We start from the raw sequence: 144179 nt of genomic DNA, 5'->3' as shown, positions 1-144179 counted from the left end.
TAAGTTGCTTCAGTCGTGTCCAGCTGAACAATAACAAAGCACAGATCCCAAATTAACCAGCCAGGTCCAGTGAACCCAGAGCTTTCAACTGAGTAATCAGGAAAAGACTTTCTCTCTTTCTTGCCAGGGCTGATACGGACAGGAGAAGAGGCAAAAGCTGTGGCAGCCTCCTTGTCACCATGAGGGGAGGGATTGTTCTGAAGACAAAGCCGCAGAGAAAGTAGGGCAGAAACTTGGAAATAGGGGAAAACTGGCTCTTCATGATGACCTTGTTTGAAGCCCTGGAAAAGATGTGTCTAAAAGCAGACCAAAACTCTGTACTTTTCAACTATTTAAGACCCCAAATTCCTCTTTTGCTTAAATTAGATTGAATTCTGTCACTTGTATTCAAGGGAAATATAACTAATCCATGTCTGTATATTCCTATGTGCATAACAACATAGATGGATCTTATTATTTATAATTGCATATTTAGTTTATTCTTTACCTACTATTTTTAACCTGCTTTTCTTAACAACAACAAAAAAAATCATGAACATCTTTCTGAGCAAAGAAATTTAGATCTATATTGTTATTTTATTGGATACAGGATATCTTATAATTTGTATTATAATTTATCATCAGTTTCATCCTGAAGGATAGTTACACGTTATTTATATACATGAAAAATAACCTCAAATATATTAATTTAGCCTACAAAGATCTCTTTGGGATAAATTTCTGGAAGTGGAGATATTAGGCTAAAGGTATCTAATTTAAGACTTTATACACATTCCTACACTGCTTTACAAAAATCTGTAGAATTACATTTACATCAATATGACTTGGACAATTCAGTGTTCCCTACAGTCACATAAACATCTGCTAATTTCATGAGTAAAGAATAATATATGTAACTTCTTTTCCACTTCTCTACTAGTGAGAGTGACTATGTTCCACATGTTTGTCAATCCTTGCATTTCTCCACTTGTGAACTACCTATTATTTTTTTACCCATATTTCTGTTGGGGTGTTTGACTGCCTTATTGTTATGCTGGAACTCTTTATATATTAAGTGTATTAATCTATTTCATATATATACCAGCTTGTATTTTGATTTAACTTAAAAGCTTATTTCATGGCAGAGAAATTTTACATTACTATGTAACCAAATTTATCAAAATTTAATTATGGAACTTGTATTACTTATATTGCTTAGAAAGATTGTCCCATATTTTATTCTAGTAGTTACTGGTTTCTCTCTTTTCTTTTCATGTACATTTAACTCTTTGATCCATCTAGAGGTTATTTTATCATAGGAATTCAGCTTTCTTTTCCCCAAATGTCTAGCTGGTAATCACAATGTTATTTACCAGAAATTCTATTCGTCATATCACCAATTGAAATGCCTGCCATCTTTATCATGTAATTGACAACCATACATCCTTGCGTCTACTTCTGGCTGCTTTATTATGTTTCATTTCAGACTGTTTCTGCCTCCTGTGGCAGTTTTGTGTCAGACATTATAATTTATAAATTTAATATCTAGTAGGGTAAGTATTCTTACATTTTTAAATCCTTCCAAATTTTCTTAGCATTTTCATTTATCTTTTTTTAAAATTAACTTTAGCTAAAAGATTTCTAAAGAAATAGTACTTCAATATTGAATAAAAATACATGGATATTATAGATTATTTTGAGGAAAGTGAATGATAGTAAAATATTAAATATTTAAATATTAAGTATATTAAAGTATATTAAAGTAAATTGAAGAAAGTAGGGAAAATCGCTAGACCATTCAGGCATGACCTAAATCAAATCCCTTATGATTATACAGTGGAAGTGAGAAATAGAGCTAAGGGTCTAGATCTGATAGATAAAGTGCCTGATAAACTATGGAATGAGGTTCGTGACTTTGTACAGGAGACAGGGACCAAGACCATCCCCATGGGAAATGAAATGCAAAAAAGCAAAATGGCTGTCTGGGGAGGCCTTACAAATAGCTGTGAAAAGAAGAGAAGCGAAAAGCAAAGGAGAAAAGGAAAGATATAAGCATCTGAATGCCAAGTTCCAAAGAATAGCAAGAAGAGATAAGAAAGCCTTCTTCAGCGATCAATGCAAAGAAATAGAGGAAAACAACAGAATGGGAAAGACTAGAGATCTCTTCAAGAAAATTAGAGATACCAAGGGAACATTTCATGCAAAGATGGGCTCGATAAAGGACAGAAATGGTCTGGAACTAACAGAAGCAGAAGATATTAAGAAGAAGTGGCAAGAATACACAGAAGAACTGTACAAAAAAGAGCTTCATGACCCAGATAATCACAATAATCACGATGGTGTGATCACTCACCTAGAGCCATACATCCTGGAATGTGAAGTCAAGTGGGCCTTAGAAAGCATCACTATGAACAAAGCTACTGAAGGTGATGGAATTCCAGTTGAGCTGTTGCAAATCCTGAAAGATGATTCTGTGAACGTGCTGCACTCAATATGCCAGCAAATTTGGAAAACTCAGCAGTGGCCACAGGACTGGAAAAGGTCAGTTTTCATTCCAATCCCAAAGAAAGGCAATGACAAAGAATGCTCAAACTACCGCACAATTGCACTCATCTCACACGCTAGTAAAGTAATGCTCAAAATTCTCCAAGCCACGCTTCAGCAATACGTGAACCGTGAACTCCCTGATGTTCAAGCTGGTTTTAGAAAAGGCAGAGGAACCAGAGATCAAATTGCCAACATCCACTGGATCATCGAAAAAGCAAGAGGGTTCCAGAAAAACATCTATTTCTGCTTCATTGACTATGCCAAAGCCTTTGACTGTGTGGATCACAATAAACTGTGGAAAATTCTGGAAGAGATGGGAATACCAGACCACCTGACCTGCCTCTTGAGAAATCTGTATGCAGGTCAGGAAGCAACAGTTAGAACTGGACATGGAACAACAGACTGGTTCCAAATCAGGAAAGGAGTACGTCAAGGCAGTGTATTGTCACCTTGCTTATTTAACTTATATGTAGAGTATATCATGAGAAATGCTGGGCTAGATGAAGCACAAGCTGGAATCAAGATTGCCAGGAGAAATATCAATAACCTCAGATATGCAGATTACACTATCCTTATGGCAGAAAGTGAAGAAGAACTAAAGAGCCTCTTGATGAAAGTGAAAGAGGAGAGTGAAAAAGTTGGCTTAAAGTTCACCATTCAGAAAACTAAGATCATGGCATCCGTTCCCATCACTTCATGGGAAATAGATGGGAAAACAGTGGAAACAGTGTCAGACTTTATTTTTCTTGGCTTCAAAATCACTGCAGATGGTGACTGCAGTCATGAAACTAAAAGATGCTTACTCGTTGGAAGGCAAGTTATGACCAACCTAGACAGCATATTCAAAAGCAGAGACATTACTTTGCCAACAAAGGTCCATTTAGTCAAGGCTATGGTTTTTCCAGTTGTCATATATGGATGTGAGAGTTGGACTGTGAACAAGGCTGAGCGCCAAAGAATTGATGCTTTTGAACTGTGGTGTTGGAGAAGACTCTTGAGAGTCCCTTGGACTGCAAGGAGATCCAACCAGTTCATCCTAAAGGAGATCAGTCCTGGATATTCACTGGAAGGACTGACGCTGAAGCTGAAGCTCCAGTACTTTGGCCACCTGATGTGAAGAGCTGACTCATTTGAAAAGACCCTGATGCTGGGAAAGATTGAGGACAGGAGGAGAAGGGGACGGCAGTGGATGAGATGGTTGGATGGGCATCACTGATTCAATGGACATGAGTTTGGGTGAACTCCGGGAGTTGGTGATGGACAGGAGGCCTGGTGTGCTCAGTCCATGGGGTCGCAAAGAGTTGGACACGACTGAGCGACTGAACTGAACTGAACTGAAATGAACATATCATTCACAGTTTTTGTGAGGGAAGAGAGAGGGGAAGAGAGAGAGAGGAAAGAATCTGTTCGATGTTACTATCATACATATGCTAGGGTCATAAAAGAATTTGAAGAGAATTCCTTATTTTGTGTTTCTCTGGAACAAATTCAAATCATGTTGGAGTAATCTGTCTCTTGGAAGAATGAAAATAATTTCCAAAAATACCTTCTGTGTCAGAAGCTTTTTGGAGAACTTTAACAACATTCACAATTTCTTGCACAGTTTGTAGTCTATTTCCTCTAGAATTGAAGTTTTAAAATTTACTAGTATAAAGTTGTGCACAATATTGTCTTATGATGATTTTCTATTTATCCAGAGTCATTTCTCATTTTCATTTCCTTATTTTATGAATTCATGTTTTCTCTCTCTTCTGTTCTTGCTCATATTTTGTAGTGGTAAATTATTTATTTCATTGTATTTGATTCTCTCATCCCCCTAGAACCGTTTTGAATTAATTTATAATTTCCATCAATTTCTCATAGATTTTTGCTTCTCATTAAAATTTTTATTTTCCTTATGTTTCTCTAAAGTTTATCTTGGATTTATTTTTCTAGCATAACAAGTGGCCCATTATTTGCTTATTTACATTCTTTTTTTTTAGTAATATAAATATATACAGTAAAATCTTTTGCTCACTTATTTTTCAGACACAAAGCATCTGACTCCAATGCAGGAGACCCGGTTTCGATCCCTGGGTTGGGAAGATCCCCTGGAGAAGGAAATGGCAACCCACTCCAGTATTCTTGCCTGGAGAATCCCATGGACGGAGGAGCCTGGTAGGCTACAGTCTGCGGGGTCGCAAAGAGTCAGACATGACTGAGTGACTTCACTTTCACTTGAAATTGTGATGTTATTATTTATTTTATGTGAGGACAATTTTATATAAAAAAATGTTTTGTTCCTAATTTTCTTATTCAATTCTAGCACTAAATGTATTTTTTGTTGGAGAATTTTGCTTACAGTATTTCTACTTTGGGGAACTTAGTATTCTTTTTTCATCTTAAAAGGTTTGATAAATATTTGTGACTATCTAAGGGTCCTTGAAAAAATGACGCATTTGTTTCTAAGGTTTAATATTACATATCTACATATTTATTAAATACTATTATACATATTGCTATTTGATCTGCTATATTTTATTTTTTACAGAAAGTGAAGTGTTTGCCTTTCACTATTGTTTGTTCTTAGAAATATATCATTTATCTTCAGTAATTTTATAGTTTGTTCATATTTTTGCTCATAAAGGATAATTATAACTTCTCTTTGTATTTTAACCTACATCAAGTAACATGAATCTTTTAGTTTGCATTCACTTCTGCTTGATGTTAGTATAAACTCTCCTGTCGCCGTTTTGTTTATTTAGTAGAGCATGACGCTGTTTACTTTTATCATCAAGCTAAGACATTAGAATTTTTTTCATACCAATGGTCTTTTCTGATTTTGAGATCTTGCATCTCCTTTATTTGCTACCTTCTTTGGTGATGTTTGAAAAAATACACGGACAATTTTAAATTCAAAAAGCACTTGCGGTTAGTTTTAAATACTTTGCTTAAGCCTATGGTTCTCAATATATCAACTTTCATTTGAAGTACAATTATTTATCCTCAGTTCAGTTCAGTTCAGTTCAGTTGCTCAGTTGTGTCCGACTCTTTGCGACCCCAAGAATCGCAGCACGTCAGGCCTCACTGTCCATCACCAACTCCCAGACTTCACTCAGACTCACGTCCATCGAGTCAGTGATACCATCCAGCCATCTCATCCTTGGTCATCCCCTTCTTCTCGTGCTCCCAATCCCTCCCAGCATCAGAGTCTTTTCCAATGAGTCAACTCTTCGCATGAGGTGGCCAAAGTACTGGAGTTTCAGCTCTAGCATCATTCCTTCCAAAGTACACCCAGGGCTGATCTCCTTTAGAATGGACTGGTTGGATCTCCTTGCAGTCCAAGGGACTCTCAAGAGTCTTCTTCAACACCACAGTTCAAAAGCATCAATTCTTCGGCTCTCAGCCTTCTTCACAGTCCAACTCTCACATCCATACATGACCACAGGAAAAACCATAGCCTTGACTAGATGGACCTTAGTCGGCAAAGTAATGTCTCTGCTTTTGAATATGTTATCTAGGTTTGTCATAACTTTTCTTCCAAGGAGTAAGCATCTTTTAATTTCATGGCTGCAATCACCATCTGCAGTGATTTTGGAGCCCCCCAAAATACAGTCTGACACTGTTTCCACTGTTTTCCCGTCTATTTCCCATGGAGTGATGGGACCAGATGCCATGATCTTCGTTTTCTGAATGTTGAGCTTTAAGCCAACTTTTTCACTTTCCAATTTCACTTTCATCAAGAGGCTTTTTAGCTCTTCACTTTCTGCCATAAGGGTGGTGTCATCTGCATATCTGAGGTGATTGATATTTCTCCTGGCAATCTTGATTCGAGCTTGTGTTTCTTCCAGTCCAGTGTTTCTCATGATGTACTCTGCATAGAAGTTAAATAAGCAGGGTGACAATATACAGCCTTGACATACTCCTTTTGCTATTTGGAACCAGTCTGTCATTCCGTGTCCATTTCTAACTGTTGCTTCCTGGCCTGCATACAGATTTCTCAAGAGGCAGGTTAGGTAGTCTGGTATTCCCATCTCTTTCAGAATTTTCCACAGTTTATTGTGATCCACACAGCCAAAGGCTTTGGCATAGTCAATAAAGCAGAAATAGATGTTTTTCTGGAACTCTCTTGCTTTTTCGATGATCCAGTGGATGTTGGCAATTTGATCTCTGGTTCCTCTGCCTTTTCTAAAACTAGCTTGAACATTAGGGAGTTCATGGTTCACGTATTGCTGAATTCTCCATGGCTTGGAGAATTTTGAGCATTACTTTACTAGCGTGTGAGATGAGTGCAATTATGCTGTAGTTTGAGCATTCTTTGTCATTGCCTTTCTTTGGGATTGGAATGAAAACTGACCTTTTCCAGTCCTGTAGCCACTGCTGAGTTCTCCAAATTTGCTGGCATATTGAGTGCAGCACTTTCACAGAATCATCTTTCAGGATTTGAAACAGCTCAACTGGAATTCCATCACCTCCACTAGCTTTGTTCGTAGTGATGCTTTCTAAGACCCGCTTGACTTCACTTTCCAAGATGTCTGGCTCTAGGTGAGTGATCACACCATCGTGATTATCCAGGTCGTGAAGATCCTTTTTGTACAGCTCTTCTGTGTATTCTTGGAATCTCTTCTTAATATCTTCTGCTTCTGTTAGGTCCATACCATTTTTGTCCTTTATTGAGCCCATCTTTGCATGAAATGTTCCCTTGGTATCTCTAATTTTCTTGATGAGACCTCTAGTCTTTCCCATTCTGTTGTTTTCTCTATTTCTTTGCATTGATCGCTGAAGAAGGTCTTCTTATCTCTTGCTATTCTTTGGAACTTGGCATTCAGATGCTTATATCTTTCCTTTTCTCCTTGGCTTTTCGCTTTTCTTCTTTTCACAGCTATTTGTAAGGCTTCCCCATACAGCCATTTTGCTTTTTTGCATTTCTTTTCCATGGGGATGGTCTTGGTCCCTGTCTCCTGTACAATGTCACGAACCTCATTCCATAGTTCATCAGGCACTCTATCTATCAGACCTAGGCCCTTAAATCTATTTCTCACTTCCACTGGATAATCATAAGGGATTTGATATAGGTCATACCTGAATGGTCTAGCAGTTTTCCCTGCTTTCTTCAATTTAAGTCTGAATTTGGTAATTAGGAGTTCATGATCTGAGCCACAGTCAGCTCCTGGTCTTGTTTTTGTTGACTGTATAGAGCTTCTCCATCTTTTGCTGCAGAGAATATAATCAATCTGATTTTGGTGTTGACCATCTGGTGATGTCCATGTGTAGAGTCTTCTCCTGTGTTGTTGGAAGAGAGTGTTTGTTATGACCAGTGTGTTCTCTTAGCAAAACTCTATTAGTCTTTGCCCTGCTCATTCCATATTCCAAGGCCAAATTTGCCTGTTACTCCAGGTGTTTCTTGACTTCCTACTTTTGCATTCCAGTCCCCTAGAATGAAAAGGACATCTTCTTTGGGTGTTAGTTCTAAAAGGTCTTGTAAGTCTTCATAGAACCATTCAACTTCAGCTTCTTCAGCATTACTGGTTGGGGCATAGACTTGGATTACTGTGATATTGAATGGTTTGCCTTGGAAACGAACAGAGATCATTCTGTCATTTTTGAGATTGCATCCAAGTACTGCATTTTGGACTCTTCTGTTGACCATGATGGCTACTCCACTTTTTCTGAAGGATTCCTGCCCACAGTAGTAGATACAATGGTCATCTGAGTTAAATTCACCCATTCCAGTCTGTTTTAGTTCACTGATTTGCTAGAATGTTGACGTTCACTCTTGCCATCTCTTGTTGGACCACTTCCAATTTGCCTTGATTCATGGACCTGACATTCCAGGTTCCTATGCAATATTGCTCTTTACAGCATCAGACCTTGCTTCTATCACCAGTCACATCCACAGTTAGGTATTGTTTTTGCTTTGGCTCCATCCCTTCATTTTTTCTGGAGTTATTTCTCCACTGATCTCCAGTAGCATATTGGGCACCTACTGACCTGGGGAGTACCTCTTTCAGTATCCTATCATTTTGCCTTTTCATACTGTTCATGGGGTTCTCAAGGCAAGAATACTGAAGTGGCTTGCCATTCCCTTCTCCAGTGGACCACATTCTGTCAGACCTCTCCACCATGAACCACCCATCTTGGGTTGCCCCGTGGGCATGGCTTAGCTTCATTGAGTTAGACAAGGCTGTGGTCCTAGTGTGATTAGATTGACTAGATTTCTGTGAGTATGGTTTCAGTGTGTCTGCCCTCTGATGCCCTCTTGCAACACCTACCATCTTACTTGGGTTTCTCTTACTTTGGGCATGGGGTATCTCTTCACGGCTGCTCCAGCAAAGCACAGCCGCTGCTCACTTTGAGCAATTAAGAAATAAATGTTAATTTTGACAATCATCATTTTTGTTTCTAAGTCCTTCCTCTCATTTCCCTTGCTCTAAACTTAGGATGGCTGATACACAAATTGTTTTATTATTAATTTGTGCAGTAATTTTACCTCCAAGTTGGTGGTCTGAAGAAATACCTATTATGCTGCTAAAAACAGAGACAAGGGACCAGCAACTGCATTCATTGTTCAAGGACACAAATTTTATACCATATTCCTGATTGGTCATTTTACCTCATTACCTTGGCTGACAAAAGGGACTGTTTCAAAACTGAAAATTGTTAGTATGAATGACACACTCTTATTTTGTGCCACTTCGTAGCTTTCAGTGGCTGTAGCCAAAATATTTTAGTTCACAGTCCCCCTTCTCATTAAAATTCAAAAGAGGAAAATGTAATCAGCCTTATTCCTATACAAACAACAAAACGAAACCACTGGAGGATAATGCTCCATTCAACTTTAACAGTGGAAACCTGTCCTATGTTGATTAAGCAATGATGTAGCTTGGTTCCTTTCTTATTTTTTGAATTATAATATTTCTTATGGCATTATATTAAAAATTAACTCATGGCAGGGGATAAGGGAGAGAATAGGAATGAAGCATATTTTCCCACCCACCCAAATTGTGACCAACTGGCAGAAAATACTGAACTTGTCAGCATGTCACCCTGCTTTGAGTCAGAACGAAAGTAACAGCCTGGTGCTAGTCCCCAAGCACCAGAATGAATTCTGACAATCATACCTTTTTCTCTGTGGGTTTGCCTTTCTGGCTGTGTGTGTGTGTGTGTGTGTGTGTGTGTGTGTGAGAGAGAGAGAGAGAGAGAGAGAGAGAGAGAGAGAGTGAGAGAGAGAATCCTCATGTGTACATAGATGCCTGCAGGAAATATATTGTTTCAATCCCTCTGTTCACATGTAATCAACATTCCCACACTTCTCACACTGAATTTTGGAAAGTGAGCCATTGCAGTGCCCCACGTCTGCTTTAATTAGCCAAAGAATCAGAATTGGAAGACTCTAACTCTTCTAAGGGATGTTTCAGCGTGGTATGGCTAAGAAGTTTGCATGGCAACAGAGTGATTTAGGAGCAATGCCCTGTTTTTTCTCTCTGCTTTGGAAACTGAAAGGGTTGTTCCCTTTTATCTTTTTTCCGTTACTGTTAAATTTTATTAACTATATAAAAAGTATTAGAAACTTTTTGGATCTGATTATGATTTTGGTCCAGAAAATGTGTAATCCCCAATGAAGAATATATTAAGAGAGTCAACTCTTTCCCAAAGCTGTATACTCAGATGTTAGTATATGAATAGCTTTTGGCTTGGCTAGAAAATATGTCTCTTTATCCCATCTTTTTTTACTTAAGCTATAAACTTTCAGAGTAATTTGTCTCCTTTATCAGGGTCCTTGCAAGAAATAGCTGGCACATTCAAGTCAGATAACTTGAGGATCATTTAAAAAGAGACCTTTACAAAGGTATAAGCAGAGGTATAGAGAAACCAGAAGGAATGGCGTGGTACCCCAGCCTGAGAAGGCAAGGGGGACATTGCTACTGGAATAGGGGAAAAATGAAGGGGTAAAGAAGGCCTCTCACAAGAGCTGAGATTTTCAGTTAAGTAACATGGCCAGCCCAAATCAGCCTGCGGGGAGGAAATGGAAGTAAATGCCTGAACCTCATTCTCTTCTTTCCCTCCAGTCTCCTGATGGTGCTCCCACTGGTCAACACTACCAGATTTCAGAGGGCAAGAGAGCCTGTGATGATGAGGTTTAAGTCAGCCCCTGGTGTGCAGAGCATGACAGAAAGGGTAAAGGGCAACTGCAAGACATTTAGCACAATTCTATTAAAATCTACCAATATCTATTCAATGACTACATGTGAGGAATTCCTCATTTCCAAGATTTCATCATTTACATGAATTGGAATCCAAGAATTTTCCATGAAAATGGAATTTTTAGGTTGTAGGGGATTGTTACAGTAAAGTGAAAGCAAATAGGTGTGTGTTGTTCTAAGATGTGTATTCCAGTACTGACGTCATCATGTTCTAGTTGCATGACTTTGGATGAGTCACTTCCCATCCCTTGTATTCAGGGGTATCTATCAGGATGGTGATGATGGTCACATCTTTTTTACTTGTGTCTCAGGATCATTGCTAGTCTAAAGTTATCTAGTGAATAAGAAACCACTCTATAAGCTATAATAAACTTTACTTTACTTTAGAAACATTTCTCTGAAGCCATGACATTTCCAGTCTCTTTACAAATCAAACTTCCCTCCTTTCCAAAGGAGGTAATATTGTCCAAATTGGTTGGTTGTTTAACAGTTTAGACATTTATACCTTGTGGAGCAGAATGAGAACTCAGAGTGTATACACAGACTTTCCCCAGAGAATTCCCAATTTCCTTCATCATATCAAGGAAATCTTATAAATAATGCCATATATAGAGAGAGTGCTTTGCTCATTAATTACATATGGTTCCCTCCAGAAAGAAGATTTGGCTTGTCAAGAGCACTGCTGATTTGGCTCTCACTAGGGAAGTGAAGAGACGATGCAACAGCCATTGCATGAAGGGCCTTCAGGTACTGTCTCCCTAGCTCTCTGCCTCTGAACCTCTGAACTGGTTCCAGATGTTATGGAAAGTGCCATCCACAGGTATTTGGGGATGTATATTCTGTGACTAGTTTAGTGACAAAAGAGTATCTTAATTTTGGAAGACTTTAACAAACTTTAGAAATATAAGTAGATAAAATAAAGCAAGGCAAACAAAAAATACTTCTATGGGATAGAAAAAGGAAAGAAACCAAGACAAAAAAAAAAAAAAAACCCGAACTATTTTGAAATTTAAAAACACATACAAAAGCAATAGTAATAATAAATACAGGCTTAAAAGTATTTAATAAAGTAAAAATTAAATATAAATGAACTAGTCAATACAAACTAGAAAAAGGACAAAAAACACATCCAAAGAAAGTATAAGAGGAGTTAAAAGAAACAAATTAATTAAAAGCACAATAGAATATATATTTAATGTCAAATGTCGACTCTGAAAATACCAATAAACAACCCTTTTGTAACCAGATCAAGAATTTAAAAAATAGCAAACTATAATTACAGATTTTTTTTTAATAACAGAACATTTTTACAAAGTAGCTTTTAAAATTGGAATGAATGGCTTTTCCAAAAAATAATAAATAAAATTTCACAGTGAAGTTAAAAACAGAATAGACCAGCAGTAATAGACAAAATATAAAATGTAAAATATAGACAAAAGCCAGGACCAAAACATTTTATAAATAGATTCTACAAAGTCAGACCAGATTATTGAGAGACTGCAAAAGTGGAACTCCTATAAAGCTATACAAAAAAATCCTTCAATATAATATCAGCATTTTTGTGAGGGATAATTCACATAGAATATTGTTTAGTTTCAGATGTACAACATAATGATTTAATATTTGTATAGATTGCAAAATGATCACCACAATAAGTGACATTTCACCATACGTGCATGCATGCTTAGTCGCTTCAGTTGTGTCCGACTCTTTGCAATCCTGTAGCCCGCCAGGCTCCTCTATCCACGGGGATTCTCCAGGCAAGAATACTGGAGTGGGTTGCCATGCCCTCCTCCAGGGGAGCTTCCTGACCCAGGGATCAAAACCACATCTCTTATGTCTCTTGGGCAGGTGGATTCTTTACCACTAGCACCACCTGGGAAGCCCATCTGTCACCACATACAATTGTAAAAGGTATTAGCACTCTTAGTAAAGAATTTCATTAAAATAATAATATGTATCATGATCAAAAAGGGTTTAACACAGTATTGCTAAATATTGGAAATATTGGAAAAGTGATAGACAAATGTCTCAATGGAACAGTATAAGGAATCCAGAATCCAGAAATGCATTTATCTGTGTGTGCCTACAATGGAGTAGGCAAAAAGTGGTGTTGGGACAACTGACTGTCCTCAAAAAACGATTAGATTCATACTTCAGACAATTTTTGAAAATTCAATTTGAATAACAAGTATAAAAGAAGAATAATATATATTATGACCAAAAAAAAATTAAAGTAATAATGCCAGATATTGGAAAATTAATAATCAAATTGATTGATAGAAAAGAATGGGCAATTCAGAAATAAATTCTTATGAAAAATGATGTACTATACATCAAATATGCATATATATCAAATACGTACTATATAATAAATGGTGCTTAAATAATTAAACATCCTGGAGTGTGAAGTCAAGTGGACCTTAGGAAGCATTACTATGAACAAAGCTAGTGGAGGTGATAAAATTTCCACTGATCTATTTCAAATCCTAAAAGCTGATGCTGCAAAAGTGCTGCACTCAATATGCCAGCAAATTTGGAAAACTCAGCAGTGCCACAGGACTGGAAAAGGTCTATTTTCATTCCAATCTCAAAAATGGGCAACGGCAAAGAATGTGCAAACTACCACATAACTGTTCTCATTTCACATGCTAGCAAGGTCATGCTCAAAATCTTCCAAGCTAGGCTTTAATAGTACCTGACCTGAGAACTTCCAGATGTACAAACTGGATTTAAAAAAGGCAGAGGAACCAGAGATCAAATTGCCAACATCTGTTGGATCATAGACAAAGCAAGAGAATTCCAGAAAAACATCTACTTCTGCTTCATTGGCTACACTAAAGCCTTTGACTATGGATTTCAACAAACTGGAAAATTCTTCAAGAGATGGGAATACCAGATCACCTTGCCTGCCTCCTGAGGAAATGTATATGCAGGGCAAGAAGCAATAGTTAGAACTGGACATGGACCAATGGCCTGGTTCCAAATTGGGAAAGGAGTGCATCAAGGCTGTATATTTTTACCTGCTTACTTAACTTATATGCAGAGGACGTAATGAGAAATGCCAGGCTGGATGAAGCGCAAGCTGGCATCAAGATTGTCGGGAGAAATAACAACCTCAGACATGCAGATGACACCACCATTATGGTGGAAAGTGATGAGGAACTAGAGTCTCTTGATTAAGGTGAAAGAGCAGAGTGAAAAAGTTGGCTTAAAGCTCAACATTAAAAAAACTAAGATCATGGCATCTGGTCCCATCCTTTATGCAAATAGGGGAAAAATGGAAAAAGTGACAGACTATTTTCTTGGGCTCCAAAATCACTATGGATGGTGACTACAGCCATGTAATTTAAAAATGCTTGCTCTTTGGGAAAAAAAAAGCTATGACAAACCTAGACAGCATATTAAAAAGAAGAGACATCACTTTGCCGACAATGGTGCTATGCTATGCTCAGTCACTCAGCTGTGTCCAACTCTGCAACCCTGTGGACTGCAGCCCACCAGGCGCCTCTGTCCATGGGGATTCTGCAGGCAAGAATACTGAAGTGGGTTGCCATGCCCTCCTCCTGGGGATCTTCCCAACAAAGAGATCGAACCCAGGTCTCCCACATTGCTGGCACATTCTTTAACATCTGAGCCACCAGGGAAGCCTTGCTGACAAAGGTCCATATAGTCAAAGCTATGATTTTTCCAGTAGACAGGTAAGGATGTGAGAGCTGGACCATAGGAAGACTGAGCACCGGAGAACGGATGCTTTTAAATTCTGGTGCTGGAGAAGACTCTTGAGAGTTCCTTAGACAGCAAGTAGATCAAACCAGTCAATCCTAAAGGAAATCAACCTTAAATATTCATTGGGAGGACTGCTGCTGAAGTTGAAGCTCCAATACTTAGGCTACCTGATGTGAAGGACTGACTCATTGGAAAAGACCCTGATGCTGGAAAAGACTGAAGGCAGGAGGAGAAGGGGACGACAGAGGTTGAGATGGTCGGATGGCATCATCAACTCAATGGAGATGAGCTTGAGCAAACTCCAGAAGATAGTGAAGGACAGGGAAGCCTGGCATGCTGCAGTCCATGGGGTCGCAGAGTCAGACGTGACTGAGCGACTGAATAACAACATTTAAAGTAGAAAAAAAATTAAAGTTAGATCTCTATTTTATCCAATGTTAAAAAAAATTAAAAATGAATTTTAGTTTGCTTAATAAGTAAGGTTAAAACAAAACAAAAAAGCAAAAAAAGAACTTTGAAAGTCCAACTCTTTTCAACCCCATAGACTGTAGCTTGCCAGGCTCCACTGCCCATGGGATTCTCCAGCCAAAATTACTGGAGCAGGTTGCCATTTCCTTCTCCAGGGGATCTTCCTGACCCAGGGATCAAACCCAAGTCTCCTGTATTATAGGCAGATTCTTTACCTTCTGAGCCATTATATATATATATATATAAAATCTTTAGATAAAGAATACTTCTTAAAAAAAATCAGAATTCCTGATGAAAAGACAGAAGTTTTTCTTATGAAACTTACAAACCTTTTTGGATGTTTTGTTATTGGCATGACACAAAAGCTCCATCCACATATACCCCATTTCTCTCACTGACTGAAAATTCTGGGCAAAATACAAAACAACTTGAAGACTGAAATGCAGACAAAAGTAGGGGGATGGTAGAAAGGAGTCAAAACCTGGAGAAGTGACTGCACAGGGATAAGATTCTCATTGTTTCGTTTCTGTCCCTCTTTTCTCTTGTGGCTTTGCCCTCTCTGCAAAGTCTTAGAGTGCTGCAGGAGCAGCAATACAGTAAGTGGCTAAAACTCCAAGAAACATCCTGTATTTCTGGCCAGAGGCATGAGGAAAATGAGTGTCCAGGGACTGGAGAGTGAGAGGAGAATCCCAGAGGGAAGACCTGGAGAGGAACGTGCCCGGATTCTCAGTGCGAACCTGCACTGTACAATGTCAGGTTCAGCCCTGACGTATGGAAGATTTTAACACCCGTCTCTCACCACATGATAGAACCATGAGAGAAAACCCCTGTACAGATTCAGACAATCTGAACTACACTCTCAGCCATCTTGATCTAATTTATAGAAGACTATATTCAAAAACTAGAGAATTGTACACATTTCCCCCTAAGTGTTCACAGAACACTGACAATGATAGACTGTATACAGGGCCATATATAACATGCGTTTATACAATTTAAAGGATCAACATTATACAAAGGGAGTTTGCTGACCACAATGGAAATTAGAAATCAAGATTAATAATGTATCTTAGGAAAATCCTAAATATTTGGAAATTAAGTAATAGTCACAGGTTAAAGATGAAATCAGAAGGATAGTTAGAAAATATTTTGAATCAAACGACAATGAAAATACAACATATCAAAATCTGTGGGATGCTGCCAAAGCAGTGGTGAGAGGAAAACATTGCTTTAAACAGTTATATTAGAAAGATCTAATAGCAAAGACCAGGGTTTCACTTCAAGAAAATGAAGAGCATAATAAACCCAAAGTAGGGAGAAGGAAAGAAATAATAATGAACAGAAATCAATGAAAGGAAAATGAACAATAGGGAAACTGCTGAGCAAACCAAAAAGTGGCTCTTTGAAAAGGGCAACAAACTTGACAAATCTCTAGCTAGACTGATCATAAAGAAAAAGAGAGAGAAATAATGTCATCCATATGAGCGATGAAAAAGGTATTATCAACACTGCCGATATTAAAGAGCAATAATAATGCTAGGAATAACTTTATGCTAAAATAGGAATATTGAAATGAATACATTTCCCAAAAAATACAACATATCAAAATTGACTTAAGAAAAAAAATGATATAAATAGCTCTATATTTACAATTTACTTTGTTATCAAAACCTTCTTAAGAAGAACAAGTTCAGGCCTAGATAATTTACCGGTGAATTCTATAATACACTGAAGAAAGAAATAACACGCCAATCTTATTCAAATATAGTAAAAATTAGAAGAGGGGGAATTACTTCCCAACAGTTTAGTAAAGAGAGTTTGTATGTTCAATTGATCTTTGGCAACACTGCCAATGCAATTCAATGGGGAAAAGAATTTTTTAAAAAACTCACAGTGCTGAATCAAATGGATATCCACAGGGAAAAAAACAAGCATCAGTCCTCGCATCATATGATACCCAACGTGTAACTCCAAAAGGGCCACAGATACAAATACAATATACAAAAGGACAAACTAGAAGAAAATATCTTTGCAATATTAGGGTAGTTTTCTATCCTAGACAGAATGTTGAAAGCATGACATGTGAAAGAAAAATTAAGTCAAAAGTCTTTGAAAATTGAAAACCTTTTCTTATTGACAGATGCCAATGAGACAACAAAAAGGCAAGTCATGGATGATGAAAGAAACTATTGGCAAAACCCAGATATCAGACAAAGGACACGTACCCAGAAGACATAAATCACTTGTAACTCAACTATAAAGACTAAAACCTAAAAAGAAAATGGAAAATTTGAAGCGCTGCTTTACAAAAGAAGCTATACAAACATCTAATAAGGGCATGAAATGATGATCAATAATATCATTAGTCATCAAGCAAATATTACAATGAGATATAACTATATATTCATTAGAATGACTATAATTTTTGTAAAAACTGGCCATACCAAGTGTTGGCAAAAATGTGGCAAAACCAGAACTCGTAGTACTGCTGCCAAGCACAAAAATGGCATAATTACAGGGGGAAAAAAAGTAACTACAAAGCAGTGAGCCCTAGCCACCTGTTCCCATTCACAGTGAAACCACTTAAAATAGTCTATATTTGCTTTCCAAATTCTCTGGTGAAATATAAACATCTTACTTATGTTGGTTATAAGGCACTCGTTATACAGTATTCTGTCTTAGCTTGAATGGACTAAGAGAGAAATTGGTACCAAGAGTGAGGTGTTGCTATTTAACAAAGGCCCAAAACTCACAGGAAAAGACCCTGATGCTGGGAAAGACTGAAGATGGGAGGAGAAGTGGGCAACAGAGGATGCGATGGTTGGATGGCATCACTGACTTAATATACATGAGTTTGAGCAAGCTCTAAGAGTTGGTGATGGACAGGGAAGCCTGGCGTGCTAAAGTCCATGGGGTCACTAAGAGTCAGACACAACTGAGTGACTAAACTTAAAAGTATAGAAGTAGCTTTAGAACTTGGTAATGAGTGAAGAGGCAGACCACCTGATCTGCCTCTTGAGAAATCTGTATGCAAGTCAGGAAGCAACAGTTAGAATTGAACATGGAACAACAGACTGGTTCCAAATAGGAAAAGGAGTACGGCAAGGCTGTATATTGTCACCCTGCTTATTTAACTTCTATGCAGAGTACATCATGAGAAACATTGAGCTGGAAGAAACACAAGCTGGAATCAAGATTGCCAGGAGAAATATCAATAACCTCAGATATGCAGATGACACCACCCTTATGGCAGAAAGGGAAGAGGAACTAAAAAGCCTCTTGATCAAAGTGAAAGAGGAGAGTGAAAAAGTTGGCTTAAAGCTCAACATTCAGAAAACGAAGATCATGGCATCTGGTCCCATCATTTCATGGGACATAGATGGGAAAACAGTAGAAACAGTGGCTGACTTTATTTTTTGGGGCTCCAAAATCACTGCAGATGGTGATTGCAGCCATGAAATGAAAAGACGCTTACAAAAAAAAAAAAAAAAAAGACGCTTACTCCTTGGAAGAAAAGTTATGACCAACCTAGATAGCATATTTAAAAGCAGAGACATTACTTTGCCAACAAAGGTCCATCTACTCAAGGCTATGGTTTTTCCAGTCATCATGTATGGATGTGAGAGTTGGACTATAACAAAAGCTGAGCGCCGAAGAATTGATGCTTTTGAACTGTGGTGTTGAAAAAGACTCTTGGGAGTCCCTTGGACTGCAAGAAGATTCAACCAGTCCATTCTGAAGGAGATTAGCCCTGGGATTTCTTTGGAAGGAATGATGCTGAAGCTGAAACTCCAGTACTTTGGCCACCTCATGCGAAGAGTTGACTCATTGGAAAAGACTCTAATCCTGGGAGGGATTGGGGGCAGGAGGAGAAGGGGACGACAGAGGATGAGATGGCTGGATGGTATCACTGACTCGATGGATGTGAGTCTGAGTCAACTCTGGGAGTTGGTGATGGACAGGGAGGCCTGGCGTGCTGTGATTCATGGGGTCACAAAGAGTCGGACACGACTGAGTGACTGAACTGAACTGAATGAGTGAAGGCTGGAAGAGTTTTGAGGTGCATGCTAGAAAAGTCTTACATTGCTATGAATAGACCATTAAGGGTGATTCCGGTAAGAGCTGTTCTGGGAAGGGTCATTCAGGAGAGGAGAACTCTCAAGAGAGAGCCTTATTTTTCTTAAAGAATACCTGAGTAATCTTGACCAGGACACGGGTAGAAATGTGGACCATAAAGGTCATTCTGATGAGGTCTCAGACAGAAATGAAGAGCTTGTTACTAAAAACTGGAGAAAAGGCAGTCCTTGTAATAAAGTGTCTAATAACTTGACTGAACTGTGCTCCTGTTCTGGTATTTTGTGGAAGGTGGAATTTGCAAAGCATGAAATGGAATATTTAGCGGAAGCAATTTCTAAGCAGAGCACTGAAGATGAGGCTGGGATCCTTCTGAATGCCCATAGGACGATGTGAGAAGAGAGAAATGACTTGAAGGTAGAATTGTCCTGCAAAAAGGAAGCAGAACTTAGAGAACGGACACATTCTCAGCCTACCCATATTGCAAAAATTGAAAAAGTGTGTTTGGGAGAGAGCGCTAAGGGTGTGGTCAAGCATCTCTTTGATAAGGAGATTGGTGTGTGTTTGCACCATGGATTTCATCATCAACCTCAGCAGGAAAGCCACCAGTTTGAGCTGAGGAGGAAGAAGATAGGACGGATGAAGGAAGATCAGATGGCTGGAGTTCTGGCATTTTACAGGATGAAACCCTAGAAATATTTGACCATGAACGTGCATTGTTCTTCGAGACAAGGAACTAATAACCCTGAAGACAATGCAGAGATCAACAGGGTCACCCTCTTGGTTTCAAAAGGAGACTATCACCTCACTTTCGAAAGGACAGATAGCCTCTGCTCAAAGCCCTGGGGGTGGGGTTTCCCAGAGCAACCTGGGGGTCCCACCCAGCCCTGGCAAAGCTTCAGGGGCAAGACCATCCCCCTAACCCCCACAGTGGGGCTACAAGATGGAACTTCTGCCCTAGTGTCTGGAGGGTGAGACCTGTGTTCCGCCTAGGCCTGGAGGCCAGAGCATCAAGCCAAAGAGGACTGTACTCCAGCCTTCGATCCCACGGAACATGTCTTAGAGTTTGGGCTTATTTGGGGCCTTTCCCTTTTTTTCTTTCCTATTTCTCCCCTTTGAGATGGAAGCATATGTTTACCCTGACCTTCTTGTAGTGCCTGTCAGGCCACACGTGTTCCTACCATAGGTCCTTTGCAATTGCTGCCCTTACTGTCTCAATAGTCTCCATCTCCAGGCCTTGGAAAGGACCATAATCACTTCTCAATTTTATGCTCAAATATCTCATGAGACACTTCCCTGATGACCTTGTCTAAACAGAACTCCCAACATTTTCATCATTCTTAGTCTCCTGTTCTGTCTTGTTCTTCTTCAAAGAAAAATATTTATTTTATTCCCCCTTCCACTCTGTCAGTGAAAGACCCAAGAGTTCCAGGATTTTATGTTTCCCATTTACTGTTATGGTCTCAGCGCCTGGAACATGGTGGGTACTCAACAAATACTTGCTCTCTGCTGGTTTATTTATTTGAGCTCTAGTTGTTTTCTAAAGAAAATTGTGTGGTTCGCTCTGATTCTCAAGTGTTTGCTATCCCCTCCGCCTTCTCCATCCTCCCTGTGGAATTCAGGCATGGCTGCGGCACCCTCCCTGGACAGAAGCTTTAAGAGCCTGCACACAGTTCACCATGCCTTCTTTGCTGCTCCACCACAATCACCAGTGATATTCTAGACAGAGGCTGCTCTGTCAGCCTGAGCCCCAGAGAAAATGCTCTGCCCCCATCGATCATGTGGCTCTGTGGCATGTATAGTAAATAAACTTTGCTATATTAAGCCACTGAGATTTGGGGGCTGTTCGTTTCTACGGTATAACCTAATTTATCCTGACTGGTACAGACACCTATGCAACCATAGGGCCCAAGAGGATCTCAAACACATTTGACAAACTGTGTAAGCTTGCCCGAGTTGGCTGTTCCTGAACAATCTAATGTTTTGCCATCACAACATTTTCTATGAAAAGAGAGAGTCAAACAAAGAAAAGCACTGGGACATTTGGCATCATCAGAAGTTATTTCCTTTCTTCTTGCTTTCATGAAAAAGCATTACAGGAAAAAGCAAAGTAGCTTATGGATTTAAAAACTGTTTCCCACACATGGCATAACTTAAAATTGAATAAGAAACTTATAAATAAAATTAGTTGTAAAGCTTTGCTTCAGGCCAACTGAATAAGCATCCCTGAGACTGGTGTCTTCAAATCTGTATTATTTTTAAAGTTATCTAACTGACGATGATGTAGCTAGTCCAAAAATCAGTTCTCAAGGTAAATGTCTCTATACTTATAACCCTAGGACATCCAGGGAAATGTACAGATCAGCAAGAGTCCCTAGTCTACCCAACTTAAAAACACAACCACGGAGAAGGAGACGACAACCCACTCCAGTGTTCTTGCCTGGAGAATTTCACGGACAGAGGAGCCCGGTGGGCTACAGTCTATACAGGCCACAGGGTCACAAAGAGTCGGACACGACTGAGTGACTAACACACACTTGAAACTATATAACATCTGAATTTGTTTTAAAAAAACCAAGCAAGGGAACAGAGCAAGTGGAGGTGGAGAAAAGACTGACCATAAATTGATAACTGTTGGATCTGAATAGGGGTTCAAAGGAATTCACTATACTATTCTCTCAACTTTCTCATGTTTGACATTTCTATAATAAATTTTTAACGTTTAGAAAAAGAAAAAAAAAATCCAGCGTCTTGCAGATGAATGGATAAAGCAGATGTGGTACATATATACAATGGAATATTACTAAGCCATTAAAGAGAATGAAATAATGCCATTTGTAGCAACATGGATGGACCTAGAGATTGTTATGCTGAGTGAAGGAAGCCAAACAGAAAAGGAGTAATAGCGAATGACATCTCTTATATGCAAAATCTAAAAAGAAATGATACGAGTAAACTTATTTACAAAACAGAAAAGACTTAGAGAATGAACTTATGGTTACGGAGGGAGAAGGATGAGGGAGAGAGACAGTTAGGGAGTTTGGGATGGACATGTACACTGCTATATTTAAAATGGAAAACCAACAAGGTCCTACCGTATAGCACAGGGAACCCTGCTCAATGTTAAGCGGCAGCCTGGATGAGAGGGCAGTTTGGGGGAGAATGGATACAGGTGTATGTGCTGAGTCCCTTCCCTGTTCACCTGAAACTGTCACAATATTGTTTGTTAATTGGCTACACTCCAATATAAAATTAAAAGCTTAAAACACACACACACATCCCAAGATATGGCTTCTATAATCCCTCATTGAATTGCTATGCTTCAAATTTGTCAGAGGAAATTTTGGAACTTTCTAAAGAGGAAAATATTTGTTTTCGCTTCAGTGGTCATTAAATGGAAATGGCTTACACTGAACAAAATTCTCTAGACAGCGTCACTTAGATTGTCTCATAGAAGTAGACAGAACTAAGAATTCCATTTATAAACTCACTACAATTGTTTTCTATTTAGATATTGTAAGATTGACTTGGATCTAGCAGGAGAATTTCCTTTATGAATACAATATGAGTTTGTTTCTTCCATTATTTTATAAGCTATAATTCAGATAAAATAGAACCAGTTACCAAGAGTCTTTCAGGAAACACCAAAATGTTACTGTTAGATGCCAGAAACTGCCAGAGTCAGATGTGAAGAAATAAATTGAACTCCATGTGGATATTTCCATGTTGGTATTTCCAAACACAGGCAATAAAATAAGATCTTGAATCTCACACAAAAAGGCTTTTTACCTCCATCCATACCTCCTTCCAGGAGTCCCTCCCCCTCACAGGGATGAAGAAATGAAAGAAAGAGTTGCAGCTTTTGAACTTTTGTTTGATGGCAGGGTTGTGCTAAGTCAATTTAGTTCTGTCCGGCTCTGTGATCCCCTGGACTGTAGCCCACCAGGCTCCTCTGTCCATGGGGATTCTCCAGGCAAGAATGCTGGAGTGAGTTGCCATTCCTCTCTCCAGGATATCTTCCTGACTCAGGGATCAAACCCACGTCTCTTACACCTCACTGCATTGGCAGGCAGGTTCTTTACCACTAGCGCCACAGGGCTGAAGTTCTCATAAAATCAAAACACTGAAGGAGAGGGCATCTGTGCCACCAATGGAGTTGGAGAAAACACACTCACTCAACAATGCCCTGAAACGAAACAAGGAGTCTGACACCAGTTTGTAATGTATTTGCTTTTAGGGGCAAGGGGCAATCGCACTAAACAATCCCTCTCCAAAATGAGCTGGCTGGTGTAATGAAGGTCACTAAGCCAGAAGCAGTATCTGGGAGCCATGTGGTTTGCTGGATTCACGGATCGTCTCTGCCTGCTATGGCAGAAACTCAGCCTCATCCAGATATCCATGCATCATTCAGGGAGAAACAGAAATAAACAGCTGCCATTGCTGACAGACAAAGAGAACTGGCCCACCACATCTTGGCTTCTTTGCCTTCATGTTTAGCAATGCAAACACAAATGAGCTTTTTCTTTCCCATGAAGTAACTAATTAGTAGGTAAGTTATTTCAAGTCCTAGTATTACTACAGAGAAAAATAAATTCTTTTCTGGCACCACCTTAAAAGAAAAATTTCAATGGGATTACATTCCTTTAATCTATATGAACATAATAATACCTTCTTTTTTTTAACCATTCCTCAGTCAAATCCCTATCACATGCTTTCTTCATTCCCACTTAAAAATAGCTTTTATATCTTGGATTTTATGATTTAACCTTGCCAAGACTAGGCAAAAGTACAGACTTTGGTCAATTATCTGCATTATTTGGCATAAGTTAGAAATTAAAACACAATGTTTGAATTATTCTGAAAACTGGGGAGATAAATACAAATCACATGCATGCAAAGAGAAAGAGACAGAGACAGACAGACATGAAACACACACTATTCCCTATAGCTCCAGAGTGCTGGGTGACCTTGCCATTGTGCAGTTTTTCTGCTCAAATCAACCTGTGAATTGAATAAAGGTGAGCATTGCCTAGAACCTTGTGAAAGTTTCTGCTTTTCCAAAATTTTAAGTGAAAAGGTTTTTAACTAAGAATTCTTTTGTATGTGTCTCCCTTCTCCTCATAATTTCAAAAAACTTATTTTAAAATTTAACAGATTAGGTGCTTATCATCACAGGTCGTAGTCACCTATGCATGTAGGCATGCTCAGTAGCTTAGTCGTGTCTCTTTGTGACCCTATGGACTATAGCCAACCAGGCTCCTCTGTCCTTGGGATTTTCCAGGCAAGAATACTGGAGGGGGTTGCCATTTCCTACTCCAGGACAACTTCCCAACCCAGGGACGAAACTTGCATCTCCTATAGGTGGGTTCTTTACCACTGAGCCACCCGGGAAGCAAACATTGCTGGGTAAAGTGAAAAAGTTCTTTCAGGTCTTTGGTCTGCCTATTGGTTTGAGAAGCGAAATGTGCCTCCTTAGTCTCACGCTCCCTTCAGCTTCTAATTTCCACATAATAGCAAATTTTGAGTTATATTCCAAGATTGTCAATAGAGCAACATCTTTCTTAAATCATGGAACCTATCCCAAATTCACTTTATCCAGGGGGAAATGTTACTTTATTTGTGTAAAATTTTAAAGAATATATACATTTTATTTCTTATTTATCTGTAAGTTCCAGCACAAAAAAAAAAAAAAGGAAAAAAGATCTCAATTGTTTAAAAAGCTTGTACTTTTGTAGCAGTTATTTGCTAATCTATACTACATTTGAAATTTGGGAGAACAAAAAAGATCTTTATTAAATCCTTTATTGTACTTTATACTACTTCAGTGTTTATTTCATTTATGATACTTATTATTTATTAAATAATTTTATGTAGATTTTTTAATACTTTACTTCTCATTAACCTACAAGTTCCAAGAAGGCAGGAGAGTTTGCCTGTCTTACTTGCCTCTGTGAAATGTAAGCTAATGCATAAATTTATTTGAATAAATGAATGTGTCTGAATAACTGAGCCATCTACACAGTAGGGACAGAGACAGTGTTTGCATTTTAGCTAATCACAAACTGTCCAGGCTATTTACAGGAACTCAATCCTCAGTACATAGATCAAAGATCTGATAATATTTAGAAAATGGTCTGAGAGTTACATGCTCTTTTGTCACTTTGTAAAATGCTGCCAAAATAATGAAGGAGAATAGTGATTGAGTGAAGCTATGTTGCACACACAAAGCACGAGTCTCTGAGAATTTGAGGAAGCAGTGAGACCCTGGGCGGTTTGGTGTAGTGTCATAGTGGCTAACACACTGGAATCCTGGTCAGAATACCGTCTGCCATTACTTACGTGTGGAACCTAAACCGCAAAACAAACTAGCAAGTCTAACAAACAGAAGCAGACTCACAGATGCAGAGAACAAACCAGGGGTTACCAGTGCTGGGGGAAGGGCACCCTCTGGGTAGAGGGACGCATAAGCTACTGGATGTCAGGTAAGCTCAAGGATGTGTTATGCAACACAGGGAATATAGCCAACATTGTGTAATAACCGTAAATGGAAAGTAACCTTTAAAATTGTACAAAAATAAATTAAAAATTTTTTTAAAGAATCCTTGTCAGAAGTTTTGTACATCAGTAAATCTCTCAGAACCATTGTAAATTTGGAACTATGTATCAAGAACTGAGAAAAGGACTGAGATTGTAATTTATACACAGATGAATTAGTTTGCCATTTCATGTGCTTAGTCTCTCAGTTGTGTCCGACTCTTTGCGACCCCATGGACTGCAGCCCACCAGGCTTCTCTGTCCATGGGGATTCTCCAGGCAAGAATACTAGAGTGGGTTTCCATGCCCTCCTCAAGGGGATCTTCCCAACCCAGGGATCAAACCCAGGTCTCCCACATTCGAGGCGGATTTTTAACCATCTGCGCTACTAGGGAAGCCCAGTTTCATAGATGACCCCTGAATCAGAGACACAGAACAATCTGTTATACACAGCAAGAGCAGTAACACTGCTATGCTAGTCACTGAACCTAGGGCACGGGCAGGGAAACCATACTAAACCCATGCAGGAAATAGTTGTACCCCAGGAGGGGGACCCCAAGCTTAGGGAACCTGAATCTTTTATGACGGGCAGGAAACAGGGAGATGCTGTTTCCCAAGGCTGCCCACTGGTACACATCCTCAGAAAACAGCCAAGAAGAAAGAACAGTCAGTACGTCCGTTACAAGATGTGCATGTGAGACTCATGGACAACTGTCAGCTAACACTGTGCCTCTGAAAGGTTTCCTCCCACCCCAGGGCCTTCAGTATATTAATAAATATACAGGGATGGGCGCAAAGATACACACAAAAATATCCTCCAGCACTCTATACGGCTCTCTCTCTCTCTCTCTCTCTCTCACACACACACACACACACACACACACACACACACACACACACACTACTGTCAGAAGCTGGAACAAAACGAGTGAAGGTCTACAAAACCAAACGGTCGACTAAGAAAAGAGGGCAGGAGACGAGAACCCATCCTACCAACTGGCTTTAGGGTATCAGACGCGAGTCACAGGTTGATGCAGAGAACAGAGATGAGAAAAACTCCAATAAGCTACTCTGCTCTCCTGTCAGAATCTATTGTCATTGGGTGCAAGTTACATCACTTCTCCTTATTTTATTATCATGCAGAGTTTATGAAAGCCAGACTGGCCCTTTAAAGGCTGTTTTAGCCCCACTTAACACACAGCTGCTTTGTTATCCTCCAAGGCCGGAAGAGACCCAAGGATGAGAGTTCAGATATGCCAGGAGTTGCCAGGGTGAAAGAGAAAGAAGAAAAGCCACTTGTCAGCTGTCACACAGAACCCGGCACTGCTGACACAGAAGTCCTGTGAATCTGGCCTATTCCTGATCCTACTGGAGCATTTAGGTTAAAAACAAACAGGATTTCTAAGGTCTGGAGCTGGAGGAAGCCTTAGTCGTTCAGGACAATATGTTTGTTCTGTGGAGAAAAAAAAAAAAAAATTGCCTGCTTTTGTTCTTTAGAGAGTCCTTCAAGCCCTCAGGGCATGCAGATAGTAAGTGTAAAGGTTTTTTCAAGGATAATAAAAAGCTCTTGAGGATTTATGAACTGTTTCATCTGTCAGAAACTATTTATGCAGAACTTGGCACGTAGAGTGAATTACTCTTATTAAACAAAAATTGAGAAAATTGCTTAAGTCTCACCAGAAGGTACCTGTAGTCCATCAGAAGCTAAGACACTCCATAAGCTATAAACTTATAAGAAAAGAAATTGCGTGTCTCTGTGGATGCCTGTGGTGAGATGAATGACTCCAAAGAGAATGTATCCCAGCTTTATTCTTCAGGCTGCTTGCTGCGTTGGCTGATTTGTCCATTCTCATCCCCCAGGGAGCTCAGAGAGGGAGGGTGTTTGCAAGGACCACATCCCAAGGACAGGTGCCCTTTCCATTTCTCGAGCTGCCTCTCTGCCCACACACAGTATGTCCGCTGTCATAGACCGCAAGCACACCTATTCAAGCATCATGACAGAGTGCAAGGCCCTATGCAGAGCGCCCTCTATGAATTATCTTATTAACTTCTAGCAACAATCCCACGATGTCTTATTACTAACTTCATTGTTCAGATGGAGGGATGGAGGCTAGGGAAGGGGGAGGATAGAGGATTGAGGATGGAGAGATTAAAGAACTAGCCGAATCCCATAGCTGTGGTGCTAGATCTGAGATGGCACCTCAGGCAGCCTGCTTCCGGGACAGACTTGTCCTCTCCCTAACGCCACAGACGCCTCTGCTTCCAGAAGTCACAGGATCACGGATCCAGCTGGTGATTCCATGGACACAAGCGGGAATCTGACTGAGCAGTCGTTTCTCACAGCGGCTGCTCAGTCCAGACTTAGTTCTCCTCATTTACCTAATTCCAAGTTCCAGTCCTTTCCTCAACCCTTTGTCTCTTTTACCTTTTCCCTCCTCTTTCTGACTTCAGAAGGCCTTAACAGTTCTGGTTTTTCATCAGTTTGCCAAATACATTCCCATGAAGTGCTTGTCCCAGGTAGAGGCTCAAGAAACGTTTGTTGAGGAAGGTTAGAAAGCAGGTAATTCCCATTCTACTGGGCTCATTAGCATCAAAACCACTCATTGCGCATGTCCTGCCTCAGAATGTCCCATCCTTGTTCTTTCATTCGAATCCATAAATCCTCACATTTTCACCTTCCAGCGTCTGCTCCATCTATCTGGGATGACCAGGACAGGATGCCAAACTCACTTGAGCTAATGGCCCCGTTATAAAAACATTTTACAAGTCCCCCCCACCACCAAGTTCTTATTTAAATATTCCATCAACACTTCTAGAACTTCTCCAATCAAAATAATAGTCTTCCAAGACTCCATTGATACCATGTATTAGAGCTGCACGTGGTTTCTGTGAAATGAGCATCATTCTAGTAGTGATCAGAATAGAGAAAAAGGCACACAAGCTAAAGATTACATAACTTGTGCCTGAAAAAGTTACCACATCAAACAATTAATGATGTTCATTTATCACTATTTTCCATAGCTTTTTAAGTGGACTTAGCTCCTCTTGGCTGTCTGCCCTGGCTTCTCTCTCTGTCCTGACAGAATACTCCTATGAGCTCTTTTGTTCAATCCTATAGCCAGTGCTACTACAGAACGCCAAGCTCTGAGTGCTAAGAATGAGGCAGCTGGGGTCAGCTTTCTCACGATAAGGATGCCGTCTACCCTTCAGTTGCTACTCCCTCACAATCCCAATTCTGTGTTGAGAAAGGTCACATATGCTGACATTTCTTCAAGAAACTGAGAATCTACCTTTAACTTTGGCTCTTTCTCACACTCACTCTAGTCACATAATTCTACTTCAAGTGGACCTAAGGAAGGGATTTCACTCCCTTTTATTCAGTCTTGGAGCTCAGAGTCCTAAATGAGCTTCAAAATTCTAGACAAATGCCAGGGAAATATTCTGGGGTCTAGACAATGGAATTTCACTGAAGGTTGCATAGACCGTGGAGCAGAATCTATCCAAGTGAATTCTGCCTTTGCAAACACAGGATCTTCTCCACAAACCCTCCATCTCATCACTAGCCAAATCCTTCCTAGATGTTCATCCCCCTCGTCAGACGTCATTAGAGACTTCATCAACTCCAACAAGTCTAAGCTCTTCCTGGCTTGTGGGACACTCCATCACTTTGTGCTACCCTTATAACCTGTCTCTGAGCAGATTTTTGAGGTGGAGATCTGCAGGCAGGAAGTATAGGGCCTGCTTTGGTAAGTGATACCCATAGGGAAGGAGGGAATGCAGGACTGGGCAGAGAGAGAGATGCCAGGCTGCGATACAGTCATAACAGAGGCCTTTGTATCCCACTGGAGGCCTGGAGCTGGGACGCCCCACAGAAACCTTCATTGCGGCCGTAAGGCCCAGCCTTTGCATCAATAAATGACTGGACACACATCGTGCTGGCAAAGAGAATGGAACCTTGTCCCGGATGAGACCTTGTCCCTCAGCTCTCCTCTGAGGGCTCTCAGCTGAGAGACATCCTCGATCAACAGTCCCAGCAGCTAGAGGAATGAGCGCTCAAGTCTGGAGCGGGGGTCTGAGTGCCTATTATGGCACCCACCATCCTTTGTTTTTCTTTCTCCTCTCCACGCCCATTTGTCTCCCAGATCAGCTCTGCCTCACCAGCATCTGTAGTCTCATATCCAGAACCCTGGGGTTTTCCTCCTGATAAGCTGCTAACCTCTCTGTTTCACGCATCTGAGTCTCTCTTTCTCTCCTGAGATATTATCTCTTCTTCAGGTCCCAGTTGTTTGCTGCTCTTGCTAAGCACTCTGTTTGCTGAGCTTCTTCCACCTGTGGCATAAATTAGCACTTAAATAGTGTCTTCAATGGAACGTTACTCAGTCATGAAAAGGAACACATCTGACTCAATTCTAACAAGGTGGATGAACCTAGAGCCTGTTATACAGAGTGAAGCAAGTCAGAGTGAGAAAGACAAATATTGTATATTAACGCATATGTAAGGAATCTGGAAAGATGGTACCACTGAATCTATTTGCAGGGCAGCAATGGAGACATGGACATAGAGAAGATTTGTGGACAGAGCGGTGGGGAGGCGGAAAGGAGAGGGTGGGACAAACTGCAAGAGTAGCCCTGAAGCATAGACTTTATCATTTGTAAAACTAGACAGCCAGTGGGAATTTGCCGTATGATGCAGGGAGCTCTGTGACAACCTAGAGGGGTGGGATGGGGTGGGAAGGAGGTTCAGGAGGGAGGGAACATACGTATACCTATGGCTGATTCATGTTGATGTACGGCAGAATCCAACACAATACTGCAAAGCAATCATCCTCCAATTAAACATAAATTTCAAAATATACACAGTGCCTTTTAGTTGAAGCACCAATGTCATTGGCTCATGTGCCTGGCGGTCAGGGGGCAGGAAGCAAGGGAAGAAACGGCATATTTTCTCCTCATTTGGCTGAAGTACTTCTTGAGGGTAAATACCACAGTTTAACTTCTCGTGTACTATACAACATAAAGAGTGCTGTGCATATTGAAAATTCACAGAACCTCCACAAAAAGTATATATTTAGCACCTAATTATGTGCCAAGCAAGCAGTACTCTATGCACTGGGGTTTCGATTGTAAATAAGATAAAGGTAATCTCAAGGAGATTACATTCTGCTTATTAAGAACTGGAGGGGCTTTCCAAGGGACTCAGTGGCAAAGAATTCGCCTGTCAATGCAGGAGACTCAGGTTTGACCCCTGGGTCGGAAAGATCTCCTGAGGAGGAAATGGCAACAACCCATGCCAGCAGTCTTGGCTGGAGAATCCCATGAACAGAGGAGCCTGGCGGGCTACAGTCCATGGGGTCACAAGGAGTCAGATATGACTGAGCTTGCATGCTGGCCTGACACCGATTAAGAACTGGAAGCCAGGTACTTATTTTAACATTTTATCACTCATTATCTACAATTAATACTTGTAAAAAAAACTAGCATTAAAGTCATATGTCTTCCTTACCTAGTGAAGACATCTTGAGGCAATGAATTAACCTGGAAATGTCAGCGATGTAGCATAAATTTGTCACCCTCGCGGCACTCTGATGAGGATGGGGTGGCACCCCACCATGGAGCTCTGCCGACTTGAACTCACGCCTCCCAGTCCTCTTCAACAGGGAAAGAGAGGTCTCAAGGCACTGGTTCTTTACTGCCTCACCCCTTCTGCTCTAGTTCATGAAGTATAATTAGGCACCTGGCCTTAAACTAACTGCAAAGGAGGCCAGTGAGTGCAATGGAAAGAATAAACAAGCTCCGAGCACTAACTGTCCCCGTCATAATAGCCAGGCTCTGTTGAGAACTTCTTTGTGACAGTGCTGTTCTAAGTGCTGAGTTTTATCCAATCATTCCACTGTGGAGGAGGGTCCACATCAAGAATTGTTCTCAGACCCCAGCTGGGTGTCCTGAAATTCAACCACATTCTGACGCTGTCTACCTGAACAAAATATCTGATTTCCCAGGTTAAGGGTTCAGTCCTACAAGACTGCTCCCCCCACACCTGCGCCCCCCACCCCCCTCAAATTCAGAGGCCAGTTGCAAAGCCAGATAATCACCTGTTCTCCTGTTACAGATTGGAGTTTCCAATAACCCCTTCCCTGGGTCAATTAATTTGCTGGAGCAGCTCGGGGAACTCAAGAGAAACATTTTACTTATTAGATTACTAGGTGTTTTTTTTACATCAGAATGTATACAAAACTTACCAACAGCCATATAGAAGAGATGCAGAGGGCAAGGAGGCCATGGAGCTGTTGCCTAGCTGCCCTAGGTCTCTGCTCCAATTGTCCAACTTCCCCCGAGTCCACCCCTAGGCCACTTAGCAGGAGTTAACAGAAATCTCTGCGTTAAAGCTGGAGAAGGAAATGGCAACCCACTCCAGTATTCTTGCCTGGAAAATCTCATGGATGGAAGAGCCTGGCGGACTACAGTCTGTGGGGTTGAGTTCAACACGACTGAGCAACTAACACTTTCCCTTTCCCTTTAAGTTAAAGGGTCCAGAGATAAGAAAGAAAGCTACAAAAAAACACAAAAACAAAACGGAACCAGGTGGGACCTAGAGGGTCACAGATTTGACCTCCAACAGTCTCATTATACACTAATTTCACTATATTAGCATATTAAATGACACACCATCAGCCACAACCAGACATCAAAGGCCAAAGGGCTTCCCTGGTGGCTCATCCGGTAAAGAATCTGCCTTCAGTGTTAATGAGTAGTTACTTGAAAATAAAGATATATAATGAATTCACATTCTTTGTGCTTCCTAGTTTGACAGCTAGTGTGTGATGACAAGCCCTGGTGGCTCAGATGGTAAAGAATGCAATGTGGGAGACCCAGGTTCGATCCCTGGGTCAGGAAGATGCCCTGGAGAAGGGAATGGCAACCCACTCCAGTATTCTGGCCTGGAGAATCCCATGGACTCTACAGTCCACGGGGTCACAAAGAGTCGGACACGACTGAGTGACTTTCACTTTCACTTTCAGGGCCAAAAACCAATAAACAGAGGGTGGCACCCTACTCCTGGGAAAAAGTTACTCCTTCCCTGGTTGCCTAGTGCATATCCCACCCCATCATTAGCACCCCCTCATCTTTGTCTTTACTCTTCAAAATTAAATCCTTCTCACCACGTGGGCAAGAAGTTGATCTAAGAACTTAGTTCCCCTCTTCCATTCTTGGGCCACTGAGTAAAGCTTGTGCTGTGTCCAAATTAGCTTTGGTTTCCTTATCTGGGGGCTCAAACCAACTCTAATGGTAAAAGAACCCTCCCCCTACCAAGGCAGAGGCTAAAACCATTCTCCCCATTTCTTCATGCATTCACCAACCTGATAGCTCCCTGAATGCCATCTTGGGGTTTTTCTGGGAGGCTCCATTACACAGACGTGATTGATAAAATCATTTAAGTCTCCAAGGCCTCTCCCCTCCCCTGAGGTCAGGGGTTGGGGCTGAAAGTGTGTGTTTAATCGCTCAGTGGTGTCCTACTCTTTCCAACTCCATGGTCTGTATCCTGCCAGGCTCCTCCATCCATGGGATTTTTCAGGCAAGAATACTGAAGTGGGTTGCCATTTCCTTCTCCAGGGGATCAGGGATTGAACCTGGGTCTCCTGTGTCTCCTGCATTGCAGGCGGGTTCCTTATTATCTGAGTCACCAGGGAAGCCTAGTCCTGTATGTGCCACTGAGCCACTGGGGAAAGTTCCAGCCCTCTAATCACAGGTTTGGTTCTTCTGGTTACCAGTTAGCATCCTTGGACGCTTTCCAAAGGTCATCTCACTAACACGACACAAGGCTCCTTTGACCTTCTAGCTCCACCTTGTAACATCTCACTCCTCTATAAGCAAGTGTTATTCTGTCAGTCGTGTCCGACTCTTTGCGACCCCATGGACTGTAGCCCACCAGGCTCCTCTGTCCAAGGGACTCTCTAGGCAAGTATACTGGAGTAGGTTGCCATTCCCCTCTCCAGGGGATCTTCTTGACCCAGGGATTGAACCCAGGTCTCCTGCATTACAGGCAGATTCTTTATTGTCTGAGTCACCAGGGAAGCCTAGTCCTGTATGCGCTGCGCTTGAAAACATTTTTTAAATTGTTGCTGTTTATAACCATCATTAGTAGTTCAACCCTTTCAATAAGCTCCCTTTGAACTAAAAAGTCATACCAAAGTCTGTCAAGAACCTTACTATTAAGGTGAAACTATCGATGATTAAAATTTTATTGTCTGCCCCCCGCCAAATCCTTACAATGGTAACAGACTATAGAAACAGCCATGTTTTATGAACAGGAGTCTTCAGTGACAGAGCTTCCCAGGTGGCGCTAGTGGTAAAGAACTCACCTGCCAGTGCAGGAGATGTAAGAGACGCGGGTTCGATCCCTGGGTGGGGAAGGCACCCTGAAGGCGGGCACGGCAACCCACTCCAGTATTCTTGCCTAGAAAATCCCTTGAACAGAGGAGCCTGGCAAGCTACAATCTGTAGGTTTGCAAAGAGTCGGACCTGACTGAAGCAACTGAGCATGGTGACAGGAAAGCAAAGTCCTTCCCAAGGGCTCAGGTTTATATAGAAGTTTTCTCGTTCCTCCTATGCTACCCTGACTCCTCCTATTCTTGTTTGCATGAGAACAAGGAGACCATAGATAATTGAAATTAGTTCTGCCTTAATGACTCGATGGGCGTGAGTCTGAGTGAACTCCGGGAGTTGGTGATGGACAGGGAGGCCTGGTGTGCTGTGATTCATGGGGTCGCAAAGAGTCCGACACGACTGAGCGAATGAACTGAACTGAACTGAACTGAACGGTGGGTTAACAAGCTGAACAACTTGAGATGCCCACACTAGGTGAGAGAAGAGCCTCTATCGCCACCTGCTGGGCTCCATGGTTTGTATCAGCCTACCCAGTCCCACCACTTAGTCCCTGATAACAAATCTCTAGCTTCTGGCTTCTTTTCCAAATGCCCTCTGACGTTTGTCAATCTCTCTGTTTCAGTTTGGATGGAACATTGTTATGAAAAATAAATAAAAACTTCAGCTTTCAGCATCAACTACTCTTTCAGTTCAGTTCAGTCGCTCAGTCGCGTCGGACTTATTGCGACCCCATGAATTGCAGCACGCCAGGCCTCCCTGTCCATCACCAACTCCCAGAGTTCACTCAGACTCATGTCCATCGAGTCGGTGATGCAAGGATAATAACTAACCACGTTTCCACAGCACTCAGTTTCTTCCAAGAGCTTTTCATTAAATCTAACTGAAAACACTTCCCAGGATGCAATTTAAAGGGATTATTAACTACATGCCTTGATTAGCCTCTGCATATAAGATAAATAAGCAGGGTGAGCTGGAATCAAGATTGCCAGGAGAAATATCAATAACCTCAGATATGCAGACGACACCACCCTTATGGCAGAAAGGGAAGAGGAACTAAAAAGCCTCTTGATCAAAGTGAAAGAGGAGAGTGAAAAAGTTGGCTTAAAGCTCAACATTCAGAAAACGAAGATCATGGCATCTGGTCCCATCACTTCATGGCAAATAGATGGGAAAACAGTGGAGGCAGTGTCAGACTTTATCGTTTGGGGCTCCAAAATCATTGCAGATGGTAATTGCAGCCATGAAATTAAAAGATGCTTACTCCTTGGAAGGAAAGTTATGACCAACCTAGATAGCATATTCAAAAGCAGAGACATTACTTTGCTGACTAAGGTCCGTCTAGTCAAGGCTATGGTTTTTCCAGTAGTCATGTATGGATGTAGGAGTTGGACTGTGAAGAAGGCTGAGCGCCGAAGAATTGATGCTTTTGACCTGTGGTGTTGGAGAAGACTCTTGAGAGTCCCTTGGACTGCAGGAGATCCAACCAATCCATTCTGAAGGAGATCAGCCCTGGGATTTCTTTGGAAGGAATGATGCTAAAGCTGAAACTCCAGTACTTTGGCCACCTCATGCGAAGAGTTGACTCATTGGAAAAGACTCTGATGGTGGGAGGGATTGGGAGCAGGAGGAAAAGGGGACAACAGAGGATGAGATGGCTGGATGGTATCACTGACTCGATGGACATGAGTCTGAGTGAACTTTGGGAGTTGGTGATGTACAGGGAGGCCTGGTGTGCTGCAGTTCATGGGGTCGCAAAGAGTCGGACATGACTGATCAACTGAACTGAACTGAACTGATTAGCCTTGGTTGGTAGAATGAATAAATTGGCTGAATAAAAATAATTTTCTTCTTGTGAATATCCTCATTTTACAAGGTGGGTATTGCTGAAGGTTTTGGTTTCCTGAAAAATATAGTGAGCTGTTACAGTGCTTTTCCAGTTGTATATTGATTTGTAATGATGTTTGGCATTTAATTTCATACAGCTTTGTGTTTTAGCTATCTGATTATAGAGAAACTATTGATGCGGACGTCTTCAGGGTCTAAATCTAAACTTTTTTTTCTGGAGCGTTTAAGAGAATAAATGTTTCAATTTAATCAGATAGATTTAAGAAATGAACAAAAGTTCCCAGTAGTTAGAAATTTTCTGAGCGTGATCTTTTGCTGTCCCCAAATTCTCCATTCCTTATGTATTCACTGCCACTCAGAGTTATCTGTAAATACATGGTTGGGAAAATGAAGATGCCAAGGCATTCACAAATTAGTAGAAAAGATGCAAAATGATTGTTACTGCTGAAACAAATTAGCAAGAGTGGGTGAATGGAATTCAGGACTGAAGATTTATGATTTTTAAACACAAACTATATAGTGTTCCTGAATGGAAAGAGTCCATATTGTAAAAATTCTAATTATTCCTAAAAATTTTATCAATTTGATTCAATACAGATCAATATCCTAGCAGAATTATTTATTTGACATGCTTGATTCTAGAATTCATCTAAAAAAAATAGGTAAGAAAAGTCAATTAAAAAATACCTTTTCCATATAATATAAATATGTACTCTAAAGATACAGCACATAAAACATGTGATAATGTTTCAGAGATAGGAAAACGGATCAACAGAACACTAATCTGTTTGATATGTGAAAACTTAAGCAAAGAAAAAAAAGTTAGATCCTGACTATGCACCATATGTGCATATGGTGAAGCAAGTAAAGTCTGATGCTATAAAAACCAGTGTTGTATAGGAACCCGAAATGTTAGGTCCATGAATCAAGCTAAATTGGAAGTGGTCATACAGGATATGGCAAGAGTGAACATCAACATTTTAGGAATCAGTGAACTAAAATGGACTGGAACAGGCGAATTTAACTCAGATATATATACTACTGTAGGCAAGAATCCCTTAGAAGAAATGGAGCCCTCATAGTCTACAAGAGTTCAAAATGCAGCACATGGGTGCAATCTCAAAAAAGACAGAATGCTCTTTGTTTCTAAGGCAAACTATTCAACATCACAGTGATCCAAGTCTATGCCCTGACCAGTAATGCTGAAGAAGCTGAAGTTGAACAGTTCTATAAAGACCTACAAAACCTTCTAGAACTAACACCCCAAAAAAGATGTCCTTTTCATCATTGGGGATGGGAATGCAAAAGTAGAAAGTCAAGAGATACCTGGAGTAACAGGCAAATTTGGCCTTGAAGTACAAAATGAAGTAGGGCAAAGGCTAACAGAGTTTTGCCAAGAGAACCCGCTGGTCATAGCAAACACCCTCTTCCAACAACACAAGAGCCAACTCTACACATGGACAACACCGGATGGTCAATACTGAAATCAGATTGATTATATTCTTTGCAGTCAAAGATGGAGAAACTCTATGTAGTCAGCAAAAACAAGATAAGGAGCAAACTATGGTTCAGATCATGAACTCTTTATTGCAAAATGCAGACTTAAATTGAAGAAAGCAGGGAAAACCACTGGACCATTCAGGTATGACCTAAATCAAATCCCTTATGATTATACAGTGGAAGTGACAAATAGATTCAAGGGACTAGATCTGACAGAGAGAGTGCCTGAAGAACAATGGACGGAGGTTTGCAATATTGTACAGGAGGTAGTGATCAAAACCATCCCCCAAAAGAAGAAATACAAAAAGGTAGAATGGAGGTCTAAGGAAAGTAGCTGAGGAAAGGAGAGAAGCTAAAGGCAAAGGAGAAAAGGCAAGATATACCCATCTGAATGCAGAGTTCCAAAGATAGCAAGGAGAGGTAAAAAAGCTTTCGTAAGTGATTAGTGCAAAGAAATAGAGGAAAAAAATAAAATGGGAAAGACTAGAGATCTCTTCAAGAAAATTAGAGATACCAAGGGAACCTTTCATGTAAAGATGGGTACAATAAAGGACAGAAATGGTATGGACCTAACAGAAGAAAAAGATATTATAAAGAGGCAGCAAGAAAACACAAAAGAATGATACAGAAAAGATGTTAATGACCCAGATAACCACGATGGTGTGATCACTCACCTAGAGCCAGACATTTTGGAGTGTGAAGTCAAGTGGGCCTTAGGAAACATCGTTACAAACAAAGCTAGTGAAGGTGATAGAATTCCAGCTGAGCTGTTTCAAATCCTAAAAGATACTGCTGTTTAAGTGCACACTCAATGTGCCAGCAAATTTGGAAAACTTAGCAGTAGCCACAGGACTGGAAAAGGTCAGTTTTCATTCCAATCCCCAAAACAGGCAATGCCAAAGAAAGCTCAAACTACTGCACAATTGCACTCATCTCACACACTAGTAAAGTAATGCTCAAAATTCTCCAACCCAGGCTTCAACAGTACATGAACCAAAAACTTCCAGATGTACAAGCTGGATTTAGAAAAGGCAGAGGAACTGGAGATCAAATTGCCAACATCCACTGGATCATAGAAAAGGCAGGAGAATTCCAGAAAAACATCTATTTCTGTTTCATTGACTATGCTAAAGCCTTTGACTGTATGGATCATAATAAACTGTGGAAAATTCATCAAGAGATGGGAATACCAGACCACCTTACCTGCCTTCTGAGAAACCTGTATGCAGGTCAAGAAGCAACAGTTACAACCAGACATGGATCAATAGACTGGTTCCAAATTGGGAAAGGAGTACATCAGGGTATATATTGTCACCTTGCTAATTTAACTTATATGCAGAGTACATCATGTGAAATGCTGGACTGGATGAAGCATAAGCTGGAATCAAGATTGCAGGGATAACATCAGATACACAGATGACACCATCCTTATGGCAGAAAGTGTGAGGAACTGAAGAGCCTTTTGATGAAACCGAAAGAGGAGAGTGAAAAAGTTGGCTTAAAACTCAACATTCAAAAAACTAAGATCATGGCATATGGTCCCATCACTTCATGGCAAATAGATGGGGAAATAATGGAAACAGTGAGATACTTTACTTTCTTGGGCTCCACAATCACTGCAGATTGTTACTGCAGCCATGAAAATAAAAGTGCTTGCTCCTTGGAAGAAAAGCTATGACCGATCTAGGCAGCATGTTAAAAAGCAGAGACATTACTTTGCTGACAAAAATCTGTCATGTCAAAGCTATGGTTCTTTCCAGTAGTCATGTATGCATGTGAGAGTTGGACTATAAAGAAAACTGAGCACCAAAGAATTGATGCTTTTGAACTGTGGTGTTGGAGAAGACTCTTGAGAGTCCCTTGGATTGCAAGGAGATCCAACCAGTCCATCCTAAAGGAAATCAGTCCTGAATATTCATTGGAAGGACTGATGCTGAAGCTGAAGCTCTAATACTTTGGCCACCTGATGTGAAGAACTGACTCACTGGAAAAGACCCTGATGCTGGGAAAGATTGAAGGCAGGAGGAGAAGGGGACGACAGAGGATGAGATGGTTGGATAGCATCACTGACTCAATGGACATGAGTTTGAGCAAGCTCTGGGAGTTGGTGATGGATAGGTGAGCCTGGCATACTGTAGTCCATTGGGTCGCAAGGAGTTGGACATGACTGAGAGACTGAACTGAACCGATGCAACATACAGCTATAAAATTTCAGAGGAATTAAAGGCTAAATGTAGAAACTGGAAACTGTTAGAAGAAATGTAAGAAGCCATAGAGTCTTGGCAACGGAAAAGGCTCTTGAAATTACACATCATACTCAGAAAATGTAAGTGAGCAGGACCCTGTGGGGCCTTCCCAGAACAAAAAGCCCCCCTACCACCTCTGTTCCATGCCCTCTGCCTGCCTTTTTTGTCTGCAGAAAAATTTTAGTCGAAGGATAAATTTAATCATAGAAGCAAGAACATGCAGAAAGTAAAACTGTCAAACAAGACCCTTAATAAAAGTTGAGCCGTTAAACAAAGTCAAGGACCTTTAGTTCCTTCTCAAGATCTACAGATAACATCCTGACCCAGGGGTCCTTGAACTGTTTTGCAGATCCTGAAACCTTCACCAAGTGGAAGAAGTTAACTTTATGCTGCCCACAAGCATGTAGACCCCAGACCAGTTAGAGCCAGAAGCTTGATGATGTTGACTCTCAATTGCCTCACCACCGACCAATCAAAAGAATGTCCATGAGCTGATCACACACCCCACAATACCCTCCCTCACCCTGTCTTAAAAACCTTTCCCTGAAAGCCTCTAGTGAGTTCAGGTCTATTAAACACTAGTTGCCCTGGACTCCTTGTTTGATACCCTCCAATAAACTCTGCACTTTTCTTCACTACAGCCCACTGTCAGTAGATTGGCCTTACTGTACTTGTGCAAATGGCCCCAGGTTTGGTTTGGTATTTAATAATATAAGCATGCAGGAAAGGTCTAACCTACTTTACCACACTCAGATGTTTAACTGGCTCTCAGGCTCCTAAAAAGACATCTTTCTTCCAGATACAGCATTGCCTACAGTGGGATTTAAGGAAGGTCCACAAATCTCACTTATTGCACACCTTATGCTACAGGCTAGCAAGGAAACAACTGTGTGCCAAGTACCCCCAAACCTAAGTAAGGCCCCGCGTGCTCTAAGTAGACCCACTTTCCAGACCCACAGAACAAGAGGGGCTCCCAAAACAGTAACTTCAGACACCCCAACTTCATTAGAACTGTGGCCCATCTCTCCCCAAAAGATCACTAGCACTAATCTCATTGGGAATTACACCCCTGTTTACTTTCAACACCACCAGAAATTCAAGCTTCCCAGGGCATCAGGGAAAACTCAGCCACAGGCAGATCCCTAGTCTTACTTAATCCAAACTTCCACATCCTCCCCCACACCTCCAGCTGTACAAGTTACAGAGCCTAATGTGAAAAGAAAATGGGGATTCCTGTTCAAAAATTAGTAAGAATTTCCTGTTGGTAACAAGGCATTAAATTAAGCCTAAGTGTTAGTCACTAGTTGTGTTTAACTCTTTGAGACGCCATGGACTGTAGCCTGCCAGGCTCCTCTGTTCATGAAATTCTCCAGGCAAAAATACTGGATTGGGTAGCCATTTCCTCCTCCAGACGATATTCTTGATCCCAGGGATTGAACCTGGGTCTCCTGCCCTACGGGTGGATTCTTTAACATCTTAGCCACTAGGGAAGCATGCAGCTGCTAAGTCGCTTCCGTCGTGTCCGACTCTGTGCGACCCCATAGATGGCAGCCCACCAGGCTCCCTGGTCCCTGGGATCCTCCAGGCAAAAACACTGGAGTGGGTTGCCATTGCCTTCTCCAATGCAGGAAAGTGAAAAGTGAAAGTGAAGTCGCTCAGTCGTGTCCGACTCTTAGCGACCCCATGGACTGCAGCCTACCAGGCTCCTCCGCCCATGGGATTTTCCAGGCAAGAGTACTGGAGTGGGGTGCCATTGCCTTCTCCGAAGGAAGCATGGAGGGCTTCTAAGTGTTGGGCTCCACGTGATATATAGCCTGTGTTCCTTATTCCAAACACCTTCTGTATTGCCTAATACTGTTATCAGCAATTTATCTGTATTTACCTGTAGCCCCAAATTTCCTCTCTAAATATTCAAAAGAACTTGCGTATTCTAACTAAATCTAGGCTGTCCCCTGAGGACACTGTCAGGCCCTCCTGTCCCGCATACAAGTGCTGGGGGTGGGGTACCTGTCATCTGTACTCACTACTGCTTTTTCTTTTTAGAACTTCCTCTTCCTTCTTCAAAAATCCATTTCTTTCAATCCCACATCATCCATCTATACCACCTGGGTATCTATGGAACTCCCCCTTATCCAGACAGTTGCTCAAGAAACGTGTGTTGAGAAAGTTCATACATGACTTGTAGAATCATTTGAAAAAGATAAACTGGGTAGAATAAAAATTCGACTTGCCAGCTGCATAGTAAGAATCTATATACTTTAAGCAAAGTGCCTCTTTGGCCCGAATCACTAACGGTGTGTAGATATTTGCATTCAATATTCTAAATTTTGTCAGAAAATGGACCAAAACATAGCCTGTTAGGTATCTATAACCTAAATATCTATGATTGTTCCTTTAAGAAGCTGGGAGGGAGAGGAGATGAAGGAGTCATGTGATAGGACTTCACGGATAAATTCATGTTTCTTGTCAGAGATTGCTGCTAGGATAAACAGAAAACCAGACCCTGTCCCTGCCATGTGGTGCTCGGGTCTTCGAGGTGAGGGCGCTTCTGCTCATGGCTTCCCAATGCTGCCCTCTTCTGGCAGAGCGTGCTCACTGCTAGAGCTGTGCGAGATGAGGCCCCTCAGGAACAGAAGGGGAATTGGGAGCCAGAGACACTGATACTGTGAGAGAAACAAAGGGGGGAAACGGTAAGGTGGGAAAACAGGAAAGGCAGATTTATACCCCTCCTCGCCTTTGTGTTCACTCGCCTCCTCTTTCCTCTGTATATCATCTTGTCCAGTGCACTCCTGAACAAAAACAGACAGATGGTGCATTTCTTCTGGTTTGCTTTGACAGGGAAGCCAGGCATAGTGCGGAGCATGGGGTCACAAAGAGCCAGACACAACTTGGTGACCGAACAGCAACAAGAACCTCAAGCTGCGGGTTGGGAAGAATGAACCCATGACCATCCTGGTCTCTGCCTTGTCATCGCCCCTCACATTTCTTGCACAAAATTCCTGCCCCTCGTGCGCACTCACCTCTTCCTCTGACTTGCTGTCCACTGTTGGTCTTCTAGAGAACCCCCAGGCACCATGGGCCTGCTCTTGAACCCACCCACCACACTGGCCTGCCACGTTTGCCCATCTATAAATAAGGTCTCCATCTAACCCTCTGTGCAAATGTTTCACCACCTTCTGGATCTGGGTTCTTCATCTCTGGAAAATACCCCATTGGAGACAGAAGTTGGGCTGGAAGCATGTTAAAAAAAAAAAGAAAGAAAGAAAGAAAAAGAGAAATAGCAGCTTTATCCAGAACACATTACTCAACCACGAACTTTGATAACTTCTTTTATGATCAGTCCCACAGTCTAAAGGCTCTTGTCTTCCCCATGGTCACAATCCCTATCAACATAAAGGATCGAAGGGCATTGTAAATCAACTATACTCCAATATAAAATAAAAAATGTGGAAAACATAAAAGATTTAGAACTTTCACCCATGTTTCACTTGGAAAATGCTGATATTAGTATTATACAGAGTGTGTATCACTGAGGTCACTTACACCTGGAGGTGACCACCACAGGCTCAGGCCGACAGCCAGAGGGCTACAGCCAAAGGGACGCAAGCGTTAGCACGTCTGTGCTGTGCTAGGTTGCTCAGTTGTGCCCAGCTCTTTGTGACCACACGGATAAAAGCCTGCCAGACTCCTCTACCCACAGGAATCAACAGAGGGCATACTGGTGTCTGGAAAACAGATGAAGGCAAAGTAACATGCCTTATCAAGTTATCAGGAAGATCCTGTGGCCACACCCCAGGCAGTGACAAAGAAAACTAATTAGGGTAGAAAACAAACAAACGTATCCAAGTCTACCATTCTCGGAGTAGACCACAGTTTGGGAGCTTCTTCCCTGGGGTGTCCTTTAGTGCCCCCAGCTGCCTCCACTTGTTCATCCTTCCAGCTCTGAATCCTCTCTGCTGTGAGGTCTTCATAATGATGCCTGTCCTCCCATCTGCTTCGGCTGCAGGAGTCAGAGCCCGTGTACCTCCTGTCACTGAACCATGCCGTCTTTCACGTTGTTTGCTGATGCTATGCGCTGTGCTTAGTTGCTCAGTCATGTCCGACTCTTTGCAACCCCAGGGACTGTAGCCCACCAGGCTCCTCTGTCCGTGGGGATTCTCCAAGCAAGAATACTGGAGTGGGTTGCCATGCCTTTCTCCAGGGGATCTTCCCAACCAAGGGATCACACCCAGGTCTCCCGCATTGCAGGAGGATTCTTTACCATCTGAGCTACCAGGGAAGCCCAAGAATACTGGAGTGGGTAGCCTATCCCTTCTCCAGGGGAAATTCTCGACACAGGAATTGAACCAGGGTCTCCTGCACTGCAGGCAGATTCTTTACCAGCTAAGCTATCCAGGAATCCCTTGCTGATGCTATATTGAAGCATATTTAACCAGATACCCATGTTCCCTGGCCTTTTAGGGTTGCTTGCCCCTTTGCTACCTGCATAACCAGGCTCTGAAGTCACTATTAAATGATGTCAGGCATCCTGGCCCTCTTCTCTGGTGATTTTAGGGTTAAAGGAGACTACACACCTGTCTTGGCTGTTGCTTGCCATCTGCGGCTCCTTACTGCTCCCTGGGTGCTACTTGAGGCTTCATGGTTGTCCATGTGTAGACACTGGCTCCTCTTTTACTTCACAACTCTACCCAGCACCCCAGCACAGCTGAGATGAGACAAAGTGAAGCCTTCAAGATAACATACAGAATTAGACTGCAGGAAAGGGACATTTCAAATTCAGCAGCAGTGATCACTGCACCTAAGTCCCCCAGCCTAGTCTCCATGTAGGGTGACCCCTACCTGCGGTCTGGCAGAGGTGTTGCTATGGTTCAGAACTCCCAACAGGTGGGAGTTCCTTTCAACCTAGTTTTGAGCCCAAAATTCCGGTTTGTTTCTTTTTGTCAAGGAGAATGAAAAATCAGAATACTCAATAATACCTCAAGGTTGAGTTCTGTCCACCATAAAAATGGCATTCGCATGCTTTAGCAACATTTTCTTTGCCCCAACTACCCATATGAGACAAATCTTTTCATATCAATAATGCCTTTTAAATTGTTTCCTCAAATATTAAAAAAAAGAACAATCTTTTCTTCAAATATTAAATGATGCTGCTATTTCTGGTCTGTGAAAATGGCTATGTTTTAAGTTTTATCTTTTTTTTGGCCTTATTTACCAACCTTGTCTGCCTTGATGGTAAGAACAACTTCTTGTCGTGCAATTTCAGCCCAAATACTGTCAGTTTCCCACAAGAGGGAATGTGGTTCCCTAACAAGAAGCCAGGAAGAGATTTATGCTTGAGCTCATGACAGAAACTCCTAATTACTCCCCCCGAGTCCCGGTCACTCTTCCTCCTGCTGTGCAGTGAGAACACAGTGTCCAGACCTCCTCGCACTTAGATGCAGCCATGTGGCTGAGATTCAGATGATGAGGATTTCTTCCAGGCTGATTGGGTAACTCCTTGCTTTTTCTCCTCATGTGCGTGTTTGCAGGTTAAGTTGCTTCACTCATGCCAACTCTTTGCAACCCTATGGACCTGCCAGGCTCCTCTGTCCCTGGAACTCTCCGGGCAAGAATAATGGAGTGGATTGCCATGCCCTCCTCTAGGGGATCTTCCCTACCCAGGGATCGAACTAGGGTCTCTTACGTCTCCTGCATTGGTAGGCAGGTTCTGCACCACCTGGGAAGCCCCTTTCTCGCCATGGCTGAGCTGAAAAGAGAGGACCTCCCACTGCGACTTGTATGTCACATGTTGAAAGTGGCAGAGATTTCATCAGCCTGGGATCCTGAATGATGTCATGAAGGAGGGACACCCCATTAAACTGCTGACTTGCCCAGGGCTCTTTGCAAAGCAAGAAATAAACTTGTCTTATTACAGCTGTTAGAATATTTTGGTCTGTTTGTTACAGCACTTAGCCTACCTTAATACCAGCTGTAAGCAGAAATCTAATTAGAGGTGCCTCTACTCAGGTGTGGAGTTAACAGAGGTCTGTGTGGTTGGGAAGGGTCATTATGGGTCAAGGAGCAGCCCTCCCAACCCCCATGCCCTTTTGACTTCCATTCCAACATTTTGTCTAAAATTTCACCACATGGATTTCATTACTTTGGATAAAGACACACTTCTAGGAAATGTCTTTTAAAATAACCATGTCATCTGAAGGAGACAGCACATTAAACCATCAGCCGCCGTGAATCCCTTAGTGTGGATGACTTTCTCAAGTTTCTTTCCAGTGAAATACCTGGTGAAAAGTCGAGAAGGGGCTATGGGAGAGGAATGTGGAAGGGTAGACTGGGAGAAATGGAGGGGTATCTGGAGGGTGGAGCAGCTGGGTTTCTTTTCTCTAGGAGAAACAGAAGTCTCGGCAGTCATGGGTGGAAGATTAGATAGTAAGATCCAGGAGAAAACTTGAAAGGATTAGGAGGAAAGAGTTCAAGATGTTCCAAGATAGGACATGAAGACACTTAAGGCAAACATCTTGCTTGACAATTTGCCTGATGCCGGTCCTCGAATCAGGTACTTAGAGCACATTTCTTTGACGGTTCAGCCTGCTCTTAAGATCTGCCCATGGCCTCTCAGAAAAGTCCCAGTAGAGATCATAAGAGAATGTTGAGATTTAAGCCATACCTGCACTTTTAGCATTCGAACATTTTGACTGTTCTTCAGTTAGTACCTCATTTAGAGATTCCCGTAACTATAAACTTCTATCATTTCAGATTATACAATTATTTTCTTTTCATGTTCATGGTAAGGACGAGGTCATGGGTCATTGGCATGAAAAGTCAGTTGCCAAATAATTCAACTGCGTTTGTCCATTTATTATTTTTTGAACAAGTGTGTACATATACCAGAGTCACTTATGATTTAAAATATCAACAGAACATTAAAAACTGGCATCCAGACTTTGAGCATGTTGTGAAATAGCTGTGTATTTCAGGAGTGACAAATCTTGGAGCCAGTTTTCGCTGGGCTCTCTGACCCTACTGGCTTTGGTTACAGAGCCCTCTCACTAATGCAAGTAGTGGAGATGGCCAGTGTCCCGTATGAATTTAAGGACTCTGCTTCTCAACAGGAGGTTTGGCCTTTTAATCCACATACAGGAACACCTTGTTTTAGTGTGCTTCGCCTATTTTACTTCTCAGATACTGCATTTTTGTTTCGTTTTGCAAGTTAAGAGCTTGTGTCAACCCTGTGCAAGTTAAGAGCCTGTGCCAAGCAAGGCTATTGCTGCCATCTTTCCAACAGCGTTTGCTCACTTTGTGTCTCTGTGTTGCGTTTTGGTAATTTTTGCAATATTTCAAACCTTTAAAAATTATTATTATATTTGTTATAGTGATCTGTGGCCAGTGATCTTTGATGTTTTTATTGTTATTGTTTTGGCATTTGGGTATTTTAAAAATACCGAACATGTACGTTGCTTTTTTAGATATACTACTACTGTACACTTATAGACTACAATGTAAACAAATTTTTCTATGCATGAAAAAAACAAAAAAATTCTATAATGTGCTTTATCGTGATAGTCACTTTATTGTGGTGGTCTGGAACCAAATGCACAATATCTCTGCAGTCTCCCTTCAGATGTTTCTATTAGCTGTCTGTTGCTGCCATCATAGATTACAAACTTAATGTATTCAGCTGCACACATTTATTTTCTTACATTTTTGTAGGTCAGATGTTCAACCCTGGACTCGCCAGATAAAAACACATTGTTGGTGGGGCTGTGTTTCTTGCTGAAGGCTCCAGGGGAGAAAGTGCCCCCTTGCTCATTCAGGTTGTTGGCAGAATCCAGTTCCTGTGGTTATAGGACGGAGGTTCCAGTTTCTTTGCTGGCTGCCTGCTGGGGCTTTAACTTGGAGAAGCTTCTCTCTGGTCGCTGCACATAGCTCCCCACATCTCAGAACAAGCCACAGGGTACGGGATACTTCTTATGCTGTCATCTCTTATCCTCTTTCTTTCTTATCCTACTATTAATGACATGATAATATTGGGCCCATCCAGATAATCCGAGATACTCTCCCCATGACGACGTGCATAACCTTAACTACATCTGCAAAGGTAACATAGCATGTAAGGTAATATAATCTTAAGTTTGGAGGACTAGGGGCCAACATCTTTGGGGCCATTACTTTGCTGAAAACACACTCAGTTCAGTATCACCTGAAAAACATTGGTCTATAGCTGATGAGTGTGAATCAATGACGGGACCTAGCCCTCATGATGTCTAGGCCAGGTTTCACTTGTTCACTGTAGTTGCTTTATAGCCATGTGGGTTTAATCTCATATTTCCAGAAGTAGAATTAAAAGGCATCAGAGGCACTCTGGAATCTTGTGTTCCTAGCACCTCTCCCCATCACATATCCAAAAGAACAGTAGTTGAAACAAAGCCCATTCGGATTCAATCTTAGCAGGTTTTCAGCTCAGTGTACCTGGGTGTGGAGGATAGAAGACTTAATTATACTTTTCCCTGCAAGTGTTATCTATTGAATATTTTCATAACAAAAACTTAAAATAACTAAGCATAAAATGGTACCATCCTATGCTAAATTAGCAGTGCTTTTCCTGGTGTAATTCTCTCTGCCCAGTTTGACCCCCGCTGGAACCTCAGCTGCTCCTCATATGTGCTGCTTCTTCCAAGTGCAGGAAAACCTCATTTCCATCTCTGGCCACAGTGCTCGCAGAGAGTGGGCAGGGCCAGCAGAAACAGGCACGGCCTCTCATGTGGGCCAGACAGAGAGTCAGGAGGGAAGTAATAAATGATAAAGGAGGGTGGACCATCGCCAGAGCAAGGGAAGGGCCCCCTCAGGGTTGAGGAAGGAAAGGGCTGAACTTCCTGTCCTGGCCTGGTATGGGATTAAAGCCATATGAGTTGGTTTAGATGGGGTGTAAAGAAGAAACACTGCTAATGTCAGAAGCAGAGAAGTTCGGAGAAACCAAGTGCCGTTTTCAGGCTTTCAGGAGAAGGAAGACTTTGGATATTTGCCCTCTTTCTCTTCCCTGCTCACAAGTGGGTCTGCCTGTCAGTCACAGTTTCTTTTTCTGAGACTCAGGCCAATATTCCCCAGGCTGATGTCATCTGGGGGCTTCCTTGGAGATACTGGGACCCCACTGGGAAATACTTCCAAGGTTGCCTGAAGAGGAGGTCCCACAATGGAGCTCTAACAGGTCTCCATGTTTACTCACCGGAGGATCATAGCCTCCTCCAAACCCCTTATTAGGACAGGCTTGTTCCATCTCCAGGGTTCCCTTCTGATAATACATGCCCTGCACCGCTAATGTGGGTTCAATGTGCAAGTGAGCATCAAGAAATCTTGGAATTCTTCCCATAATCTCAACTAGAGGGGAATTCAATTAGAGATTGTGCCGCACCAGTTGCCAGAGCTGAAAGGGAACTGTGTTGTTACTGATGTCCGGAATACCATTACATCCCAGCATCCCAGACCAATAACTGCCTGAGCCAGTGTAAGAGCTCCAAGGACCTTCATCTAGTATCTGCTCTTCATCAGCAAGGAGACTGTCTATGGGAACCATTTCAAGGTTCAAATTCACAGCTCACGGATGTGCCAACCATTGTTAAAGAGATCATTTCTCTTTGAGTGCAAGTATCTGCACAGCTGTCAATGAGTTGAGGGAAGGGCAGATGGCAAAGAGCAGATGAACTCTTTCCCATTGATGGCGAGACTTCAGTGTGACTTGGTGAAAGACGGGAACCCTTGGATTGATGTCAACTTTCTCCACATTTGATACCCTGCAACATTTGCAGGGCAGCTCAGGTGGAGCAGGTGGAAGCCCCTCGGTCAGCACTTTGATGTTCCTCGAGCTTTTCCTTGTGGGAATAGTGCCTCCTATAAGAGCTCATTTCTTTCAACCACTTCAAGAACTCAGATTTAATAATCCCTACAGATGAGGTAGTTTTGTTTTTCTCAAGCTTTGAAAGCAAAGGGCCCAAGAACCTTTATGACCCCAATGGCCACTCATTTAAAGTTGATGCCAGAACTCTTCCTTTATTTCCCTTGCTATCTGACTTCTGAACATTATTAGCAGAATGCAGAAGTGGCTTTTGGAATACAATGCAATTCAAACTGTACTCTGAATTCGGCAAACTGTTTTCACCTCGGTTTAAGATAAATCCAGACTAGCAGCTGAACTGCAAACATCCTAATTCCCTTAGTTCCTAAACATTGTACTAAACTTTCTCCATGTATCAGATCATTTGTGATGGAACAGTCAGTCTCATTAATGGCGGCGTGCGGCACACAAATGGCAATGGATGAGATTTTGGGTTTGCAAGTCTAGCAGTCTCAAGTCTGCTTCCTGACTCCAACCCTTAACTCAAGCTCAGTGTGACCTTGAGTTGGCTATTTTAGTCCAAGTATGTTTTCTCATGTGTAAAATAAGGATTATATCTATTTGAAGGATTGCTGTGAGATTTATATAAAGTGATATACAGAAAGCACTAGACACATTGCCTGATCCACAGTACATGCTCTACATATTAGATTGTCATTTTTGTTAACAAAATAAAAGAACTAAAAGACTTCAATACAAGTCAATGAAGGGTCTCTTTTACAAGATGCTAATCTTTTGGGGGATATCTAAAAGACTTAAAAAAATAGTTTATCTCTTGCTTCCTTCAGAATAGGCAGGAATAACAGAAAAATTAGCACAATTTGCTAATCTAGCCTTTTACAATAGGCAGATGTATGACCAAATTATTAGGTCAAATAAATTTGCTTGTATAATTTGGAATTCACTGCGCTGTTTAAGGTCATGAATGCAAGGTTTGCAGGAACCTGGTGGATCCGGAATGGCCCTGAAATTCAGCCATTAAATGAACAAAGAGATCAAGCAAAACTGCTGGGAGTCCAGGCAAAGCAGCGCTGCCTGGGGGAGCAGAATTTCCTGGGCAGAGCCCCTCCCTGGCACTGGCCTCCTCCCAGGAGAGCCCCGCCTCTCTAAATACACATTCAAGGACTCAAATCCAGAGCAGCTGCACAAGCCACTTTCTGTGCATGGACCCTGGGTGGAGAGGCACGGAACTTGCTGGCAGGCTTTTTAGACCTCAACAATAAAGCACCTATGAGGCCCGAGGAGGGCAGAGGAAAGGAATTCTCGCTGGACTTCTTCGCTAGGTGGAGGGAGCCGGTTTCCACAAGGTGATGAATCACACCCAGCGATCTCCCAGCATACGAGGCTGGTGTTGATCCTGAATCTTCCTTGTGGCATTTCTCACCGAGGGAGTAAGAGCAATATACGGTTCTGGTGTTTTAAGCCCTTAGCTCTTTTTTGATATATCTCTCCTGTTGAACAGTTTTGTACAGAAAAGAAGAATTCCAGTCACTGAGTCGATTAAAAACATTTCCCTGGATCAGAAAAAGCAGGGAGGGGCACGTTATTTCAGAAAGTACAGGGATGGGAGGGAAGCCAGTTTTTCTCGGGACTGAAGAGTTGCCTGAAGTCACCCACCACTAAAATAATAGTCCTAAGCGGTGAGGTTCAGAATCTTGTTCGGGGAAAACAGACCAGATGAAAAAATGGCAACAGCTGGCTCGGAGATTTCCTGGAGATGAAAATGCCAGCTCTGAAGAGGCGCGGCCACGTGTCATTCTGTCCGAGCACCGTGTCTCATGAGAGGCCCGCGGCGTGTCTGGGCACACGCACGCAGCTGCTTGTTAAGAGCGGTGACACAGCGGTCAAGGCAGGCCACCAGAGCACTGAGCTGGGCGTCCTGTGCTCATGGCCTTTGGTCAATTCCAGTTCTTCTTCCCCAACTCCACCCCCACTTTTCCTCCTTTCCACCATAACCCAACTCCTTCCCAGGGATTTAATGCCTGTAACTCTTTCGTAGGGAGAAAGGGCTTTACTTGGCGACTTTTGGTTTACAGGATCGTTGGTGAACAATCAGTCTGTCTGGCAGGAAGGTACGCCCACAAATATTACAGGGAACCAACTGGCTCTGGGCGCTTGTCCAAGCAGCTTCGTTTAAGGCATCGAGATCATAGAAACCCTTGGCTGAAACGTTAAAGAAAAACAGAGGGCAAAAAAAAAAAAAAAAAAAAAAAAAAAAAAGAACAAAGAAAGAAAAGAAAAAGAAAATGGGAAAATGGATCAGTTTTCATTCTGGAGAACCATACTCTACTTTTTATGGAAAGTATTTTCAGGAAATACCTGTTGACTGAGGCTTTTAAACAAATTATATTACTTTTGCCAAAAAAAAAAAAAAAAAGTGCTGCTCAGTCTTTTAAGGGCTGAGAACTGTTAGCTCTGAATCAGAGGTTTTTCAGTTCTTGAATTTTGAAAAGGGGAAGACATTGTTTTATGTGTTGCGATATGCATTCTTCACTAATTATTAACATCTTTGTTTATGCATTATTATCTTGCAAATATAACTTTTGGCTTTCTTTCAGTTGACTCCATAAGCTTTCAAAAGAAAAAGAACATGTCTCTATCTTCCTCTTCTGTAATCTTTCAGAATGTTTTTCGAGGCCACAACTGACAGTGAGAGTGAATTTAAGACAAATTATATCCCTAAACATTTATCATCTCTTTATGGACATAAAGTCAGAGATTCTTTAAGTAATTAAAGTGAAGAATGCAAACAGGATAGTTAAGCTGACAAAAAGAAGTGTCCTTAAGAAAGCAACAAAGACAGCTGAGAGATGTAAAATCTCCATTGACAGAGCATAGGAAAAAGGGCATATGGGTTTATTTTAGAGAAACAGTGTGGGATTTAACTTTAATAAAACTTATTTAAATAGAATGGCTTTGGTACACTAAATTGACTATGTCTTAGAATTTCCCCAAAAAAGCACCCCCTCAAATGTAGCCAGGCACTCAAAAATATATCACATAGCTTTTAAAAAATTAATTTCACAGCATATATTTTTTTCATTAAAGCCCAGGCAGTTCTCATATGATTTTTGTATCTAGTGGTTCATAAAAATGTAGCCAATGTTAGATTCTTTAACAAGCCTACTAATGTTCTTTTTCTTTTTATCCTCCATGGGAAATTAAACTCTAGCACAACAGGACCATCTAGTATTTCTCCCTTGGATAAAGGAAGTGTCACTATATATGCAGGATATGAATGTATATTTTGAATGCTTTAAACCAGTTAAAAAAAGAATGGTACTGACTTTCTCCTTACTCATGAGTTTTAATATGGGCTCAGAAATTCCCAAGTATTCATGGAGAGTTGAAGATGAGTCATCACATTTCTAAAAGTTTTAGTGCCTTTACTTTGGGGTGGGAATTCTCTTCACCCAGAGCGGAAGGGCACCCTCAGAAAGAACAGTTACATGGAGCCAAGAGGAAATTGCAATTATAGGAAAGTGCAATTATAGGACCTGGCTTTTCCATCTGTAGTCAATCAAGAGATTGGTGAACCCCCCAGGGCTTTCAAACCAGTAGTTTCTCTTCTCTCCTATAATTGTGATAACTCTGCTCAAGCAGAGAAAGTGATAGAGATCAGGAGTGAAGGAAACAGATTTTTTATCAGTTGAGAAACGATGGGAAGCGAGTCTCAAAGAGGTAAACAATCTCTTTGTGAGCAAATGCTCTAATTTCAATAGATAGATATTTTCATCTCGAGCTCTTTTCCGAGCATGCAGAGTTCTCCTTTTGGCAAGGACTTTGAGTAGTTGAGTTCTGGTAGCCTAGAACTTTATCATGACAGTCTAGATTCCACTCTGGGAGCTATTAGAAAACTCTCTTTGGGTCACATGTCTAACAAGAGTGCTCTGAGATAATTGGTACTAAATGGCTTCCAAGGTACCTTCTGGATATGTAAATCTATGATTCTCTTACATAAAGAGAATCAATTAACTGAATGATACTTCTCTTAAAACCAAGAATGGTTTTCCTTTGAGAGGAATTATGGGATCAACTGATAAAATGACAATGGTAGGCGATGACTAAGTCTGAGCTGGCATGGCAAATTCTCTGAACTTCTTCATTCTCACCCTGAATAAGTAAGTATAGGGCTCTGTAATGAGGCCCCACACGACAGTTTATGAAGTTCAGGTTTCATATGGCCTTTGCAGTGCCTTACAAAGTATTCACTGCAAAATTTAAAAAATCTGGACATTTCATATAGAAGTCAAGATTTCCAATTTCTTTTGTATTATTGAAAGATATATCACAGTGAAGTTAAGGCTAAGTTACTTAAGGATAACACCAGCTGGAATTGGGTAGCAGCCGTGTCCTTTGGAGAGAGGCAGTGCTCTCAGTTCCCCATGATTCCCACCTTCCCCTTTTCCACACATGGACAAATGTGCTCAATTGTAGAATTTGACCAGTGGACCTTGTAAGCATTTCACTTTGGAACCCCTGATCTTTGAACGCTAAAACACATTCATATTTGAAAGCATGTTTCTAGATGTCCCCAGAGGTTAAGCTTCACATTTTTACAGTATTGTGTTTGATAATATATGAATATAACTTTTGGGAAATATAGCAATTTTTAGTGAGTCCCTCTCCTTGCACAGTTTGCCAGGATATAGCGTCTTTGTGTCTCAGCATCTGAAAACAACCCTTTGGTCAGGCATTTCGGAACTGTTTTTTCTATTGGCCACTGTTCTGTGGCCAAGACAGTAAATGTTGCTGATGTCAGTTGCTTGAGCAAGTAATAAAAGAATACCTCTGCTCTTTTAAGTTTAGAGAGAAAAGTCTTCCCTTATACAATCAAGTCTTTTAAAAACTTACCAGTAATGGTCCTGACTTCTGGTTTCTTTGGTTCTGGTCTCCTTAGCTCTTTAGGCAACAAGTTGTTTTCATTGTGCCATTTTTTCAGACATTGTGGCTCATGAATGGCGATCGATTTTGTTCCATATTCACGACCACAGATATAGCAAACAACTGTTGGTGGACGTCTTATCATTGTTGGCTGCAAGTAATACAAAATGCCTGTTAGCAGGTTTTGAAATTATACCTTTACATTATCCTACATTTAAATTAGCTAGAAAAATCAATAAATTTTTAAAAATCTAAACATTTTGGTGAGATTAACCTTTTTAGCAGTTGAGATAAAAATATACTGTCTGAGTGATTGAGGTGGGGGTGAAGATGTTGCTTTGGGAGGAGAATAGGAAATGAAGAACTAGCCAGAATTTTACATATTGGTACTTTATAAAAGGTATTTTCTCATTTAATAAATACTGATTGTCTTCTGACTATTCTCCATGCTGGGAGAACACAAAGATAAATCAGGTATGAATCGTCTTCTCAGTACATCAATATGCCTGAGAAATAAAGTAATAAATGTCCTTACAGGCACAGAGAGACTTTTTAACAGACACTGTTGTAGCCTCTCATTCCTTCATGTAAAATGCTTCTGCTGCACCTGTGATTCTCTGCCTTTTTTGATCTGGCATAGATTTCACCTAGAGACAGGACAACTAATCAATTACAGATGGGAGTTGGTGGATAAAGACCCAGCTTGCCCACTTAGGCTGTTTCCTCCAGAAGTCCCCAGTGGGATTGCACCGCAGTTACTCATTAACACACTTCCTTCTCTTCCCTGTTTCTTCTTTCACTACTTGACTGGGGTTTCTGGGATCACCTGCCCTCTTAACCTTTGTTTCTGGAAGAGCCAAATCTAAGGAAGATTTACGTATGTAACCCAATAGGGAGTTTCTGCTGCTATCTAGGATATAGAACATTACAAGAAACACTTCTGCCACCTCAACAATGAAAACAAATCAGAAATTTTTGAGCCATTGGATACTCAAAATTGCAAGGTAAACTAATGAACCAAAAAACACTGCCTCAGTTTAAGGGTGGATCAGCAGAAACAAAACAAAACCTCCCACACTCCAACTTTACAGGAATTAGAAGCAACAGTCGTCTGCCACAGAAATAAGGGCAGGACAGCTGCATGAACTCTTCTGATGTGCAGCATCCAGGCACCATCTATGTTAACTTTCCCACCCGCTGGGTCTTACGCCTAGCAATGGGGAGACAGTCCAACACCAGAGAGAGGCAGGAGCATTGAGAGAAACCCTCACCAATTTGGGAACATAGGGCTGCCTAACTGTGATGGCAAAGCTAGAGAATTAGGCCATGCACTAATCCTAGATAAAAGCGTACTATACAGATATATCACAAAAGACATATATGTGACACGTGTGTGTGTGTGTGTGTGTTTGTACATATATATGACAAAATTGCTTTGGACCATGGCCTCTTTAAAGGAAAATAATAAAAGAATATGGAATTTATATTCTCTTTAGTATAAAGTCAGAGTAAACAAGAACACAAATTATAGGGACTAAAACTGGAAATAGATTGTCATAGAATTCTTAGCTATTTTTCTTAATTTATTAAACATAGAATGTAATGTGCTAAAGATGCATGTTTTAGCGTCTATGCAACTGCTGCTACTGCTAAGTCGCTTTAGTCGTGTCCGACTCTGTGCGACCCCATAGAGGGCAGCCCACCAGGCTCCCCGGTCCCTGGGATTCTCCAGGCAAGAACACTGGAGTGGGTCGCCATTTCCTTCTCCAGTGCATGAAAGCGAAAAGTGAAAGTGAACTCGCTCGGTCGTGTCCGACTCTTTGCGACCCCATGGACTGCAGCCTACAAGGTTCCTCCACCCATGGGATTTAATAGCCACTAAAGTACAAAATCATGCTAAGAGGCATAAGTAAAAAAATCAATGAGAAGAGAGAATTTTTTTTTTAAGGATTGATGGGTTAACCATGACCCAAACAAAGATAAGAAGAGAGGAACAGAGGATCTAAAAATAAAAAAAAAAAAAGGAAAGAAAAATGGCAGAAAGAACAAACATGATTAAAACTCCAAAGTGGTAGATTTTATTCTCTCTATATATATATACATACACACACACATATATCAATAACTGGGGTAAATATAAATGGATCAAAGAACATAGGTAAAAGGCATGGGTTGACCGACGAGATAAAACACAGCAACACTTGATTATATGTTGTTTATGAGAAACATATTTTATAAACATAAAGACACAAACAGATTACAAATAAAAGGAAGGGAAATTTTTTCATATAAACACTAAGCCAATGAAAATAGTATGACTATATTATTAAAATGTATTAAACTCAGAGTTGGGAAATGTTGGAAATCTTCTTCCAGTTGTGAAGATCAGGAAAAGCTTTAAGGAGGTAGCATTTGAGGAATGAGCAAAATTTAGATCATAAGGACTGGGAAGGGGCTTCCCTAGTGGTACAGCATATAGGGGTCTGCCTACCAAAGCAAGGGATACAGGTTTGAACTCTGGTCCAGGAAGATTCCACATGCTGTGAAGCAGCGAGGCTCACGTGCCACATGTACTGAAGTCTGTGCTCTGGAGCCTATGAGCTGCAACTACTGAGCGCTTATGCTGCAACAGTGGAGCCTGCGTGCCTAAAGCCTATGCTCCACAGCAAGAAAAGGGTCGGCAACAAGGACCTTGTACACTGCAGCAGAGAGTAGCCGCAGCTCGCCACAACTAGAGAAAGCCTGGGCAGCAACAAGGAGCCAGTGCAACCAAAAATAAATAAATACAAGTTGAAAAGACTGGAAAGGATGGAGAAAACTTTTGGATCCATGCATGAGCAAAGCCCCATGGACAGGAATCTGGAGGTGATTACAGAGAATTGTGAATAATTCAGTTTGCCTGATCCTCAGTCTAGCACTGAGAACTAGAACCAAACAAGTAGGCTGCAGCCATGCTGTGAACAACTTTGAATGCCATGCGAAGATCTGGATTTCGTTTTGTAAGTGATAGGAAGCAGAGAGGCAGGGAAATAGCCTGTAACTTCAATTCAGGAAAGTTTGTGTGGCTGTAAAGTGTCTCAGAGAACGAACAGGGCAGCATACCTATGAGAGCTTGAGCATTCATTGCTCTGTGAAGTGAAAGTTGCTCAGTCATGTCTGACTCTTTGTGACCCCATGGAATACTCCATGGAATTCTCCAGGCCAGAATACTGGCGTGGGTAGCCTGTTTGCTTCTTCAGGGGATCTCCCCAACCCAGGGATTGAACCCAGGTCTCCCGCATTGCAGGTGGATTCTTTACCAACTGATCCACCAGGGAAGCCCAAGTAAATCATGGGTCCAAGAAAACACCAATGTTTTAGTCTAGATGACAGGCAAGATGGTGATGTCAGTTACAGAAAGGGAGAAATTGGAAAAGACAGGTTGGGGAAGGAGAGAAAAGAGATTCTGTCTTGGAACTGTTGAGTTTGACATATTAGTGGAATTTAAACACGAATAAACCCAGCCAAAATAAGAAGCAGAAGCCTATACTTCGGGATTAGTGGGATTCAGAGCTTTTTGCACAGAGAAGAGGTTTAAAACCATAAAAATTCCAGAAGAGGAATATGTAGAGAGTAAGTAGAGAAAAATTCCTGGGAGAATATCTACAATAAGGAGATTGAGCAGGGGAAATTGAAGCCTAAAGAGATAAAGGTTCAAGTTCAAAGTTAAAGAAACAGGGCTTGGAGACAAAAGACTCCATTCACAATTCTGGAAACACTTCTGGTTCCAGAAACTTGGTATCATTGAATCTGTCAAGTGCTCCAGGAGGTAATGGGTGGTTGAGGAAGGCAGTTAAATGTGGTGGCCAGTAGGTTATGAGCCAGTGACTTTTGATAATTTAGTTCCAATGGGGTGATAAAGAATAAAAACTAAACTGTTAGGAGTTAAAGATTAGGTCAAGAAGAAAAGCACATGTTCAAAAAGTTTGCAGAAAAGATATTTGAGAAAGAAGTAGAGTTAAAGATCAGCTTTGTCATTGTTGTTGCTAGGATAGGAGTATTTGGAGAGGAGAGCAAGAAACTGTGGTCCTGAGAGAAAAGAGATAATCAACAGAAAAAATCTCTGAAGAGGTAGGAGGAGATGGGATCAAGGGTGTGGATATGGGAAAGGGAAAAAGGAAGAAAAATAAAATAGATGGATTTAGAGAAAGGTTATTGTAGAGAAGGGAGGCACTGGTGGAGCTAATATAAAATGAATGTAGTCTTCTAAGTATGAGGCGAAGTAATCTTCAGAGATTCCAATCCTGGGAAATAGGATAGTGAAAAATACTGGGAATTAAGCACTGTGGGAAATGTTATAGTGACTCAGTTAGGGAAGAATACTCACTGAATAATGGAAAAGGCCCAGTTAAGTTGAGCTGCAAGAAATTTCGGTGAAATTAAATGACTTTTTTCAATCTTTCTCAAGAAGCCCTGGGTGGCATGAAAGCAGAACCAAATTAAGTTGGTGGTGTGGTCTCCATTGGGGAAATAAAATATGGTAAAGCGTGTGCGTGTTTTAGAATCAGCTTGCTTTTAACAAGACTGTTGGGGGTTACACCTGCAGTGGAAAAAGCACAGGGCGAGGTCAGCATCAGAAGGAAACACATTTATATTTCTGAATGCCCGAGCAGAAATAACAGATTTGAGATGAGTAAATCTGCAATGAATACAGACCAAGTAAAATGGACAGTGGAGTTACTTCCTGGATGATCCGAGTCTTTAAGAAACCACATTTTTGAGGAAAAATATTTTTATTTTACCTTTCTATACTGACCTATGTAAATATACTATGTTCATCAAAATAATAAAATAGTTCTTTATCTTTCCCTCTTATTGGCCATGTAACAAAGCCTAACACTTGAAAAGTGACTTTAAAAATATTTGGGGAATTCAAGACCTAAGAGAAAAAATAAAGCAGAAAAAACAGCCAAAACTTCCTTACTATTTGTATATATTTACTTGAAAGACAAATGCAGGTTTTTTAACTTTCAAAATGAGAGTTATTCTTTTGACTTTGAGAATAATGAATTTATTAAAATTACATATGTAAAGTATGAACCTTAACCAAGCATGTAAACAAAATAAATGGTATGGGTCATAAACGAAGACATTCATGTCATATTGTCATAAGATTTCTTCTGGTAGGAAAAATTGAAAGAAAACAGGCAGACACAGAGGCTAGAAGACATGCACAAAATAACTTACAGGGATGTGGGAGAAAATTAATACCATAACAAGGCTAAGATGTCCTGTATTGTTTTTTCCAAAGCCTGCCCCATGCTCTATATTTGCGGTTGAACTGCAGTTGAACTTGCAACATACTCCATATTCTTAAGTTTCGAGCATTTTACTCTTAAAGCCATGCTCCAGGGAAGTGCAAGCAACCCAGACACACAGCTGAAGAGAAAAATCCATCCCCATGGGTCTGAATGGAGATAAGAGAACCTCTTACTGTTCATTAATTTCACAACTGTCAGTCTGAAATTTCAGAGAAAGCTGAAAAATCAGCTTGTGGTTACTGCCGCTGCCCTATTTGCCAAGGTTTTACTCTTCAACCTCTTTATATTTTCAGACAGAAGTCGATGTGTAGGGGATTGAGAAGAGAGGAAGAAGAGACCAAATTACAGGCAGAAAGAGTAGAGGCCCCTTCTTGGCTAGGGTGCTACTGTGACTGGCATAGCTGAGCGAGGCAAGGGTGTGGGAAGGTGTGCCCAGGGGGCTTGTATACATGGGTACTGCCAGGGCCAGCCAACTCTAGGAAGTGTAATGAAAGGGGGAGTGTGGCAAAGAGGAAGCCAAGCTGTCTAAATTTTCTGCAGAGCAAAGGCTTAGATGAACAGTTTTCCTGTGAACATCGTATTTTGGGGATAAGGCATGATTTTTTAAAAAGTTAATCTCTGAATCGATCTGAATCGGTGAATCTGATATGAACTGTTTTAGGGGGGGCAACTACTGATAAATGCCCCTACACAGCAAGTTTATTAGGGCTCATTGCATTTTGTTCTTCTTGTTTCAGTGTCCTGGGAAAGTCTATTTAGGTTGGATGTAGCCAGAGGCAATTGAACACTTCAGGGGAAGTTTTCATATGTGTATATTTCTTTCAACTAACTTTCATATGTTTTTAATCATTTTGCTGGCCACTATTGGAATTATTATTCTATTTTCCATGCAGCATTTTTTTTTCTCTTTAGTTAATGTCTTTTCTCTGTCGGGAATGCCTCATGTTCCATCTTTTAAGCCAAGACTATGCAATGCAAAGGGAAGTGGACATTTAACAGCTTTCCTCCTGATCAGTGTAGATGACCTGTCATCCATCCATTTGTTTTTAGTTTGCAATATCACCGTTGAGTCAAAAGGGAAAGAATAAGGATCTAGAAGAGAGCGGTTTAGTGGATAACCTTGAGAGGTGTTGAAAGAAGAGGAATGGACGTAATTCCAGAAAACCTAGACTAGAATACCTATTTCAAATCATTTCAAATAGTTTTCAATGACCTCCCTAAGTGTTCGGGCAGAAAGAAAACCACAGTGAACCACACAACTAAATAGCTAACAGAGCTTATAAAAGGACACATAATAACTGGTCAGAAGGAAAAAATAGTCCTAACATTAAATAGTATTGCATGAACCTTAATGAAAGAGATATTAAAAACTGAAGCGGAAGTTATTATTGAGGCTTTCCAGGTGGCACAGTGGTAAAGAATCTGTCTGCCAATGCAGGAGATGCAAGCGATGCTGGTTTGATCCCTGGGTTGGGAAGACCCCTTGGGGTAGGAAATGGCAACCCACTCTAGTATTCTCGCCTGGGAGATTCCATGGATGGAGGGGCCTGGCAGGCTACAGTCCAGGGGGTTGCAAAGAGTTGGACATGACTGAGCACACAGCATACACACAAATGTATTACTAGCAGTTTTACAGAGGATCAGAAACACTCTACACTTGGTCATTTCTTCTATTAATCACACAATAAATACGAAGTAGTAATAAGTGAAATTACAGTTGTGTGGTGTTATTTATAGGAAAGTTTGGAGAACGTTCTCCAATGATGTAACTTTGGGGAGATTTGTTGTGAAATATCAATTAGTAACATATATGGAGCCATTAGCCCCTTTGAAAATCTAGTGGTGGAATGGTCCTCTCCCCAGAAATCGTACATGCATGGAGAACCGTGGATATGACTTAGAATGACAGGTGGACTTCCTAAAGCTCATCCATTAGTCCCATGAAGGGAACTGTCGGGCCTTTAGTCAGAGCCAAACTTTTCCTTTCAAATAGATGCTCCTTTGTGCAAGGCATCAATTGGCACCATTTAAATGCCTCAAAAAGTACTGAGTGGAAGCCGGCAAGAACTTGTGAAATATATCACCTCTGGCTTTAGGAAGATCTTAAGTTCTGCTTTGTGTAAAACAGTCCCTAATATACCTGTTGTCTTGACTAATATTAATAGTGTCCTCTTTTTACTCTCTGAAATGTCCCTGTTTGGTCAATAAACTACACAGACACTTTTGAAAAACATCAATTCATAAAATATAAGCAATCAAGAGATGAAACCAAAACAGCAAAAATAAACTTAGAAATATTGAAACTGTGAAACCATGTGGAAAAATATGAATTTATAAGACTGGCAGTGAATCCATTTAAACACAGAACTAAGGTAAAATGACTATAGAAATTATGGTTAGAAAAGAGAATAGAAAAGCAACATGTCTTGACAAAAATACCTTACAAAAATTGATGAGGGAGGGAGAGGTGAAAGGATGCTAATGATACTAAATTCTCCGACTTTCATGGCAAACAGTCAATTAAATCAGTGTAACGTTAAAATATGGAGTGAAAACTGAAAACAAATTCTTTAATAATTTATCTTTGTGTTTTAATGTTGGTGGGTCCTTTAAAAACTAACACTCTTTTAGTGAAGAAATATTTTTCTGAAGTTCAGCAATGAACTTCAGCCAAATGAAGTTTCATTTGGCTCTTATGGTTGAATTCAAGTAAAATTAAATATATTATCTTCATCAATAATAACTTTGATCAGATGATCTCACTTCAATGAAAATATGCATGTCAATATGTTACTTACATAGAGAGATGTCTGGAATGATATTCACTAAGGTCAACCTAAATTGTGGGTAATTTTTATGCTAATTTTATATTTTTATAACAGCTTGAATTTTTATAATGAACTTGTGTCATTTTTATAATAATAATAAAACAATAAAAAATATCAACTTCAGAGTCAAAACTTAGCAGAGATTAGGTAATAAAATCAGTTCTAAAAGGAAAAATCAAGTGGAGTCCAAATTACTTTCCGAAATGACTGATGAGGATGATATTTAAGGTGTTGTATATAATACAGTTTAGTAATAGAACCAATTAGTAATTGACATTAAAATTAACATTAGGAATGAATACAGCTTTGCATAGAATAAAATCAATATACAATGCAAAATGAAAATATTGACTATCTTAAATTACATTATTCCAATAATGCATCTTATTTTGTCAATCATTTATAGTTGAATATATTAGTTAAATGCTTGCATGATGCAACTTAACTGAAATCCTAGAATTCAGTTGCAAAGGCCTGGAGAAATAATCTGAACACAAGATTTAGCACAAGTCTGTTTCTACCATAACATAAGACAGCTCTTCCTGATAGTTTTATTGTATTCAGACTTGTTTCCCTGGCGTGCTTGCATTCACCAAAAAATGAATTCACAAATAACGGGATGAGACTTGTAGGGTATGAGCCATCTTGCGTTGAAAAGTGGCAGCCAAAAAGTTGGTTTGGGGGATGCATGGGCTGAACCATTCCTTGGGGCCTATGTTGCTGGCTGTGGCTGGACTGAGAATCATTGTCTAACATTCAGCCTCCCAAATGCTTCCCCACCCTGTGCCTCTAAAAGGTCACAGGTATAATTATCTACCTGCTACCGGGGAACAAAGGAAGCCTCCCACATTTGCACTTTGGAAGGCTGCAGTTAGCTGGCTTTATTTGCTGTCATTGAAGTATCTGGCTTGCTGGTTTTGGAGAGCCTATTTTAGTGGGGCTGGGCCAAAGCAGCCATATCGAAATGTAAAAGATGTCTTTATTACCAAATATGTATGTAAATAAAATGCCTGGCTCTTTCCCCCAAGTGACACGTTTCACACATTACTTAGAAACAAATACTACTGCAAGTTTAATGGTCCTTTTCCCCCCTTTTAGATTGCATGATAACATCCCTGTAACAACACAGCCTCATGCCCTGTGTTCATTTGTGGACACTGATTAACCTGAGTCAAAAAGAGATCAGGGAAACTAGAAGTGTGGGAATGTCCTGAAAAGGAAACAGTCCTTGTGCCCCGAACCACCACTTTGAGTCAAATAGGAAAAAGTGCCCCACCTTAAGACACTCTCAAACCTTCTTAGTTGTGATCATTAATCTGTAATGAGGCAAATCACTAGATATAATATTTTAAAGTGGTGACCATGGGAAAGCACACACAGGACAATCCTTGCCCTCCTGTCTCAGGACATGGCCTAGAATCGGCCCTGTCTGCTGGTGTGCACTTTGTATCTCTGATGGAGTGTGACTGGTCATGAGCACCGTATGGTCACTTCTGCACACATCTGGGTTGAATCATAGACATTTCAACTTCATGAAAGCCAATAAAGCAATTGTTCTAAATATTGATATTGAAGTTGCACTGTGAGCTGAAAGAAACCAGAGACCTCTGCTGGAAACACGGAGGAGACTCAGTCAGCGGATGAGACTGCCACTAGCTGGAAATGCACTGGGAGGAAAGGGCCGCAACTCAGGAGGGGGTTCAAGTGTAGCCCAGACGCTGCTGTTCAGGAAGAACACTGATTACAGGCCAGAAGCCAGGCACTGTGCTAGGGAGAGAATCAGAACTAGCCCTAACGGTGGGAATGAGTCCACTTAAATTCACCACCTTTATTTGGGAAATATTTTTAATGTTTTTCCTAAGCTCTTTGCCTGAGGCAGTAAGGCAGGTTGACAGACCCCTAACTGGGGTGCACAGAGCCCATTCCCCTTGAAATTAGTCAAGAAACAAGGAATAAAGGGACTTGCTGTGTGGAGCAAGCCTTCTTGACCTCTCTGCCCATTGATATGTTTGAACTCACATTGATTAGTTCTGATGATTGTTCTCCAGATGGGAACCTCTCTAGGATCCTGGACTTTTTTGTGGTCCTTAAAAATTTTAGAAGCTTTGGATCCCAGATATCTGACCCACAAGAAAGGCCTCACTGTTCTGGAGTCTCCCATAGGTGACCCAGATGGTGTTTGGCAGCTGGCGTTACCCTCAGCCCTGGCATGAAGCCTGTGTGCCTGGTCCCTAGTCTCAACTACTACACAACTCTGTGGGTCATGTCATGGGTCCTTTGTGACCAGGCTGTCCTCTTTACAGCATCTCACCCAGGCTACACCATAGAACTACCTCCTCTCTGCTTCATATTCTGGATTTCAGACTGTAGACTGATGGACTCAGCACAATTTCAGCCAGTGGACATTCATGTTTTATTTGACTGGCATGATGCTCTTAGAAGTTTCAAATGTGAATATCCCTAGGTGGGACTTACTGTCATGGATACTGTACTCTCCACCACTCCCTATGGCCCTACATGCAGCTGCCAAACCCCGAAAGCATATGAGCCTGTGACTGAGCAGCCTACTTTTCCCACTCTCTCTTCAACTTTGTTGCTGTTCACTCACTCAGTCATGTCCAGCTCTTTGTGACCCCATGGACTGCAGCACGCCAGGCTTCCCTGTCGTTCACCATCTCCAGAGTGCGCTCAAACTCATGTCCATTGAGTCGGTGATGCCATCCAACCATCTCAGCCTCTGTCACCCCATTCTCCTCCTGCCTTCAGTCTTTCCCAGCACCAGAGTCTTTTCCAACGAGTTGGCTCTTTGCATCAGGTGGCCAAAGTATTGGAGCTTTAGCTTCAGCATCAGTCCTTTCAGTGAATATTCAGGGTGCCCCACTTATCTCAACAAAAGGTATTTGCTTATATTTAATTTCTAAGAAATGAGCTAAACTTAGTTAATTTGCATGAATGTGCCAGTGGCTAGACATGGGTTGCTCCTTGTCTAGAAGATCTTTGCATTTTAGCTGGGATTTCCTATGGAATCAGTACTTTGAGTCAAAGGAATGAACCTGTGGCTCTGGAATTTAAGAAGTAGGGCAAGCACTTTAGAAAACAAGTAGGCAGCAATATATTAGTGATTGCCACACTGAAGTGTCCCTGCTGTCTTTGATTATAAGCATGTAGGCAATTTGAACAGAACTTGACAGGAGGCTAGAAACCTATCCTTAGGCAAAAGAAGCCCCTCTGTGAAGGGAGGGGAGTCCAAGAGCCCAAGAGCACCCAGTAGCTGTGCACAACCCTCAAGTCATTTGCTTGCTGGAGGATTTTTTGCTTCCCTCACTTCTAGCTGGAACTCAGGTTGTCTAAAGCAGGGACCACTCTGCCAAGGCCCGAGGGAATCATTCTGTGACTGTGCAGCTTTTGAATGGGTGTCATTCCATTCAGTGTTCCTCTTTCTGCTTGACAAAATGAACATAAAGAATTTGGGCCATAGCTTCTGTTTTCGATTTTCCACACTCCTTATCCCTTCTATTAGGCCAAATAATTGAAATGTTTGTGGTGAGTGCACAAGACGTATCATAGCATGCAGTAAGGTCAGATGGGGAAATAAGAGGGAGAGTTTTTCTTTCCTACACTTGAGGAAAAAAGAGCAAAACCTCTTAGAAATTCTTGTGTAAGACATGGGGAACAAAAGTACAGCGACCAAGGTGGGATGAGGGGTTGGGATGGACTGGGAGACTGAGACTGGCATATATGCACTACTATGTATAAAATAGCTAACTGAGGACAGAATGTGCAGCACAGGGACCTCTGCTCAATGTTCTGTGGTGAACTAAAGGGGAAGGAAACCCAAGGAAGAGGGGATGTACGTGTGCATATAGCTGACGCGCTTTGCTGTACAGCAGAAATTGACACGATATTGTAAAGCAGCTATGCTTGCTTGAGGGCTCAGTTGCTCAGTAGTGTCTGACTCTCTGCGGCCCCATGCATGGGAGCCCGCCAAGCTCCTCTGTCCATGGGATTCTCCAGTCAAGAATACTAGAGTGTGTTACCACGCCCCACTCCAGGGGATTGTCCCATTCCAGGGATAGAATCTGCAACTCTTGTGTCTCCTGCATTGGCAGGTGGATTCTTTACCACTAGTGCCACTGGGAAAGCAACCATACTCCAATATAAAATAGAAAGAAATCCTTGTGTATATTCCACTAATGAAAATGTCCAACCAAGAGGCAGCTAACAATTACGAGGCGCTTTCTAAGTGCCAGTCCCTGTAGTAAGCACTTAAGATGATTTATCTTAATACTTCTGACAATAATCCTCTGGATAAAATGCAGTATTCCCATTTTACAAACCAGGAGACTGAGGTATGAGCTGTTAGTAAATGGTAAAGTTGCTTTTCACCCAGACATTAGGTCTTCAGGCTGCCTGCACTGCCACTGTGAAGGGAGGAGGGACGTACTGACATGCGACTGTTTGTCAGACATGATCTCGGGTTCTTTGCAGGTATTCTCATGTTTAACCCTCTGACTGTGTGGATCACAATAAACTGTTTGATATTCTTAAAGAGATGGGAATACCAGACCACCTGACCTGCCTCTTGAGAAATCTGTATGCAGGTCAGGAAGCAACAGTTAGAACTGAGCATGAAACAACAGACTGGTTCCAAATAGGAAAAGGAGTACATCAAGGCTGTATATTGTCACCCTGCTCTCCCATACTCTTGCCTGGAAAATGCCATGGATGGAGGAGCCTGGTGGGCTGCAGTCCATGGGGTCGCTGGGAGTCAGACACAACTGAGCGACTTCAATTTCAGTTTTCACTTTTCACTTTCATGTACTGGAGAAGGAAATGGCAACCCACTCCAGTGTTCTTGCCTGGAGAATCCCAGGGATGGGGGAGCCTGGTGGGCTGCCCCGTCTATGGGGTCACACAGAGTTGGACATGACTGAAGCAGCAGCAGCAGCAGCAGAGTACATCATGAGAAAAGCTGGGCTGGAAGAAGCACAAGCTGGAATCAAGATTGCTGGGAGAAATATCAATAACCTCAGATATGCAGGTGACACCACGCTTATGGCAGAAAGTGAAGAACTTAAAGAGCCTCTTGATGAAAGTGAAAGAGGAGAGTGAAAAAGTTGGCTTGAAGCTCAACATTCAGAAAACTAAGATCATGACATCCATTCCCATCACTTCATTGCAAATAGATGGGGAAACAGTGGAAACAGTGTCAGACTTTATTTTTCTGGGCTCCAAAGTCACTGCAGATGGTGACTACAGCCATGAAATTAAACTCCTTGGAAGGAAAGTTATGACCAACCTAGAGAGCATATTAAAAAGCAGAGACATTACTTTGCCAACAAAGGTACATCTAGTCAAGGCTATGGTTTTTCCAGTAGTCATGTATAGATGTGAGAGTTGGACTATAAAGAATGCTGAGTGCCGAAGATTTGATGCTTTTGAACTGTGGTGTTGAAGAAGACTCTTGAGAGTCCACTGGACTGCAAGGGGATCCAACCAGTCCATCCTAAAGGAGATCAGTCCTGGGTGTTCATTGGAAGGACTGATGTTGAAGCTGAAATTCCAATACATTTGCCACCTGATGCGAAGAGCTGATTCATTTGAAAAGACCCTGATGCTGGGAAAGATTGAGGGCAGGAGGAGAAGGGGATGACAGAGGATGAGATGGTTGGATGGCATCACTGACTCAATGGACATGGGTTTGGGTGGAGTCTGGGAGTTGGTAATAGACAGGGAGGCCTGGTGTGCTATGGTTTATGGGGTCACGAAGAGTCAGACATGACTGAGCGACTGAACTGAACTGAATCTCTTGCTGTGAGGAACTGAGGCAGGGAGAAATCATTTGTTCATAGATATGTGATTCTGAGGCAGGGAGAAATCATCCGTCCACAGACGTGTGATTTCACTGTGCATTTGTCTTCTGATTCCAGGTCTGCTTGATTTCAGCAGTTTCTAGAAACATGAGGCGGAAGGTCATCTGTGGTCGGCTGAATATCATGCTCTGCCTTATGGGTTCACAGAGTCAGCCATTGCATGGGATTTGAGAGAAATCCACAAAATTCCTACTTCTGCTCTCTGGACTACCTCAAAAACTCATTCCTTTGGATTAAACTGCTTTCTCCCCAGATCCTCTTTCAAAATGCAAATAGACCTATGAGAGTTTTCTATGAAGAATTTTATCATATTTCCCCAACCCCCTTCCAACAATATCAAGGGATGGGGGTTGTGAAGGGTAGAAGGGGATGCTGAAAGTGATGAAAAGGAAAGGAGGTCCAGGTGACCCAAAGCTGTTCCCAAAGTCAGAACTTTGCCTGCGGCCATTTAAAACAATTTGAAGCAAACTGACTGAGCTTGAAAGTGTATAAACAAGTTTCCATTCCCCCAGGCATGTCCTACATATGCAGAAAAAGTATCAATAGCATTTTAATATATAGGAGCAACTGTGTAGTTCAGTCTCAAACCTCAACAATTGCAGTTTGATTGTCTCAAAACCACTGGTATTTCACGTTTACTTCTAGTGTTTTCAAACAATTCTACCCAAATGTCACATCTGGAAGGATCGTTGTTTGAAATTAAATTGTTTTTGGAAATCACTGGATGCCACGTAAAGGAATTTTCCAATCCAGCCTGTCTATTGGCCAACTATTAAAGAGTCTGCTACATGTGATCTGGGGATTTGTTTTGCTCCTTTCAACAATAAGAAAGACTTGGCCATTCATTTGGAAATGCTGTTAACATTAGAGGATTTTCATGTACCTGATTTTTAAAAACAAACTATTGGTATTTTGAATATATGCTTGGCATTTTAGTTATTTACTTGCTAGTCCTGAGATAACAAAGGCAGAAAATAAAAGTCAAAGAATGAAATCCAAACGAAAGCTTCTGTTTATGAAAGGAATACAGTTTCTTAGCTAAAGTTTTTTCCTTTTCTTTTTTCTTTTCACATTTGAGTTGTTTTTTCTTTTTTTCTTTTTCTTCCTGATCCTGTGGAAAGCTATTGGCTGGAAAGTGAGGTGTTTTTGGTATGGATTCAACCTCTTGGCAAATTCTGGTAAGAACAACTTTCCCTGAAGAAAATGGGTGTGGCCCTGGCGTGTGGTTCCCATGCTCTTCAGTTTGGCTCCAGGCCTGACCTTCATATTCAGATAGCTTCCGGGTCACGGGTAAAATGAAGCAATGGGGGAAGACAGGAAAAACCTAATAACTGTGGCAGGCACTCAGTTTTTCCAGCTTCTAGAGAGAAAAAAAGGACAGCAAGGGGCACTATCTGACCTGGAACATGGGAGCAGGGCCTGCTTTGTCTACAGCTTGTATACTCGAGGGCCCCCGGCCCTGGGAAAGGCCCAGGAAAGAAGTTTTTCAATGAAAAGAAGAAAGATATCATCTTGGATATAAGACAGAAAGGATTCTCTCCTTAAGAAACAATTTTGTTACTTGTTTGTTGTCTTCTCCTTTCTTATCAGAGTTTTTGATTCCAATCTTTCCCTTTCCTCTCTCTCTCTTCCCTCAACCTCTGATTTCCTGAAGCTTTAGTTTGGGACAAGTGATCTCTCTCTGTTTTTACCTTCTCTGCTTAAACGAAGGTAGATGTGAAAGCTGCTTAGGGACTTTTAATGACAGTATCATGGCATCGGAGTTGATCTTGGCGTAGGATTATTGGAAAATCATTGAGACCCTTCTTCAATTTGCAAGACCTCTTTTTCCCTATAGGGCTTCCCTGGTAGCTTAGTGGTAAAGAATCTGCCTGCCAGTGTGAGAGACACAGGTTTGATACCTAGGTCGGGAAGATGCCCTGGAGAAGGAGATGGCAACCCACTCTAGTAACTCTTGCCTGGGAAATCCCATGGACAGAAGAGCGTGGCAGGCTATAGCCCATGAGGTCACAAAACGGTCAGACATGACTTAGTGACTAAACAATAAAGCGTCTCTGCCTATAAGACCCTCAGAGAGGTAAATATGTGAAAGAGGCAATGGAATGTAGGAAGGATATGAGTTACATAATAAAAAGGGAAAGTAAAAGAATTAGCCTTATTTCAAATTCTGTCAATGATCTCGCTCTTCATAAAGGTGCACTTGTCCTCACAGCTAGCAGTGAGGGCCTGTTCATAGGACAATTGCCTCCATTTCAATGGAACTTTTTCAAGGTTGTGTCACACTGCTTTTGGTGGAGTTCTAAGAATTTGGGGAGAGATTTTAATTGTTGACCTTGGAATGTGGATTTCTAAGAACTACGTATATCAGTTCAGTCATTACATAAAGGTTCCCTAAGCATCTATCACTAGAAAATGTGGATGTGTGTGTTTGGGACTGGAAGAAGGGAGATGAGGATAACATGGAGAGGAGGCTTAGGAAGGCACATGAAATCATTTAAGCTAGATGAATTCCTTGAGAGTACAGCATATTGTAGTTCTGTTCATTTTAGGCTTGAAATAATATTTGAACTTGTAATATGCATCCTCTCCTTTCACAGAGGTTACAATCAGTATTTTTCTTTTCAGAGAAGCAGAAAGATACATACTGGAGCAGAAAGGCAGGACCATCTATTGTTGCTTTCATCTTTGGGCTCTGAGAGAGGTAGCTATATCTATTATGGTCTCTCTCTCTATGGATATATGATATATAATTATAATTTGAGCTTACTTTTAGAAATGAATATGTTCGGCAGAAACCAGAACAATTCTATAAAGCAATTATCCTTCAATTAAAAAATAAATAAAATTAAATTAAATTTTAAAAATGAATATGTTAAGAGTATAATTTGTATAGGTGAGTATTGTTTTCAAATTTCTATGTCAGGAAGCTATATATCAATTTCATCAATGATGCTGTTGCTCTAAAATGTGTAACTCTCACCCTCAACACATATTTCGCACATGCTATATACACACAAGTCCTTTGGTTTGGCTTTGAGAGCCATCAGTGCAGAAGTGAATTGGTCTTGTTACCTTAAAGTTGCGCTTAGTTCACCTGAGAGCCGTGGGATCCTAGAATGCTGCCCTGATATGCAGGCATGGTTGGCACCAAGAAAAGATGAAGAAATGGCATGTGGAGCTGGATATTAGTGGCCCAGCTGGCAGCATCATCAAGGCGTGGTTTGTGAGGTTGAGCCTAGTTTTCATGACATCAGCACTGATGAGTCTGCGTAGGTGAATTAGGGCCACTGAAGATGAATATATGAGTAGGAACCACCAGAAGGATCACACTGAACTTTTTCCTACCACTTCCAAAGAGTTCCAAGTCATTCTTGTGTTTAGGAACCAGAGGCAAATGGTTCTAGGAGCCTTAGTCTTGATTTCAGAAACTTAGTTTAACCGAAGGCATGAACAGACAAAGGACTAAGAAAACCCTTAAGATTCACTTTTCTCTCTCTCTTTACACATCTCTCCTCCTCATCTGATAGTCCTGATAAGCCTACCTGGTATTTCACTGAGAAAATATAAGCTTACATACTGTAGCTTTGCCTTCATTTGCATTCAACCTGCTCCTGAAATAGAGAAACATCCCCTGGTACTAAACCCCTCCACTTCACAGGACAGAACCCCAGCCCTGGTTCCTGTTTCTCCTTCAGGTTTTACATTTGCTTGTATCACCTCTCCTGCTTTTTTTAACCTTCCTCTCTCTAGTGGCTCCTGATCCAAAATAGTCAAATACAGTCTACAAGCTCCCATCTTTTAAGGGAGCCTCTCTTAACTGAAAGTCTCTATTTCTAGCCTACCTATTATTTCTCTCCCGATCTCTAAGCCAAATTTCTCAAAACACATCCAATATCACCCATACACTCTGCAGCCCCCATCATGACTGAATGTGTTCTCTCCAAGTTTGTCAAACTAAATCCACATGGCCAAATCAAATAGATTTTCTGGCATTCACCTAGCTCCATCCTTCATCCTACCTCTGTGCATTGCGTACTGTTCCCCACACCCTTATTCGCCACATTCTCTCCTGTCACAGTGCTCAGGGCACCAAACTCTCAAGCCATTTATCCAGCATTTCCAGTCATTCTCCACTCCTTCTTCTCTAACTCTAAATACTGTAATGCTTCAGGGTCAGTCCTGGGTTGATTTTTCAAGTCCTACACTCATTCTGATGACTTTAAATATATAGTAACAATGCACAAATATATATCCCAGCCCACTTCCTCTTTTGAGATTCAAACTTATACATTCAGCCTGACTTATCTAGTTAGACGTCTCACAAGCATTTTTTTTTTTTTTGCCAGTCTCATAGAAATTTTATTTTTTATTTGGGAAGAAAATAATAAAGTCTTATAGTTACAAATGACCATAACAAAGAATGATTTTCAATGAATGATAGAGATATAGTATAAATAGATCTCTATCTCCTTTCACTGTCTTAAGATATTATCGTGGCTCCAATCTTCCTCTATCAATGCCTGTTAGTTGTGTGTTTAATAACTTAAGACATATACATTCATCACAAATAAAACTGTCTTTCTGCCCCTCACTGGTTACACATTATGCTCTGTGCTTACCCAATCCCGCCCACTATAGAACTTTTACCATTCTTTCAGACCTACTTAAAGTGTCTCACAAGTGTTGTGAACTCAGTCATGTCCAGAATGGAAAAATTGGTCTTCATCACAACAGCCTATCTGTTTCTCAAGGTTTTCCCATCTTAGAAAGTGAAACAACTGGTACAGTTGCTCAATTTAGAAATCTGGGAGTTATCCTCAACCCTCTTCCTTACTCCTCCACATCCCAACTATTACCAGGTTCTGCCCACTGTCCCTTTTTTCCTATCTCTGATACCAACACCCTAGGCTAGGCTATCATCCACTTTCACCCGGATTCCTGCAACAGCCGAGTAGGGTGTCCCTATGTCCACTGGGCAGCTGTGCTGTTTCCACAGCTTTATCATGTGTGCCTGCCCCTTCCTTCATTTGATTCTACTTGTGGATTTTTCAGTTCCATTTTAAGATCTTTCTTACCTCAAGGCCTTCGCACAGAATGTCTCCTCCTCCCGTACTTCCATTCCCCTGACATCCTCTTGGCTAATGTTTTCACACCTTCCATGTCTCAGCTGAAATGTCACTTCCTCCCAGAGGTTTTCTCTAACCAAGAACCTGAATGTCCACCTCCCACCATTAGACACTGTCACATTACAACTTGAAATTTTATATTTATTTTTATTTAAATTTCATATCATTTCCTCCATAGGGCTAAAAACTCCATGAGATCAAGAACTGTGTCTTTTTAATGATTCTACATTTAGTCCTTAGTCCAAAGTAAGTAAGTGAAGTCACTCAGTCATGTCCAGTTCTTTGCGACCCCATGGACTGTAGCCAGGCTCCTCTGTCCATGGAATTTTCCAGGCAAGAGTACTAGAGTGGATTGCCATTGCCTTCTCCGGGGGATCTTCCTGACCCAGGGAGCAAACCCAGGTCTCTCACATTGCAGGCAGGTGCTTTACCATCTGAGCCACCATGGAAGCTCAAGAATGCCTAACAAGAATGATCTGTTGAATGAACAAACTTTTGTCCTCTTAACCCTGCTTAACTAACACTCAGCCTGGCACCATAGCCCTACCCTTTTTGTATGACACGTATGCTTCTCTGTTTGAAGTGAAGTGAAGTCGCTCAGTCGTATCCGACTCTGCGACCCCATAGACTGCAGCCTGCCAGGCTCCTCTGTCCATGGGATCTTCTAGGCAATAGTACTGTAGTGGATTGTCATTTCCTTCTCCAGGGGATCTTCCCAACCCAGGGCTCGAACCTGGGTCTCCCGCATTGTAGACAGACGCTTTACCATCTGAGCCACCTTGGGTCTCTGGAGTTAGACACATCTGGCTCTGACACCCTCTGTGTGACTCTAGGTTAGGTGCTTAACCTCAGTTTTTCTACCTGGAAAGTAGGGAGATGTATCTGTCTTATAGTAATATTATGAAGATTAAAATGAGGACATGGACATAAATCCCTGGCCATAGATGCATTCAGTACAGGTCATCTCCCTGTATTGCAGGCCTCCTAATAAGCTCCAAACACTTTTTACCTGGGTTGGGAAGTTGGCACCCACTCCAGTGTTCTTGCCTGGAAAATTCCATGGACAGAGGAACCTGGTGGGCTACAGTCCACGGGGTCACCAAGAGTTGGACACTACTGAGCGACTAAGCACACAGCACAAGCACATTTTACCTCACACATACACACACACACACACACACACACATACACACACACCCCTTAACAGTGTTCCACGACGTGAACCCATCCACTCTGCCCTTCTGAGTCTTTCTGAGTCTCTGATTGTTACTTTCTAACTAAGAGGTTTGCCTTTGGAGAATGAGATATTAGCGATGGAATAGCACTGATGATATTAAACCAAAGACATAATGGTAGTCCTAAATAAATGGAATTTGTATTATAAGGGCACATTCTCAAATATATTTGGCGGTAACACAAAGAGAAAGGCAGTAAATATTTTTGAGTGTAGAAGGCATTACTCTAAAAGAAAACACCAGATGGCAGCAGCAGATGCTAGAGATGTGTCTGATGGGATTGTAGCTCAGCCCTCTAGGATGCTAAGGACAGCTTAAAACTACATTCAGAGACACAAACCTTTGTTAAAAGAAGGAAAAGACAGATTTCCCTGAAGAAAAAGAATGCCTATTTTATAACATAGTATCAGATTTTTAGAAACAGTGTTTCACATGTTATCATCAAAATACTAAGAAAATAACCCCAAGCGTTAAACAAAGCCTTCATTCTGGTTTGTAGTTATATTTAATTAACTGTCAATCTGTGTTTCAGTTAGCCAGAAAGGCCTTAAGTCAAAGACTGCAATACTATCAGCTTATGGAAAAGGGCAAACTTTTCCCCAAATATTAAAGACAAATATTAAAATGTGTTCACTCATATTAAAATAGGGGTCAATAGTGACCTCCATTCTTGCACTTCCAGCACCACTTAGGACACTGCTTGCTAAAATAGAAATCAAAGGATCACATTAAGCTCCAAATTAAACTTTAAACTGATAATTTCTAGTTTCCCACATTATGCATCTAATTTCATCTGCAAGTAACATGACTTTTAAAATCTTGCTAAACTGGATATTGCTTGCTCAGGCTTTCCTTCTTCTAGAGGGAAAAGGGGGAGTGTGATGCTGCTCTGATACCACATAACAGCAGAGCAAACCCTTTTAAATGAAAATCCGCTTTGTGGATGTCATTCCTCTTTCATACTGCATGGTGTCTTTCACAATGCCACTGTGAAATCAGAGAGAGTGAATTCAGTCTTAGATTTTGGATGACAAGCAATGGGACAAGTTCAAACCCATTCCATGGTGAGAGGCAAAGCAGAGCTGGCGCAGAATGCACATTGATGACTTGGGTTGGGGGGTTTGTCTTAGGGATCTCGGCGTTTCCTTTGTTTAGATTTGACTGAAGGGTAACAGGAGCATTTGTCATCAGAGAACCGAGCCAGTCTACGCAGGAGGAACACTCTGAGCGGAGGGTAACTCACTCTGCCAGCGAAACAGTCATTGTTGCCCAACTGCAGGGAACTATTTCCAAGTTCTGTGGTCATAATTCTGAAAATGTTTTTCTTACCTGAGTTCACTATGAGATTGAGCCCCCTGAAAACACTGGGCAAGATCGCTGATTCTAACATGAATTCAGATCAAGGATTCTAGGGGGAAATTGTTCTAACTGGCATAAGGAAAAAGGAAGCAAACATCTGAACTGAAAAAACCACGCGTGTGACTCACAGTCAGCCAAAAGTCGGCCGCCACAGGCAGATGAAATTCTGAAATCCAATAATGCACAGGGCGTTTTCTTTATGGAAATGAACGATTCACTGCGCTATCTAAATCTTACATAATACAAAGAAAAGAAAAACAGCAATAACAGAGTCCAATAACAACCACAACAGAAAACTACGTTCCCCAGGAGAGGCTTTCTGCTGAAAGCGCAACGCAGTGGCAAATGTCTTTTCAAGGGAAGGAATAAAGTCTGTTGGTTCAAGAGGTCTTATTCCTCTTGGAAGCCTAGGAGTTTTCTCCATTTTAATGAACCCTAGCTTGCTCCAGATCTGGCAGCTGAAGGGACCCTAGGTTGGATGACCTTACTATGCCCTCCACTAAAGCCTGTGTGGTCCCCAAACAGGCCAAGGCACATCTGACGGTGGTGGGTGCCAGTTTCTCACTGACATGTGCCTTTTCAGGTTAGGAGCAGAGTTGGCTGTGCTCTGACATAGCTGTCGTGTCCTCCTGATGCCCTTATTTTGACGGACTCCCTCTGATCTAAACGTGAAAGTCACTGACAGCCATCACTGGCCTCCTGTCCTGACAGTCTCCTCTCCAGATGACTCAGTGAGTCAGGAGGTGTCCTCCTGTGGAGCTGGGGGCCCAGGCCAGCCTCTTTTAGCAGTTGTGACTGAGTGAGAACATGCTATGCTCAGCCTGCTGGCTCCACTCTGGGGAGCACAGAGTCTGTGTTACAACAACAAGCATGAGCATTCTGACCACACTCGTCCCTGTCTCAAGCTCTGTAATGAGGACATTTAAAGAAAATGCATACAATCAGGAAACAGTGCTGAATGTCAGAACACTAACCGGAGCTCTTGATTTGTGGCTCTAAGACATGGATTCATTTGCTCGCTGAATCCAGACCCCACACGTTTTGGAAGAAAAGCAACAGCCAAAAGATGAGAAAAACAGTTCATGTTTATGAGACCAGCCTGAAGCCCATGCCACACTTACGAGTTTGGGTTTTCATTCGGCAAAGAAACTAGCTGTTCTTTCTTCAAGTTCATCGGAAAATATGCCCATTAGTCTGACTCTTCGGCTTTAGGATCATTGTTTAGGAATCTTCTAAGCCAGCAAGTGAAAGATCATTTCATTTTAAACATGGAAGTTTGGAAAAAGTACCCGACATTTGCCCAAGTAATACAATAAAAAAATAAAAAAGTAATGAAGAACGACTGGATTAAAAATAAAGGATGTCTTCCCACCCCCCAATCAGTCTGGTTTAACTGTTTACAATAGCTTGGGTTACCTTAGTTTCCTGAAAATAGTTCACTTAAAGAACCCCTACAGGTGGGGCCTTTCAAGCAGCAAGTCATAGAGAAAAGACCTTGACCGCCTCCTATTTCTCATGATTTGATGTTCTGTAAAGTGTGACACGTGGCAAGACAGCCACTTCCCTTGCTTCATGGCAGAATGGAGCACATGGACCTCACCTTATCTTGCAGGTAGCCATCCTCAAAAGCAAACTTCCCCAATCCTGGTTGATGATGAAACTTCAGGTCAAGACCCAGTGACACTTCACTATATAGGCTGGGGACCCCTAGGGTCATGCTTATTTACAACTGCCCAAATCAGGGGTCACAGCCTGGTGTCTGACTCAAACATGGGGTCCAGAGCAGCAGCAGGAACTGAGTATTTCCCAGATCCATGAACACACCTAGCTGACTCTCGGTCTGCGTGGGAGTTACTTCCCCATAGACTAGAGCCATGTAAGCATTGAAAGAAAGCATATTGCACTGTAGAGCATGTTCAGTTCTGCAAGTGCTCCGGTGCTTAATTACTGCTAAAGTCATCTGGGGTTTTTGACACAGATTCTATTTTAGAACGATAAGCTCACCATCACCCAGTGTTGCCAAAAGTGAATTCCTAAGGTAGACTACTAAAATAAACCAGTAATAAGTATTGGCAGTTGGAATGGGAATGATATCTCTGTAATGTAGACACAGCATTACTGACTCATTTTCAAATGCCAGTCTCTCCCAAGGATTATTGGTATGAGGGATTCAGAGAAGAAAGAAGTCCATCTCTCTTTTAGGCAGCAGAATGAAAGAGGACCAGGGACCCACTGGGCAAGGATGTTTTTATATCTGCTGTGCCAATGGAGGTATAGCCACGGAGTCCAATAGGGGGTCAACTTAGGTTTCACTGAGGCAGAAATGGGCACTGAAGGAAAACCATCCTAGGGGATGAGGGAGCTGATTCCGGGGGCATTTTTCTCTCATTCCCCTGGAGGTAGAATGTACCCCCAGGCCTACCCGATGCATATCATGTGGCACAAATTACCTTATCAGTCACAGGGGGTGCTGCCGGGTTCCTCTGAGACTTGGAATTAGTGGACTCTTCCAGGCCACCTCTACTCCCTAATGTCAGATCCTGAGCTTTTGGCCCACTAGGTTGACCTTTACAACTTCTCTTGTGTACTGGAAGGCGGTCGGGGGCAAAGGTCTGACTACAGTTTGGGCAGGACACGAGCTGGCCTTGACGTGGCCTTGTGTGGTTGGGCTGTCCAGTGAGAAGGGGCTGAGGCTTCTGTGGGAGTGGCTGGCGGAACTCCCTGGGGAGTCGGTCATTTTCTACTTTCCACTTTTCCAGGCATTTGGGCTCATGGATAGGAAGGGACAGGGTACCAAATTCCCTCCCACAGATGTAGCAGATGACAGTCCTCGGTCGGGTCGTGATGCCACTGGAAGCTTTCTTGAGACCGGCAAGATCATCAGATCTGTCCAGGCTTGGTGCCCTGGGCCCCTCAACCTTCTGCTTGCAGCTTCTCTGATGAACAAGAAGCCGGTCTGGCAAGAATGTGCGGTTGCAGGACTCACATGGCAGCAGCTGAGCCTGGGAACTCTGGAAGGCTGCCTCATTCACTGCCTGAAGACTGTAGGACCCACTTCCGTTGAGAGGAGGGGGTTTGGAAGGTTCTGGCCTCCTCAGGTGCTTGGGCAACTTGCTGTTTTCAACACGCCACTTCTCCAGGCACTGGGGTTCATGAATGCCAAGGGATTGGGACCCAAATTCTCGGCCACAGATATAGCACACCCGGAACCTGGGTCTGCGGGATGGAATCACGGGGGGCCTGGGCTGGCTTTCAGACATAATCCTCCTACTGGACTGCTTTGAGAGAATTACAGTTCCAGGTCTGTTTTTCCGAGGGTTTGTCTTTATTTTTTCACCCTGACTGTCACGTTCTATTTCTGGCAAGAAGCTAGAATGGGACTCACCAAATAGAACAGCTTGGTTTATAAGAAAGGTAGGCTCTTTGGAATGGTGGAAAGACTGTTGCAATGTGGAAACCCTTTTCTCCTCTTCTTTTTCCATTAACAAAGAGGGCTTTCTCTAAGGCTTGCTCTGATTTCAGGCCAGACGCATTTTGGGCTTCTGCTTAGAGTGAAGGTTAGTCAGGTTGGCTGTCTTGGGGTTCCACATCGTAGCCAGTACCTTAGACCCAAAGACTGTGACTCAGAGCTTCATTGCAGGGCAGCAGTCTGGAATGCTGCAGTCCCCATAAAACCTCAGAGGGCTCCAAGATCTGCAGGGGAAATATAAATCAAGAAGTTATTGCATACACACACACATTCACGTGAGCACACACACACACACGTATTTTAAGTTGATAAAGAACGGTGATTGTTTTGACTGAGCATCCTCTTCGGCTATCATAATAACTGCACATAGGATTTGTTCAGTAAATGTTCGAATAAATATGAAAAACATTTCTGTTATGAACTGCACTGTTACCACATCAAACAAAGGCAGTGTTCATTCGATACTGCAAAGGAAGATGGACAATTACTGCACATCTCAACACATATGGTATGAACCAAGAAGCATGGTGGTGAGGTCATGCAGCAGAGAACCGAGGCTTCTGAAAACTAGATTAATGAAACTGTGGAATCAAGTACAAAAGACCTTCCATTACCTTAGGGATTCTTTTTAGTGCCACGGATCCCTTTGTCAGTTCTTTGAAGCCTATGGACCTCTTCCCAGAATAATAATTTTAAAAGAAAAATATAAAATTCTTACTAGTACAAGTGAAACTAATTTTATTGAAATAATTTATCAAATATTTTTAGTTGTGATTTCTCTTTTACTTGAACTATAGTCACAGGCCAGACTTTTTGAGTGTCCATGAGCCTAAGGTTAAGAACCAGCAGAAGTAATTAAAGCTTGAACAGGTAGATTATCAGGAAGCCTTCAGAGTGAGTTAAGCTTCTTATAACCTACCAGGTATACACGCTTCTTTATTATGGGACTGGAGTATTAATAAATTATGGCTGTAATTGTCAAGCCAAGAATGCAACCTTGGGCTCTATTCTTCCTGGTGGTCTATCTGTACAGCTTCCCTGGGATGAAGATGCTCAGACTTCAGTTGATGTTTCTTTAACAGATGTTGTATTTATGTTCTTGTTTTATACAGACATATCTTCTTATAGACATCAGTCTACCTGTCAAACTGTCTTATTTTTTAAATAAAAACATGGCCGACAATTTTCCTAAACTAGAAGAAAGGACTGATAAGATCTCATTACAGTCAGAAGCCAAAGGAGTTTTTACCTTGGGGAAAGGCATGAGTCAGTTTTATCCCGGTCTACAACCTAGTTCAAGAAAGATTATCTTCAAAAGTCTTAGGACCTTCTTCATTTCCTGAAGGATGACCTCACTCTGGATTAGGGGTTCTTTAGCATTGGCTCCCATTCACAGAGGGAGCGGCACCTGATCTGAGGCTAGATCCTACAGCCATGGGCAGGCACTTGAGTTCAAGCACACCAAGGACAGCTGTGCTGGTTATATCAGAACACTGTTCAGGCACTGCGGCTGAGAAGGGACAAAAAGTTGTGAGATCTGCACTCAGTTCCTGCATTTTGGTGCCAAGAAAAGTGTGAATCTTTGCAATTAAGGCTATCAAATCAGCTCTGGCACAGAAAAGGAAGTTATTCTTCATTTTGACAGATCCTAAGACAGTGATATTAACACATGTGACAAAAGAATGTGCTGGCCCCAAACAGAATGACCAACACAGAAAATGAGGCTTGAAGAAACAAAATTTATAACTTGATTATCACCATCCAAAAGAGAAAGTGGCTCTAGAGAACACAAAGAACCCAGTAAAATTATTTCATTAGATTTTAAACAGCACATGGGTAAAATAATCCCCCAAACCACTCTGCTTTGTTGGTTCTGATTTCTTATTAACCAAGGACTTCCTGTTTTAGTTTCCCATTTCCCTGTTACCAAGAAGTTGCACATAGCAAAAGTATTTAAGGAGACCAATAAGAAAAATTACTGCAATCAAATAAACTAAACTTGTGAAACTTCCCTAAACTTGCTTACAATCTTCCCTCTTCACCATGCTGCTCCCCGCAGATGAGAATTCTGAGAAAGACCCATGACTTGCCCCAATAATTCATCCATCTCTTTTATGTTAAAGATAACTAATATTTATTTAATGTTAACTATGCATCTGACGTTGCACTAATTTTTACGTACATAATTATAGTTAATTCTCCAATGATTATCAGATAGGTATTATTATTTTAATTTTTACAAATGAATAAACTATGACTCAGAAAAGACAAGTAACTTGCCCAAGACAGTCAGTTTCTAAATGACAGAACTGGGAATCAATTCCAGCTCTCTTTGGCTCCAGTCCTTGACTCTTTCCATTATTCATTCTGTCTAAAATTCCACGGACAGAGCTTCTTAAGTTTTTATCCCTATTTTAATGTACAATTCATATGCCCCATGGGTTTATGAAGGTAACTAAGCTCTCACCCGCTTTTATGCTCCCCTTTAGAAGAAGGAAGGGGTGAGAGGGAGGAGGGGAATAGGGCAAGGAAGAAGAGAAATCTTTGAGATGGAAAAAGCAGGTGAGAAATCAGGGTTACTGAAGACAGCGTTTCTCCTTAAAGCAACAGGGATCATTTTATTTTGCTGTGAATGGTTTTCTAGAAGCTATTCTCTGTATGATGTGCAAAACATACCCTTTCCTGATCTCACCAGTATCCTTAAGAAAAATCTGTACTACTAGCTGCAGATGGTGGGTGAGGGGAATTGGGGTGCAATAGTGGGTGTAGAGTGAAACTGAAGGCTGCCCAAAGAGGTCAGACTGGCATTCAGTCTGCAGCCCTGTTGCTACTTTGATTAGGAATGGATCTTTATGCACACAGGCATTCATGCCTTTTCTCTGCAGCAAAAAATGACAAACAATCATAAAATTCCCATTGAATCTTCATCTTTTCTTTTTTAATCATCCTCATTCCTCCTTCAATGTCCTCCTGAAAATTGTCTTATTGTGATTAAAGGTATCAATGTATGGAAAATGAGGTAGCTAGGACCAAGTGACACCTGGGGAGACTGAGGTGTTTACTAGAAAAATTTATGATATTTCTGCCAACGAGTCTGCTAAAGCAATGTGACAAGGCACAGCATGGTCAGTTGCTCTATCCTATAAGTTCTAAAAGTGAAAGTTCTAGAAAATACTAACTACATATACTTAAATCACTTAAGAATTTGGCCTCTCACCCAGACACGCTGTAAAGCAACGTTGCTAGTTTATAAAGAGAACCACTTTGCAAAGCCAGCCAGTTTCACCCCAAGCATTCATGGAGAAATATTCACTCCAATTGGCCTGAATTATTCATTTTGACCATATTTGCACATAGGCCATTTAAAGAATGTCTTGGAAGGCATCATGTTTTATCAATATGATGCCATTTTTCCATGCCCTTTGGACTTCATGGGAAGGGAGAGACAAACTCACGAGGATGAATATAATAACCATGAAAATTCAAAAGCTATCTTAGCATTAGGGGGCATTTCTTTAAAAGAGAGGGGAAAGAACTCAAGTAGAAGTATGTGGTCTTCTAAAAAATAATTTAGTTCTTTGAAACAAAACAAATGTGTGATACATGACCCCTTCTCCGCTAGTACAGAATCCAAATCCTTTAAATGGACAAATGAATAAAAATGAATAAATAAGAAAGGTAGACTTGGGTTTTATGCTGCCTCTGAGAAAAATTATTAAATAGAGAAAGTTTGCCTTCAGTGTCCTCCATCGACCCCATTCAGTAGCCTCCCCTGCTCAGTACCCTCATATACACTCTAGTCTTCTTACTGATGAAATCTTGCTTTCAAAAAAGAGCTGATACACTAAGGCTTACAATTGATGAGGTAATATTCCTCCCAGAGTCTGGCAGAGACAGCTAGTTTCCTATTAATAGTGATTCTGCCCAAACTCCCTCAAGTTAATAGAGCCCCACTTTCTAGCTGGCACATGATTTCCTAGCCAAAAGTCTACAGGCTTCTTTGTAGCTAGTGGAAGTATTGTGTGGCACTTGTAAAAACTCTTCTTGAAAAGTAGGGGACCAACCTACTCCTCTTCTCTTCCTTCATACTGATGACTGGTGGCTGGAGCTCTAGCAGCCATCTTGGGGCAGATTGTATTCATGTAACACTTAACAGACAGAGTAGAGACATGGATGAATCTGGGTCCTTGAAAATGCTACAGCCATCTTACAAACTCTGGAGTGACTTCCTTGGGCCTTACTTACATAAGAGAAATAATTTTTTTTTGTGTGTGTGTGTGTATTTTAGTCAGTTTTTAAAAGAGTCTTTAACTCATATGAAAACCTAATACTAATTGAGTTACAGTTTAATAGTTAACATGGAGCTGGGCACAAAATGAATTAACAGTGATATGTCAAATTTCAATATTTTTTTGGTGAGAAAAGAAATTGAAAGGGCTTATAGGGCAAAATTGACTTAGTAAGAATATCAGTTCAGTTCAGCTCAGTTCAGGCGCTCAGTTGTGTCCAACTATTTGTGACTCCATGAATTGCAGCACGCCAGGCCTCCCTGTCCATCACCAACTCCCGACTTCACTCAGACTCACGTCCGTCGAGTCGGTGATACCATCCAGCCATCTCATCCTCTGTCGTCCCCTTCTCCTCCTGCCCCCAATCCCTTCCAGCATCAGAGTCTTTTCCAATGAGTCAACTCTTCGCATGAGGTGGCCAGAGTACTGGAGTTTCAGCTTCAGCATCATTCCTTCCAATGACCGCTTCAGCATTATTCCTTCCAATGAACACACAGGACTGATCTCCTTTAGAATGGACTGGTTGGAACTCCTTGCAGTCCAAGGGACTCTCAAGAGTCTTCTCCAACACCACAGTTCAAAAGCATCAATTCTTCAGCACTCAGCTTTCCTCACAGTCCAACTCTCACACCCATACATGACTACTGGAAAAACCATAGCCTTGACTAGATGGACCTTTGTTGGCAAAGTAATGTCTTTGCTTTTGAATATGCCATCTAGGTTGGTCATAACTTTCCTTCTAAGGAGAAAGCGCCTTTTAATGTCATGGCTGCAATCACCATCTGCAGAGATTTTGGAGCCCAGAAAAATAAAGTCTGACACTGTTTCCACTGTTTCCCCTGTTTCCCCACCTATTTCCCATGAAGTGATGGGACCAGATGCCATGATCTTCGTTTTCTGAATGTGGAGCTTTAAGCCAACTTTTTCACTCTCCTCTTTCATTTTCATCAAGAGGCTTTTTAGTTCCTCTTCACTTTCTGCCATAAGAGTGGTGCCATCTGCGTATCTGAGGTTATTGATATTTCTCCTGGCATTCATGATTCCAGCTTGTGCTTCTTCTAGCCCAGCATTTCTCATGATGTACTCTGCATAGAAGTTAAATAAGCAGGGTGACAATATACAGCTCTGATGTACTCCTTTTCCTATTTGGAACCAGTCTGTTGTTCCATGTCCAGTTCTAGCTGTTGCTTCCTGATATGCACACAGGTTTCTCAAGAGGCAGGTCAGGTGGTCTGGTATTCCCATCTCTTTCAGAATTTTCCACAGTTTATTGTGATCCACACAGTCAAAGGCTTTGGCATAGTCAATAAAGCAGAAAGAGATGTTTTTCTGGAACTCTCTTGCTTTTCTGATGATCCAGCGGATGTTGGCAATTTGATCTCTGGTTCCTCCGCCTTTTCTAAAACCAGCTTGTACATCTGGAAGTTCACAGTTCACGTATTGCTAAAGCCTGGCTTGGAGAATTTTGAGCATTACTTTACTAGCATGTGAGATGAGTGCAATTGTGTGGTAATTTGAGCATTTTTGGCATTGCCTTTCTTTGGGATTGGAATGAAAACTGACCTTTTCCAGTCCTGTGGCCACTGCTGAGTTTTCCAAATTTTCTGGTATATTGAGTGTAGCACTTTCACAGCATCATCTTTCAGGATTTGAAATAGCTCAACTGGAATGCCATCACCTCCACTAGCTTTGTTCGTAGTGATGCTTTCTAAGGCCCACTTGATTTCACGTTCCAGGATGTCTGGTTCTAGATGAGTGATCACACCATCGTGATTATCTTGGTTCTGAAACTATTTTTTGTATAGTTCTTCTGTGTATTCTTGCCACCTCTTCTTAATATCTTCTGCTTCTGTTAGTTCCAGACCATTTCTGTCCTTCATCAAGCCCATCTTTGCATGAAATGTTCCCTTGGTATCTCTAATTTTCTTGAAGAGATCTCTAGTCTTTCCCATTCTGTTGTTTTCCTCTATTTCTTTGCATTGATCACTGAGGAAGGCTTTCTTATCTCTTCGTGCTATTCTTTGGAACTCTGCATTCAGATGCTTATATCTTTCCTTTCTCCTTTGCTTTTCTCTTCTCTTCTTTTCACAGCTATTTGTAAGCCCTCCCCAGACAGCCAATTTGCTTTTTTGCATTTCTTTTCCATGGGGATGGTCTTGATCCCTGTCTCCTGTACAATGTTACGAACCTCATTCCATAGTTCATCAGGCACTCTATCTATCAGATCTAGGCCCTTAAATCTATTTCTCACTTCCACTGTATAATCATAAGGGATTTGATTTAGGTCATACCTGAATGGTCTAGCGGTTTTCCCTACTTTCTTCAATTTAAGTCTGAATTTGGTAATAAGGAGTTCATATTCTGAGCCACAGTCAGCTCCCAGTCTGACTAAGTATATTAAGTATATACTTTACCCTAAAAATCAGAAATGAAGAAGCTTGGAACTGTAAATACTGAGCCAATGATTCTTACGAAACTGATTTACAATACTTCTTTTTTCAGAATTATTTTTTTAGAAGAAAAAGTAATGGCATTTACCTCAGGAGAATAGAACCTTATTTCCCCCATGAGCTTTTGAAAGATTGAGAAGGCATCATTGCTGTGCCAGTTGTTAATGCACTGTCTCTGTATTCCATACTTTCTCCTCTACATCCAGCTTTGTGATGCTGGCACTGGGACACTGCTCGCCCCGTTTCTGCTTAGCCAGCCAGCTATGCATTATGATTTACTAATACCAGTACTGGAGGGAAAAGGTGAGGTTAGAGGAGAGAGAAGACTTGCATCTTCTTAAAGGGTTTCCTGTCTGCTTTTGGTTCCTGTATCACCCCAGCAATACTTCTTTATCCCCGCAAAAGCAGTTCTTTCCTGAAGCAGCACCTGAAACCAGTTTACAGTTTTTCCAGCATTTGCAAATCAAACTGAATTTCCCCTCCCCCTCCAGGCAGCACCATCAGCCAGACTGTTCTTCCTCTTCGGAAATAAGATTTTTGGCTCCCTAAGGTGCTTCTTCTAAATTTCTAAGTCCTAATAATTCGAACCTCTTCTCTCTGTCCTTCAGCGTTTGGAATGGTAGGTAGCTGCTGCTTCCCTTCTATAGCAGTGCTTTTTAATTTTTTTTAACTCTGCTAGTTACCTAGGTAACAACTTCATTCCTGGTCAACAATTCTTTATATTAGATTCTCTCTGTTTAGATAACTAGTATGGTTTCTGTTTCCTGACTGATACAATTACTCTTAGAATATAAGTAATAAAAATCTGTGACATTCAAGCTGCATATTAGCTTACTATTGAAATAAATATAAACTAATCATTTCATAGTGTCTCAGAAACCATGATGCTTAATATTCAACTCTCAACTCATTCAGACCACTGAAAACATACCTTTACAATGTTTACACAACCACTAGCTTCCAAAAGCTGGAAAATGTTGTTCCTCCATTTGTGATCAACTGAATAAAATCAGTTTTATTCTGCCATTTTAAGCATATTTGTGTTTTTCTTAAGTTTATATTATACTTTTCCTCCACTGACTACCTAGCCATGAGGCCGCCACTGCCACAGAGGGAGTTATAGAGTATATCAATCCCATTCATAGATCAAGGATGACTGAGAAGTGTTGAGGGCAGATCAATAACCTGTCAGTCTGGCTGGTTCCCTACAGTCCCTTCTGGATGAAGCACCTGGGCCAGTGGCATTTGCAGTTCCCAGTAATTTTGATGTATGTGGACAGAAAAGCAACTGGGAACTGGGGGTGGTATGGTTTGGGAAAGACAGGAGCAGTGTCTGAAAGGTAAAAAATGGAAACACTTTCAGAAAAGCCATTTAGTCTGAGGCATGATTTTGATGGAATCTGGCTGTCCATATTGATATTCCCAGGCTGATTTTGAATAATTAACGAAAAATTTCCCCTTCCTTGTCTCTCCTTCACTATGAAGAATGTTAAACCAAGATATAAGTTATTTCACTTTTATTCCATCTAATTGTCAGGTGTGGACATATTAGTCTATGGTGTTAGGAAAGCTATGAAAACCAAAAATGGGAGAAATGCATTCTTTATGCCTCTAAATAGAAACTTCTGCAAAGACATTTTATGTTAAGGCTCATAATACCACCCCATGAAAGCTATTGTTAGACCAAGCCTGCAATTTTCACTCTATATTGAGTATTCAAATCACAGAGTACTCAAGAGTCATAAACGCCACACAGGTATGACCGTGTAATTGCAATATTGACATTTGGAGTGGTGGAGAACTGGTTATGGAAACCACCAGGACAGCTGCATTAGAGGCCTATAAAGTACAGAAATTCAAAGGCTAGACAAAGAAAGTGGGACAGTCAGGCCACTGAATAACAAACAAATCTACATAACATTTTTTTCTGTCACCTAGGATAGTTCTATTCCAATAAAATAACTATTCCAATAGTTTTTTTCAAGACTTTAAAGAAATAGTTCATAGGCCAGATATGGCTTACAGATATGCTCTTTTTGGCCTGGATAGAGTTTAAAATGTTTGAGCTAGTTGCCATTATTTTAAAATTTACAAATGTCACACAAAATTGTGACTTGGAGTTTCTTTTGAAAAAGTGGAAGATCTGGCCTAGAGGCCATCTTCCAGTGTGGCAACATTGCTGGGATACGTAATAACATTGAAACTGCAGATCGGACAGCCAAGCTTTACTCTTGGAAAGTTGCTCATCAGCCCCTTGTTCAATTCACAATTCATGCTTGAGTCTCAGATTCATTTGAGTTTGTGACCTTTTGTGATTCTCACTTTAAAATGTCCCTTTCCTCCATTTTTCTTCTCAATTGAATATTTTAAAAATCACTTTGAGGAGCACTTGCTCTCAGAAAACTGAGAACCCAGTTGAAGTCTTTTCTAATGGAGATAATTACTAAAAACATGATATATTTATTGGTAAAAATTCAGAAGGGAAACTTCCTAGTAAAAATTGAGTCAGGATGAAATACTTGGTTCAAGGAGGTAGGGAAATATCCAGGGCGAAAAAGAAAGAATCAGTGACCTGAGAATGAATTTTCATACATTATTAAAGGGCCATAGGAAATGATGAACCTAGTTTCATAAAGAAACAAAAAAATCAAGAAGCCTGTGTTTAGATCAACCACAGGGGAGATGTTAAAAAAAGGAAAAAAAAAAAAGAAAAAAAGGAAAAATAAAAACACAAACAGGCAAGAAATGTGTATGTGGAGAACATCTGAATTTCTTGGAAACATTCCCATAACTGTTTAGTTATTCATTGATATAATAAGAGCTACTCTTCTGCTTTAGACAACAGCCCCTGATTTACCATTAAATGATTCCCCAGATGAAGAATGTTGGATATCTTAAGTTATTAGATACAGAAAGAATCAGTCAATAAGAAGAACCATAAGTAAGCTACTAATAATAAAGACTATTGTTGCCTTTCCAAGATTTGGGCTGGAAATACTTCCTAAGAGACTTATACTTCCTTGTAGGGATTTTAGAATTTGATGACTTTTTTCTTTTTGCCAAGTTGACCACTGCATCAAGTACCATCTACACTAGTTTAAACTGAAAATGTATAAGAACAGCACAGTAATTCCTTTTCAATAAAGAATGATATATTCAATATCCATTAAGTGTTATTAAGTATTTAAATTTGATGCTTTGATAAAAACGGGGGTGGGGGGCGGAACTACAGATACCCTTGTTTTAGTATTAAATTTTAGACAGAATTACAAATGGATTCATTGTTTACTAGTTCCCAGGAACTGCCTTCACACTCTTGATTTACTGTCTCAGAGGACTAACTCAGTGCAGTATCTTTGGCAAAGACTTCCAAGCCACAGAGTGTTAGTGTCAGAAGTACAATCACTAGACTAGTGCCTCCAGGTTGAAACACAATGAAGAATACAGCTGCCCTTGGTGGGATGTTCCTGGCCGAGACAGATTGGTGTAAGACAGATGGGCCTCACTGTATCCTGGAGGAAGCTTTTTTAACCACATCACCCTCTTACCCTCCAAAAGCCTCAAAGTTGTGCCTTAGCTCTACCCACCTTCAGGAGGTCAGTGCCTCCCAAAGCCTGGCTAGTGCTTAAATTGATCATCATTACCGTTCATTACAGACATCAACACCCTTTGTTAATAATGCTCTCTCCACCCAAAGCTGTTTCTGAGGAAAGTCACTGGGAAGGAAGTCAAAAACAGGGCAGAGCCCATAAGGCAGGCTGAGTTTCTGCTATGTGTGAATGAATGTGCTTCTATTTTCTGATACGTGTAGCATGTCTTCTCTGGAGGTGACTCTGGAGACTGGGTCATTTCGGTACATCCACCAGCTGAAGACTGTTTCTGAATAGGGGCTTTTTGTTGCTCTGCTCCCTGCATCGCTCATCCTCCTATGTATAAAGAAGTCATTAAAAAGCTATTGTTATTCATTCGACATCTCTGAGTTTTGTGAACAAGAAACTCTTTCACAGATCAGATTATTTGAGCTTGTTGATGGTTAGAATCCTCCACTCCAAACTCTTATTGCCCAGGAAATATTACCAAGCCTATCCCTGGCTGGAGAAAACCACTAAAAAGAGATGCTGGTGTCTATGAGAAATGTGTTCCTTCTCCGTGTCCCCAGAGCCCAGGCAAAACATAAAATGTGGTTGACAGCTCTTTACTTGCAAACGTTCTTAGCTTGTAGTTTAAATATTTTGTGGTTTCAAGTTTACTGAGAGCCTCCTTCCACCCCACGCCCAATAACTATGAAATAGCAAGGAAGTCAGTGAGAGTATCAACTGCTCTGTTCTCTTTTCCTTTAGTAAACAAAAAGAATTTTAAGTATTTTAAGTTACACCTAGCATGGAAAGATTGGAATATTTGATTAAAATAATTCAATTTAAAATCAACTCTTTGAATGCTATTTTCTCCTCTTTCTTGTGTTTCTAGTGGGCTTTTTCTCCTCCCATTGCCTGTGCTCTCTTTCTCTTTGTTTCATTATTTCAAATGTTGGTCTGTCTCCACTTAAGTCTAGAAAAACAACCCAACGGCATTAAGGACAAGGTGCTATCTGCAAGGGAGTGAAGGATGTGGCATCCTGTGGTTGACCCCACTGCTAATTTGCTCTAGAAGGGTAAGACAACACAGACTGGCTCAACACTAGTAAAGCATGTCTTACATTTCAACTCCACTATATTCTGGAGAAAACAGGATGAGAAGTGATAGGCCCCGCCTAATCATGTGAGTTCTCAAAAGCGGAGAACCTATCCATCTGGTGACAGAGATGGGACAAGGGAAGGAAAAAGGGACGCAAGGAGCCATTGCTGATGCAATAGTGGAGGACTGGGGCTGTGTGCAAGCAATGTGGGTGGCTCTAGAAACTGGAGAGGGCAAGGAAACAAGCACAGGGTCTCAGAAGGGACACTGTCTGCTGGCAACTTGATTTTACCCCAGGGTACCCATGTTGGGCTTCTGACCTATAAAATGATAAGATAATGAGCTGGGTTTCTTTAAAGCTGCTTATTTTATGGTATTTGCTATAGCAGTAATAGAAGACTAAAACACCCCAAGAGAAAGATATCAGCACTGTGAATGCAGCCTTCTGAAAACTATTGCTCAACTAAGTTTTGGCCATCCTATGATCCAGAATCTTAATAGTCAGCTCAGGGTCACACCCAGCTTTAGTCTCCACTGGAAATACCACCAGAATGACTCCTTTCCAGGGGCCTTGCTGAGAAGCCCCAGTCAGCTCTCTATAATGAGAATTATAGTACAATTCATTCTAGAGTAACAAAACATAAATATTCACATAACGTTACAGAGTGGGTTCAAGGATCTCTGTCTAACTCTTATGAGAACCCTCAACTGGTGTGACTAAAGAAATAATCCTTCAGATTTTGCATTCTCTTCAGTGTGATCTGTCTTTTCTGACTACAAGTCAAGCTTGCTCTTCCCTGTCCTCTTTGACTGTATTCTTTGTTTTGATATATGCATATTTGCAACTGGTAGTTCAGTTAAGTTCAATTCAGTTGTTCAGCTATGTCCGACTCTTTGCGACCCATGAACCACAGCACAACAGGCATCCCTGTCCATCACCAACTGCTGGAGTATACCCAAACCCATGTCCATTGAGTCAGTGATGCCATCCAACCATCTTATCCTCTGTCGTCCCTTCTCCTCCTGCCCTCAATCTTTCCCAGCATCAGGGTCTTTTCAAATGAGTCAGTTCCTCGTATCAGGTGGCCAAAGTATTGGAGTTTCAGCTTCAGCATCAGTCCTTCCAATGAACACCCAGGACTGATCTCCTTTAGGATGGACTGGTTGGATCTCCTTGCAGTCCAAGGGACTCTCAAGACTCTTCTCCAAAAAAAAGAAAAAAATAAAAGACTCTTCTCCAACACCACAGTTAAAAGCATCAATTCTTCAGTGCTCAGTTTTCTTTATAGTCCAACTCTCACATCCATACACGATCACTTGGAAAACCATAGCCTTGACTAGACGGACCTTTGTTGACAAAGTAATGTCTCTGCTTTTTAGTATGCTTTCTAGGTTGATCATAACTTTTCTTCCAAGGAGTAAGCGTCTTTTAATTTCATGGCTGCAATCACCATCTGCAGTGATTTTGGAGCCCCCCAAAATAAAGTTAGCCACTGTTTCCACTGTTCCCCCATCTATTTCCTATGAAGTGATGGGACCGGATGCCATGATCTTCGTTTTCTGAATGTTAAGCTTTAAGCCAACTTTTTCACTCTCCTTTTTCACTTTCATCAAGAGGCTCTTTAGTTCTTCTTCACTTTCTGCCATAAGGGTGGTGTCATCTGCATATCTGAGGTTATTGACATTTCTCCCAGCAATCTTGATTCCAGCTTGTGCTTCCTCCAGCCCAGTGTTCAGAAACCTGACTTTAATACATTCTGCTCCAGGTTAACTGACTACATTCTTGTCAAAGTGCCACATGCATAAGCTTTCACTTCAAATCATGAAAAAGCCTTGTAACTAATCTCAAGTATGCTGAGATTTGTTCCCAGTGTACCTTCCCAATTATCTATATCAATTATCACCATTCTTTTTCCTTTCTCATTTCATCCACACCTACCTTACCACACACACGCACACACATACAACCACTCACATCCATCTACAAACTCACACATACACATCCATTTACATACCCATATTTATCTATACACTTACACCCACACACCCATACACCTTCACACTAACATGCATCCACTCACACCTATCCACACACACCCATGTACCCATTCACTTATATCCATTCACTTACATCCACACAATCACTGACACCCATGTACACCTACCCATTCACTTACATCCATACTCATACCACATCTAACAATTCATACATCTATCTATGCACTCACCCCACACCCATCCACTCACATTCATGTACATGCCCACACCTATCCATTTACCGTCCTCAATCCTAAAGGAAATCAACTCCAAACATTCATTGGAAGGACTGATGCTAAAGCTGAAGCTCCAATACTTTGGTCACCTGATACAAAGAGTTGACTTGTTGGAAAAGACCCTGATGCTGGGAAAGTTAGAAGACAAAAGGGGAAGGAGGCAGCAGAGGATGAGATGGTTGGATGGTATCAACAACTCAATGGACATAAATTTGAGCCAGCTGTGGGAGATAGCAAAGTCCATGGGACTGCAAAGAGTCAGACATGACTTAGAGACTGAACAACAACAAGAATGTTGATTTCCTTATAGGAAATTTTATATTTTCTTATAATATGTATAACATACAATTGAAAAAAGATCACAAGTGAAGAAATGTTGAGAACATCAACATTTAACATTCGGAGACTAGGGAAAGGAAGTTCTTTGGTTTCCTAACAGGATCCATTACAGAGTTTACTCTGAAAGCACACTTTTAGTAGGAAAATAGATCCCTCTGATTTACAAAATGTACTTTATACCTAACTTCTTGAGACTATGTATACTACACACTGCCAAACTTGTCTATTCCTTCCAATTCTGAATTTCTGTTTAATGTTGCTTCAAACAGTTGCCACCATGTCCCATCTTATGTTGCTAGTAGCTGACATATGTCTAAACATTTTTGCCGAAAATCTTGACAAATACTTCTGCTATAAAATTCTGCTGCATTTAGACTGAGCTTCAACAATGAAAGAATTTAGGGTGGGATGATTTGGGAGAATGGCATTGAAACATGTATACTATCATGTAAGAAACGAAGTGCCAGTCTATGTTCGATACAGGATACAGGATGCTTGGGGCTGGTGCATGGGGATGATCCAGAGAGATGATATGGGGTGGGAGGTGGGAGGGGGATTCAGGATTGGGAGCTTGTATACACCCGTGGTGGATTCATGTCAATGTATGGCAAAACCAATACAGTATTGTAAAGTAAAATAAAGTAAAAAAATAAATAAAAAATAAATAAATATGGGCATTGTTTTCAAAAAAAAAAAAAGAAAGAATTTATCTCCAACAGTATCCTCCCTCTAAATGCTGAATTAATTCCCACTCCTCTTTCTGTGTGTGATAGGCTCAGGTTATGCAGATATTAATCAAGGTTTCACTTACACATCTGGGAAACAAAGTTCAAGTTCAAGCAAATTCTGAAATACACTGGTACAGTCTAATTTGCTAAGTAAGAGCAGAAAAAGTAACTCAGCCAAGAATTCAGTAATACTCTCTTAGTTTCCACTTTAAGTACTTTTGCAACAAATTTAGGTCTATTTTAAACACTGGCTCCAAAATGTCTATCAGCTATGGAATCTTGGGATACGTAACTTCTCTATGCCTCAGTTTCACTTACATTTTGGAGGAATGATTGATACCTTGCAGAATTATTGTGAGGATTAAAAGTAAGATAAAATGCTTAGCACTGAGTCTGGTAGGGGATAAATATGATATCATAATTGTTACTATATGGTTTTAATAGGTCTTCTTTCCCATATTTTCAATAATAACACTGCAGGCTTAAAAATGTAATTAGGTGACTATAGATTTTTAAAATTATTTTTCCTGTTTAAAAATAGTCTGAGGAAGTCCTAAGTTTTTATTATGTAGCTAATTCAAAGAACATTTTATTCATATTTCATTAAAAGACACTCCAACCTGTAGTCCTAAAAAGGAAAAAAAATACTGAAAAATTTTGAGAAATATGACTGTATTTTCTAAAGTTATCAGATCAAAGCAGTATGAAATATTTCAATTATAGTGCTTGTCATACTGATAGCCCCTGCTAAAGAAACCTGCCCCTTCTCCTCTGGACCAATGGCCCTGGGTAGTCACGTTCTGTAGCATATTATTAAACTCCCAATCCCCAAGCTGATTGTATCAGAGCTTGGGCACTGGACAAACCTATCCATCATAGGCTCATCATAGGCTCATCAGCAGTAGTCTATGACATGGCTGGACATGAACAGATGAACTGATTTAATCACAATTAGTCTCTGGGGAAGGATAATAGCAATGGCTGCTAAGGCAGAAAAGAAAATAAGAAAGAGTTGTGAAGCTGGAGCACAGAAGCATGAAACATCACAGAAAATAAATTATGCTTAAGAAGAAGAATATGTAGAAGAGCTAAATATTTCTCTAAAGAAGACATATACAGATGGCCAAAAGTTACATGAAAAGGTGCTCAACATCAGTAATTACTAGAGAAATGTAAATCAAAACTACAGTAAGAATGGCCATCATCAAAAAGACTACAAATAATAAAAGCTGAAGAGCATGTAGAGAAAGGGGAACCCTCCTACACTGTTGGTAGGGATGTAAACTAGTGTATCCACTGTGGAGAACAGTATGGAGGATCTCTAACAAAACAAAAATAGAGTTATATATGATCCTGCAATGGGCTTCCCAGCTGGCTCCAGTGACAAAGAATCTGCCTTTACAGATCCTGCCAATGCAGGAGACATGGGTTCTATCCTTGGGTCAGAAAGATCCCTTGGGGAAGGCAATGGCAACCCCCTCCAGTTTCCTTGCCTGGAGAATCCCATGGACAGAGGAGCCTGATGAGCTATAGTCCAGAGGGTTGTAAACAGTTGGACACGATTAAGCACCTTATCACATACACATGAATGATCCTGCAATACCATTCCCGAGCATATACCCAGAGAAAACTCTAATATGAAAAGATATATGCACCCCAATGTTCACAGCAGCAATATTTACAATAGCAAGCAACCTAAATGTCCATGGACAGATGAATGGATAAAGAAGATGTGGACTATATATACAATGGAATATCAGTCAAAAAAATGAAATAAGGTCATTTATAGCAACATGGATGGACCTAGAGATTACCATACAAAGTAGAATAAATCAGATAAAGACAAACATCATATGATGTAACTTATATATGGAATCTTTAAAAATGATACAAATGAAACTTTACAAAACAGAAAGAGATCCACAGATATAGACAACAAACTTATGGGTTACCAAAGGGAAAAATAGGGGAGGGGAGTGGCAGATAAAGTAGGAATCTGGGATTAACAGATACATACTACTCTACATAAAATAAACTATAAGGATATACTGTATGGCATAGGAAACTATATTCAATGTCTTATAATAACTATAATGGAAAAGTATCTGAAAAAGAATACATGTATGTATTAACACACACACACACACAAATCACCTTGCTGCACATCTGAAATTAACACAACTATTGTAATACAACTGTAAATCAACTACATTTCAATTTTTAAAGATTAAAATAAAGAAGAAAAAGACAGAAAAGGAGGAGATGGAATGACTGTGGGTGAAACAGGGTAGAGCACGGGAACAGGCTAATGACGGATCACTCAGGTGAGCAACTGTGAGTGGCTGCCACTGCCACCTGAGTGCAGAAGACGTACGATATTCTTTAGTCTTTATGTCTTGCAGTATGTCTGGAAAATATGTGTACTCCTGGAACTTTATGATAATTCTACTGGAGAATGGAAGAATCCTCTGTCAAAATATCCCAAAGAAGAAATGAGAGATTATGTTCAGATATGACTAAAGTATAAAGAGAAAGCAGGCCACCTCACAAGTGGGAAAGTAGTGACCAGTCAGGGTTGCAGAGTTTGACTGTGGATAGGGCTCTTTCTTCATCTCTCCTAAAAAGGAAAACAGGGTGAGGCTTTAGTTCTACTCAGAAAGAGGCCTACTATAGGGCTGAATAGAGGCCTAGTATAGGGCTGTAGGGTGATTGCAGCCATGAAATTAGAAGACGGTTACTCCTTGGAAGGAAAGTTATGACCAACCTAGATAGCATATTAAAAGGCAGAGACACTACTTTGTCAACAAAGGTCCGTCTAGTCAAGGCTATGGTTTTTCCAGTGGTCATGTATGGATGTGACAGTTGGACTGTGAAGAAAGCTGAGCGCTGAAGAATTGATGCTTTTGAACTGTTGTGTTGGAGAAGAGTCTTGAGAGTCCCTTGGACTGCAAAGAGATCCAACCAGTCCATCCTAAAGGAGATCAGTCCTGGGTGTTCATTGGAAGGACTGATGTTGAAGGTGAAGCTCCAATACTTTGGCCACCTGATGCAAAGAGCTAACTCATTTGAAAAGACCCTGATGGTTGAAAAGATTGAGGGCAGGAGGAGAAGGGGACGACAGAGGATGAGATGGTTGGATAGGATCACTGACTCAATGGACATGGGTTTCGGTAAACTTCGGCAGTTGATGATGGACAGGGAGGCTTGGCGTGCTGTGGTTCATGGGGTTGCAAAGAGTCACACAACTGAGCGACTGAACTGAACTGAACTGATAGGGCTGAAAAGCCAATGGGGATATTATCTGACTGTTAATGCTGAATAATCAGCAGAAATAAAAAAGAACTTGGTTGAGAAACTCTTTTGACTTTCCTCTATAATTCTGAAGCTTTTATAAAAATTACCTACTAATTATTTTGGCGTTTGGCCTGGAGAACAGAACCCACTCAACTCTTTGGCTAGGAATTTCTCTGGAACAGGTAGTTCTTGCCCTTCGTGAGGCCTGGTTGTTTGAGTCCCCTGTGTTTCCATGCACATGTAGCCTTATAATAAATGCCCTGTCTAAGTACACTTGAGTCCACTAAGAAGGCCTGGGTGGAGTTGGATTTATTTAATAATTCATTCAGGCCAGAATTCTGCCTCTGGCAGAAGAGCCTAGAACAGATATTTTGTGATATAATTTTTGAGTTCCCATTACCACAACCACAGTTAGACATATTTTTAAATAATCCGATCCTTCCATCTATGAGTTAACTAACAGACTACTACAATACATTTACTTCATCTATATACCAGTTAGGATTGTGTGTTGTGAATCTGAGTCAGTTGAACTGAGGTGGGCAAATCTACAGCCTGTTATACAGAGTGAAATATTATAAGTCAGAAAAAGATAAACAAATATTGTATATTAACACATATATATAGAATCTAGGGAGAAGGCAATGGCACCCCACTCCAGTACTCTTGCCTGGAAAATCCCATGGATGGAGGAGCCTGGTAGGCTGTAGTCCATGGGGTCGCTGAGAGTTGGACACGACTCAGTGACTTCACTTTCACTTTTCACTCTCATGCATTGGAGATGGAAATGGCAACCCACTCCAGTGTTCTTGCCTGGAGAATCCCAGGGACGGAGGAGCCTGGTGGGCTGCCGTCTATGGGGTCGCACAGAGTCGGACACGACTGAAGCAACTTAGCAGCAGCAGCAGCATAGAATCTAGGGATTTACCTGGTGGCTCCGATGGTAAAGAATCAGCCTGCAATGAGGGAAACCCGGGTTCAATCCTTGGGCTGTGAAGATCCCCTGGAGGAAGGCATGGCAACCCAGTATTTCTGCCTGGAGAATCGCCATGGATAGAGAAGCCTGGCAGACTACAGTCCATGGGGTCACAAAGAGTCAGACATGACCGAGTGACTAAGAATACGACATACAGAATCTAGAAAGATGGTACTGATGAACCTATTTGCAGGGCAGGAATAGAGACGCAGACATAGAGAACTGACTTGTGGATACAGTGAGGGAAGAAGAAGGTGGGATGAATTGAGAGAGCAGCAATGAAATATGCTCCTGCTGCTGCTAAGTCGCTTCAGTCGTGTCCGGCTCTGTGCCACCCCATAGACAGCAGCCCACCAGGCTCCCCTGTCCCTGGGATTCTCCAGGCAAGAACCCTGGAGTGGGTTGCCATTTCCTTCTCCAATGCATGAAAGTGAAAAGTGAAAGTGAAGTCGCTCAGTCGTGCCCGACTGCAGCCTACCAGGCTCCTCCGTCCATGGGATTTTCCAGGCAAGAGTACTGGAGTGGGTTGTAAAATTGACAGCTAGTGGGAAGTTGCTATATAACACAGGAAGTGCAGTCTGGTGCTCTGTGACAACCTAAAGGGGTGGGATGGGGTGGAGGTGGGAGGGAGGTTCAAGGTAGGTGGGGATGTATGTGTACTTATGGCTGATTCACATTGTTGTACAGCAGAAACCAACACAACATTGTAAAGCAATTATCCTTCAATTAAAAATAAACTAGAAAAAAAGGACTGTGTATCACTTTTAACAAAAAGACTCCTATTCTAGTCACTTAAAGAAACAGAGGCATAACTTTTTACCTAAGTGAGAATGTTTTTTTGAACAAAACAATCAGATTCTCAATAATACCAAGGCTTCAGTGATAGTCTTAGCCTTTCCTTCATGGATGCAACTACTACACTATTATGATGAAATTATTTGCATTATATGATTCTAAATACTATCTTCATATAGGACAGATGGACCATTCCTAGGGTGTGTTATTATTCTGGACCCTAGGGTGGAAGGTACAGATGAGATGCACTTAGTCCTCATTTGCTTCCAGCGGGCTTTATAAATTTCTTGGTTTTACTTTTTCTGTTCATTGTTCTTTTCTCCCTGTAGCCTCCTGAAGCTTCCACTTAATTGTTGTAGTTGTTTGTTCATAGTTTTTCACTTTTCTGATTTTTTGAATCTTATAATACCACAATTATGTGCGAAGATAAAATAGGCTGAAATATCTCAAGACATTATGAAATCAGTATTTGAAAATGTATAGATTTTAAATCTGTTTGGTAAATATCATGTGGAAGGATGACACAATTTCAGACTACAGATTTTTCTCTATTGATTAATTATAACATTCCAGTCACAAAATTAAGACTAACACTAAAAGTTATTAAATTGTTGGTGAATCACATTACCTGTTTTATTTAGACACACAATGGATAGTGTCCATTTCAGTAATTACAGCTAGAACAGTGTTCTTGTGCTACTTATCAGTAAGTTTTTCCTGGGAGTCTCTGTTGAAAAGTTTATTTGGAAACTTTTTGTTACTCATAAACACCCCAACAGCTAAAATAATTAAACTCCACTTGACTCAGTATTCGACATAGGAAAGAGGCTAACAGAAGAGGAAAACGTGGTCTTAATTTTTGCTGACTGAAATGCCATGTGTTTCATATATACTATGGTTCACTTGGAACTGAACAGATAGAGCAGTCCAAGATTTATCATTATTTTAATATTGCACAATCATTTGGTATTTTTGAGAGGAAATGCCACAAAGTGATTCAAATAATGTAAAAACTAATTTCTTACTACACATTTTGAAAAGAGCTACAATATAAATAATTTTTCACAAACTAAATATATGTATTTCCATCCTTTCAGTGAATATATACACTTGGCAAGAGGCTGGAATCTTATTAGCTGTATTTATCATAACTACTTTGAGCATTCTCTTTCTAACTGCTCACACACACGTACACACATCCCCCTCTATACATTTTCCTTCATATCCCTTCTAGATGAAGAGAACAGACTGATAACCCTTGTCATAATCTTCACTTGACAATGAATCTGTGCCAGGATTCCAGTCCATGTAGCACGTAATTGGTAATGATGTGCTGGATTGTAACTAGGTCAGATGATACTAATAAGAACAACAGTTGGCTAAACATTGAATTCTGAGTCTTTCTCCAACCATGGGTTTCTTCTATTTCCATTCCTCACTACTTTCACTTTGTACATTTCACAGTAATTTTACTGAGATAACCTTTGACCACATCTTTTGACCTGGGAGAGGGCCTACTAGTGGTGAAGGGAGGGGAAATGATCATGAGGAAACCTTCCTTTGCCCCAGCTCTCCAACTAACTTCTTGATCTTCTCGTGGGCTTGTATGGGAGATGTGAGGTCGGGAAAGGAGAACAAGAGAAAAGGTAAAAGGAACTAGTAGACACTCTTAAATATTCATCTGCAATGCGTGAGACCTGGGTTCAATCTCTGGGTCGGGAAGATCCCCTGGAGGAGGGCATGGCAACCCATTCCAGTATTCTTGCCTGGATAGAGGAGCCTGGAGGGCTACAGTCCACGGCGTTGCAAAGAGTTGGACACGACTGAACAATCAAGCATGGATACTCTAAAAATAGACTTAGCATTTTTTTATCCCCATATAAGTGCCTTTTAATAATTCCACAGAAAAGTAAACATCTGATTTTACACCAGTCACCTTATATTTTCTTTCTGCTCACTTTCTCCTCTCCTGTCCTCTGCTTCTGTGTGTGTTAGTATCTCTTCTTTCCCTATTCTTTCACTCCTGTCTCCATGCTTCTAGTGATGCTGGATAACCTCATGATCCTCTATTAATTCACATACAAACATTCTTCACCTCTGTCTCTAATACAGCCAGTTATCCCATTTGGATGCTTTGCGCACTCTCTCAAGTTTACTGCCTTGCAGGTAAATGGATGCACCTTGCTGTCCACATGCTCTTTCAGGCACAGCAGGAGAAAAATCACTCCTACCGTCTAATCCTTCTTTTTCAGAGCAGACATAGTCACCTACTAAAGTTATAAAACAAATCCTCAACCTCCCCTGACTAAACGTACCATGGTTGTGGCGCTATTCTCAAAATAAAGGCCAAACGCATGGATTTCTATAACCTAAATGAAGTTGCTCAGTCGTGTCCGACTCTTTGCAACCCCATGGACAGTAGCCTACCAGGCTCTGCCGTCCATGGGATTTTCCAGGCAAGAATACTGGAGTGGGCTGCCATTTCCTTCTCCAGAGGATCTTCCCAACCCAGGGATTGAATCTGGGTCTCCTGCATTGCAGACAGATGCTTTACCCTCTGAGCCACCAGGGAAGCCCCTGTGCCTCCCTAAGCCTCTGCTTTGGGCTCCCTTAACTCTCTCCTATCTGTACTGTGTTGCATCCTTGTTCACCCCTTGGTTCCTCAAATAAACCAAACTCATTCTTGCTCTGGAGAAGGCAAAGGCAACCCACTCCAGTACTCTTGCCTGGAAAATCCCGTGGATGGAGGAGCCTGGTGGGCTGCAGTCCATGGGGTCACGAAGAGTTGGACACGACTGAACGACTTCACTTTCACTTTTCAGTTTCCACTTTCATGCAGTAGAGAAGGAAATGGCAACCCACTCCAGTGTCCTTGCCTGGAGAATCCCAGGGACGGGGGAGCTTGGTGGGCAGCCGTCTACGGGGTCGCACAGAATCGGACACGACAGAAGCGACCTAGCAGGAGCAGCATTCTTGCTCCAGGTTAGGGGAGAGATTGAAAAGGAGCTTTGCACATGCTCTTGCTACTGCCTAGAATCTCCCCCCAGCTCTTTGGGTAGCTTTCTTATTTTATTTTCCAGATTTCTGTTGAAATGTCAACTCCATTAGACACACCCTTCCTGACTACTCTTTCTCAAGTAATTTCTTTGTCTCTTCCTAAAACACACACACACACACACACACACAGAAACACACACAGGCACAGAGACACTCATGCACCTACACAGACGCATGGGCACACATGCGCATACACATGAACATACCCATGTATGCACATCATACAGGCACATGAACACACACACGTACATGTGTACCACTGCCACCACCACTATCATAGTTATGTGCAGTTATGACAGTGCTATTTATTTTCTGCACAGCTCTTACAGCATATATTATCATTGTTTGTTTGTTTACATGTGCGGTATGGGTTTCCTTTACTTGAATGTAACCTCCATGAACATTAGGGTCTTATTTGCTCTCTGCACAGTCACATCCCAAGCAACTAGTGCAGTGCCGAGCCCATTGCAGGCACTGACACAAAACTGCTGCATGTTGAATGAGCCGAGTAAGATTAGCTTGATTTTAAACAGATTTTGAAAACAACAATCAAGCCCATTAATTAATCAGAGGAATAAAAACAGAAAAGGACTTTTGTAGAGAAAGGATTAAAAGCTACTCTTGTGGTATTTTCTCAAGTATTAGGGATATCTGAGCATCTAACCCTTGTTTAATCTTTCTAATAATACTAACTCAAGGGATTAGTATTTTGCAGCAATCTTTTTGGATCTAACTCCTAGAGTAATGAAAATTTTAAAAAAGTAAACAAACAAGGCCTAATGAAACTTAAAAGCTTTTGTACAGCAAAAGAAACCATAAACAAAATGAAAAGACAACCAACAGAATGGGAGAAAATATTTGCAAAGAAAGCGAATGACAAGGGATTAATCTCCAAAATATACAAACAGCTCATGCAGCTCAATATTAATAAAACAAACAATCTAATCACAGAAGGGCTGATCTAAATATAAATTTCTCTAAAGAAGACATACAGGTGGCCAGAAAAGCACATGAAAGGATGCTCAACATTACTAATTATAGGAGAAATGCAAGTTAAACCTGCAGTGAGCTATCACCTCACACTGATCAGAATGGCTATCATCAAAAAGTCTACAAACAATAAATGCTGGAGAGTGTGTGGAGGGAACCCACATACTCTGTTGATGGGAATGTAAACTGGTACAACCACTATGGAGAACAGTGTGGAGGTTTCTTAAAAACTAAAATCAGAACCACCATATGATTTGTCAATCCCACTCCTGGGTATACATCTGGAGAAAACAATGCTTCGAAAAAATACATGCACCACAATGTTCATAGCAGCACTATTAACAATAGCCAAGACATGCAAGCAATCTGTTAATAAATGTGTATCAACAGATGAATGGATAAAGAAGATGTGATGCATATATACAATGGAATATTATCCAGTCATAAAAAAGAATGAAATAATGCCATTTGCAGCAATGTGAACGAACCTAGAGAGTGTAATACTAAGTGACAGACAAAAAAGGACAAATATCCTATGATATCATTCATATGTGGAATCTAATTTTTAAAAATGATACCAATGAACTTATCTATAAAACAGGGTCACAGATTTTGAAAACAAACTTACGGTTACCATAGGGGAAATGTGAGGATGGGGGGAGGAATAAATCAGGAGCTTTGGGCTAATATACTATTTATAAAATATATAACCAACAAGGATGTACTGTATAGCACAGGGAACGCTACTCAATATTCTGTAATAACCTATAAGGGTAAAGAAACTATAAAAGAAGGAATATGTGTATAACTGAATCACTTTACTGTACACCTGAAACTAGCACAATGTTGTAAATCAACTATATTTCAATAACTTTTTAAAGGAATTATCATTCTGGACTTAGAAGTGTCACTATAGTCAGTCACTTGTATCTTCAGATTCTGCATCTGCAGAATCAACCAACATCAGATCAAAAATATTTTTTAAAAGTCCAGAAAGTTCTAGAAAAACATAACTTGAATTTGCCATACACTGGCAACTATTTACATAGCATTTACTTTGTATTAGGTATTACGAGCAATCCAGAGAGGATTTAAAAGTATAGTGGAGGATGTGTGTAGGTCATAGGCAAATACTATACCATTTTGTATAAGAGACTTGAGGAGCCACAGATTTTGGTTTCAATAGGAAGTCCTGGACCCAACTGCCCAAGGATCTGGAGGCAGGATTGCCCGTATACCAAATCCAACAGAAATGAGAATCCAGCCAAGGACTGTGTACTGAACCAAGCCCTAAACCTCATGGTAAAGACTATTCAACCAGAAATGAGCCACCTGCATCTATGGCACAAAGCTCCTCCCAAGAATAGAGCTAGACAAGCACATCTGAGGTGGCTTAATGACTAGGTAGACACATGCATTGGGTGCCATAGGACTAGGAAGAAAACTGAAGGAGAAACAAAGTTAGGTTTTCCTTAACTGAGCTTATTCATATATTGTTTCTTTTGACCACATGCATTCTGAATGCAGATGACTTTCAAAGCTTAATTCTCCTTGGAGGTCCTATTTTCTTTGAAGATAGCCCCACAGTACCGGGCACTCAGAGGAAGAACAGTTTCAAGGCCACAGTTCTTTATACGTCAATATACAATTTTGCAAAGTATTTCATTAGAATTCCTTGAAGATTAGAACAAGGGTTGACAATCTAGGGCTCCCTGGTCAAGCCTGGCCAGCTGTCCATCTTTTATTTTTTTTGTAAATAAGGTTTTACTGGAACAGAGCCATGCTTGTTTATTGGTGTATTTGTTTTGATTGTTTTTGTCTTACCACTGCAGAGCAGACAGACTATGAGGCCTAAATTATTTATTATATGGCCATTTATAGGAAAAGTTTCCTAACCTCTGAATTAGAGCACACAAACGAGAAAACTCCATTTTAACAGTGAAACATCCAATTATTCATCAATGTGAATTTACAAAATAGCACTTGGTACAACCACAATCCTACCAAGTTTTGTTTGCGAGAACTCCACGGGCCTTCCTTTAGAATTCTCTGAAATAAGTGTTTGGTTGCACTGTACTCCGGACATTCTATTTGCAGTTGTCATCACTTTTAAGCTGCTAACAATGTGCCTCCTTCACATTTCCCTTCCTGTTGCCCCAACACTATGTGTGCACCCTGCTGTACTTGTACACTGTGATTTGGAAAAGGTTTCCCTACGTCTTTAAGACTCCACAGGAATCTCCCCTGCTGCCTCAGGAAGGGTGCTCTGGAATTGCTCACATTCTTCACCACTTACAACTTATCTCTTGAACTGCAAAACTCCTAAAAATGTTTAATTCACCAGGAAGTTTGGGGAAATTTTTTAAAATAATAATATTAGAATAAAACAATATTCATTTAAATTATATAAATCCAGAGAAGAAATGGTCATATTAAACTCCAGTTTCTGAACACATTTCTCTTAGAAATAATAGATAAGATTCAACTTCTAAAACAGGTTGGAAAATTCAAATGGACAGAAGGGATAGTTTACATTCTCAGGCTTAAAAGAAATGGATGTTTTATGACAGGGATAGCAAACTTGAAAAGCCTGAGGAAGTATTTTTCTTTAGTAAACTTCTGAGTGCTGACAATTTTCTGTAAATTCATAGGAATGCATAAAAACATTCTATCCAATGTTTATTTTATCAGGCATAGGTTTTTTCTCTGTAATTGTGAGATATATGCTGTTAAACAGGCAAGAGAGTAGAGATTATAAGTATTGTTCCCTTGTAGAAATTATGAACAAAGAAATATTTTCCTCCCCTCTTTCCTTATCTAGAACAGTGTCTGAAAAACAGTAGACAATAAATTATTGAATGAATGAATGAATGAATGAAAATTAAGTTCAAGCCACATTTTATATAAATGGGTTTGAAAAATGCATCCCTTTTACTGGGATTATCATTCTTGATTAAATTTATAACCATATATTTTTGGGTTTTGCTTACCACAGAATAGCTTAAGATCAGATTACTGTCTAGGAGGAGATTTGGAAAACATAAAAGACAGAATGCCCAACCTAATTTAAACTCTTATGCATGGTTCCACTGGCAAACGGTCATGGAAGTACTCAACCTGTATATCTGTTTTGAAGTTGGACATGACTGAGCGATGAACACTCATACACACAGGCCAAGATAACTGGCTTATTAAAAATTAATGATGCCAATAGAGACATCAGTGCAACTATAATCCTACCAAGTTTTGTTTAGATTGATGCAATGGAATGGAGTCCAGAAATAAATGGTCGATTCACATATGTGGTCAATTCATATTGACAAAGACGCCAAGATAATTCAATAAAGAGAGGAAAATCTTTTAAACAAATAATGGTGGAACAACTGGATTCATGTAGCAGAGAAATTAGTATCAACCATCTACTGTCACCAAATGCAGAAATGAACTCAAGGTGAATCATGGAACTACATATAAAAACTAAAACTATAAAGCTTCTAGAAGAAAGTATAGGGAAATGCTTTATGATCTCAATATGTGTAAGGTTTCTTAGACAAAGAAACCAAATGGCACTAAACATAAAAATTTAAAATTTTACTTCATGTAAATTAGAAACATCTATCCTTTAAAAAATATCATTAAGAAAACTAAAAGATAAGCCACAGATTGGGAAGAATTTTTTGCAATGCATATATATTTAACACATATGTGGCAAGCAACCCATCATGGGTTGCCAAAGACGGGCAAAAGCTTTGACTAGACTGTTCACAACAGAAAATGTATAAAATATCAATAAGCTCATGAAAAATTGTAAATTAAACTAAAAAACTTAATTTGCATTTTCCTGTTATTAGAATGGCTAAACATTTTTAAATTGGCAAAAGTGTTACGATGTGAAAAGAACAGAAACTCTCATATATGCCTGATGGGAGTATGATGGGAGTCACTCTGTAGAACTTTTGGGCAGTTTCTCATAAAGTCAAATCTATATCTACCTGATAACATGGATATATATTCCTAAATAATTACAAATGACATAAACACACATTAACAGGTGAATGGATACACCATCTATGATGCTTTCATATAATAGAATATTACTCCACAATACCAATGAACAAATCACACACAATGACATAGATCTCTTTCAAAAAATATTATGCTAAATAAAAGGTCATATGCAAAAGAGAATATATGAATTATTTCATTTATATAAAATTCTAAACAGGTAAAGCTAATCTGTAGGCGACAGAAAGTAGATCAGTGACGACTTTGTGGCTGGGTGGGCAGAGAATGAACTACAAAGGTTAATGGACATGTTCTTATATTTTATCACTGGTGGTAAAATGGATAAAATCATTCACCAAAACTCATTAAACTGTGTACTTAAAATGAGTGCATTTTATTGTATGTGAATTATATATCAATAAAGATGATATAAAAAGAAAAAACACTTAAACGGGACAAGAAATATGAATAGATACTTAACAAAAAACAGATTCAAATCTCTAACAAGCTCGTGTAAAAATGCTTAACTAGTTGATGTATGGCAAAACCAATACAGTATTGTAAAGTAAAAAAAAAAAAAATTAGAAAAAAAAAAGCTTAACTAATTTTTAGTCATGAAGGAGATACAAATTATAACCACAATGCCATATCATTTCATATTCCTTATAAAGTTAAGCATACATCTACCCTATCATCCATCAATTTTAGTCCTAGGTCTGAACCCAAGATAAATGAAAACACATGTCCACCAAAAGACTTGTGCAAGAATGTTTAGAGCAGCTTTAGTCATACGAGCCCCAACCTGGAAACAAACCAAATATCAATTAATAAGAAAATAAACAGCTGTGTAATAATTCCATAATGCTATAATACTCATCTATACAAGGAATTGGACTGCTTATATACATAGCAACAGGAACAGTCTCAGAAACATTCTTCTGAGCCAATGAAGTCAGATACAAGAATATACACTGAATGATTCTACTCATATAGAACTCATGAACAGCCAAATTATTCTCATAGTAATAGAAATAAGAACTGTGGTTGCCTATGGAAGGGGGATTGACTGGAAGGCCTGTGAGGAAACTTTCTGAGCATATAATTCTGATAAATGTTAAAAATATATTTTATCAACTTTTCTTTGAAGAAAATTTTAAACATCACCCTCTTAAGTGGAAGTTGATTCTTTTAGTAATTAAAACATTTAATTCATAGTTCACATTATTGCCAAAATCATCCAGTGAAGTAAAACCGTTTGTTTAGTAGTACTTGAGGGTTTTTTTTTTTTTTGAGGGTTATTTTTTTAACTTAAGAATGGATTACTTTTCTTTGGATTCCTTTTCTATAGCAAGCAAATATCACTACATAGTGGTGAGAAGGAAGTGGAAGACATTAAGGTCATTATTGCTAGTTGAAAGGTAAGATTTGAGACTGATTAGCGACCAGACAACAGAGAAAGAACACACCTTCTGGGAGCCTCACCTTGAAATACTCGTTCTTTGTTTTTCTATTTCGGCTTTTGTCGTGGCTTGCTGAATCCCTTGGTGGGGTAGCTGGTGGAAACAGGAGTAGAATAGCTGGGAGCTCCAGAATTCACATCCCCTCTTGCAGGAGTTCTTTTAGGAGGTGAGGCTGGCTGCCAGGAGCAGGAACCCCTGCCTTTGTCGCCTGGATGTTTCCTGGCAACCTGTCAACAAAACGAACAGGACTGAGCTCTATAGTAACAGATTGGAAACTCCAAAACAAGGGGAGAAGAAACTCAGAAACAGATGGCAAAATAGGTATGGACCTCAGCTTTCTTTGAAGTTGACTTTGGGAGTTTTACCAGTGGACTAAGCACCACGAAAAGGGATGCAGATTGATTTAAGCCATTCTTGGCAATGGAATGGAGAAACACTTCTTTTTTCCTAAAGAAGAAAAAAAAAATTGCCAATTATTCTATTGATCTTTTCTAGAATGCTTAAAAATAGGAGACCTTGACCTCTTCTAAAAGGAAATGGATATTCTCCATGGTTCTCAAAGGGTGTGTTGGTCTGAAATATAACAAAAATGCAAGAGGTAGAAGATAATTATTTTCTAATGTGTCTTAAGATATAGAAACCATTGCTAAAAACTAAGGTCAACATTTAAAAATGTCTCTAAAATATTTTTTAAAACCCTACATTTAAAAATACTCTGAGATATTAAGCTAATCATGGTACAATTCTGAGAAATTATTATTTTCTAATTCTGTAAATATTAAAAACTCAAAGGTGTAACAGTTTACTGCTGCTGCTGCTGCTAAGTCACTTCAGTCGTGTCCGACTCTGTGCGACCCCATAGACGGCAGCCCACCCGGCTCCCCTGTCACTGGGATTCTCTAGGCAAGAATACTGGAGTGGGCTGCCATTTACTAACCTAGGAAAAAGTCCATAATATGTTTCTAAATGAAAAAGAGAAGCTACAAAGCAGAATAAATATGATCATTAAACTCTGCGTATGTGTGTATGCACATGTCTACATACATGTGCTTAAAGAACATATACTAAGATGTTAACAGCAGTTATCACTGGATGATGAACTTAAGAAACATTTTATTAAATGTTCCTTAGGGCTAGGAATTAGGGAGAAAATTCTAACCTTCTAGATTCCAAAATCCTACTCTTCACCCCCAGATAACTGAATTGGGATATACAGGTAATTCACAGGACTATTAATTCTGTTGAAATAACTTCAGACCACACAGTCTAAAGACCTCACTGGATAATGAAGTTCCATATTCTAACACTAGATAATGCTCTAGAGATGAGCAGATATGTCCTCAACAGAGATTTTAAAATATCTCAATTATACTGTCACATAAAATAGTTGTAATTTGGATGCTTTTCTCCCAATACCGTTCAAAAGATACCATACGTAGATGATAAAGCATACCTAAAAAAACTAAACAGCTGCTATGACAGTGACTAAATATTGAGATGGGGAAAGAAAACTTAGTCTTACATTTGGCTTCGTACAAACTTGTAGGTCCCTAGTTAACATATTTCTTACTTTATACAAACTGCATGCCTTCTTGGCCCTATCGTGAGCTAAATGAGATATTTCTCATTTAGCCCAATAAGTAAACACCACCCCAAGTGCACACACAGTATTCAGTCCAGTGGCCAGCTATTTGAGCCAGATGGCAGAAGAACAAATAGGAAATGCTGGCATGGGACAGGACAACCCCGGGAAAACACCAGGAGAGCAGATATTTCCATGCTAAAATAGGGCAAAGAGTTCTTTATCTGGACGGGAGGGACTGCTCTCAGGAGGCCCGAGAACAACAGCTCTGTGGCAGTGGGCACATGAGTTAGCTGGGTCACTGACAGTGCAGTCACAGCCCTCCCTTCCCTTAGTGGGGCTGCTGAGTGGCCAGCTGCTTTTCTGCATTCGTTGGAGATGCTTCGGAAAGTGACTGGAGAGGAACCTTTGTATTCTCCCCAGTTCTGGGCCCACTTGAAATTCTTCGGTTTTGTAGTTTCAGCTTAAATTGAACTTCCTGGTGTTCAAATTTATTTCATCTTGGCTAAATAGGCCTTCCTGGGTATCTCTCTTTCTCTTTTCCCTCTCTAACTTTCAAAGGAACAAAAACTCTGAAGCAGCTTATTTTTTTTAAAAATCAAGCTCAAAAGCTATCTTGGACACCACACAGCTTTACAACACAATCTTTTGATGATTTAAGTGTAAATGAAGCAGAAACATATGGATTCCATTTCCCATAAATCATACACAGTCCTCAAAAAATCAAGGGAGAATGTGCTCAGCACAATGTATTCTGTTTGGTTGAACCCAAAACATCTGAAGAATACTTGGAGGCTGATAGATCCAAAATATTTATCCATCTCTATTTATAACCTTGGGAGTGGGGGAAGCCCTTGACTCACGGCGACAGTTAAACTGCTCACATGTGCTAAGTGGGCAACCAGAAACCAGTGCAAGCTTAAAGACAATGGTGTTGTCCTTCTCCTGCTCCCGCTCCAGACATTCAAGTCGACCTCAGATCAATAATGCTGAAGCCCTTACTTAAACAGAGCTAGTCAAGCCAGGTATTGCTTGAGCTTTCCTCGCCTAAAACAACTGCAAGTTATTTCAAGCTATTGACGTACAGTCAAGTTCGTGTCGCTGTAGGATGATGCCAGCCTCCACCAATAATCCAGAACTGACCCCTTGTGGCAACAGCCCCCCCACAAGGAATTCTGGATTACTTTCCCCTCATAAAACCACAGCTGTTGCGCCTCCGTAAGCCGCCCCCACTTTTTTTTTTCATTAAAAGGATAAATCACGGTGATTTTATAGACGAAGAGAAACGTTCCTTGCTGGTATCTCTGACTGTCTCTTGATTGATGCAAAGCCCAAATCTTAACTCTGAAAGTTACTGATAGTCCTTTTGAGTTTATTTAAATTGGGCAAGGGCCACATGCTGTGTGGAAGAATTTTTTTTTTTTTTTTTTAACAGCAGCAGCAAGAACTCAAACAGGATGTTTGTGAAGTTTCACAAAACAGGTAAACTGGGCATCATGTCCTCTTCTAGCCAGTTACTGTCTGTCTTCTTCTACCCCTTGCCTTACTGCTTAACTCAGAAACAGCCAGCACCAAACCACCCGACATCAGTTGTCTCAAAACCTTCAAGAACGCTGCAGCAGGAGGCATTGGCAGCCTTTTCTTTTTTTTTTTTTTTAACAGATGAGGAAACTGGGCTTCCAGGCTTTCCTGGGCTTTCCCCTAATTGCAAGGCTAACCCAAAGCAAATCTGGGATTGAAATGTGTGTCTTCCTCTTACTCAGCAGCTCTCCTTCCTCTGCCTCCTGCACAGCCTCTCTGCTAGACGGTCACACAGAACAGTCTGACCTCAAAAGAGACAGTCATTTTTCAAGATGTGGCTTTTGTCACAAGAAAAGTCTTTACGTAAAGTAAATTTGAAAATGTCTAAATTTAAACCATTGCAAAATTTGTCCTATAGTAGATTAGAAAGAAAGGGGGAAGATAGACTTTAAATATAGACTTCGAAAACTTAAAAAAAATTTTAAAAATGTGGTGTATGTGATGGTATCCTAACCCAACAGATCTGATAACCCTACCCTCCCTCAGGACTCTTTGCCCAGGGCAGTATTTCTCAACACTTTGGAAATTTATTATTATTATTGCTCCCCCTCCAAGTATTTTTGGCTTTCTTGGTGGCTCAGACGGTAAAGAATCTGCCACATTGTGGGAGACCTGGGTTCGATCACTGGGTTGGAAAGATTCCCCAGAGAAGGGAATGGCTACCCACTCCAGTATTCTTGCCTGGAGAGTTCCATGGACAGAGGAGCCTGGCAGGCTACAGTCCATGGGGTCATAAAAGTCGGACAAGACTGAGTGACTAACACTTTCACTTTCCAAATATTTTTATATATTTTTTTCCTAATTCTCCTGGATTTCATCACCATCAAATTTTAATACCATAGATATGCCTTATATCTGATTATGTATTGCAGCCCTTTGGTGGCCTACAAACCAACGTATTATCTAAGATTACATCACCCTCCAAGCCAATTTTTACTGCCCCTTGGGGGAATACATGCCTGGGAGACATTCATCCAAACAGCTGACAATGTTGGCCTCAGATAATCTATCGGCAGGCTGATGCACAGAAAAACTGACCAGGAGACCACGGAAACCATGGAAACCCTTCCTAAATTACCAGAACTAAGAAGCACAGTAAATTGCCCCTAACTGTGTTCAAGAGAAAAATGGACTTGTTTAAAAAGGGGCAATAAACACACCATATTTTCTATGCATCTGAGTGGCTTTATCAGAGAACTAGAACTCTTAGAGCTCAAGCGGGCTGTAAAATAGCATCCAGCTCAGCCAACCGTCTCCAGGCAAGAAGATATTATTGGTCTATTTTAAATTGATGAGGCATCTAAGCTGAGGACATTAAGTTATTTGTTTATGGGCCACAGATTGAAATTCAGACTCCAATAAAAAATTAGTCAAAGGACTCCCCTGCTTTATCTCTGACACAGTGAAAACACTGGCAGGGCAAAGAGAAGGGTTTCTTTCTTTTGATCCCCTTTCCTAAGGGCAGAGGATATTTCTTCAACATTGATATCTAGTATTCCACCAATAATAAAATATTTTGTATATATTGTGCTGTAAAACCTCCTTGTTTCAAGGGCCTGAGATTCTAGCTGTGAGTCTGGAGGACTCATCACAGCTCTGGCCCTCCAGGAGTCCTGGCTCAGCTCCCCACCCTGCTACTCCACCTTCTTCCCAACAGCCACCAAGCCAGGTCTGAAACACAGTACTTCGAATTGCAGGCACTCAGTCAACATTCACCCACTAAACTGGGCACATACCTTTTTTGTTATGAGAGATAACAGTGACCAGTTTGGCTGAAGATGACAAGAAGTTACAAGATGTTAAGTCCAGATTAATATTCAAAGTTTTCTATTTAATATAATGTAAACATTTTGAAATAAGTTTGCCTTTCCAGAGAACTGGCAGAAGTCCAAATCCTTAGGGCATGTGAATGATAAATGTTTAATAAATACTTAACCATTAGTTTATTATCCACAGATTTCTAAAGCTGGTTTAAATTAGAGTGTTCCCGGTCGATAACAGTCTAATATTTTACCTTTTCATGTGTATTTTATGAAGGGCATCTTAGCCTCTTAATTGAAAACAGTAAATTATAAGGGGATTCCCTCTAACTCTTTCCACAGGTCTCCAGGGGATGCATGTTTCCTCTCTGAAATTTTGCTCCCCTGGTTGGTGTCTCCTCTCTAGCTCATCTAATTTCTTCTGTTCTTCTGGCTTCTTGCCCTCCACTGTCAGAGTCTCAGGTGTCCTCTGTCTTAAAAACATTGAGAGAATGAAACATATACATTACCATATGTAAAATAGATGACCAGTGCGAGTTTGATGCATAAAGCAGGGCACCCAAAGCTGGTGGTCTGGGACAACCTAGAGGGGTAAGATGGGGAGAGACGTGGGAGTGGGGTTCAGGATCGGTGGGGGGGGACAAACGTATACCTGTGGCTGATTCATGTTGATATATGGCAAGAAACCATCACAATATTGTAAAGTAATTATTCTATTAAAATAAATTAATTAAAAGAAACAAATCTATGTTGTGGGCACCTACCTTCTTCTTGATAAAGAGGAGTCTAAGCCACTGCCCCCATTCTCCTCATATCTCCTTTCATTTTAAACACTTTCTCTAGCCTATTGTCTAGTTCCTACCCTCTTTTCTCACTGGAGCATCATCTTAGAACATCATGAGTGCCATCCTGATCAACTCATCTGGAAGGGTTCCTTGGTTCCCATCGCCCACAGTGACTTTGAAGCACTTAACACTGCCACCCTCCCACCTCTCTCAACCATCCCATTGAGAGTACAAATTCCTCAGACTGACTTCAAGACCTGAAAACTATAAATATAATCCATCCAAGCAGAGTTCAAAATCTAAGTGACAGCCTATAGATTCTGATGTGGATGCTGTTGGTCACCAGTCTGATTGACTGGGGAGAGAAATGGCAGCTGGTTGGCAGGCAGCACTGTATTCTGAATCCTAGAAAGAAAGAATGAAAGAAAGAAGAGAGATGACTCTTGGAATTTTCTGTCTTTCCTTATTCCCTGCTTTCCTGCTGAGCTTCACCAAGATAGAAACTTGGTTACAGTAAAAACACGTGAGAGCTTTACCTAAGAGTTGGTCAATATCAGCAAGACCAAGTTTGTTTGTCTTGTCAAGGCTCTCCCTGAATTCTGAAAGCCTTACGTGAACTCTTGAGGCAACCATGTCCCCACTGCCCTTGCGAGCTTCCTAATGAAGCTGGATTGAAGACACAAAGGAGGGAATGTCAGAAAAAGACAGTATTGTTCAGACACCCACTCTAGTCTGACTCTGTACAAACCAAAATGAAACTTGATTGGAAGATAATCGTCTGAATCAGTAGTGTTCAACTTGTAGCGATTACTAAATGTCCACCCCCAGAGACACTACATTTGGCAATGCCTAGCTATTTACTGGTTGTCACATACGGATTTGGGGTGCTGCTACCAGCATCTAGTGGGTACAGGCTAGGGATGCTGCTAAAATCTTACAACACACAACAACAGCCCTCCACAGCGAAGAATGATCTGGTTCAAAAAGTCGATAGTGCCGAGGTTGAGGCTTGTGCTCTAGACTCTCCATGTGTTCCAATAGGATGCTTTCTTTCCAGAAGAGCTGGTGTTAATGGATCTTTCCAGATTCATGGTGCATAACTAAGGGATTACATTACAAATGAAGCAGCAGGCATGGAGATTTTAAGCAGCTGAGTCATATTTCTATGGCCAAGTGAGGACACCTTTAAAATGTGAATGTAAGTCTGGCCTGACGGGCTTTGAAGCTTAGGCTCTTTTCCACATCCTCTGGCCCAAGTTAGGTGGCAGACATTCAGTCTTACATGACTAAGGGTGAAATCACTTCTGCCATTCAAAAACCAGCTAGAGAAAGTGCAGGGCCAGAGAGATGAGCTGAGTCTTCCCTGGTGAAAGCTGTAATGGAATTAGAGTGGGCAAGAATAAAGCTAGATGTCTGAAGCGTGGGCAAGCAAAGCCCCTGAGGGATGAGTATAGAGCCCAGTTACAGGAAACTAATAAAACACCATCAACTGGGCTGGTCAAAGGCAGACACACCACAGTTTGCTCCTAGATAAAGAAAAGACAGACAGAGGCTCTTGTGAAGTCATAATTCCAGTTAGGCGACCATGGTCTTAAGCCATTATGCCCATGAACATGCTGTTTTATACTACCCTTTGGGCTACGAGACATTTTGCCCTCTAGTCCCCCACAGTGTCCACCCAATAAGAAGCAATTTCTCCCTTCCCCTCTTACTTCCTGAGTGCTCCTTCTCAGAGCAGCTGCTCAGTATATAACCACTGAAATTTGAACTTCATGGCTAGCAAGATACAGCTTTTGATTTACATTGGTATTATTAACTACATATGTTATCTCTCTCCACTGTCAGACTCAGATGAAGCTTTCTATTTTCTATAATTGTGGAGTCCCTGATTTAACAAATATTAACTATGTCTCTAGTCTAAACTCTTTTTATTGTTCTGTCGCTAAGGTGTGTCCAACTCTTTGAGACCCCATGGACTGCAGCATGCCAGGCTTCCCTGTCCCTCACTATCTCCCAGACCCAAGTTCATGTCCATTGAATCTGTGATGCTAACAAACCATCTGAACTCTAGCCCTTTTCTAACACTTCAGTTTAGAAAAGAGGCTTCTCAGGTCTGGAGGGAGAAAATCATCCACTTAGTTTAATGAAGAGTCAAACACACACATTCATATGTATTCTTTCCTCACTCTGTCTTTGGATACTATTATTCATTTTCTTAAAGGGGTATATAGATATGCATATATATAAAATTTTTAAATGAAGAAAGGGTATACACACACAAAATACATTTTCCCCACCCCTGAACTCCCCAGGTTCCCACTTCAGGACCTCCCGCAGCAGCAACCTCTGTTACCAGTTTCTCGTGCATTCTTTCAGAACGTCTGTGCATTTACAGAAGTACACTTACGCGTGCATACCACCTTCTGACCTGCAGGCTGGTGTCCTTCCCATTCCTCCCATGGCCACTGCAGCTTCTATTGCTCAAGACCCGCTGTGACAAAACAGATGACACATTTGTCCTGTTGAAGGAAAACTTGGTGACTCAGACACAAATTGTTCCACACACCTTTCATCCTCATTACCAGGTAACTCTGCCAAGGTCGAGTGGTGACATTCTGATTTACTACTAAGCAGACTGACTACAACTCACATTTGACGAGAATCTGAAATTCAAATACCAAAAAGAAAAAAAATATATATTTCCTTAAGGCTTCCAGTTTCATAATCAAACTTGCTTTTTTTTTGCTTTATTGAAAATATTATTTTCCTCTTGGTTCAATGAACACAGTCTATCTGAAGGAATGAAAACAAGACTTCCCCTGAACCTCCAATTAATCATCAAATCTTAAATTTAAGATCCAATTTCACCCCATTCCTAAAATCTCTATTTAGTGGCTCAGAGAGCAGGGACGAAGGAGCCTCACTGTTTTCACTGGCAAAATGAGGCTGAGCCAAATCCAGGCTCCAGGTATGAAATACAAATTTGGCTGGCTGTAGATATGCCATTTACTAGAACCTGTATTCGAATAAATCAAGGATACATTTCTCTTGGCTCTTATAGAGAGCCTTTCAAATGGTGACTCCAGCCCTCCTAAGGATTTTGTCCAGATCGCCTGAAAGTGAACAATTTTCACAAGTTTGTTTTGGCATCCACAGCATAAATTTTTATTGAAAGTCACAGTTGTTTTAGCGGGCACCACAGTCTCCCAAGAGACCTCTATTGGGGCCTCCCAGCCAATTTGATGAGAACTATGTGCACCTAAAACATGCCAAGTGTTGTAAGGACTGACCTGCCCTCCAACTCCTTGCTCGTCAGTACATGACCACTGACTCGTTTGTACTTTGCATTTAAGGACATGCTCTTGAGTGTGTCTGCAGCATTTCTGAAATCAAGCAGCCATCTCCATAATGAAGGTTCCCCCTTTTTTTTTTTCTTCAAAGGTTTCTGTTTCTCTGGAGTTACACCCAATTTATTCTATCATATCAAGCAGGTAAAGCAATAGGAGAATGGGTTCACTAGGAATATACATTTTCCATGGAATGAAACAAAATAAAGATGTGCTTGGGAAGGAAAGGAATGTAGCCCAACCCGATTCTCAAAATGTCCTTTAAATAACCAGTGGGGGAAGATCACGGATTTAGGAGGCTTCAAAAGAGTATGTAGAGGTATTTTGAGACAAAAAAGGACATCTTTCATTTCTATACTACCATACATAAATCATCACATAATCACTAGGAAGGCAAACCAAAATGGGCTGAAATTTGAGTTTACAAGGTCCTTGTCCCATGATTGAGAGGTCTTCCACATTTTTCCTTTATTACTTTTTCTATGGGCCATTTTATCCTTGTGTTTTATTACTTGGAATGATGGGAAAACTTAGAATTTTACTTTATGAAATAATTAAGAAGAGTTAGATTATTAATGGGTCAACACTGAAACAGCACAATTCTCATTAAAAAAAATTAAACTAAAATCCTCTAAGCCATCTTTTTCATATTTATAAACAGCTTTCTTAACAAATTTTCATTAAGGCCAGAAAACTAATATAGCAAAGAAAAAAAGTACATGAAATAAATTTTATTAGCTTCTCTCAGTGAAAAAAAAGTCTCATGCCAACCAGAAGAGAAAAGAACCCTGCTAGTTTACAATTTTCACCTTCCCTTCAATTATGCTAGCTTTAATATTTTCCCCTTGAATTCCCATGGGTTATACAGAACTTTTAAACCTCAAGAATAAAAACAAGAAGCCTTTTCAAAATCACATGGGTAAAGTCTCAACTTGCTGTTAAAAATACTACCGAGGAGGCCAGTGCTTCCTTCTCTGGGAAGGTTTCATAGGTTACATGAACTCAGAGAGCCACCGTGAGTCACACTGAATGACAGAGGGTGTGGCATTCTGCATCACCACTTCTCCAGAGAAATATTATGGCAGATTCTAGGAGCAATCCCACCAAAAGTTATTCCCTGTTTCATTTCCCCTTTCCTTTTTCCCACTAAAGAGGCTTAAAAAAGGAAGATTACTTTCCCATCCTCCCTTCCACCTGGGGATAGCTATATCACCAAGTTCTGGTTAAAATGACATTAGAAAAAGTTGATAAAGGGCAGTGCTGCTAAAACTTTACTATGGGTAAGAATTACCTAGGGATCTTGGTAAAATGCAGAATCCAAATCAGTAATCAGGGTGGTACCTGGAATGTTACACTTTAAGATCCAGGTGATGAACCATGTGTCATGTGAGAACCACAGTTTGGGTAACAAGGTGTTAGAGGACATCTCGCAAGGACTTTCCTCCTTGATTTGGAGAGAGGTGTGCAAAGAGAAAGCTACTTCCTGTCCTTCCCTTCAGCTTCCTGCTTTGAATAAAATTGAAGGAGGAAGTAGGTGTGGGGCTGTATGAGCTATCGGATATCCAAGAGGGATGGAATTCCACAAACAGAGCCGTGCAAAGTAGAATGGAAACTGTCCAGGTATTGTTAATTATTTTCTTTGTCTCCATTTAACTCCAACTCAATTTTAGTTCAGAATCTTTTTATATCCACAACATCCTTGTCAATACAGTCAAAAAAACTCCTCAAGCTTGAAAAGTATTTGTAGGTGAGTGCTGAAGCTGAAACTCCAGTACTTTGGCCACCTCATGGGAAGAGTTGACTCATTGGAAAAGACCCTGATGCTGGGAGGGATTGGGGGCAGGAGGAGAAGGGGACGACAGAGGATGAGATGGCTGGATGGCATCACTGACTCAATGGACATGAGTTTGGGTAAACTCCGGGAGTTGGTAATGGACAGGGAGGCCTGGCATGCTGCGATTCATGGGGTTGCAAAGAGTTGGACACGACTGAGCGACTGAACTGAACTGAACGGAACTGACACATCTTGGGCTTAATCAATGATCACCTTAAGATAAATGTGGAGGATGGCAGGCTGAGTCTATAAATCATTGTATTCAAAAGGGCCTAAGGAGACTCTCAGAAAAGAAATTACCTGAAGAGAAGAAGCAATCTTTTAGATGTATTGGTTTGTTTGGGGGTACTCAGTGCCAGGACAGAGAGGATAAGGATGATTTTAAGCATAACCCCATTTATGTCTGTAACTGTGGTCTAGCCACCATGATCTCATACTTGAGCTCAAGACAAAGAGGACTGTAATAGAAAAAATGAAGAAGAAAAAAAAAAACTAATGCAAACAGTATTTTTGAGAGTTTATGGCATTGCTCTAAGACGTTAGAAGTTTACATGACAATGTGAAGGGTCACTTGTATTAACTGCAAGAGTCAGAGCTTTGGTTTAGGTGGCATCGTCATTGGCTTATGACACTGCCATCTTGGCTCAGCAGTTGGTGTACAATAAAAACAGCTCCGCTGTGCATCGTTACAAGAGCGGCTGCTGTGTTCATTGCCATAGTGATTTGGGGCTAAAGAGAAGACCACAGATGGCACACTACAATCAAAAGATGTGGCTGCAGACTATTTGGGAAGCATTTGAAGGCTACTAGCATTTCCACACGAAGGCAATGGCACCCCACTCCAGTACTCTTGCCTGGAAAGTCCCATGGACGAAGGAGCCTGGTAGGCTGCAGTCCATGGGGTCACGAAGAGTCGGACACGACAGAGTGACTTCACTTTCATGCATTGGAGAAGGAAATGGCAACCCACTCCAGTGTTCTTGCCTGGAGAATCCCAGGGACAGGGGAGCCTGGTGGGCTGCTGTCTATGGGGTTGCACAGAGTCAGACACAACTGACGTGACTTAGCAGCAGCAGCAGCAGCAGCAGCAGCATTTCCACAAAGCAGGTAACATGTACCTAGAAAAAACTGATTTGTAGTTGTCTGTTTTCCTCTTGCTATGATTATGAAAGTTAATTCTTCATTCAATACTTCTCACAATTCCACATTTCCCAATGGCTATTGTATGGATATGGTTCAAAGAATGCCTGTTTGATTCCATCTTCCACCGGCTACTGCTCCCATCGGAAAGAGATGAACATCACTTTCATTCCCATTCTACTGCCCAAAGTGAGTTATAGCTTTAAGGAGGACAAGGAATGAAAATAACCACCATGTTCCTAGAAGGAGGAGAATCAGAATATAACAGTCAAATGACTGCCACAGTACTTAAACAGTGAATTACAGATGTCATATAATAGGAGTAGAGAAATTAGTGATGCTTGTTATAAGCAAGTAAAAATTAAATTACTCCACCTAATTTTGGAGCTAACAATTGCATTATTACTCTCCTCACCTAGCACAACTCTGCATGACTCCCTAAGCACAGGTTGTGCCTACTAACTTATGACCTAACAGCCAAACGGTATTTTGATTTCCTTTATTTTCCTTTAGGAAGCCATGATTCTTTTGGCCTACATTACATTGGAAAATTGGCCATGCAACAAAAAAGGTCTCAGAATGAAACTAGATCACTTTCTAACACTGTACACAAAAATAAACTCAAAATGGATTAAAGATCTAAATGTGAGATCAGAAACTATAAAACTCCTAGAGGAGAACATAGGCAAAACACTCTCCGACATAAATCACAGCAGGATCCTCTATGATCCACCTCCCAGAATTCTGGAAATAAAAGCAAAAATAAACAAATGGGATCTAATTAAAATTAAAAGCTTCTGCACAACAAAGGAAAATATAAGCAAGGTGAAAAGACAGCCTTCTGAATGGGAGAAAATAATAGCAAATGAAGCAACTGACAAACAACTAATCTCAAAAATATACAAGCAACTTATGCAGCTCAATTCCAGAAAAATAAACGACCCAATCAAAAAATGGGCCAAAGAACTAAATAGACATTTCTCCAAAGAAGACATACGGATGGCTAACAAACACATGAAAAGATGCTCAACATCACTCATTATTAGAGAAATGCAAATCAAAACCACAATGAGGTACCACTTCACACCAGTCAGAATGGCTGCGATCCAAAAATCTGCAAGCAATAAATGCTGGAGAGGGTGTGGAGAAAAGGGAACCCTCCTACACTGTTGGAGGGAATGCAAACTAGTACAGCCACTATGGAGAACAGTCTGGAGATTCCTTAAAAAATTGCAAATAGAACTACCTTATGACCCAGCAATCCCACTGCTGGGCATACACACCAAGGAAACCAGAATTGAAAGAGACACATGTACCCCAATGTTCATCGCAGCACTGTTTATAATAGCCAGGAAATGGAAACAACCTAGATGTCCATCAGCAGATGAATGGATAAGAAAGCTGTGGTACATATACACAATGCAGTATTACTCAGCTGTTAAAAAGAATTCATTTGAATCAGTTCTGATGAGATGGATGAAACTGGAGCCGATTATACAGAGTGAAGTAAGCCAGAAAGAAAAACACCAATACAGTATACTAACACATATATATGGAATTTAGAAAGATGGCAATGACGACCCTGTATGCAAGACAGGAAAAAAGACACAGGTGTGTATAACGGACTTTTGGACTCAGAGGGAGAGGGAGAGGGTGGGATGGTTTGGGAGAATGGCATTCTAACATGTATACTATCATGTAAGAATTGAATCGCCAGTCTATGTCTGACGCAGGATACAGCATGCTTGGGGCTGGTGCATGGGGATGACCCAGAGAGATGTTATGGGGAGGGAAGTGGGAGGGGGGTTCATGTTTGGGAACGCATGTAAGAATTAAAGATTTTAAAATTAAAAAAAAAAAAGAAAATAAGTTACATTTCAGAAGTATTTCCAACTTTCCTCTTGAATGGTTACAGTGGACAGGGTTCAGACTAGGAAAATTTGTGAATGGGGTATGATTTGGAGCCATTTCATTATTGTTTGGGGATATACTTTCTTTCTACTCTCTACTCCTGCATTCCAAGTCTTCTACAAGTCTACAATTCACACTTAAGTTTTCAGTTTTCTAAAGAGACACCCTTATTAGGAACTGTTCCAATCATTCACAATCAAAATTTGACTCTACTGTGACCCATTTCTTTAGTGACACACATCTTTGCTAATCAATATGAAAAAAATAATTTATTATAAAGTGTTTATGGTCAAAAGGAACAGAATATGTGACCCTTTACACTAGAAAATTTACAAATTAACATGGGCTTTCAATATGTGAAGCCAAAGGAAAGAGAAGCACTAGGAATTTCAGTGTTTAGGAAAAGAATTATGGCATAATTTGTTGAATAGAGCTTCCCTTGAGGGTTTCCCTCAACTCACTCCATCGACCTTGAAATGATACTAAAAACATAAATAATATCTTTTCCATTATCCTGCTACTAAAATAACCTAAATGATACCATCTGATGCTGGCAAGGGTGCAGTATAATGGGCCCTCTAATACAATGCTTCGTATCAGAATAGGATGACTTTGGCTGGAAAGGAAACTTGGATTATCAACTCAACAGATACTTCAAGGTTTAAATCTGATTGCTAATGAACATTAAGCAAAATGCAAAAGAAGCATTCAAATATTCCTACACGTGAGCCCTTCTGCAGGCACACTGCTTTCTTTCAGTGAGTTGTTCACCACATTCTCTTGCTTTTGTGGGTTTTCACATGTCATTCGTAGCACTTGAAGTCTATCACCTGCTTTCTCTATCCCACCTGACATTTTTGCTGACTAGGTCTGTATTCTTTATTTAAATGTTACTTCTTCTAGGAAGCCGTATAAGGCTCTGGAATGAGAGGACTGAACCTCATCTATGTGTTTTTATAGTATGTCTGTGTCCCTGTCAAAGCACTGTCTCTTCTATAGATCTGTCTGCAGCATACATAATAAAGAAAGCTTTATTAGGACATGGGGGGTGTCTCTCTAATGTGTCAGGAATAGTACTTGACATACTGTTCAAAAAGGATATTTTGAGTAAATTAATATATTTAAATTGCAGAAAATGATCTCTTCCTAATACACTGATTGGTTGTACCCATGCCTGATATTAGGGCTTCAACATTTAACTATTGTAGTAAATCAGTAATAAATAGAGACAGATACACTCTTTAGATATAGACTTAGGCAAATTAATAGTCTAGGAATAGATAAATAATACCCCATTAGGTTAAGCAAAATATTTAAAAAAGTATAAGCTCAAAGATGCTCTTAAGATCCTTGTTTATCAAAATTAAAAATCAGATTTATTTCATATGGTCACCAATAGGGGATTATTTAAATAATTATAGTGTGACCTTGAATGGAATATTATACAGCCACTGAAATGATGATTATAAAAGAAAGGTTTGAGAAGACTATATCATAACATGGAAAAGCCTCATGATAAAGTGTTAAATGATTACAAATTAAGACACTAAATTGTTATGGACATTATTATTATAGCTATGTGAAAACATGCATGGGGAAATAAGTAGATTAATGATTGCATTAAAGTGGTGGATTGTAGGCAAATGCTCTATTTTCCTTCAGTTCATATTTTAATTCACATGACTATGTTACTTTTATAACTAAACTAAATAATAAAGATATTTGTGACTTTCACAGCAAATCAATATACATAGTGGGTGACAAAATAACAGTTTGACTGATCATTGTGATTCAAAGTTTGAAAGACAAGATGCTAATGATGGAAATCAATACTGACTGGAAAAATGTAGAGAGTTTACTTAGTTTGACAAATTAAAAGGAAATAAATTCCAAATTTGATAACAGATGTTCCTGTGGCAGAACTTTTTACCCAGTAGAATGAAGGCAGCTGCCTTGCTTACCAAGCAGGGAGGAAGGCACAGCTGGCAGGAGGCAATGCTAATCATAACAGGAAGTGCTCGTGTATAATTCTTGTCTGATCTTTGTAAATAGAAATGCAAAATTTTTGCATGAAACAACTGAACAGCTGGGCACCAAAAGCAGAAGAAATGGACAGGTAGAGCAAGCGAATAGCTAGACAAGCGAATAGCTAGTGTTTCAGAGAGGAAGTATCATGTCAGTCTCTGGCTCAAAAGTAAATGGTTTTCTTGTAGAGAGAAGTGTTCACAGCATCTATTAAATGCGTACTCAAATCACTCTATCACAAAACAAAGCCATCTGTTTAAAATTAACATTTGCAATAAACATTTTAAAGAAAAGACTAGAGAAGGCATATATACTCGAAAATGAAATCTACACTCTTGGGATAAGTAATACTTCCTTCAAAAGAACTGCAGTGTTTATTCTTTATACCAAAAGAAATAACAATTAGATACACAATGTTAACAGAGGCATATTTAGTTCTCTGAGAGGAAAGTCTATTAAGCTGAGAATCAAACACATGATTCCACTGTTTAGTATGCCAAACTTCCTTAGATGCAACTGACAAAAGAGAAAACATATAACTGGAGTGTACCCTAAAAATTAGAAACACAAATTGCACATCTTAAAGGCATGACTTAGATATATTACACTGTTTGGCTACCCTAAGAAGCTATTTGTTAGGAACTTCAACACAGAATCACGATTTATCAATTTATATTTGGACACTAGCACTGAATGAATATATAAGCATTTTTTAAAGGGGTGTATTTAAGAGAGCAAGACTGGGGCAATAGAATCATAAGGCTTAAATTGACGGCTTTTTTCACCTTTTCCAGTATTTTTATGGCTAGGTTTCAAGCACATGGACACAGACCATATTAGATACTTAGCAAGTGGAAAGAAAAAAAATCCTGTTTTTTATATTCCTGTTTTTTAAACTATTCCTGTTTTAAAATATCTGTATTGAGAAACACTTTAATAAGTCTGTCCAGTTCTGAAATAGTGGCCTCTTGCTCAATGTTGAATGATTGGGAGCTGTGGTATCCAATTTAATAACCATTATAATAGACACATGTAGCTGTTGAATGTTAATGTAAATTAATTAAAATTAAATGTAGTATTTAATTGAAGTGCTCAGTAGGCACTTGTGACTAACAGACTGTATGGCACAGATTATAGAATGTTTCCATCACCAGGGTTGGATAGTGCTGATTTAGGGGAAGTTTGAGAGAGAAACTATTCTATAGGAATATTAGATTTGAGGGACCAGGAAACTTCTAAAGAAGGGACAAGGAGATCTGAAGAGCGGGAGTGGAAGCTGCAGTGTGGGAGAGGCAAGGTCCTTATTCGAAAAGAGGTCCTGTTGGCTATTGTCTGGAGTATTTTTACAGACACAGCTAACATTCAGTATTAAGTACTCCTCTTCATCCCATCCTTAACCTTTGTTCCAAATCTTCAGGAAATTCTCTGCCCTGTACTCCCATCTCCAGCAATGTTATTTAGGGGAAGATAAGTTAGTGTCACAGAGTTAAGGTGAAATGAAAAAGTGGAGATTAGAAATTCAATAGAGGTAGGAACTTAAGATGGAGAAGGAAATGGCACCCCACTCCAGTACTCTTGCCTGGAAAATCCCATGGACGGAGGAGCCTGGTGGGCTGCAGTCCATGGGGTTGCTGAGAGTTGGACACGACGGAGTGACTTCACTTTCACTTTTCACTTTTATGCGTTGGAGAAGGAAATGGCAACCCACTCCAGTGTTCTTGCCTGGAGAATCCCAGGGATGGCGGAGCCTGGTGGGCTGCCGTTTATGGGGTCGCACAGAGTCGGACATGAATGAAGCGACTTAGCAGCAGCAGCAGCAGCAGGAACTTAAGAAGAAAGACAGGGAAAAAAAAAAAAGACATTCCCTTCCTCCTCTTATTCCAAACTATCCCCAAGTAAGAATGCTTAGAGTGGGGCTTCTATCAACTTTTATTGAAACTAATCAAAGGAAAGCTAATTCCAACTGACCCTAGAATTACTTCAGTTTGCCAAATGACACAGGTTATAACACGTGTGAAAAAAATCATAAACTATCATTGTTCATCTTTATTTTCTGAGACAATAAGCCTTTTCTTAGTCAATAAGAGGGCTAAAACAAAAGAATCCCAATGCATTTTTATCCATTTATCCAGCTGAGAAAGACTTACGTTAAAAAGATATGAAAAAATATATTTTTTTTGAGGTGGGAATTCCTTGCTTGTTGATGAGGGGTCAACTTTGGAAACTTCCTCTTAGCCTTATTCTGTCTGTCTACTCTTTGCTACCAGCTTTAGAAACATTAAGAATAGAAAGGGCCTTCGTGCAGGGCCTACTTTCTGGGTGATGTTCCAACTCAGAAATAAAATAAGGCTTATGTCATGAGGTTTCTGGGTTGCCAACACCAGAAAGTCCGCTAGCTTTTGGGTTGGGTGCAAGAGTGACTGACTGTTCTTTTGTTTTTCAAAAACCAATAACATCCACCATATTAAACAGGAATTTGATGTTTATTTGTGGATTTTTTAAAAAGTCTTTTGGTCAGCCCTGCAAATAATGCAGACTTCCAAAATTAAAGGAATACCAAAATAACTGTGGTATTTCCTCAGTTGAACAGAATGGTTTCTTCAGAGCAGATTTGCTGCATAAACACTAAACATTTTCTTTCCCTCCAGTAACATCTGTGAACAAGTTTACCACTTGGGAAAATGAAGGACTAATAACTACATCCAGACATGGGCGGGTACAGGTGCTTCCACACAGTTCCACAAACACATCCCAGTTCCGACAAGAGGGCTATTTCTGACTGACCTCTTCCCTTTTAGACTTCAGTCACACTGTGTGTTTGGCCTGGGAAAAAGATGACCTGCTGGCAGGGTTGTCAGCAGCATCATCTAAAGGGACTGGTTTTTTACTGGCACAGTGCATTCCCTGAACATATTGACTCTCTGAACAGAGGACAACAGCCCAGCAATTTATTAAAAGCAATTGTGCGTTTCTTAGGTCTAGCCAAACATTTGGTGCATGTTATACAACCCTCCAAGACCAAACTTCAGTCATACTTCTTTCAAGAAAAGCTTCCCCAAGTATCCCAGATTTTGATGAACTTCTGATTTCCCATGGCAACCACTGTCTGGAAGGTTCAGTGGACACTTAACTATGCACTGCCTTAGAAGAGGTTACCTCTTCCACTTTTAATAAAAAGTTATTTAAAATTTTTATTCTATTTAATTTCTCTCATTTAGAACTTCATAATCTTTACTGGCAAAGTTAGATTTTTACATTTATTTGTTTGCTAAATAATTCTAGTATGATAGGTTGTACCTAACAGGTCTTAATACATTTTTGTTGATTTTTTACCATAATGATGCATCAACTATATATATATATACACACAGACACATGAGATTATGCCATAATTGAAATAGTGAACATGTCATCACTTCTAATAATTTCCTTGTCCCCTTTGTATGGTTCCCTCCTGCCCCCCACTCAACCTGAATTACCATCCCCAGACAACCAGTGCTAATCTTCTGATACTATGGTCTTCATTTTCTGAAATTTTATGTAAATGGAATCATATAGAACATATGCTCTTGTGTTTACCTTCTTTCATTCAACAGGACAATTTTGAGATTCATTCATGTTGTGTGTTCACAAATGGCTCAGTTTTTTAAATTGCTGAGTAGTATTCCATTCTATGGATACACCAAATTTTGTTCATCTACTCATGTTTCACAGATATTTGGGTTGTTTCCAGTTTTTTTAAACCATTACAAATAAAGCGCTATGAATGTTTATCTATTTATCTGTAAGTCTTTGTAAATGTCTAAAGCAGAGAAGTCGGATTATTATTTTTTTTTTTAATTTTTTTATTTTTTTTTTTTTTTTTTAATGTTCCCATTCCTTCCCAACATCTTTGGTATATGACTGCAAGCAAGCTGATACGTCAGACATGACTGCGATTCAATTCTTACATGACAGTATACAGTTAGAATTCCCATTCTCCAATCATCCACCTCTGGTGTGCATTTAACTTTTTAAGGGACTGCCAAATTGCTTTCTAAAGCAGTTGTAACATTTTATATAGCAGACAGCAATACATGAGTGTTTAAGGTCCTCTACATCCTTGCCAACCCATTATATGATTAGTCCCTTAATTACAGCTTCTCTAATAAGTGTATAGTTGTAGCTTGTATTTGTGGTGTTGCTTGCATTTCCTAATGACTAAGGATTTTTTACATCTGTTCAGGTGCTCATTTGCTATTCATAGGTATTTTTAGTGAAGAGTCTTAAAATATTTTCCAAGTTAAAATTTTTGACTGTTCACCCATTTTTTAATTTTTGAGAGTTCCTTATACAATTTGCATACAAGCCCTTTCTTAGATATATGATTTACAAACAGTTTTCCTCATCTCTGACTTAATTCTCAGAAGTTTTAATTTTGATAGAGTCCAATTTATCATTTTTGTGTATGTGTGTGGGTCCTGCTTTTGTTATTGTACTTATGATCTCTGCATAAACCAAGGCAAAACACACACACACTTTTATCCTGTGCTTTCTTCTGGAAATTTTACAGTTTTAGATTCTTCATTTGAGTTCATTTTTGTATGTGGTGTGAGATATGGGTTGAAATTTGTCTGCATATGAATAGCCACTTGTTCTAGAACCATCTGTGGAAAAGACATCCTTTCGTCACCCAGTTGCCTTTGCATATTATTGAAAATCAATTGACCATATACTTGTGGGTCTGTTTCTGGACTCTGTACTCATTACATTGGTAAACTAGGTGATCTTTAAAGCAGTATCATATTGCCTTGCTTTCTGTAGCTTTAGAAGTCTTCAAATCAGGTAGTGTTTGATCTCTTGACTTGTTCTATTTTTTCAAAATTGTTGTGACTATATTATCTTTTTTTTATTTCTACATGAATTTTAGAATCAGCTTGTCAATTTCTACAAAACAGCCTGTTGAGGTTTTTTTGTTTTGTTTTCTGGATTGAGCTGAACATATAGATCAATTGCAGAGAATTAACACCTTAACAATATCTTAACATCTTCTAACCTGTGAACAAGCAATGTTTCCCCATTAATTTCAGTTCAGTTCAGTCACTCAGTCGTATCTGACTCTGTGACCCCATGGACTACAGCACGCCAGGCTTCCCTGTCCATCACCAACTCTCGGAATTTGCTCAAATTCATGTCCATCAAGTTGGTGATGCCATCCAACCAACTCATCCTCTGTCGTCCCCTTCTCCTCCTGCCTTCATCATTCCCAGCATCAGGGTCTTTTCCAGTGAATCAGTTCTTTGCATCAGGGGGCCAAAGTATTGGAGTTTCAGCTTCAGCATTAATTTAGGTCCTCTAATTTCATTCAACACTGTTTTATAGTTTCCAGTGAATGGAACTTGTATATATGTTGTTAGATTTACCCCTAAGTATCTCATATTATCTAAGGATATTAGAAATAATATTGTTTCTTACTTTCAGTTGCTGACTGATTGTTGCTACCAAAGAAATACAGCTGATTTCTGTCTACTGATTCAGAATCCTACAGCCTTGTTAAACTCACTTATTAGCTCTTGAACTTTTTTGTGCATTCCAATAAATCTTCTACAAAGATCATCATGTTGTCTGTGAATGCAGTTTCCTTCATTCCTTTCCAAACTGGATGCTTTTGTTTTTTCCTGCTTCATTGAATCAGCTGGATCTTCTAGTACAATGGTGAATAGCCATGGTGAGAGTAGACTTCCTTCTCCTGTTGCTGATCTTTGAAAATTCAGTAGTTCACTATTAAGATATTAGCTGTGGTTTTTGTTTTCTAATAGACACCCTTTCTCAGGTTTGAATAAGTCTCCTTCTCTAACTGCCTGCTGAAGTTTTGGAGACTTGTTTGCTTTTAACCAGGAATGGATGCTGAATTTTGTAAATGATTTTTCTGTGTCTACTGACCTGATGCTGAAGCTGAAACTCCAATACTTTGGCCACCTGTTGCGAAGAACTGACTCACTGGAAAAGACCCCGATGCTGGGAAAGATTGAAGGCAGGAGGAGAAGGGGACGACAGAGGATGAGATGGTTGGATGGCATCACTGACTCGATGGACCTGAGTTTAAGTAAACTCTGGGAGTTGGTGATGGACAGGGAAGCCTGGCGTGCTGCAGTCCATGGGGTCGCACAGAGTTGGACACGACTGAGTGACTGAACTGAACTGACCTGATCATATGTTGCCTGCTTTGTAGTTATATTTATTTTAATATTTCTCTGCCTTCTTTAGAATTAAATATTTTTATGGTTCCAATTTAATCTTTTTTTTTTGCTTATATTTATAACTTTTGCTTTGATCTTTTAGTGGTTTCAGGTTTACAGCATAACACCTTTACTTATCACAGTCTGTCAAGTGATTATTATACTACTTTGTATGTAATTTAATAACACTAAAATAATATACTTCTTTTTTCCCCAGGGACTTTATACTATGGTTTTCATACATTTTTCTTACACATATATTATTTTAAAAGTAATACTCATTATCTTGTAAGTAAATTCAAGTCATAAGAAAAAAATCATATATTAAGATTTGTCCATATATACTTGCATCTTATTGGTGCTCTTCTTTAGTGTATTCTATATTTCCACTACTGTTATTTTCTTTCTGAGAGGCTTCCTTTAAATTTTTATATTATGTAGGGCTATTGGTGAGGAGGGCATGGCAATCCACTCCAGTATCGTTGCCTGGAGAATCCCAGGGACAGAGGAGCGAATGTTTATATCTGTATGTTTCCTTTATATCTGTGCTTTAATGGGTAAAGGAGACCAAGAAGAGATTATTAAAGCTACTCTGTGCTTTACACTTGGAAGAGATGCAGGGTGAGGGGGGCATGCTGAGACTCAAGGGTAAATAATGTTACCCTGTTTTCGCAGTCTTTGAACTAGAAAGCTTATGTGAGTTGTATTTCTTTCATAATCAATGGGCTGGATCAGATTTGGATATATCCTTCTTTTTGGAGTTTTTATTACTCAATTTTCCATCTCCCTTTAGTTCACCCAGGAACCCAGCTTCCCAGAGGTCTTTGATTGCTATTCCTTGGATAAGAACATGGAATGTCTTTGGGAAGGTAAGTACCCAGACAGAAACAACAGGGCTGGAAGAAGGCAGGGGGTGATATTTTACCTGGGAAGAATAAGCATTTAAAAAATACTGCCTAATATATTTTTTTTCTCACAGTAGTCCAGTTTTTCACCTTCCACTATTGCCCTTGAGCAATTAAAGCTAGACCCAGAGTTTTACTCTCCCATAGAAGGAGTAGTAGATAGGTATTCCCTAGACCAACAATGCCATTGCTCAGATTTGAGTATAAAAACAGACTGTTTTGACTCCTTTGTGAAATCCAGGCTTCACTGAAACAAAGTCTTTAAAAAAACAGATTCTAAACTTCCCTTTATATATCAAGAACAAAACATGAGGGTCTGAGAATATTTATTGTAAGCCACAGTAAAGAGAAGAATGAAGATAATTGTAAAGGAAGATTCCATCCAACAGAAATAAGAAAAGATTCTTCTAATTTCTACAGAGTGGAGCCTAGAAGGATGGGTGTTGGGCAAGTGGTCATATGCAAGAATATCTAGCTCCTCTCTCGGGGTCAATATCCCTGGGGTGAGAGGAACGTTAGTCTCTCAGTCATGTCCTGACTCTTTGCAACCCCATGAACTGTAACCTGCCAGGCTCCTCTGTCCATGGCATTCTCCAGGGAAGAATACTGGAGTGAGTTGCCATTCCCTTCTCCAGGGGATCTTCTTGATCCAGGGATCAAACTCGTGTCTCCTGCATTACAGGCAGATTCTTTACCATCTGAAACACCAGGGAAGCCCCAGGGTGAGAGGAGGGAAGATATCAAATAGGTTGAGGGATACTTCAAAAGCATGGGAGCTAGTGGTCTATGTTTATAAAATGAGACAGCAAAATCCCATATCCAGTTTGGTGTTGGAGCAACAGGGCTCATATGGGCAGAATAGCAATGGCTAAATGAGGGGTCTTGAGCTGTCCTACAGAATCCTGTATCCTACAGTCAGGCATGGCAAAGCAGTCAAAGGTCCTGGAGCTTTCTGGTGGGGCACTCATGTATTGGACCAATAGACCAAGGAGGCCTAGAGCATAGGGTCATTGTACATAAAGGCAGTGGCTAAATCTATGATCACTGACCTGTGAATAACAGCACAATACTACAGAATCAGTCTAGATAAGACCAGCCACAACTCACCAGGCACCAGATCACAGCCCTCACAGGCTCAAGGCAAAATGAGGGCATCTCATTAAAGGCTAGAGAGAAAGAGACTGCCTTCCCCCAAAGCTCTAAGGCTGCTAGAGCTTCCCCTAATACCTGAACACCAGTTTGAGCAGAAAGAAAGGGAGTAAAAACCTTGAAAATAATAAATCAGAATTTATAATCTTCAAAATAAATTTGAATTTTAAGAGAACACCTTGCCTTTCATTAGAAAGTGTGATTATTTGTTTGCCATCAGCAGGAACAGGGTTTCTAAGGCAGGATGAGATCTGTTTTAGAAAATAAAGATATTACAATTTGTTGCAGATTTGAATCTTGGTGTATATATTTCAACCACTCCCCTCGCTGCACTACACATTCCTAAGTTTTAGCAGTCACTCCTAATGCAGAATTATGCAGAGAGAGAGCTCCAGGGTGATACAGATGCCTGCAGTCTCCCTGGATCAGACTTACTCCCTTCTCTGAGCAAATGATGCTCTGCCTTCTGCACAAGAAGAATCTCCTGGAACAAGTAAACACAGATGGTGAGGCTTTGTTGAATCAGTTCACCTTCTTAGACTTTCACATAAGGGAGAGGACAAAAGAATTAGAGACTTGTTCTATTTTTCAAACATGAAAGGATACATGAAAGAGAAACCCTAAGAAAGTTTATACAAGTTCTTTCATACCACTGTTAGTCTTAAAAAGTAGTGCTATTTATTCACTTAAAAATAGTAATTGACCACCTCTACCTACACATGAGCAGCGCAGAGGGCTCTAGGGTTATCTGTGGTGACTGAATATATATTCAGTCAAAATCTTGGTGAGGGAAACAGACAATTATCAACTCTGTGCTGGATTTAGCTATATTTTCCTGTTTTGGGGAACAAGGTATACAGCATGCCTCATTAAAATTTTGCTAAAGTTTTGCTTTCTGATAAAAAAATACTATTTATAAGAATAATGTAATTTTATATTCCGATTATTTTATTTTTTATATTGAAGTATATTTGACTTACAATATTATACTAGTTTCAGGTGTACAGCATAGTGATAAAATACTTTCACAGATTATACTCTATTTAAAATTATTACAAAATAATGGGTATATGTCCCTGTGCTGTACAATTTATTCTCATTGCTTATTTATTTTGCACATAGCAGTTTGTATCTCTTAATCCCCTCCCCCTACTGTGCCCCTCCCCCTTCCTCTCCCCACAGTAGCCACTAGTTTATTTGTATCCGTATGTTTCTGTTTTGTTGTATTAATTTTTTTCAGATTCCACATATAAGTGGTAACATACAGTATTTGTCCTTCTCTGTCTGACATTTCACTCAGTATAATATGCTCTGTGCTGTGTTCAGCCACTCAGTCATGTCCAGCTCTTTGAGATCCCATGAACTGTAGCCCTCCAGGCTCCTCTGTCCATGGAGATTCTCCAAGCGTGAATACTGAAATTGGTTGGCATGCCCTCCTCCAGGGAATCTTCCCATCCCAGGGATCAAACCCAGGTCTCCCACATTGCAGGTGGCTTCTGTACTATTTGAGCCACCAGGGAGGCCCATAATCTGCTCTAGGTCCATCTATATTGTTATAAGTGGCAAACTTTCATTCTTTTTATGGCTGAATAATATTCCATTGTATGTATGTCTCTGCATGTCTACACACGCATATGCACTATTCCATTGTACATGTGTATGTGTACACATATATGTGTATGTGTCATCACTTTACCCATTCATTTGTTGAAATACACTTAAAGTTGCTTCCGTATTATGGCAATGGCAGATAATGCTGCTATGATCATTAGGATATATGTACCTTTTTCATTTTCTTCAGATATATACCAAGAAATGAAATTACTCAGTCATATGGTAGTTCTATTTTTAGTTTCTCGAGGAACCTGCAGATTGTTTTCCACAGTGGCTGCACCAATTTACATTCCAGCAACATTGTGCCAGGATTCCCTTTCCTTCACATCCTCGCCAACATGTAAGTTGTTTATAGCCTTTTTGATGATAGCCATTCTGACAGGTATGAGGTGATACATCATTGTGGTTTTGATCTGCATTTCTCTGATGATTAGTGATGTTGAACATCTTTCCATATGCCTGTAAACCATCTTATATTTTCTTTGGAAAAATGTCTATTCAGGTCTCCTGCCCATTTTTAATCAAGCTGTTCATATTTTGATGCTGAGTTACATAAACTTTTTATATATTTTGGACATTAACCCCTCATTGGTCATAGTACTGAGTATTCTTTAAATTTATTGATTTCTATAAATAGTTTATTATCACAGTGTGATAGTTGAATAAGATAAATGAATTAGTTTTTGGAACTGGTTTAAAATATTAATTATAGAATGCTACAGTCCAAAAAAAAAAAAAAATACTTTCAGCTGGGTGGGAGGCTACTGTCAGGTCTGGGATTTGCTTTTGCTCTACTTACAAACTAATAAATTAGCCTGTTACTGTTTCATGGATTCTGGCTGAAGACACAAGACTCTTTGATTAGAAACACAGACTCTATTACTCATGGAACAGCAAGGAGTATGAGTGTCAGCATATTTACCAATCCCTGGGTTTCCCTTGTCCCCAAAGCCCATCAACATATAACCTATATGCTCAGACTGATCTGATGCACACGGTGGGTTTGGATCACAGCTAAACTACACTGACCTTGAGGAATTTACTGCTTTTTGAACAAACAGTAAGCAAGCCTATTATTTATCTGGGGAAATATACTTACCTCTTCTCACAGAAGAGGTCAAAAGTCTAATTATATCTTAGACTAGAACTAGGTTAGGTGACATTTCTGGTCACTCCCAACTCTGATATGTTTGTCTCTCTAATTGAAAATTGGGCTTTTCTGTTAAAGTCATTCAGTTCAGTTTAGTCGCTCAGTCATGTCTGACTCTTTGTGACTTCATGGACTGCAGCACACCAGGCTTCCCTGTCCATCACCAAGTCCGGAGCTTACTCAAACTCATGTACATTGAGTTGGTGATGCCATCCAACCATCTCATTCTCTGTCGTCCCCTTCTCCTGCCTCAATCTTTCCCAGCAGCAGGGTCTTTTCCAATGAGTCAGTTCTTTGCATCAGGTGGCCAAAGTACTGGAGTTTCAGCTTTAGCATCAGTCCTTCCAGTGAACATTTAGGACTGATTTCCTTTAGGGTGGACTGGTTGGATCTCCTTGCAGTCCAAGGGACTCTCAAGTGTTTTCTCCAATACCACAGTTCAAAAGCATAAGTTCTTTGGTACTCAGCTTTCCTTATAGTCCAACTCTCATATCCATACATGACTACTGGAAAAACCAAAGCTTTGACTAGACAGACCTTTGTTGGCAAAGTAATGTCTCTGCTTTTTAATATGCTGCCTAGGGTGGCCGTAACTTTTCTTCCAAGGAGCAAGCATCTTTTAATTTCAAGGCTGCAGTCACCATCTGCAGTGATTTTGGAGCCCCCCAAATAAAGCCTCTCACTGTTTGCGCTGTTTCCCCATGTATTTGCCATGAAGTGATGGGACCAGGTGCCATGATCTTAGTTTTCTGAATGCTGAGTTTTAAGCCGACTTTTTCACTCTCCTCTTTGACTTTCATCAAGAGGCTCTTTAGTTCTTCTTCACTTTCTGCCATAAGGGTGATGTCATCTGCATATCTGAGGTCATTGATATTTCTCCCAGAAATCTTGATTCCAGTGTGTGTTTCCTCCAGCCCAGCGTTTCTCATGATGTACTCTGCATATAAGTTAAATAAGCAGGGTGGCAATATACAGCCTTGATGTACACCTTTCCCTATTTGGAACCAGTCTGTTGTTCCATGTCCAGTTCTAACTGTTGCTTCTTGACCTGCATACAGATTTCTCAGGATGCAGGTCAGGTGGTCTGGTATTCCCATCTCTTTAAGAAAGTTAAAGTCATTAGGCCGAAGAATTCCTACTTCAATCACAATTTTTAAACAGATAAATAGGATTCTTGGTGGCTTCATATTAAAGAATCTGCCTGCCAAGGCAGGAGACATGGGTTTGATCCCTGGGTTGGGAAGATACCTGGAGAAGGGAATGGCTACCACTCTAGTATTCTTGCCTGGGAAATCCCATGGACAGAGGAGCCTGGAAGGCTACAGTCTATGGGGATGTGAAGAGTCAGACATGAACGAGCGACTAAACAACAACAATAGAAGATAAAAATTTTCAGTAATATGTTTCACACAATTTCTCATCTGAGACTCCCCCCCCACCACCACATTCTCTGTGTGTGTGCTTAGACACTCAGTCATGCCCAGCTCTTTTTGAGCCAGCCAGGCTCCTCTATCCATGGGGATTCTCCAGGCAAGAATGCTGGAGTGGGTTGCCATGCCCTCCTCCAGGGGATCTTCCCTACCCAGGGATCAAACCCAGGTCTCCCGCATTGCAGGAGGATTTTTTTTTTTTACCGTCTGAGCCACCAGGGAAAACTCTGTGCATTCTACCTGATGCCAAAAACTGAAAGTAAAACTCAGTGATTTCACAGCTCTTTAGGTTTAACACTCAGTGACATTGGGCTGCCCCCTTTCCCTGAGGTTTGATGCTTCTAGGGCTTACACAAAGGCTGCTGTTGCAGGAGTGAGCCCGGGAGGGGAGGAGGGTGTTCATTTCCTCACCTGCTTAGGCTCAAGGCTGCCTTCCTGTTTCACACATCATCCCTGTCATGTGCCATCAGTTCATATGCAGGATTCCCTGGGATTGATGGCGAAGTCATGAGAAAAAGAGAAGAGCACAGTGGGTAATAAAAGTGTTATTTTCCCATACAAGCCTAATTAATATTGTTTGATGGTCAAAGGTAATAGGGTGAGTGAGGGAAAGAAGACTCTGACTCCTGTAAGGTTGAGAGTCACTTTTCTTAAGATTTCTCTCCTCATATAGGAAGCCCAGCATGGAGTTCATGTATAATTGCACGTTGTTGTTGTTTAGTTCCTAAGTCATGTCTGCCTCTTTCGCAACCCATGAACTGCAGACTGTCAGGCTCCTCTGTCCAGGAGATTTTCCAGGCAAGAATACTGAGTGGGTTGCCATTCCCTTCTCCAGGGGGATCTTCCCAACCCAGGCATCAAACCCATGTCTCCTGCCTTGGCAGGCGGATTCTTTTCCGCTAAACCACCAGGGAAGCATAGTTGCACAAACCATGTTTCATAGAAAAACTGGTCTAGAGAAAGAATAAACTTCTGCAAGTTACCCGCAGTGACCAGGAGAGGGCACTTAGCACAAATGAATGAAATAATTCTGCCAACCCCTGGTTTTAAAAGTTCCTCTTTGACTCTACCATCTGTACCTAACAAGTCAGTTTATTTTATGTGTCCGTGGCAAACTCTTTTTGATCTAAGGATAATTGCAATTATGCCTTCTTCTTGATGAGAGTCCCCAAATTTATAATACCCCAGGTGGCTGGGATACTCATTTTTCCATAGAAGACACAGAAACAAGTTCATATGGATATGAAAAAATGTCAAAGGAAGGGATTTACTTTTGTAGATAATTTCTTAAAATGAAGACTTTAGAGGAACCAAAATGTGAGCAATTTTTTCAGAAGAAGGAAAACATATACTTATTGAAACCCTGTAAGGAAAGACTTCTGATATATTCTCTTTCCTCTGTCTCTTACATGTATAGATGGTTCGGTTCAGATTTTGAGCCCAAAGAATTCACCTTTGAAGACACCAAAACAAGGGAAAGAATACTATTCTGTCATAAAACAAAATGAAACACTGTTTCCTGAGGGGGGAAAAAGACTTGAATTCTATGTATTTACTTGTAGGCTACCATAGACAAACAACAATAAATTGGCCAACCACGCTCTTCAGGCATATAATTTTCTTTCTTCCCAACGTGGACACTCCCTGGGAAAATACAAATAACTTCTAATTTCAAAATCCTTCAACACAAAAGGAAAGTAGGCCACCTTGACCAGAGCACAAAATATTCTTTTCCAAGAGGACTTGAATGAGTACCTCATTATCCAAGGAAAAAACACATACCAAGATATTTTTAATACTTTGTTTTATTTCATTTTCAAATACTTTTTATAGCCATGGAAAAATATTGATGAATTTATTTTTCCAAAACAAAGCCATTATATGTCTTTTAATTTTAGCCTGAAAGTGGCTCCTCATCACAAATATTTTAGAAATAATAACACTGGCTGAGAGTAGTTGGGAGATTTGCTCATGGACATACAGTGTTTCCAAATTTGGGGTAATATTTCCACCCATGAGACACTAATTTTCATACTATAAAGTTGCCTAGAAATTTCAAACTGTTTCTGTCCTACTAGAAATACAGAAATGTTTATAATCCAAAGCGATTATGGTTTAATTTACATTTAGTAACTGTAACCAATTTCAGTTTAGGAACCTAATTCTTTCTGAGTCAAAGGAAGTCCATTTTGCTCTTGATTGACAATTCACTCCCCATGTCTTTAATAATAATAAACTATACCATTACTGAGCAAAATACTTTGCCATTATCCTTGCAACTACCTTCTAAGATAGTATTTACTATCCCCATTTTACAAAAGAAAAGACAGAGGGAGCTCAGAGATGTTGTTGTTTAGTTGCTCAGTCCTGTCTGATTCTTTGCGAACTATGGACTGACGCTCATGAAGCTCCTCTGCTCATGGGATTCTCCAGGCAAGAATACTGGAGTGGGTTGCCATTTTTTCTCCAGGGGCTCTTCACCACACAGGGATTGAACTCCCTTGGCAGGTGGGTTCTTTACCACTGAACCCCCTCAGAGGTGTCCCGAAATATAGAGCCTTAGAGGCAGAGGCAGAACTGGTGCAATGGTGTCGACTCCTAACCCTTGCTGTCTCTACCATGCCTCACTTTTCTTAATTGCATAAGTTATTTTACCAAATTGAAACACAAATGTCATTTTCGCTTGCTAGCAACACTGACTACTTTCTTGACTTTTCTATTTTTCAATTTTTGGCAGAAAGGGGTTATGCAGTGAAATAATTTTGTATTGCATCTGGCAAGAATCCAAAAAGTACTAAGAATTCTTCCTATAAAAAGTATACCTCTATTACTAGGCTAAAAACATGCTGCTACATATATTTTCTAAGAGATCTTATTATTAATCAATATCAAAGCGCTTTGTCAACTTATTTATTTCATTGTAAACTAGGGTTAAAATCTTGTTGTTGGATATAATACTTAATGTTCTAACAATCAAGTTCTTGAAACAACAATACACAGTAATCTGAATAAAAGTATAGATTTCAGAAGGATACTCTTATGCTGGGAGGGATTGGGGGCAGGAGGAGAAGGGAACGACAGAGGATGAGATGGCTGGATGGCATCACTGACTCGATGGATGTGAGTTTGAGTGAACTCCGGGAGTTGGTGATGGACAGGGAGGCCTGGTGTGCTGCAATTCATGTGGTCGCAGAGAGTCGGACACGACTGAGTGACTTGAACTGAACTGAACTGAAGCAGATTCTCTCAAATATCCTGCATGCACTCACATTCAGAGACTCACACATTTTTTTAAAATCACTTTCACATACTTTGCCAAGTTTCAACTAGGTGATATAACAGGCTTTAGAAAATCAAGGGCTTCTTTTTAAAAGATCAGGTACATAGAACCTCAGAAGGGCATACAATCCTTTAACGTAGCTGTCATCTTCCTGACAGCCATCAGCATCAAAGCAACAGGCAAGGTTTTCCACGTGGTCACTGGTAGCCTAAGCCATTCCTTGGCAGGAGTGCTCAAGACCAGCTGAGCTTTGGGGAAAATACCCAGAAGATAGATTTCTGGGAGCCCTAAGTCATCTCAGACTAACCCCTGTGCCTGGTTCTGTCCCTTTCGCATGGATTGTAGCCGAGAGACCTGTAACCTGATCCGTGTGTTGAAAGAGCCTGCATACAAGGCCGCTGTGTGTGTCACAGTGCTAGTGTGCCCAAGCAGAGGCATGACCCAGCCTTCCCTGAATGTCTCCCTGCCTCCATGTGGACCCTGGATTAGGTCCTGGTATTTTAGCCGGAGATAGAGCAGGAGCCTAGCTGGTGGGAACTTGCATTCCCCCTCTGGCCAGGAAGTCCACTTGTTTTCTCCAGTGACTACCCCAGTGTCTTAAGTGAAGGAATCTACCACATTCTGTGCCGCTCACACCCCAGCTCTGTCCTCTATACTGGGGTTGCTTGTACTGGGAAAAGAGAGAGAGCTGCCTGTGGGGAGACATGCCCAGCGAGGACTCGGCCCAAGACACCTGAGTGGCAGGGCTTCCTCAGTCCTCTCATCCCGCTTGCTCACCTCTGAGACCTACGACTTCTGAAGCCCCAACCACTACCTTCAGCCTTCACCCCTGCTGTCAGTCAGCATCAAATGTCCATCAGTAGAGCTGTTTCAACCCCAGCTTCTGTATTTACTCCCTGTGACAATGGAAATGACTTTGCCTCTTGGCTGAGCTTCATACTTTATACAATATAGAAGTGAGATGTAGCATCGTATAAGTTTAAGTTATATAACAGAGCAAATCAGTACAAATAATAAATTAATTACTAATAAGAAAATAATAAAGCTCGACTCTGAGGAAGCAGCTTGAAAGGCACTGATAAATTACTGGACTGTGAGAGACACAAGGCAGACAGAACTCTTAAATTATTATCTTCTCAAGAAAGCAACACTGTATATTTGTTGAAATGGGAAGTTTTGTTTTACTTTAATCTAGAAAGGAAAGGAAAGTGGGAGTCCTAATCTCACTCTTTACACCAAAAAGTCCACCATGTTTTAAAATGCAGCGATAGAAACTATAAGTGAACTGAAAACAAGATTCTGCCTCGAATAACAGTTTTGTAAACAAATACTGAGGGATTTCCTGGTGGCTCGGACGGTAAGAGTCTGCCTGCAATGCGGGAGACCTGGGTTCGATCCCTGGGTCAGAAAGATCCTCTGGAGAAGGAAATGGCAACCCACTCCAGTATTCTTGTGTGGAAAATCCCATGGATGGAGGAGCCCTGCAGCCTATGTCCATGGGGTCGTAGAGTCAGACACGACTGAGCAACTTCACTTCAAACAAATGAGGACAGTATTTGTAACAGAACAAAATAAAGCTTATTTCATGAATCTATAATTAACTAGCATAAATCAAAGTGAAAGGATTAACAACTCAGGAGATAAAGGATATGAACACTTATGACTGGAATTATTAGTTTCTTTTAGACTTCAGATGTTCAAAATCACCTATAATAAAAGAAAAGCAAATTAGGACTTCCCTGGTGCACAGTGGATAAGAATTTGCCTGCCAGTGCAAGGGACATAGGTTTGATCCCCAGTCCAGAAAGATTCCACATGCTACAAAGCAACTAAGCCCATTGGCCACAACTACCAAATACTGCAGGCTCCAGAGCCTGTGCTCCGTAGCAAGAGCAGCTATCGCAAGGAGAAGCCTGCACACTGAATCAAAGAGCAGCCCCTACTTCCTGCAACTAGAGAAAGCCCGCACACAGCAATGGAGACTCAGTGCAACCAAAAATAAAATAAATAGTTCAAAAAAAGAAAAGCAAACTAAACCTATAAGGAAAATAAGAATTTCCACTTATCAGGTTGATAAAGATCAAAATGAAAAAACCCTGAGTTGAGCAGGATAGTACAAGAAAATAAGTGCTTTCATACATGGCTGATAGTAATAAAACCCGAAATTATACTTTTGGAAGGCAATTTGGTAGTAACTAACAAATTAAAAGCACGCATATCCTTTTATTCAAAAAATTCTCTTTTTAGGACTATATCCTGCATATATAATCCAACATGAGCAAAAAGCTTTCTATACAAGGGTATTTATTCATTGCAGCATTTTTTTAAGTTGGAAAGAACTTAAAGACGTGTAAGTAAGCTAGTTACACAAATAAAGCTCTATATGACAATAAACACTACATAGATAGCAGCAGGGCTTCCCTGATAGCTGTTGGTAAAGAATCCACCTGCAATGCAGGAGACCCCGGTTCAATTCCTGGGTTGGGAAGATCCGCTGGAGAAGGGATAAGCTACCCACTCCAATATTCTTGGGTTTCCCTTGTGGCTCAACTGGTAAAGAATCCTCCTGCAATGTGGGAGACCTGGGTTCAATCCTTGGGTTGGGAAGATCCCCTGGAGAAAGGATACCCATTCCAGTATTCTGGCCTGGAGAATTCCTTGGACTGTATAGTCCATGGGGGATGCAAAGAGTCAGACAGGACTAAGTGACTTTCACTTTCAGATAAGAGCAAAATCAACAAGACCACACTACTTTACAAATATGTAAAGTTGCCAAAACTGTCAGATGGATATATTTTTAAAAAAGCATAAAATAATCCTATGCTACTATCTTTTTGTGTTTTTAGGATAAATATTTGTGTATGCTTGTATATACGTGTACACATACACAGGGGGAGGAGGGCATGGCAACCCACTATATTCTTGCCTGGAGAATTCCAGGGACAGAGGAGCCTGGGGGGTGGGGGTTGGGGGGCTACAGTCCATGGGGTCGCATGGAGTTGGACACGACTGAAGCAACTGAGCACACATCCATATGTAAGGGATTAAATAAGAAACTGGTACAATAACAGACATCCCAAGAAAACTGGTATTTGAGGGGCAGGGGTGAGAGGGAAATTTACTTTTTACTATATATTCCTTAATTGTACCTTTTAAATGTTATAGTATATGCATAATTTGCTTACTTCATTTTCTTTAAGAGTAGGGGCTTTATGGTCAAACAGCTCTATATGAAGTCCCATTTTTACCACTATAGACAGATTACTTAATCTCTCATCATCTTTACAATGAAGATAATTCCCTAAGTAGAAAACATTTGCCATTTTTAAACGGGCAAATTTTAAACAATGGTAATTATTTGTTTGCGGTGGATTTTTAGGCTTTATGATGGGGCAGTAGCTTCCTAGATGACATGACGGTTGTTTTGCTACCCACATTTCCTTTCCCTTCCTCTGGCAATCATATTCAGATATTCCTTTGGAGAACTACCATCTGCCCACTTCTCAAACCATTTGCTTTGAGTGGACCTGATGCTTGACACTGAGGGTTGACGTTTAACTTAGAGCTGGCCACAGAGATCTTTGTATCCCTAAATGTATAAGGCAGAAGCAACAGTTTGGCAAAACTGATATCAGCATACCATGAAGAGTGATATTCATAGTTGGACTCTTCCTGCCCAGACCCATATATA

General features: G+C 40.5%; 1 protein-coding gene across 1 annotated transcript; it reads right to left on the bottom strand.

Annotated features, from left to right (window-relative positions):
- LOC102169177 (zinc finger protein 474) lies at positions 51365–109047 on the bottom strand. Its single transcript, XM_018050674.1, has 4 exons — positions 108800–109047; positions 78429–79671; positions 54228–54408; positions 51365–51536 (listed from the first exon to the last, which is right to left on the bottom strand). The coding sequence occupies exons 2-4, from the start codon at positions 79458–79460 to the stop codon at positions 51385–51387; spliced, it is 1365 nt and encodes a 454-aa protein (XP_017906163.1). The 5' UTR covers positions 79461–79671; positions 108800–109047; the 3' UTR covers positions 51365–51384.

The sequence above is a fragment of the Capra hircus genome, chromosome 7 (assembly GCF_001704415.2).
Source record: "Capra hircus breed San Clemente chromosome 7, ASM170441v1, whole genome shotgun sequence".
NCBI lineage: Eukaryota > Metazoa > Chordata > Mammalia > Artiodactyla > Bovidae > Capra > Capra hircus.
This window is presented reverse-complemented; position numbering and strand designations above follow the sequence as displayed.

Coding starts and splice junctions, on each gene's coding strand:
- LOC102169177 (XM_018050674.1), bottom strand. CDS start 79,460: ATGGAAAAAGAAGAGGAGAAAAGGGTTTCCACATTGCAACAGTCTTTC. Junction 54,409..78,428: donor CACCCCCTGTGACTGATAAG/GTAATTTGTGCC, acceptor TATTACTTGCAG/CCAACAATGATAAGACGTCC. Junction 51,537..54,227: donor AGAAGTCAGGACCATTACTG/GTAAGTTTTTAA, acceptor TTAACGTTTCAG/CCAAGGGTTTCTATGATCTC.